A 144,179-nucleotide genomic window follows, 5' to 3' on the forward strand; every position below is an offset into this window, starting at 1 on the left:
TAATTAAAAAAAAAAAATTATTTAAATAGTCTTGAGATAACATTTGTGTTGAATTGGAGCTTTGCACATTGCTGAATTATCTGATCAGATCTACGTCTCCCTGCGGCGCCTTCTTCACTTCTCGTAACATGATACATGAAGACAGCTTTTCATTTCTCGATGAATCATAGAGGCAATCACTGCTTTTCAAAAGCTGCAGGAACTTTAGGAACTACTTTGTTTCCTCCCCAAAGGTCCCATGGTGGGGCGAGTTTATTTATCGAGAACTGTTTCTATGGAGAGCATGTGTGTTTGTCATGTCATCCCCCACATCATCCATCCAACATTCCCCGTGCCTCTTCAGCTGTCCTCTTCCGTAAAGGCCCAAATGCCAACCACCACCACCACCGGCACCATAACCACCAGCAACGACAACAAAGCCACTTTAGGACGACTCTGACTGATCATTTCGTTGCAGCATTCAAAACCCTTTTTTTTTTTTTTTTGCAGAGTCAGCAGCCTGATTTGTTTTATTTTACAAGTATTCAATGTAAGGGAGAGCTTGAATTTCCCTCTGGATCAATAAAGTATATATCCATCTATCGAGACTTCAGTGCAGACAGGCGACATCAGGCTTCAAGAATCTTTGAGTTCTTTTATGTTTTTTTAAAAAAAAGAAAAGAAGATACTTTGGAAACAGAACAATTTAAAGTTGATGCGGAGCATGCTCTAGAAAGAGCTTCACTGATAGTGAGTGAAGTGCACCAGAGCTTTTAAATATACTATAGGGACAGTTGTGTTCTTCTTTTTTTTCACACAGCACAAAAAAAAACTAAAAGATGTCTCGAGCAGAAGTGTGCGAGCACTTTAGCTAACTGTCCTGCAGAGGAACTCGACCATGCTCTTGTTTAATCACTCAAATGATCACAAAATGAAGCTGAAGTTGTCGTCAAAAGTTATTTGAGCTAAATTACCATCAAGGAGTAACTCGTTGTCGGGCTAATAAGGCGAGTGCTGCATCTGTTCCGACCTTTTTTTCATGACATCGCTGCGTTTCTCACCACCAAACAAGAAGTAAACCAGCAGACACCTACCTTTAAATCTTCTGGTTTTTTTTCTTCTGCAAAGTCGACAATAAGTTAAAAATCTCCTTTTCTTAACCCACAGAAAGGAGAAGCTTCCACACCGTACGACCAGTGGAACCAGTGCAGCGCAGTGCTCAAAAACCTCCACCCACCCATTCTACTCTATCTCCACCTCCTCAAGAACAGAGTCCTCTGACCACCAACCTCTTACCATCGTGTACCACCACAGGCAATCTGTCCTGATGGTGCATCCTGAGCGAGCCTTCCGGTCCCCCAGAGGATATCCATAAAGACCCTCGAACCACTCAGCCTGACACCGCCATCGCTTTTGTAAAATGATCTCAGCAAAACTTCTCCAAACCGCTTCCAAAAGCTTTCTTGAATTTCCCAAAACTTTGCACAATGAGAGGAGGAGAAATTGGATCACATCCTCTTTCCGCACAAAGAGGAGACGGGCAGGGCAGCGGCGAGGAAATGACTCGCTGTTTGTTATAGCTGGATTGATGTAGCAACCAATCACCCATACAGAGCCTTTCCAATACATGCTGGTATGTAGGCGAAAGCATTGATCCCAAAGTGCCCCACAGCAATTATCTGCAAGTTGTAGTTTCGTCCCGCTGAACATGAGGTCGATGGAATCTGTGTGGCATAATTAAGCTGCAGAAAGTGGAGCAGATCTTGCAGGAGTTTGCTCAAATGTTCTCGTTGCTTTATTCAAGGCCGGGCCCTCAGATTCACAAAAGGGGGGGGAGGAAGTTGCTGCAATGGGACACCACGGGCTCCATTAAACGGCCCTCTTATTACGTCTGTGTCTTTGTGTGCTCTTTTGCAAAACACAAGTGTCAGTGTGTGACCATCGATCTGAACATGAGCTCACTCTTCAACGCGATTACGCCCTCCGCAGAGAGCCTGAACTCCGCTCCTCTGTAACTGCTCCTTGTACTCAGTAAACACTGGCGCTCCTGTCTCATGTCATTACTCCTCTCATCTGTTTCGAATGCAACTTCCTGCTCTGCCACGAGTGATGTGATGAACCTGCAAATGCGTGCAATGAGCCGCTTAAGCCACCAGAGGGCGGTACTTGCATATTGCTTTGTAAGCGATTCCCTTTAGCTGTGTCATTAACTTTTAGTGGAATATTGCACAGCAGAATGAGCTCATCAATGGGTTAATTCAGTATTTTAGTAATTACTTAACAGGCCGTGGTTCAATCTGACACGCCGTATAGATCAGTGTCTTTTATTTTTGCAGCCACGTGTGAGAAATTAATCAGCCATTCCATGTAATGTGCTGCAGTATCTCGTGATTATGATGGGCCTAATTCTCCTTAATGGTCCATTTAAGAGGGTGGCATCCCGTTCACTTGATCACAGTCATCTGAGGAGGTTGAACACGGCAAAGCAGAGCTGCAGAAGGAGAGGGCGGAGCTGCAGAAGTTCAGTGCAAATGTGTTTGAGGAAGATCAGACTGCAGATACTTGGTGTATTTTTTTTCTTTGTTTTTACGTTCGCACCAATACACCGAGGCAAATTTCTTGTGTATCTAAATGTACTTGGCAACAAAAGAACGATTCTGAGATATCAGGAACAATGTAAAACAATAGAGAGTAAAATGGTGCCATTTGAGCGTTTAAGTCAAATGGGTTACGGGAAAATTGTTTTTGTACCTTAAATAGACTCACTGTAACTTGAAACTGGGGCTCTTATATTACACACTCTGGAGTCTGAATAACTAATGTTAACATCAAGTTGTGTGGGTCGCTTCAGATGGCAGCAGTTAAACAGTCGAGCTGCAACATCATCTGTAACAGAAGTATGCCTGCTAATAGATTTTACATTACCCAACATTGGTAAAACCCAAAAAAGAGAGAGAGAAAAAAAGAGAGAGAGAGTAATTTGCTGATTTTGAAGCCACAAACAGCCGTCAGATGGCGATCCTAAAAGCAACCAGACTCCATTTACAAAAACACTGATTTAAGGATGGCGTATAATCTGATACTGCTGCTTTGATCAGGCCAATTTAAAACACGTTTTTCTCGTTTTAAAAACTAAAAGATGTTGGATCTGAAGTGACACATAAAGATAAAGACAGTGGTGAGCCAGCAGACTGCATGTTTGGGAGGGTTAAATGACTGTTTTTGTTGATGACGTTTGGTGGCTTTGCGGAAAGCAACGTAAAGGCTGTTTGTGGCGGGATCATTTCTGTAATATTACGGGTTGTTTTTACATGTGCAAAAAAAAATTTGATTGATCGCGATTGACTATAAAAAGTCAATGATTAATCGCGATTTTAAAAATCCTTTGGCAGACCTCTTTTTTAATGCAATGATCGTGTCACTGCAGGTTTGTTCTGTACTTTATACCTTACAGAGGAGAGTCACATGTCGCAGCTTTGACTTGTAGGTGTTTAACAGTTAAAAGTTGAGCCCTTGTGTTTGTACAGTGACACACAGGTATCAGTCTAATCCGGTTTGATAAAGCAAACACAGAGGGCTGCACGGATTAGAGCTAATAAACTCGGTCTTGAGTCAGCATGCTGAGTTTGTTGGTTTGGCAGCTTTCAGGACGGATTCAAATGAACTGTGGACTTCGAGGTGCCGCACACACACACACACACACACACACACACACACACACACACACTCCGGTTAAAGCCACCAGAACTAAGATGCTCTAACAACTCCAACCCTTGCTGTTTTTTCGAGGCTGTGGATTAAACAGAAAATACTTTTTGGCCAAATGAAGCCCTACACAGAGGCTCGTTAGCTCGTTAGCAAATATCAATACGAAAAACCTTCCACTTCTACACACTCGTCTGCAGACAAATCACACTTCAGGTAATACATCAATGATTTATTAATACACCAAGCCCTTTTTCTGTACAAGTGACCTTGGAAACTAATTAATCTGCTTTGCATATTTACAGCTTTTTGTGAGTAATCCTTTGGGGGAAAGTATTCAAACAACTGTAGCGTAAAGGTTTGTCAGACATGGAAATGTAGAGAGATCTACGGGCTTCACGTCATCCATTAAACAACCTCTTAGAAAGACAAATAAATCAGACAGATCATCTTTGACCCTGCAGTATCGTTGCTCACTAAGTCTGAGTGCATTTAATCAATAGACACTAACTTTAAAAACTATCAATATATACGCTCACGCTGATTTCTGTTTGCATTCGTCAGAAGGAGAAATACAGTTTTATTAACTTAACTGATGCTAGAAAAAAGGCTGTCATGCCATAATTGACAGGTGAGTGGACAAATGTGACTCCTGCAGTGTTCTGAAGCGAATTAGTCAAGCTAAGTAGCAACGGACCAATAAGCTGCAGTCTTGAAAAATGAAGTCAAGTACAAAATCCTGCAGAGACGAGACGAGATGCTTGCTCCTGGATGACCGGAAGTCACACACACACAAGTTCCAAAAACAACTGTGTGATTAGGTATTGTCATCACTGGCACACGTTGTACAGGGGGGTGAATTTCTTTCAAAACTTCTCCATTTTGATTTTGAAAACGATACGTGTAATCCATGTTTAGACGCGTAGCTGACATGATTGACAGTTCGTCAAGAGGCTTAACCCCGCCTCCGCTCCAGCTCTCTGCCTGTCATTAAGTTGACTGAAAGTTCGGCTCAGACAGGATTTCCAGCATGGTGGCTGCTGCTGCTGATCCTCTGGCGCCCCCTGCAGGAACAGATGGCTGCATCACTCAGGCTTCATCCATGAGGTCATATTTTCAGTCAGTGGAAGAGTCATTGAACTTTTGAACATGCAGAGAAAAAAACAACATAATGCTGGATGACATGCTGCCCGTCATGAAGACCAAGATGCTGATTTAAATATTTCTAGCTCATGGATGTGCTTTGGTGTGATTTTTTTCTTCCAAAATCTTCTCTCTATTAAGTTGCATTAGTTGTCTTTATTTCTAATATGGAAGGAAAGTGAAGGCATGTTTTAATCTCTTGCATCTCGCATGCATGGCTTTGATGAGCGCTCTAACATGCATGTTTAATAATACACACATCCACACAGTATATCCACAGCTCTGAAGTTTAAAAAAAAAAAACAGAGCACATAACACATTCTTTCAGCAGTTAAAAGGAAAGTTACGTGTGTCCTGATGATGCTGGCTCCCGGTGGACCTTGGGCCTTGGTGACGTCAATGGCTGCTCAGTCCCCCCCCCGTGTTGTGTCAAAGACGACGAGCAGAGCTAATAGATGGTGTGGAAAAAGAAAAAGCTTGGATAAACAGATATCTCTTTTCTAACATAGATCCACATGTAGCAATACAGTGCAACCTCAAGACAACTCGGCCAACCAAGACCAGAGAATTATTGTGTATGTATTCTGTGTTTTAACAACTGAACTAATAAACTAAACTAAACACAAGGAGGACTCAGCAAAGATAGATCATCAACAAATAAAAGCTGCTTTTAATTTCCATAGTGAAACAAGACAGCTTTAGAATTTCTTCTCTAAATTTCATTGTGTCTTTAATTTTTGGCGCACTGGATTGTGTTTTTCTCTAATGCATGCAGCGAGACGTGATTCATGCACACTGAGAAAAAAAAGGAGCTTCAAAGACTCTCTTTTGTATTCAGCGACAAGGACAGAGTTTTAGAAATAACATGCATCTCAAATAGGCAATAAAAGAGGTAAAAGTGCTGTACGTGACCCACAGGTGTCCGCTCCCTTCCCTGACTGTCTCTACTGGTCTGCATGAACACGGTGCTGTACAGAGCCTGTCTTTGTATGTTACTGAAAGTCTCAGCGGGTGAACCACGCTGCCCAGTAAAAAAAAAAAAAAAAAATCACGAGTGATTTTCACACTTGAAGTGAATAATTTGACGATATTCCTTGAATGTTATCTAATAATGAGTCTGTGATGAGTCATGTGTTTGTCCCATGTTGAACAGAAATAAGGCACCGTGGAGTCTTTAGACAAAAACACAACTGAGAATAAAAAGATTTGTTTGGTTTAATATGTTCAGTGGGAATCGACTTTGACCAGATTGATTTCTTGGATATAAAACTACTTTATCAAATCAGACGTGCCAAATGTTTACAGGAGACAAGCACCATCATTTTTAACACCTAGTGTTAAAGCCCTGTTACACACTCCCTCTGTAGAGGCCTGCACAGACAAACTGTATAATAGGATAGACGAAATCAATAAGTGCTTTGGTCAATCTAAGCAGCTTGAATATTGTTTAAGAGAGCACAGGTGTGGTATAGATTGTGTTGATGCTCTCTAAGAGATTTATAAGAAGACAAGTACAAGTCTCACAGTAGGACACAGGAAAGGTCTGTGTATGTGTGAAAGGGCATTCTCCAAAGACAAGAGAAAACAACACTTTTTAGAATCTTTCAGCATTTTTTTTTTCCACGTCTTTTTACAGAATTGTTGATATTTTACTAAAAAAAAATTGGCGATTAAATTCTCAAAAACTCTGAGAAAAAGAGAGAACATTTTAAATCCTGGGGCGACCGGGCACCGCTTGCAACCCTTAAAAAAACCAACTTCCATCCTTCTTCTGTGGGATCCACTTAGAGGCAATAAAACTGTGATGATGTCAGGTCCGAATCACAGTCGAGAGCTTTTGGTCGAGGTTACAAACTGCGTTTAAAGCAATATACCACGAGTTATGAGTGCGCTTCACAAGAGAGACTCTGACATCTAATTTCAGATATCAGGAGGGCCCGGCTTCTTGAACCATGGGAAATAAGAGCAATCTATCCGAGGTCAAAGGGATAAAGACAGTGCAGAATATATCCCTGCCTGTATATACAGCTCAGATTCCACAATCAGTGCTCCTAATGGCCCGGTTTCCATCGCAACCGTTTTTTTAAAGCTGCAGAGCACAGTCTGTCTTTGTGGAGATCAGAGGTCAAGGCTCAGACATGTCACACCTTTGATGCAGAAACCCTCTGGTCGATTTAATTTCTCAGCTAGCTTGAGTTCCTTTTCAGATGCTAATTCCCCTCAGAGCGGCATGGACCAATCAATTTTATCGACCTGAACGCCCATCAGCTGTACCGAGGACATCCAGGAGTTGCATGGACGAGTATTTTGCATCCTTTTATTCCCTCGCAGACCTTCATATCTTGTGTGTTTTTGCAGAGCAGCCTCACCGCTAACGTTCGATGACACTTTGATGGTGGAGGCGGTACAGATGTTCAGGGCTAATCAAGATAAATGGGATCCTTTTGTAGCACTGTAGAAGTCAATGTGCTGGTCCCACTGAGACACCTGGAGACACTCCCAGTGGAGTGCAGACGCCTCGACAGACTTTAGATTTCTCAGAGGATACAGATCAAGACTCTTACAGCAATTAGGAAGTTTACTTTGTCTACATTTATTTTCAATCCCAGAGGTGAATTTAGGGACCGGATTCCTCCCCTCGTTCTTTGATTTGAAAGCGGTAATCTGAGTCAGTTCATCACAATTGTTGTGTGGTCGACTAACAGCATGCAAACGTGTAAAGGGCTGGCGGTGGAAAGATAGAAGATACTGTGTTAGTTTCACGTTCTGACCCTGAAGAAAAGCTAATGGCTGACAAACAGATGCAGCACCAGTAGGGGGCGCTAATGACAGGAGCAAAAGAGCTGGGACTGTTTGAAACACTTCTACTTCTCAGCTAATTTATTACCTGGGTAACAACAACAGCATAACATACGATCTTGGATGTCCATACTAAACACCTGTAAAGCTTTTTTAACTCCTGATACCTGTTGAGGTGGTTTTCTGTCGCTCCGAACGAGAACTTCACGAGACTTGGCCAGAACTGGATCTGGTCAACATGGACTGAAATTGTAGCACATCACAACTCTTTTAAGTATGTTTATGGAAGCGCACTCACATTTTCCAGCTCTGGCCAATCAGAGGAGAGCGAGCACATGGGGAGGGGGTTACTTAAAGAGACAGTAGCTGAAATGAAGCTCCGGGATTTTACTATCAGATAAAGGAGGTTTATGAGCTACGCACCTCACAACGCTTCTCAATATGTGTCCCATACCAAACCGTATCACGGGTGAAAGTGAGAAGAATAGAGCTTTATAGCTTCAGCTTAAAAAGAAGTTCTGCAAAATGTGGAATTTCTAAATGTGAAAACCGCGTGTGTGAGGTTAAAAGTTAGGTTTTCATTTTTTAAGCAAACTTTGTTTGTGTGTGTGTGTGTGTATAAATTATCAGCGATAACTCTACATTCTGATTCCACCATTAGTTTGCATTTCTTTTCTATGAATTTCTCGGCTGAACGATGATGTAGCTGTTTATGGCTGAGGCCCCGGGGGCAGAGAATCCTCTGAGATCTCAGTGAACATTATCCTCAGCTGTTAAAGCGTGACGTCGTAGCCTCGCTTGTTTGTGTGACCGTGACCTGCGACCCGCTGGAGGAGCGGCGCTCACAAACACTCAGTCTGACGGGCGGCCCCGGCCTGGCGTGCCGCTATGAGACGGCTTCATTAATTCCTCCGCGGCGTGGAGATGGCTCTGTGTTTGATGAAGTTAGACCACCTGCTCGACTCGCTCTGTTTCCACGTCAGTCTGAGGGAAAGGATGAATCGCACTTATGCAGTTTGCTTGATTGGGTTGTTATGTTCGTATTGCTTGTTATGCAGGGAGAGAAATTCATGGTGCAAAGGCAATGACACACTTTAAGCCCTTATCACAAACAAGTGACTCATAGTTTGTCTCACCATAGTGTAAACACCATGTCTTTATCGAACGATAAGATCTTCTGTGTGGAAAACTGAAAAAAAAGGGATCCTGTTTTTTTATTTTGAGTCTTTTTCTCGGTTCTTTATTTTCCACACACTTCCCGACTCCCCTTGATAATTTCTCAGCCAAACAGTGACACATGTAAGATGAACGATTCAAAGTTATAGTTGAATACACTCTGAGCATTTCATCAGATGTTTTAATGATAAAATCCATCGATGAATTCCCCTCTGATGACGGACGTCCTCTTCGTGGTTCGAGCTTTGAAGATTTCATCCAGAACGTCTCACACAGACAAACAAGCAGAGGGACGCTCGCTCCCTCGCATTATGTTGATACAATCGAGTTTTTCCCTCTTTCATTTTCCATCTTTCTTCATCCAGACAGCCATTGATTTCTGTTTTTTTTTTCTATCTTTTTTTTGTTGTTGCTTCGTTTCAAAAGAGCAGCGGGGATATGGTGATTGCAGCTCCTCATATGCTGAGGGTTCAAAAACACAATTTTACCTCTCAGAGATGATTGCTGGCATAAAAAAACCTTTCCTCGTGCACAGTTACAATCTCAAACTGTACGTCTGATTGTATTTGACACCTCCGTTCTGCACGTTTGCTTTTGTAATTGCCTCAGACGTTGTCAGTATCAACACGTTCTTGGCAGCTTTATTTTCTTACACTCATAGTTCATTATAAAGCGCCGTTTGCTCAAAGACTAATTCTTTGAATTATTCATGAGGCCGCGCTCTTCTTCTTCCTCTTCTCTGTATTTGTTTGCTCCTAACTGTCATGCCACATTTAATTATCCCGACTCGCAGAGGAAACACAAAGAGGTTTGACCTTAAAGGGGCCAATCTTTTTGCCATTTGAGATCAAAACACTGAGTTGTTTTTTTTATTTTTTCTCTCAGCAGATTACTCACTGCTGTTTGCCGAACTCTTAAAAGAGCAGATTAAGTGAAATTACAGAGAGAGGCTGCTCTTCTTCTCGCAGTATAAGGGCAGGGCTCTCCAACCTTTTCTTCATCTGAGACCTACTTTGACTAAATAAAAGTGGCCACTTGCATCACATCGCTTGCATTCATTCACACAGCGCACAGCTGAATGAAGCCACTGTTTGTACATGTGTGAAATTGTGTTAAGCCAATGCTTGTCAATAATCTTCAATTCACATCAAGGTCCGAGAAAAAAAACTTGAATATTTTACACCTGTTTTTATGGGCCAAATATATAAATAGTGTGAAGAGTTGCATTTACTGTCGTTGGATTTATTTATATATTTTTTTTAACAGTTGGCCAACCTCAAGGCGAGTTACTGAAAACCTGTTCTTGAGCTTTTTTTCCTGCGCTCTCGTACACTTAAATTCAAGCCAGGACCGAAGTGTGGAGACTTGAACCGTACCCTTCGGTGACAAGAAGAGGAAATAAAACCTGAAAAGCTTCAAAGATGTCTCCATCATTAAAGTTATCTATCACATCCTATTGAGCAATCGCTCAACCCAGTCGGTTCTGTCCTGCACTGATGTATCCTCTGGGAGTGTTGGCCAACCTTTCCGTGCTTCTTGTGTGGCCAGCAATTAGCGATAAAACACATCTGTGTAATATGAATTCAATATGAATGTCACAGAGGCGTAATGGATGGGTGAAGGGATCCCACCCCTGTGTCCTGATGAGCAGAAGAGCGCCGTTTGCGTGCATTATTCGAAAATCCAGAACTCAACCTACAGATTCAAAACCATGAAGGGGTGATCTTTTATGTCAGTCCCCACAGTGTTTTCGATCAATTACAGACAGTGTGAAGGATGTTGATACAGCCACCCTGAAACCACAATCGTTGTTGAAGCCTATAGATTTGTGTTTTGGCTGATGAACGTGTTTTATTTTGTTTTTAAAGAAACTATTTTAGACCTTTTTAACCAGGCTGTAAGCATGTTTATGTCTGCTCTAAAAACTGCCTTTTTCTCCACAGGTGTGTCAGTCACTTCAAAATGTGCTTTATGTTTTAACACCGAAGGTTGCTGCTTGCTTGACACAATTGCTGCTGGCCTTTAAAAAAGACTGCAGATCACTTATGAAACCAAGAGGCTCCATCTAAGGCTTGAACAAAGTTTATATTTTGAATATGGTCAATTGAAGTGCTGTATGTCTACATGCAATAAAATGTATTGCGTTCCAGCAGAACCAGGGACAGTCCTTTGATATGTAGCCGTTCAGCTGTTTCAAACTATTGCCTCCTCTCTTCTGATGTCACTCTTTGAACCATCACTTTGGACCCTTGCAGCAGGGATTTGCTTCCTTTGAGCCGCTTGCTCGTCAGTGAGGCCGAGCGCTGATGCTGGGGGGGGGGGGGGGGGATTATTGGGACCTCTGCTTCAGTGCCCAGTCATCAAACTGAAACCTCATGAAAGACGAGCAGGACCTGCAGGATCAGACGTACGAGTGTTGATAATCACTCCTCCAATTAAAACAAGGAAACTCCAAAGTTCTGAAATGGTGTCTTATCCCCATCTTGCTTCCTGTTTTGGGCATCGCTGCAGCATGACAATAAACAGCGAAGCGGCGTGATAACGAGACACTCTTTCTCTTCAGGTATCCTGTGCAGCGTTGGGTGAAATTAGCACTCTGTGATTTGGTAAATCACAGGAGGGAAGCCGTGTTAATTAGGTTAGCAGGTAGCCTGGTTTCCACATCACAGAAATCAAATGCTGCACTTTGAATTGAATTATTCATGGCGTCTGGTTGTACACTCCTTTGATAAGACTGAAGTCCTTTTGTGAAGGTGCGTGACCCCGTTTTGTGAAATATTTCGATGACCCCAGTTCTCAAATTGTGTGATTCTTACATATTCTCTGTCCACGAGCATTGAGCTCCAAAATGAACAACCTGAGCATCCATCAAGAAACTCTGTACGAGTTAAAGCTCCTGAGATGTTTTTAAATGGTTATGAAACAGACTCAAAATAATCCTGATTCCACAAAATGACAACATTTTATTCCTAACGGGGGGTAAAGGCCTCAAATGACACATTTAAAAGGACGCTGTCTTTTTAAGTAATCGTGACTTGTACAGGATCAAACCAATGTCGAACTCTTAATAAATTCATCGCCAAGAAAAGTCCCAGTTTGATTTACCTCTGATTCACACAGGCCGAACAAAGGCTGACTCTGCTTGTTGGACTTCAAGTTTTAGCGTCAGGAGAGTCCAAAGATGGACTCCCTTCTGATTTTAAGGGTAATTTAATTGGCCCTTTGTCTTTATTTTGTGAAGTGTGACAGCAAGTACAGAGAAGACAGAGCTGGAGTCAAGAGCCGATGCGGCGACAACTTTACTCAATTGTTGCTCAACCTGTTTTTGGGTCAGAATTCAGCATGTCTACTGTTAACACTCCTCCCTCAGCAGCTTCCATACAAAACTAGGCTGCACCCCATCACACTGCAGCTTTTCCTTCAGGCTTCAGGAAATAAATCATGGCTCTGTAGGTTTCTCTCCCGCAGAAATCAAGGTCACTCAGTGTCTTTAAAAACTGGGACAGTTCGCCTCACGAGACAAGCTGTTCATCTACCTCGTAAGACGAGGGTGGCAGAGAAAGCAGCTCCGTAGACAGAGCGGAGCCGCACATTCAGGACTGTGGCAGAAAGGGCTGAGCCGCTTTGTTGTCCAACTGTAAAACGAGACACCCTGAAGTATGTTGCGTGCTCAAACTTCTGATGGGGATTAGAATAAAATGATCCTGATCACAGCAGAATGTTTGATTTTGACTGGATTATAGGGGGAAAAAAGTAATAAATTTTTTACATTTTTCAAACAAGTCCAACGTTTTCAAAGGCATTTTGTACTTAAGAAAATATATTTTGTCTCATGTATCCAGAAGCGCATTGGAAAATAAGATCTGCTGTTTTTTAGAATTAAAAAAAGATGACATCAGAACGAAGAGCAAAACATTTTCCCCTGAAAAAAAAAAAAGAAAAACATAAAATAACCTTGTTCAGTCAGATTTTAATTTTCACCAGAGAATCTGATTCGCATCCGTACTTGACGTTGACACAACGAATCATAAAAATGTTGGCGCCCCCTGTGGACAAAGTATGTAGCAGTATCTGTTTGTTTGTTGTTGTTGTTTTTTTTACCAAAAACTAGGACAAAGGAAGGATGAATTCGCCGATCATAGATAGCAAACACTTTGAATTCCATCATCCATCACATCACTCTGATCCAGACTAAACTTTTAGGAGACGTCCCATTTCAAACGCTGCATCAGGCGCGCTGCTGATTGATGTATCTGTGGTCTGCTGGAGGCCTCTCAGAGCCCTTCACTGTTGAGAAATGTATGGACCATGGCGAGTATTTTCTTGTCCTTTTTGTGCTCACTTTGTGACCCTCTGAAAACTCCTCAGAGACACTTCAGCCCAGATTAAATATCTCTGCCTTAAAGTGATCGCTTTGTGCTCATCCAACTCCATCCGCCAAGATAAGTGAGTTTACTTCACACCTGCAAAAAAAAGGAAAACACCTCAGAAATGGGGAACTACCAGGCTGTTAGGAGATTTCTCACAGAAGCAGAAACTCTGACGTTAAGAAAGAGAAGTGTTGAACCAATATCCCTGACACACACACAGTTACATAGACAGCTGGAGCCGATCGAACACGTGTGCGAACATACACACAGGCGTGTAGCTAAACGGGCGCTGGGCTCTGCTGGTGGCTCTCTCTGTCAGATAGCTCCCAGCAGGATTCAGTCAGATCAGCAGCAGCCTGTTGATTACTGCTGAACATCCTCCATTCATCCTGTTCCAGCAGCGGGACGCCTCGCACCTCGACTCAGTTCGCTCCTCAGGAAACTGGAGGTCCCGCATCGTGTTCCTGTGCTGGCCTTAACAGTACTCTGTAAGGGACTTTCACATGATGAACATTGACACTATAGCATACATCAGCATATATACAGGTGTCAATTTGTTCTTCAGACCAAGTCTCTCTGCAGTTCATGATAGTTGCAAAATTTGCATGAATGGAGAAACCCTATTTCTCTCAAATGCTCTAACTAGTTGCTTTAGTCTCATTAAATATAATATAAAAGTTTATATTGGTTGATCAGTTCATGCTATGGGGCCACGCCAAGGCCTAAAGCCTGGTTCAGATCTGATCCGACCCCAGGTCCTGTTTCTAACGCCGTTTTTACAGATGCACGCCTGAAAGTGTCTAGAGAATTTTAGGACGATCCCTGAAATCCTCCTGATCCGGTTGTTCACACTTGCACCAACACAGGCTGCTAGACGATGCCACAGTGACAATATTTGCCTTTTTCTGTTTCTGACTTCGTCTCCCTGTTTGCAGCTTCTGAGCTTGTAGTGCACAGTGAGTTGATCACAGCTCATTTACTGAATACAGAAGCAGGTATTTAACCAAACTGTGAACTCAAAGTCGCTTCAAAGCTGCAGATCTATTGAAGACTCTTTTCTCCAACGAAGGACAGAGTGATCCAAAAAAGCTCCGCCAAGTCCTCCAATCAGAGATGTTTTCAGGGAAGCTTGAGATCAGATTGTCTGGCAGGTGTAACCAAGCAGTCTGATCAACATGGAGCTCGTGTTGTGCATGAAAGTAAACCGTGAGCAGTTTGCCACAAGGCGTGAGGCTGCCACTTTATGGAGTACAGATATGAGCCAAGTCTCTGTGGACATAGCCTGCTCTCTGCTGAGCTGCCCACTCTGTGGCCCTGCACCCGTCTGAAGCCCAGAATTCAATGCTTTAAAAAAATGCTTCAAGACCAGGGATGAAGAAAAAAAAAAAAAAGTCAAAGTGACATTGACCGGAGGATAAAAATAAAAAAAAAACCTTCAGGGGGAGAGAGGTGAGGACGGATGAGAGGAGGAAGTAAGAAAGCAGTCCGTGCAGAGTTTAGAAAACCTCCTCCATTGTTATCTCGGGAACAGATGGAGAGTGAATTGTGTGAATGTTCTGTGATTAATGAAGGTGCTTGTCAATAAGACAACGCAGACGGGATTTTAATTCATCAGTCTGGCAGGAGGCTGTGACTATAATTGAACAATGTTTTCTCTGGATGTGGAGCTCATTGAAGGAGGATTTCTTTCCACTCCCAGAGCTGGAAACAAAAAGCCGAGTGTTGTGTTCAATGTCAGTATGTTAAACCGTAAACTACACAAAAGGTTAATGAAAGGTCTATTTTGTAGCTTTAGATAACAGAGTCTTGTACATGTGGGATTCTAATGGAGTTGTAGAAAAACTAAATCATAATAGTTCATTCTTTAGCCACAGATTAATTACACTCTTCTTGGTAAGCATGCGGGTCACTACTGAGGTGGCCTTGAGCAAGGCACTAAACCCCGGCTTCAGGATGGGTTTAGCCCTGAGCCTCTTTGACACACGTCAATGGAGCTTTTAGCTGACACAATCCATTGTTATTGAATTCCTCAAAGACTTTGAATTCACTACATCTCATCGAGCGCCATCATTGGAATTTTAGTTTTGCTACCGAGTGAAATATTTTAAAAGCTGTAAAAATCGACTGTGAGAAAATGTCATTTTAGCATGATGACAACGTCGTTCAGTTCAAGCTGTGTCGAAATGGCCTGACAGAGTCACTTACTCAGTCTTCTTCCCTTTTATACAAAATAAAACGATCGGAAATTGCTTTTGAGTTGACTTGACGCGTTCATGGTTCAACTTGTTTCATCTTATTTTTTAGCTCCAGTGCAGCAGTTCACCTTAATTAAGCTGCAGATACCTGATGACGGAGTCTTCTTCCTTTTTGCACAAATGCACTCAAATAATTTGTTTTGATTTAGCAGGAGTATAGATCTTAATATTTAATGCTAACAGGTAATTTAGATGAATAAAACAACCCGAAAGTAAACATGTTAAAACCCTCCAGCTGCTGCAGTGAACATAATCCTCCCTTTGAACGCAGCACGCCTTGATGAGGCTATTTTCGTGATATTTACGGAGGGGTTTAATAACTTTTGTAAATGTTGTGATAATGGTTATGATGTCATTATCATCATCATTTACTGGACAGAGTCCATGAAGCTCCGCATGGCTCATCTGGACTGAAACATCGCTGGCCGAGGTGATGAGGCCTGAGCACATTCAGAGTATACAGCCTCATTAGGAAATCACTCCAATCATAGCAAAGTTATGGATTATTAGCTACAGGTACCCACTTCAGAACCATTCCCATCTTCATTTGTGAAGGGTTATACAAACAAGAGAGAACTATTTATGGGAGGGCATGGACACTTTTAGAAGTTTGTACCATGAAAATATCATCGCCAACATGGAGGAAATTAGACGGGGGACATGTGACTTATACATTTATTATTGACAAGCATGTCGTACAATCCCATTAAAAAAAAAGCTGGTGTGACAACAACATACATCATTGGTGTTAATTGCAAGCTGGGGCATCGCTCATAAACCCGGTCAAGCCCGGGTTGGACACTTCAGTAATTCAGTTCAAGACTGTTCTCTTATAACTGGAACTAATAAACCCGGCTGAAAAAAACTCCCAAAGAAAAGCTTACAGACATTCAGTCCTAGAGCATCTCCTGAATGGACAAAGGAAATCGATTTTTGGGGGAATTTCCTCCTCAGTATGTAGTAACACAATTTCCCCCTTTTAAAAAAAAAAAATCTCTGCTTCATTCCTCTTTCAGCAACAATCCATCCCACTGCAGAAACACTCGGGGCCATCTCACAGACAGCTCAGCTATTGACTCCTCTCATTTAAGCAGTGCTGAAGCAGAATGTTGGAGGGATCGATAACAGCCGCCTTTGAGAACTACGTACAGTATGTGTGCGAGTGCGAGAGTGTGTGTCTGGTGTGTTCTCTGCCTATTAGGTGCATTCATCATCCAGCTCCCATGGCGGTTTGGTAACCGGTGAATGCCGTGGTGTTTACACATCCAGGCTCCTTAAACAAGCTGCTCTATTAACTCTGTGCATTTACATGAAGCCGGCATCCACTCGCTTCTCCCCGGAGGTGAAGAGCTCGAGCTGTGAACCATAAATAACACAAATTGTCCAATTTCTGCCCAGGTTGGATGTTGTTGGTATAATTGCAGCTCAGATAATGGCTTCTGTTTCTGCCCAGGTGGTTTGGTCAGCAACAAATGAATGTTTCCGACAATTACCGGATCGAGGAATGCTATAAGGAGGGTTTTACTACTCAAGGGAAACACTTAAAAACAAATTTACTCCTTTCTTAAAACTAAGGTTAACTCAAATGACACAAACAATGAACATTGATCGAATCGATTATGCCCAAAGTATGAGGTCACTGTGCAGCTTTGCTGTATAAAATGTAAACAAAGTCACTTCCTGTCCACATGATGTGAATAGCTAACACACACAGCTCTCAGCAGCATTGAGGGTAACTGTATAGAAATTATGGAAATTGTTGATGATGGTATTCTTTGCTTTTGTAGATCATAAAAATGGAAAAAGTATTCAGTTGGTTTCATTACAATAAAAGGGTGTACATAAATACTTCCTTTTTTCCAGGTAGTTTAAGACCTCTTTCTTTGAAGGGTGTTTTAATATTGGAACATTTTTTTCCTTCTTTGGTGTGTCTAAGGTTTCAGGCAATATTCCCCTGTTTACAACATTGTCAAACATAATGTGTCATTTGCTTTTGTTTGGTATAATGTGTGTGTCGACATGATAAGTGGATTATCCAGTCTCTTTGTACTTCTGCTTTGTTCTTTAGATGTCGATATTTCCCCTCCAGACTCTTGGACGTGATATTGGTACAGGTTCAGGTCTGCGTGTTCAATTGGTTCTACTCTGTTTACCTGGGTCCCACTTCTGTTTGTCAATATGTTTGATACCGAAAATGGAATTAAGAATAACCATTATTGGTTCTTATTTTGAGAATGCATAATGGCCTCTCATGAACCTGGATGTGTATATGACATATAGGCCAGAAACAGGTCAAATATTTTCATTTTCAATCATCATCTGGGTCAATCGATGGCTGAACAATGCCCATGTGAAGGGCAACTACGAACGACTACTGAGGAAAATGTCTGACTTAGATTAGGGATTAGGCTATTTGGCATCTCAAAACATTGCTTGTCTTTGCAGCTTGCTGGTTAACATAGGAGAGCATTTAGCCGCTGAACAGATGCTTTGGACTGGAGAGTCAGGTTACACATCTCTGCAGATGTATTACTAAAATAGACATTTAAAATAGGAACATTTACTTAGAAACAAAGTAATTTACTCTTTGTCAATATGAAACTATTGATTGGCTTCACTTTTGGGTTGAGTCAGAACTAACCCTAACCCAGTGGTTCCCAACCTTTTTCCTTGGAGGTTCCCAGTACCCAGAAGGTTAGCCTTACCCTCCAAGTTGCTGTCAAATCTAACATGAGGGTGTGTTTATTGATGAAGTTCTGGCAAAGTAGGCCCACACACACATGTTCTTACCAGACCTAAGACCTTAAACTATCCAGCAAGTGTGTTCATTGTTTTAGCTAATATGTGCAAATCTATTGGACTTTGGACTCCCAGGTTGGGAACCAATGCCCTAACCCAGACCCTGACAATACTAAACCACTGCTGCTTAGACTATTGTTTGTGTTTTTTGTCGTTTTGTGTACAACTCCTTACCGCCTTGCTACCTTGCTGCCTTTTTGTCCTGCTGTTCTTTGTTTGGCACATCAATCAATCAGAGCAAAACTTGTCCCTCACGGTGCTGTGGCTTCTGATCGGATCAGGTCCGTGGTGATGTATAAGGTCAGCAGCCGCCTTTTGAAATCTTTAAAAAGAGTAATACTTCACTCTGCCAGTAAACTCGACCAACAGATTTCCAAAAATGATTAAATAAAAAGTGGTATAAAGAAGGAAAGTTCAGGCTTTTCCCCAGAAGTCTGCATGTGTTGTTTTTTTTTCCTTTACGAAATGGTAAAGGTCATTCCATCAGAGACGGACTCAGAACAGGGTACCAATGATACACAATGACAGAATGGGAAGATTTATGGGATGTGGATATTTTACCTTGTTGGCAGTGATATTTGGTTTGAATAGTCAAAGTGCTCTGACCTAGAGTCAGAGACAAATCCTCTGATGGTTGGATCACTTAGACAAAAAGTGCATGTTACAATAAACACAACATATGTCTTTGAAACATAGTTGTTTCTGATGATCCTGACTATTCAAGCACAGAATTAAATTGTTAAATGGCATCGCTCTTCCATTTTGTCCAAATAACCTTGTTCCTTTTTCCATCTAAATGCAAATGGACATGTATTGAAGGAAGTGAAAACCACTGCCCTCTGTGTGCACAGTATTGTAACCAATGGGTTGTGTTTTGGTATTGAAAGAAATGCATTGCCAACTCACATTGCTATGAATTTCAAGAAGGCTTCAGATGGCTGAAGACATGATGGGTATAGTGGGTATGAAGGTTTGTGTCGTAAAAATAAGGAGGGTTTGGTTGATGGCGTCGTGGACATTGACTTATGGAACATTGGCTTGCGAGGCAGGTTTGGCAGGTCGGCATTTTTACATTTTTCTGTGACGTTCTGAAACACTTGTTGATCTGTAATTCATCTGTTATTAATTTATTAGTGGAATTTTTTTTTTTTAACAGCAGTCAACTGGGGCAGCAATTTAAGTAAGAATCACACCAACAACAACAACACTGTCCTGGAGCTTTCAACAGTTTTCCTGAAATGCATTGAATTTGAATTGTTAAATTTATATTAACTGTCTAAATTGGGGGCACGATTTTGTTAACTGTCAAGTGGGCATTTGAGCTGTTCGTCAAAAGGCTGATGGCCCGTCTAACTTCCACACCTTTGACTTTTACTAGATTGTTCGATTGTTGTTGTAAAAACAGCATTTTTAACATTTTGACTTAAGTTAGGTTAGGTTAGGTTTCAAAGACCCACTTCAAAAACTGACTGCTGATGTCTCTGATACTACATCCTTCTTATATACAATATATGATTCATCTGCACCTATGTTTTTTAATATGGTACCCCATTGGTACCATATTGGATACCATATGGGGTAACATACAGTATATATTCATTTAATGGCACCAACACACTAATGGAAAGATGTTTTGCAATTTTTCTGGAACCCAATGAATTATTTGTAACATTCTTTGCAAAATTGTGTCTGTGGGTCACTGAGATTTTCTTCTATTAACAACTGTATCACCACTAAGAGTCAGCAGAGAAATCTCATGAGAACAAGTCAGGTGTAGTCAACATAGAAAGTCTTCAGCTAAGCACTGAAGGTACATTTTGAGGTAACTTTACAATAGCCTTTCTTTTAGCTCTTAGTAGAATATCTTCATCCTAGTGAGGCTTCCTGACTAAATACAGCTCTACATACTCAGGTCATCCCTTAATTTTTGTTTTAATGGCTGGTTTGGCGATGGAGACTAGACGAGTAAAGGAGAGCTTTAAGAAAAGCACCAATGTAAAATTCAAAGACTAAAGTATCAAACGAAAACTGTTGATTTAATAACATTACAGAACAAGTCAGGTTTTGTGAGCCTGAGTGTTGACTACACCTGTGACACATCCAATACAAACAGAGCCAGAGTGAACACCTTGGTACCTAATGAGCTGTGAAGTATTGATTCTGCAAAGTTTCAAGCACTTCATACTCTTTATAGCCATAAAAAAAGTGCATTCATTCATTTTGGATGTTATTTAAAGAAAGAACTTCGTATAGGGAACAACTACAACACAACTGATAAAACCCATGCATTTTAGTTGAAAAGAGAGATTTACTGGATAAAAGGTCAAGTGTTACCATCCATGGATTTGAGATTGGTTGTTCAATCACATTCTGGACTATAACTCAGCCAGTTCTTTGATTGTATGAGAACTGAAAAGCATTACTTCTCTGTTTATGGTTGTGTGAGATATAAATGGCAATTCCATCTGTAGCTTTGCATTTGGTCTGTTGCAAGGCCTGACTGCCACAAAGTGGTAATGAGCTGACTGAGGTGCATTGTTCTGTAACTAACTCGTCTAAGAAAGGCAGAGGAATGGAACTGCCAAAACATATCTGAATAAGTTACAGAGCTAAATAACAAGAGCTCAGATGTCATCGCAGTCCTACATTAGCTTAGCATAGATTCCTTTCCCATTAGCATTTTGTTCACCAACACTTTAATTAACAGTATACATATGATAACAGTGAATAACCATGTATAGTCTTGGTCTTTATGTGAGACCACTTCTTTCATAAATACAAACAGAGCATCCGAGAGGTGATTTATAACACACATGATGTGCTTTAATATGATAGAAACAAACAGAAAGTGAACAAGAACAGTCATATTTTGTTGTTTTGAAGCTTTTAAATTAGTCTCCAGTATTTTGTGCAAGTTACTCAGACAACAGTTTCATTCATTCCACATTAAGCTGCATATAAAACAAACTCCTTTTTAAATTATGAATACCACAATTCTAACTGAAAAGGACAACATACCTTTTATGGCAGCCAATTAACCTCAGAACAATTGAACGAGTAAGTGGCTATAGAGTTATGGTGCATGAATAGAAAATATTGCACATAGATAAAAAGGTTCTTGGGATGACATCATTATTAATTAAGTGAAAAGAAGGAGGAAACGTTGGTGAAGATTAGTTGAGCAAGGTGAAAGTGTACACATATCTGTCTGAAGCAGACTACTAAACAATTAACATCCGTCTCACCCATAGCTATAACTTCATTACCTGTAAGCACTCTCAAGGAAAAGAACAAAAATTATAGTATATATACAAAGACCACGATTATAGGAGAAAAGACAATCTCTAATTGACATCATTAAATGCAGACTCAGCATAAAAAGGAAAGTAGCACATCTTATTTTAAGTATGCTAAAGAAACAATTTGGATTAACTCATTTGGCAGATTTTTCACCTTCTTACAAGGTCCTGAATTAACCAGGAGTAACAGTCAATTTAATGAAGTTGTAAAACTGCAAGCTTATTTTAAAATAATTTTAGATTCAATATTGAAAGAATCGCTTTTTTATGAAAGTAACAGTTTAAAGAATTAAAGGAGACTTCATACGAAATACGGTTTATGACCCTCAGACTACACAGACATATTGTCAGGGTCGTTTGAAGTCTTTTGACGGAGGACTGTAGTGGTCCATCAGACATAACTGGTAATGGACCTGTGAACAATTGAAAAACTAAAGACCTTAACAAATGACATGGCTCTTTACTGAATTGGCATTGTCAAAATTGTCTTGACTACTCAGGACTGACTTGTCTGGTCTTGACTTGGCACTAAATAGTAGGACTTTGGTTCTAGTTTTGGGATAAAACTGTCTTAACCTGGCACTAAATAGAAGCCTTTGAAATGGATCCTTACTTGGAAATGAAGTTTCCTGACTAACAGGCTGAAGTTTCTGGACTTGGGACTTAATTATCTTGACCTAGTAGGAATAAATTGTCTTGACTTTGGGACTCAGAGGTGAATCGTCTTGACCCAGGTAGAGGACATTATTAAATAACTTGGTTTCTTAAATGATTTGATGTAAAAAAAAAACTGAAACGTGTCAATTGTCTTCACCGTGCAAGGAATACATTAACTTTGCTTCGTGAAATCATGTCTTGACATTGGGACTTTACTTGGAAGTGCATGGTTTTGACTTAATTTAGGACTAAACCACTGATAGATTCTAGGTGGGAGAAAATTTAAATTGTCGTCTTGGTCTAAACTTGTTATTGGATTGCCTTGACTCAGGAGTTAATAGTCAGTGGGACCTGACTGATGCTGAGTGTCCTGACATCAGATCTTGATTTATCACTGAATTGTTCTGACTTGAGACCTTCCTTTGTTTAACTCCAACATGGTTGTGTTAATTTTTTTTTTTCTGGGCCATTTTGAATCAAATAATCCCATGAGGACCGACGCTAACGGGTATATCTTGATAAACAGCCAAAAATTAAAGCCCTGTATACATACTTAAGGGCCAATAAACCTTAAATAAAGTAACGATAATCTGATGGTTGTTACAAATTTCCAATAGAAACACCTTCACAAGCACTGATTGTTTGACTAAAATCTCCCTCATTTGAATTTAGTATTTTCCGAGGTATATTAATTGCATCATCTATCACTGAACGAGTGTTTACTGCTGGTTCTGCTGGTAAATTAAACTTGATAACAATGCACAAAAAGCTAAGACAGCGACACATGACAAAAGCGTGATTGTTCATAAGAGCATATGGGATTCCATACAATAAGGCATTGCTTTAATGAAAACATCTGGACCAACATTTCACAGTTTTAATTAATGCTTGATTGACTAGTGAGTATGACGTCTTCTTAAGCACTGATTGTTTCTGTCAGCACAAAACTACGACTCCACCTATATGCTCCTCAGCTCCTACACAGAGTAACTGATGTGAAGAGATGTGAACAGCTTGCCAATCACCACCCGAGGAAGGTGGATCAGGGGTCATACTTGTGGACGTCAAAGCAAGGAAATGTGTGAATGAAAAATAATGTAATTAAACAGCCATAAGGCTCCATTTTCACATGTGGATTGGCGTCTGAAAGGACCAACCAACAGTGGTTTCATACACTATCTATGCTACAAGCACAGTTAAAGAAGAAAACAATACTTCCCATATAAATATTAAATCCACATATTTTGCAGACATCTGTGGAAATGATATAAATGTGGGGTTTTTGCCTTATCTAAAAACTGAAATTAGTACTTGAGAATCCATGATAGATTCAAAGTGGGAGAAAAAATAACAACAACATAATGCCAAGGCCAGCTTCTTGTATTTAAATGCTGCTAATATAGCGTATTTACAATCATCTACTGTGTGCAACAGAAACAGCCTCTGCATACACTAATAAGCTGATATGTTCTGGCCATTTACCAAAGAATAAGAGATAAGTAATTTGAACAAAAAAAGGGAATTCATAAATTGTGCTTTTTAACCCACAAATCCACTTCATCATAGAAATGGGACGATTTCAAGAGGCACTACTTGAAGTGCTTACATCAGTCAATGAGAATCTCTAAAGCTATAACAAGGACTGAAAATACAAGTAGTAAATATAGTATATTTATATATTTATAAAGTTGATACAATTCCCCTCTAGTCCCATGTCCAGTTTAAAAAATATTTTCTTCATGCTGTCAAACGTCTGACATGAAGGGTCTCTCTTTGTGTCAACACGCTAAGCCCTTATGATGCTTTAAGAGAGAAGTGTCTTTACCGGGGTTGATTCTAGTTACCCAAAACCTGGATGACACAGGAAGCTTGTGCTAAAAAGCAGGAAGAGTTGAATGTAGGAAGTCGTTTGAACAAAAAGACGCCACTGCTGCTTTGGAGACTCGCTAATTTTGGGAACCTCTGTGGATGTTGTTGAGTCTCAGGGATCCTTCGGCTGACTGATCTGTGGTTAAACAGTTACTTCGTTCTTACTGGCAGTGCGATATGTGTGGTGGTGGCCAGGAATGTATTGTAGGTGGTCCACTGTGTGAGTTCGTCGGGAGGCAAACGCCTGCCTCTTCGATGTAGTTGCTTGGTGGTTGACCGTCAGAGTGTTGTAGGAGTCGTTTGAGGCACTGGGCTGAGAGTGCATCTTCATCACATGGCGGTCCCTGACAGGCGTCACGGGCATCAACATGTCAGCGTGAGACATTGCCCGTGCCATCGCCTTCTCCCGGAACTTGTCACGCCTCATTGCAGGGGACAGCAAGGGATCCTGGGAATGTAGGCGGTCTGCCGACAGCAGCTGCTCATCTGAGAGGTGCCGGCTGCTGCTGTACGCTGCAGCTGCCATGACACCATATGATGATAAGCCGTAGTCTCCACGACGTGGCGTCCTCGGGGGAGACAGGACGTGGTCCTGGGACATGGCCCTCTGGACTCGGCGGGGCCGCTGCCGCTGCTGGTGCTGTTGATGATCTGCATTCAGCTTCACCATGTGGGTCGGCCCCCTGCCGCCAAAGTCAGCATGATGATGCTTCCTTGTGTAGTACTCATCAACGTCCTTATCGCCTGATTAGGGGGAAGACGAAGGTAGTAAGAAAGACACAACAGTATGAGACTACTTGGTTTTAACAACACACTTCATGTTACTTGTATAATTTACAATTTCTTGCATAAAATGATTGACTTTGCAACAAATTGTTGAACCTATTATTCCAACAATTTCCTTCATTTTATGCAGCCTACACAGGTTATTTATTCAAACATTTTCTTGAATATCTTTCAAGAAAATACTCAACACTGGTGCATTCAATACATTACAGAAAATTAACATTTCTTTTTTCTTGAGTGCAGAGCAAGAGCACACAGAACCTCAATAACATAGTACACATTCAATGAAACACTATTCTTGCAATACATGCAGGAGCATGCGAAAGCCCCGTGGGTCAAAATGAATTCATGGACAGTGATGGTGCTACTATTAGAAATCTGTCTGTGAAAAGTGATGAAAAATCTCACTTTTGTATCAAACCCTCGGGTTTTGGATGTTTTTAATGTATCCTCTCCAATAACATGGTGAAGACTTAAATTAAGTACAGTTCTTTTACCCCTTGTCCAGTGGCTCCAATATTCTTGAGAGTTTCCCGAAAAACTTCCTCGAGCAATCTTGGGACGTGATGTTCTACTCTCAGGTCACCCATATTGGGTACAATCAATAGTTGCCCCTTGTCACAGGCTTTCAAATGTGTTAACACAAGTTTCATGAGTTTGGGCTCATACTTTACACAAATGCTAAGCTATGAAACATGAATAGACAATTCATTTGAGGTCAGATTAATGCAATGAAAGCAAAACACAAAACAAAGGCTTTTAATACAAGATTTAACACACTGGAAAGGTATCAAGGCAGCTTTGATTGCTAGCAATATGCTATTACCATCAGTAAATTGAACCAAAACAATTGTTTGTCCAAAATAGCACTTTGCTGGACAAGGTTGTCTTTAGCAAAAGTCAAGCCAATGTCATCGTTTTAATGGAATAACCCTTAAAGAGGATTTGTAATTTTGAGAAGAATTAGGGGGAATAGGGTTGCGTCGGTCTGAACCCGGTACAACAAAGTTGTTTTGGATTGACGGGAAATTCTGGGCAGGCTGGTTTTTGGCAGTGATGTGAGTTGATCATCCCTCGTCAATGGAACAGACAAAGCTTTTAGACTGAACAGTAATACTTAAAATATATGAGCATAACGCAAATATAGCAGTAGGTCTTATTTTAAGATTAACCCTGGGTTGTAAGAATAAGGTTTAGTGGTTGCAAAGCATTTAGGAAATAAATGTCAATACATCGGTCTCCATTGTGTTCATCACCTTGTCCCTTCAAGAGCAGCCTAAAAGTTTAGGACAATTGTAACCCAACACAGTCGCTGGAGCGTTCTATTCAACCTGTTTCAAATTGTTTTGTCCTTTTTCACAATGAACAAACAGGCGAACAGTCCCTCTGTGCGGATAGCACTCATCAGCATGCTTCAATACCCAACAGTTCATCGGCTGGTCGTGCCTGAGTGGACAACCAGTCGTTTAATTCCTCTGCCAGAAATCAGGTCGTCCTCTCCGCTTGGTGCACACATCCTCTTAATGGTAAAGTCATTCACAGCTGTATTAACCAGAGGTGGAAATCAGCTCTCAGCAGACTCTTATCTACCTGTTTTTGGCAACACTGGCTCACAGGGGGACGCTACCACAAAAGCTCTCTGATTAACTGACGGCAGCGGGGGTCGTTACCTCTGTAGTGGTTAATTATTGCAGAACGAAAGGGTCGAATGGCCGTTTTAGGACCATAGCACGCCTCAGTGAGTTGTGAAGAAGAGGGGTGATGGGAATTGTTTGTCTGGATGCTCTGCTATCTGGGAGAGATGTCATGCCTGGATACAGAAGGTCACCTTTTTGTCCCTCCATCAGGGGTTTTCATGTCCATCGCTCTGTGCATTCCTAATGAAAGCGGCCCAACTTTGCTCTGTGTTGATGCGCTCCAGTATTTCTCCCTCAAGGGTTGGTTTAGATGTGACATTATGGCAGAAAATGTCAACTGAACTCAACCAGAGGCTACAAGTATACAGACAATCGACAAGCCGTGGCCCAGAGCTGCATTCATAGGTCAAACTTGAGGGTCTATTCTCTGTGAGAGATCTGTGGTGATACACTCAAATGTTAATATAGCAAGAGTCTATTATGTCCTGCTATGAAAGCAAATGAAGAACACCATTAGCTCTAAAATAAAAGGCAGGTAAAAGGTGTTTAAGACATTTATAGTTCCTTCAGCTCTGACATAATAGATTGCAGTTTCTGTTAGAAATCCAGGCTTTAGAGAGTGACTGTGATTCTGGAAGACTTTTTAAGTAAATGATATGTCCATTAATTATGTACTGGTGCACAATTTAAAGCCGCATATCAGTAAATTAGAAGTGAGTGGAAATCATAGGGAAGTGAAAATGTATTACTTAACATCTATTTTTCCGATACAGTAAATTCACTGTTATGTTCTTTTCAATACAAGCTCTCTGCTTTATGAGAACGGGCAACTCCAGCTGCACTTCCCTCTTCTTCCCTTCCTGCCGGGTGATTTAAAACCTGCATTTTACGAGCGAACACTTGTTAAACTGTTTACACTTGAAGAGACCGAAACGATTTAAGAGGCGGTGATGCATATTGCTTGATCCCATCTCTTGTGGCGTTGATAAAAACTCAGCACTTTACAATTAACATGATTGCGAGGGGCCAAAGGGGTCCCAAACGTTGAGCGGAGCTACAAACACAGGAAACTGCTAACAGCGGCTAATTAAAGCCCAGCTCCCCACTCAGTTAGATTAGATTCAATATAAGCAGTATATTTATGTGCCGGCTATCGATCACTGACGAGTGTAATCATGTAATGCAGTAAAATGCTGAGAAGCTGGCCGAACACCAATTATAAAGTGATCTTTGCTGCGGTAAAGAGCAGCAGCAGCAGCGGTGGAATTAAAGGTGGAATCACGTTTAATGTTCTTCCTTTTCTGGAGTATTAAAGGTGGTAAATTTGCGAACATGTTTAGATTACATTTAGGGTTATTAAGGCGATAAAAGTAATGTTAAAAGGACTTGAGCTTGTATTGTGTGTTCTCGTCTTTTTAGACTCCTCAGAGGTAGAGGCTGTCATGCAAAGTGGCCATTAGAAGTGACTAATCCCATTCATGCGCTGCCAACGAAGCAGCGAGAGAAAATTGTGGTTAAGTGTCTTTCCCAAGGACACATCGGACACGTCGCTGCAGGAGCCGGGGATCGAGTCACCAACCTTCCGGTTTGGAGCTCGCCGTCTCTACATACTGATGAGCCACAGCTTCAAACCCAAACATCTGAAGAGAAATATGTTTGTTTTTTTATTTCTTTTTAATTGAAACCTGCTTGAACAAGTTTCTTCGGAGGAGTGTCGTCAGTCTCTCCTCATTGACGCCACTGAAGGTCGGATGGAAGAGAAGGCCATTTAAATTGGCAAACAAGCCATGCTAATTTAATTTGGTCGTCATCATCTCCGCAGATGGTTCAATTAAAAAAGCAACTAATTGTATTACTTGAAGGCTTGTTTCCAAGGCTTTACCTCGTGCTTGAACCTTCGACTTAATTTCTTTTCTTCAAGAGACGACTTTGCCTGCAGGTTCGGACAAAATTCTGCGGCTCTCTCTCTGTCTCGGAAAAAGTCTCTTTTGTTGTTCAACGTGATTCATCTCTGTGGTTTTCTGTGTGTGAACAAGGCTCCGGCAAGATAAGAGCAAAGCCCAGAGTTGATAAGGGAGAGAAGAAAAAAGGCAAGAAAAGAAGAGGAATGTTGAATGCGCAGAAAGGAGATTGCACAGATGCATGTTTTTCTAGCATATAGGACCACGCCAGGAGAAGAAGGCTTTAATGGATCTCTCAGTGTGTGACTTCTTTATACAGTCAAGGACACAGAGCAGGGCACTCACATGTGTTAAGTACACAAAAGGCATTCAATATCTACCGAGAATTAAATGTATTTCTGAAGAGAACCCTTTGTAGTAAATAAAAGCATCAGTACTGGCTGTGAGTGTAAATACATGTTCTTAAAGCTACTTTGAGGATTTCTTTTGGTGATCCTTGCGACCTCTGTGGACAAACACTGAGATTTATCTCAATGCTGATCTTGAAAATGTTTAAGCAAGAGTGTTTTATTATTATTATTTTTTTTTATTGAATCTGTCTTAATTTGACAATGAATCTGTGGCATGGAGACATTCAGCACATAGGGCTCCTAATGACTTTGTCTGACACGTATTCCCAGCAATGGTTTTAGGAAGAAATAACAAAAGATACATATCAGTAAATATCTCACATGCTTTAGTAACATGTGTTTAGGCATTCAGCATGTTTCATTACAAATAAAACTGGGCTGTAGTAACTCAGTGTGTCGGGACTTGACTTAAGAGCTGGAGGATCGCTGGTCCAAGTCCTAGTGCGGACCAAGTTTTGAAATCGGTCTGGTGGCTGACGAGGTGTCTGTTCACTTGCCGAGCACTGCCCGAGGACAAACAGCAGGATTTTGTACTTCCACATCAGTTTCATTTTTCAACACCAGAGGTTGCTGCTCATGCATCGGTCTCAAATGGATGATTTCAAATGGAAGTCATCCACTGAAAACGGCAGATTTGATCAAATACTCACAACCCACAAAAATGTCGGACAGTGCAGAGATCTTTTCTGTGATCAATAAAAAACTAATCAATAAAAAAACATGCCACATATCCAAAGTAAAACACAGCATGCGCTGGTCAGGAGGTTGAGATGACAGCATCATCGAGCTGAAAATGTCACAGCGGAGATAATGAGCTGTAGAATTGCTGGGTTATTAAAGTGCCATCTTGTTGGCGTATAGAAGCTATTCAGCTATAAAAAACAGATCTAATATGTCATTAAGAGACGTTAGCAACATGACATGGGCTGCAGATGGAGCAGAATTACACGCCAATTAGCTGCCAGTTGATTGGCCCATAGATGAGTTGGTGGGAATGGGTATGGAGCGCATCGTCATGCATTTTTAGGAGTTTATTTCCCCCAAAAAGGTGAAAAAGTGAAATGACTATCTGCATGATGAGCCACCAAACATCTGGAGATACTAATCATGATGCATGTCTCTGTAATGGACATTCGGGTACAAGGGTGACATCATTCCTTGTGTTTTTTTTTTTTCCGTGCATCAGGCAGAGCAAGTCGATGAAGGACGAATGAAGGAGCACCTACTTAATCTGACGAGCGAGGACGAGTATTTACTTAAGTCAGACTTGAGGGCCAGCTCGTAGGAGGGCGGCAGATGGCTGAGGTTCTGGAAGGATCTGGACAGGGAGAGGTCGTAGGGCTCCGTGGCCGAGGTCAGGATGTTGTTCATCCGCTGGGGTCTCTCTACAGGGGGGGGGAGGGGACATGGGAGGAAGCGGTGCGTGTGGGGTCAGTGCACAGTCAGTCAAAAAGATGGGTTTTTACACTGGGAGTCGACTGGGGAGGGGAGAGGGAGGCAGGTAGAGAGAGTGAGGTGGGATGGAGGGAGAAGTGTGAACTGAGAAACACTTTACGTTGGTGGGGAAGGTGGAGGGTTTCAGAGTTTGGGAAATGACAACAAATAAGGCCCGGTGATATGAACTTGGCAATTTGAATTTTGAGTCTGTTGGACTCGTGAGCTCCAGGATGAACGATTCCATCTTGAGGTTTTGCTGCAGGCAGGGAAAGCCACTTTCAAACAATTGAAGCACTTCAAAAACACATGGTAAATGTTTGAAATACGTCAGCGATGATTCAGCCTCTTGGTAAGTCTATGAATATTTATGGTCTTCCAATTCAGCCAACTTATTTGTGGATAACTCATATTGGAGCGAAGACTTTGTCCTCCATACACTGCTGAGGGGAATTCTGGCTCTATTTAGTGATACCGATCATTTGGCTCAGCTCAGTAATAAGAGCAGGTGTTCTATCAAACAGTGCTACCCATCAAGATAGGTTATATGGCTCTGTGCAGTAAAGGGAGCTTTATTTGATTTGGATCTTTTCATCTATCGATAATGGCGTCCACTAAATCATAAAGATTTGACGATAGAGTTTCAAAACATGCTTCCTGTTTCCTAACGGTGTTAATTCAGCGAGGAGTGGTGTTTTAAATTATCCTGGACTGGAAGCATTAATTGATAGGAGATAACTGTCCATCGAGGTAACCCTTCTCTGAAATATTTATACTGTAGTACCAAAACTTACTTCTAATACTCTGAGTATGCATATGGAGTGAGTAGTGAATTAGCTCTGGTAGCATTACTTTAAAAAATAAAGGCATAGATAGCCTCTGTAATGGTTTTGAGCTCAGGTCGCATTTTTCAACAAGACAGCACATCTCTACACAACACGGGTTCTTTCAGCTCCCAAGCGGCTCTACATCTGGCACCGTTTTATGTCCATTCAATCAGCAGTATTAACCAATGTTTTGACCTGTGATTGATGTGTGTGCATATACTTCAATGAAATGATTCATTGCAATTATACTAAACAGTATAATTCCAAGAATAGCCCTTTTTTTCCACAATGTTTGGTATTAAAGCATTAATGATATTCTGGGAAACTGTTGGCGATTATTTGACAACAATTTAAGGGTGTACATACATGTGCAGAAATCTGTTCATAGAGATTGAAAATCCTCTGTAGTCGCTCTCAGATAGCAGGAAAGTTTTCAATCTGTTCCATGTCTGTTGATCTCTGGACTGTTACACCTCATCCTAGAATACAGCAAGCAAGTGCACTTAAGCTGAAAAAGAACGTCTGAAGGGTTCCAGGCAGTGTCAGATTGATTTTTGGCATCTCTTGTGTACAACTACACAACGCTGAAAAGGGTCGAACACCATCACAAGAAGTGAGCAATCCTCCACCTGTTCACTGACGTACAAGGTCAGTTTAGAACAGTCTTAATCAGGAAAAGTGAAACTACCTGATGTGTGACAGCTACTTCATTAGTATTGCAATCAACGAGGACTGGTTAATATATCACTGCAGACTCCAAACTAACAAACAAGTCAAAAGAAAAACTTTCGTCCCATCCATACCAATCCTGGGTTAATAAGCAGATACCGTTGTTAAAACTTGCTTGAACTAGAGCACACCCAATCTCTGCATATTGATTACTTGTTGTTGATGAATACGTTCAACATATTGTTACCCAGTATCTGTAAACTGCATGTACGCAGCTCCATAGACACCTGGGTGACTGTGAAATGCTTCAACACTTCTCTTTCTGGTCGCAGTGATAAGCGTGGCATGGTTAAAGCTCCCCGCACTGCACGGCGCTCCTGTGGCTTCAGTATTTGGGACGCCCAGTCATGGGTCAGGAGGCGCAGCGGGTGGGGAAGGCTGGAATAGGGTCAGGGACTCTGGTGCCGGATTTTAAAAATAGGACGGGGGCGACTACTTCAGCAAGGAGGACAGGGACACACAACAGCGAGGAACATATGGCGTAGAGGGGACACTGTCAGCGAGTTGGAGAAAGGAGTGTGTCACTGCGTGTGGGTGTCTGGGTAAGACTGAGCCGGTTAGGTGGAATAAAAAAGAGAAAATAAAGTATGAGGGAAGGATTTTGAGGTCAGACGAGAGGTCATGGTTTGTGATGTGGGAAGTTTTGTGACGGCAAAAAATACACAAGTGCTCGAAAAACAAACTCAAAAAAATGACTCCCAGTGTGCAGGTTGAACTTGTAAATCTCTACGTGATATTTGTGATAGAAAAGGTGAGAAAAAATATACACATAGACACCATGGGTATGTGTATTACTTACCGTGTCTCATTTGTCTGTGGGCTAACAAATCCAAGTGAGAAAGAAAGGATCAATGACAGTCAATGTGCACAGATTGTTTCAACCCAGGCTGTTCTCATCCCCTGTTTGTATGTCAACATATGAAAAGTAATGCACTTTAGTTTTTTAGTTTTATTGAGGCCTTTTGGACAATTTCCCAACGTTGAAAGATTCTCTGAGAAACATCTCCGGCCTTCCATCATATAAGAGTCGCTAAAAAGCTGTACAATTATTCTCCCTTTGTAAGATTTGGTCCCGTTTAGGTCGACAAAACAGGTCATGGCTTAGGTGAGGCTACCTCTGACAGCCATCTGTCAGACAGGGTGCAGGTGTGGAAATCAGTCCCTACAGGCAAATTGGATTACCATGGTCCCAACTATTAACACCAATGGAACCAATCTCTGTGAATTCTGCACATTCATGCAATTTTGTCCAATTTACGTAACGTTTCCACTAATTTCACCAATTGCTTTATCACCCTCATGCCACCAATCTCGCCATGTACATCACATCACCAGACTCCCTTCCTCATAATCCCTTGAGAGATTATCACCAATCAAATATTACGGTCAAGGTTTGTGATCGTTGTTGTTTGGTTAGGCTGCTTGGAACTCATAAAACAGTTGCAACTCTTTTAGCATATTCTCTTCCTGGGATGTTTGAAAAAAAAAAGAAAAGCAACTTTCACTTTTTTAATAGCTAATTTTCAAATTTGATAACCTTTGGCTTCCAATGAAAACAAATTGGCTAATGAACAAAATGTACAATTCCACTGAGATCTCAAATAAAAATCTTGAATCCGTTGTTTAAATTGAGAATTAAAAACACCAGAAATAAACCTCCAAAATCCGAAACTATATCCATTCTCACTTTTGATAATTCTAGTGTCCATAAATGGACACATGTTGGCCTTCAGGTTTGTTTTACATGCTGCCTCTTTAAGCTCTCTATGAGCCTTCTGGGACACAAAACGCTGCAGGGCTGCCGGGAGAGAGCTGTTCTCCTGTGCTCTCAAGCCAAAGAGGTTTCGGCGGCTTACATGGAGGCTTGAAGCATTGTGTGAGAACAATTCTTGGTTTCATATTGGGGAACTATTACGTGACTCACAGAAAAAGTATGGGCATCCAGCATATGCGTGTTTCAAAAGGCGGAAATAGCTCAACTTTTTTAAAACAGATGCTGAAAGGTGTCTCATACAGATGATACCATTTGGTCTGTAAAAAAACACTTCAGCTATCCGTGACAAAAAATGTGCATAACTTTTCACATTATATCATACAAACCCCTGAATGAGGATACGTTGGTTTTCAGCCACATCTTCCATAACAGAGTATGCCCTTGCTGAGGCAATATCACAAAAAATGTTGCTACTTTTGAGGACAAAGTCCAAAACCAGGAATTATGCAGAATAGCTATGATCCTCATCAGAAGCTAGATAGACTTCAAAAGTGCAGTTTGAAGGGTTTTATTTGGAGCTGAAGTACTTTTGAAACCCATTTTCCTCCTAAAAAGGCCGTTCCTGTTTAAGTGGCAGACGAGCCCGGGCAGAATGTGAATTGCAGCGCTCCATTAATGATAAAAAAGTTTTCATAATACCTCAATGACAATCTTTCAGCGTTAACCTGAAAACACTGAAACAAAACATCAGCCTCTGGGGATTCGAGAATATCATCGAGCGGATTTTTGTTACATTCCCTTTTCTAATTACACGGTGTTTCATTTCATTGCCGCTTGGATGCAGGAGTGTTTAATAATTCCACACATAAAGCTGCTCTCCTTTTACAGAAAATCTCATTAAGGTGAAAAGATGGGATGCTGTAACAGTAATTGGGCTTTCAATAACTTGAGCAAACTGCACAGATGATGCTTCGATTATCAAACACTTCTTTTTCCATTTTCTTAGAGGGCTCTTTTATCAGATCCTTAGATTTTAATTTCCCGGTGAAAGATATGCTTTTGGCCCTGAGATTGAAAATAGTCTATTGCAAGATTTGTTCGGCTTATATTCATTCAGAGACGTGCAGTTAATAAGACGTATCAGTTTTGGTTCTGTCAGGACAATCATCTCTTTTAAAGTCAAAGTTATTTCTATAAAACTTTGTTATTGTGCTGAAAGGAGACGGCACGATTTTGTTGGTTCATTTCCTGGCAAACAGCCATAGAGTCCTACATAAATATGTTTTCTTACCCAGTTTAGGTGTGAGCGCAGTCAGATCCAGGTGGCTGTGCTGGTAGTCATGGTGATGGTTTCCTGTGGTGAGAAAAACAAAGAATCAGTCTCAACATGGTGGGTTGTAAGTCTACGTTTAATCTTAAAGGATCTAACACACCAAACGGACAATCTTCCATTCACCAGGATCTGAATGAAGGTTAGCATCCTTGTCTATTTGCATTGTTTTAGAAGATTAAGCACGCTATATCGGAGCTGAGGTACTCCAGTAAACTCTTACTGGCTGATCCCCCAAACCAGTCAGTATATAGGAACAAAAACAGAAGTCAAGGCAGCAACAACATTTCTATTTGTTTCGTATTCTGGACACAAAAAAACAAAGCTAACAATTCCAGAGATTTAGCAACAAGAGGAAACTTCCAGTATTTTAAAACGAAGCCAAGTTGGAAGTGCAAAACACTGCAGGGTGTCAACTTGCAGCCCCGGGAGTCCCATTATGACCCGTGTTAAAACTCCCATTTTTAAAGCAGAAATAAACATGTCCAAAAGCTGGTTTTGGTCTAAATACCTCATTCACTTTGACTTTACTGGGGGTGAATTTGATTACAGCTCATCCGTTTTGAGGCTAAAAAAATGTGCATCATTGGGGGCGCCGTTGATCTGACAGTAGATGTTTGCCAGGAGACTCACGCTCAGCCTCAGCTCCATCTTGTTGACCGAAGTTATTTTGAGACAGAATTTACAATATGGCCTCCACCATCATTCTGCTTCAGAAACCAATGGGTGATGTCACTGAGATCACGCCCATGTCTATGCTCAAACCACAATCTGGTCGACAAACTAAATTCCGATTGGCTGCATTCCATTGCTTCTGGAAAACTGACTGACAATAATGTATAACTCTGAACACACAATGTCAACAAAACTGCTTCAAAGGCTCCACCTGCACCAACAATCAGTCTACCCAAGTATATGTGTTTTATACGTCAGGCAAACACTTTAAAACTCATCTCATGATGATGCAAATAGATATTTACAACACCTTGCCTTGTGAAGACAATCTCCACATGGACTCTCATGACATGTTTTGGGATGAAGTAGACTGACCCTTCTCTAAAAAGAGTCCCTTCGTGAGTTGAGCACAACAAGCTGCACTCACAGGCTCAGTCTGCTTTCAAGCGGCGCACTCAGTGTTTGCTGCGTCCCCAGATATGAGAGCTTTGATTTGTTCAGAGTGTCTCAAGTGAGCAGTAAACTGTCACAGCTCAGTTACAGACCTGTGAGTGTTTCTTCCATTTGACACAATCCAGAGAGAAGCCACCGCTTTGCACAGAATGATTGATTACAGCGTCTTGATACGGGGACGAGGAAGCAGCTGCAGCTCGCAGCGATCCATCTTCTGTGTAAGTGAGTCATTTCGTGTTGCACTAATGCCGTTATGTGTTGTTTGAGTGGTTAAAGAACAAAGCGGTGTCATCCGAGACCTCCATCACTGAGCTGCGACGGGACTTCAAATAATTTTCAGAGTGAAAATATTGCCTTTATTCAATTAGGCCCGGAGTTTCTGAACGGCAGAGCGCACAAAACACAGATCTGTGATAGTTGTACCTTATTTGCATTTAAATGTGTTCATCTATCATCCTAGGAGAGCGCTAAAGTCAATGAAGAAGCAGCACTGATAGCTTGAAACTATCCATATGAGCTCTTTGAACTGACGGCAGGGGGGTTGCTTTCTGCTTTTGTTAAAGATCAGCGTCTGTATTTTAATGATGATGCTCTCCCAGCGGGTGGATGTGACATTTCTGACAAATGTTATTTGACTTCTGATGAGTTCGGAGCCAGCGTTCAGATTAATCTTCAGTTGTTTCTTGGTAATCTCATGTGAAATTGATATTCAGTTCAGGAAACGAAGGAATGCAAAGACTCCAGCGATAAAATGCTTTAACTGAAGAAGCTGTGTAAATAATTAGAAAACGAGCCTTCAGCTCTGCAGCCTCGCTCGGCTTTAGACACATTCAGGTTGTTGTTTTTTTTTTTTTTATCAAGGGACTCATTATAACAGCGACATAATGCTCAGCTGTGAACCTGAAATCAAATAAACTTCAAGTATCTGTGTAATTTCTATTTTTCCTTTTGTAGCAGAAAAACAACAGTCGTAAAGATTTCACACATCAAAATGTACAATGAGCGTTCAACTGAGGTTCAAAAGTTGATCACCCTCAAAGGGCTTTTCTTTGAGTTGACTGGCAGTTTGTGTGATCCGTTTTATCCCCTGTACTCAACAAAGTGTGCAGCAACTCTGTCTCGAAACTGTGAATTCATTGTAGAAAAAAAAAAAAAAAAGTTGAGGTGAATTTGACAGAAAATTCTGGCCCCTCATCTGACGATGTAGCCGAGCATGAATCAGCCAGGGGGCAGGTGAGCAATCAGGCAACACATAGCTGCAGAGGGAACACACTCACAACAAATACAGTTATTTCTCCGGCTGGAGTGTTTGCTGCTCGAGAGCAATGTCACCTGAACTCGAGTGGAACCAGCAAGAAGCCAAAAAAAAAAAAAAAAAAGTGTGAGGAGTGAAAACTGAAATAAGTATAACAGCATCAAACACAAACAAAAAAATGACCTTCAAGTTGAATTCTTAAACGCAAAGAAAACCTCTTCAAATGATCCTGATTCCAACCTTTCGCCTGTTTTAAGACACTTACTCCGTTCAGAGAACAAGTGAGGTCACATATAGAAAATGGATCATCATTTGTTGGCTTCTCTCAGATTGTTTCTGTAAGCCTGTCACTGGAAGCCGATGAAATTGATCACACAGCTGTTGCGGTCTGTTGCACAGCTGTGAACGGATGGATTCTTCTTCTATTGATCGTCACTCTCCGTCTGCACCACCTACATCTTCTTCTTCAGTGACTTTGAACAGTGTGTACATGAAAAGAGCCTTGACAAGCTACACAACTTGAAATTAAACGTGTATGTGAAATGACAGTATGTTGACACAATTGCAGTCTTATGGGATTGTTGAATATGTCTTTTAAAACAATTGGCTTAATTTTGCTGACGTAACAGGACACCAAAGCTTCACTCTGATATTCAACCAGCATAGGCAGTGGTGATTCCAGAGTCTGTTGGGGCCTTGGGCAAAAATCAATTGGGGGGCCTTCCAACCAGTGTTCATCACTATCATGTCTGTTGTCTCCTGACTATTCTTCTTCTTTTTTCTCTTCATTGACCAATAATTCCTCTTCTAGTTTTATTGGCCCAGTATGTTTAACACACAAGGAATTTATGACATTAAATATTAAAAATCAACTAAAATGTATAAACACGTAATTAGAGACTAATATGTACACGACTAAATACGACTGTTGACCAGCTTTGGTTTTCACGGTGATAGTGCATGCATTAGCAGGAAAAGAGAATGAGTGCTGGTCGATGGAGCCCCATTAGGGAGGTTTCCGACTGTCGTTGCAAAAAATGCACATTTTGGGCAACTGCTTTGGTTTAAGTTCAGGGGCCCACTACTGGCCCTGGACCCTAAGCAGTTGCATGCCTCTACATCTAAGCAGTTAAAATAAGGGAAATATCATGGTAAGATCAGGCTCTTTATTTCTGATCCAATGTTTCCACATGCAGCGAACATGCCCGCACTAGACCAGTGCTCTGAACTGGTTGACATGTCTGGGTGGATGTCATTGTTCCAGTTCATCTCAGAGGTGTTGGATTGTTCAAAGGCAGGGCTCAGTGCTCTTTCACACCACACTGGTAAAACCATCAGCAGCAGGCTTCAATCGAAGGAGCGATGGTATCACTGTGACTACCCGCTGTGGCGGCTTACCTACGGTACTCCAAAGGGGGGAAAAAATAAAGTAATTTAAAAAATGAACGTTTTCATTTTGGACTAGAATCACGTCAGGAATAATGCCTTAATGCTGACACATCTCATTTTAAATACAATTTAATCTTATGAATTGGAAAATCTAATTTATTTATGTCTCACTTGCCATTTACGACTTCCATGATTTATGACTGTGGTCATGAATGGTAACCAATATATTAGCAGCTCCTGTAAGGTTGCTGGTGTTCTTTGAATTGAACAATGGCAAATGTTTTACTTCTACACAACTGACCGAAGAAGTGGAGCAATTGCTGGGGATTTCTTCCTGTTTCTATATATCACTTTTGTCACTCACACTGAGGTGCTGACATCCATCTGACACGGAGCCTGGCAGTATGTGCAGCGCATGGAGGAGAACGCACCTGCTAAGTGTTAATACATAATGCAGCAGCTCTCACTGACAGTGAAGCGTGTCACATGGATTGGCTGCAGTAACTCGGGCATCTCTGTCACAAAATGAATGGAATGCTTCAGGTTCCAGTGGGCAGACGGACGATAGGGATCCCACTGTGACCCAGATCCATTTTAAATGGCTTGCTGTCGGGGGGTGGGGGGTGGGGGGGTGGGAGAGAGGGCTTGGGCTGTGTCATTATGTGGCCAGAGTGTGAAGTACCTTTTGGACCTGGTGGGACTCATCACCTCCCTTTGCCCTTGTGCACACATGTATGTGTGTGAGATGGAGAGGCAGAGTGACAGAGGGAAAAAAAGACAGGAAGTTGCAGAACATAAGTCACACTCGTATATAAGCATACCAGCATTTCATACTAATTTATGATTGCTCTGGTATATGTAGCACACAGACAACTTTGCAGATGTAAAAATCTGCAAAATTTACGGTAGCAATTTAGCCGATTGTCATACAGATGTTTTCACATTACTTCTTCTTCATACTTTGCATCTGTTTTTACAACGAGATTGTGATTGGATTAAGTTGTTTTCAGTCTCAAGACACTGGAACACGCCTCATAAACTGCATGTCACTGCAGGATCTTTTCCAGACACGATGGCAGAACCCAGAACTGCCTACATTTTCTTTTACGTGACCAATGAAACAAATCAGAGTTTGTCCAACAGAACTCGTTTCTTGTAAAGAGACACATGGCAAATGAATAGCAAACAGGCTATTACCAAAGTTCAACCAATAAATTGGCCAATCCCTAACTTGGGGAAATGTAATACAAAGCATGTTTTGTAGTTTATCGATGTAGCTATTAATGTGGAAAACAGCAGATACATGAATGAATGTGTGCTTTGAACTGGCTGGTATTAATCTTTTATATTTTTCCATCTTTTCTCATGTCATGAAAAACCCCGAGCTTTTTAATGGCACAGCTCAGAATACTGGATTTTTATTTTTTTTTACAAACGCGGCAATTTCCCAGCAGCAGCAGTTTCCAGTTTATGCACTCAACTCGATAATGGTGTTTCTGTCTGCACTTGAAGGAATCTTAATTCAGTCTACAAGTGAACCAAATCTTCCTGTAACTCCTTGTAAAGAATGGGCCTTTTAAAAATATGTTTTGCCAGTAACATCCTCTGCTGAAGACAAATCAGTTAATTTTCCGTATCACAGGCTGCAGCTGGGAACAGACAAGTCGGTCTATCCTGCTTATTTTTTCTGCAGAGAAAACATATTCCTGCAGCTTTTTTTTCCCCAGATGTGTTCAGCAGAAAGAAACAGAGACACTCTCAGCCTTACCCACACAGTGCACCGGCTTCGTGATGGCATCTCAGGCAGCTCCTGGAGTCTGTGATTTACTAACAAGGATAAGCACAGATTTATCTGATGTCTTCTCCGATATGTTAGAAGTAACATCACACAAAGCTGCCGTTATCCTTGCCGTGAAAAAAGGGGACTCCTTGAAGTAAGGTGCAGAAAAAGGAGAAGACATGAAGAATCCAAGATGGACATACAGTATATCTGGGTGTTGGGAGAAAAAAAAAACCTGTACTTTGAATAGAATCTTCAGCATAGACCAAACGCTTGGTTCAAATACTGATCATTAAACATTACATTGAAATTCCATAAATACCTTTGAAAAGAAGGGGAACATACTGGGCATCAAACAAACTTGGATAGTAAATTTATGTGTTTTTCCTGGCGAGCTCAGACTAGCATCTCAATTAGTAGTGGTTTTTAATAACGGGCTCACTGGGCTCTGCCTCCTCTTAACATCAAGAGAATAAAGTGCACTTTAACATGTAAGTCATAACTGAAGTAAAACAGTAAATGTAAATACCCAAATCAATGGCAGTTCTGTAAGCCCATTATTGGCAATCCCCATTATGTGTTGGCATCAAGCTCTGATGTCTTAATATACATCCAAATCCATCTGTGAGAAATTGTGCCACCATGTCATGAAAGCTATCACTCCCAAAAAACATCATGGTTGTAAATGTTAGCCCACTTCAGGCCATAGAAGATTTGATTTCAGCATGTTACTATCTAGGTCTACTGCTAGCTAGCTGTTAGCATCCTATCACAGGTTTGGCTGTGCCATTTCAACAGGTGAGATTTGCAATCTGTCACAATGAATATGTATAGATGAACAGACTTGGAAAGTTTCATTTGATTCATATTGGTCCATATAGTGTGACTTCATGTCTGAGTTAGAGAAAACAAGTTCATCATTTTGAAACTGGGCCACCATGTTTATACCAATCCGGACCGATTCACTTGATTTTTTACATTAACGTTGGTTACTGATTCAGATCAGTTGTGAATACAGATGACAAAACAAAACAGATACACGTCCATTAAACTACTGTGACAGAAAAGTCAAGTCCACCATTGCATTAAATCATCTCCCTGGTAAAAGAACCGATGCAAGCTAAAACTTAATTCAATGTGTTGTTTTAGACAGAAAAGGAGCTTTTGTTGGAAATGTCTTCATAATGAGAATTTGATGGTTCAAAGCTGAGAATCGGAATTTATTCACAGCACAAAAACACAAGACAATGCAGTGTAGTTATTCAGAGAAGACACATGCAGCATTTTAAAGAGTCTCTTATCATGTTTGGGTGAATGAAACGCAGCAGAGTATCCCAAAAAAGAATTTTCCACTTAGTTATTTTCCATAATTAGGTTCCATGTTTTCCTGTAATTACATCAATAGTTTGGCACAAAGCGGCTGGTGATAAGCAGATCGATGAAATGATTAAGTAAACGGGAAAGGGGAGGCTTCGTGAAGACCAAAAAACTGGAAAATTACAACACAGCTCCTTTAATGCATTTAAATGATTAACTGAGCTCTGCTGCTCGTTTGCATTCGTTTGCATGTGAAGACTGCTCAATACATTTACTCGATACATTTACTGTTACTGTAGATGCTGATGCATTGGACTGATGTGCATCTTGTTAAACTGGAAAAAAAGAGATACCACAGAGAAAGCAGGAGAGTGAAGTGACGGTTGTCTTTTCCAAGTTTTTCAAGCGTTCCCAGAATCAAAGTATCTTTGATCTGCTTTTGATTCAAGCTCAAACTGTGTCACTTTCCAATGAAAGCGATATGCATAAGTGAGTTAGGGATTGCATTAAAGCACGCCTTTTTGTAACCAGCAGAAATAATGGTTTACAATGCACATGGAAAGTCCAGAAATGATGTTGAAATCAAATCAAAAGTTGAGAGACGGAGAACTTTGAAGAAAGGTCTGAGGTTGTCTTGAGATCAAGAGTCCCTCATTGTCAGATCAGTTATCATCCATTCTGTTCCCCCGTTCCAAAAAGAACAGAGACAGGCTTGGCCTCACACGCTACGACTTCCCACCATGAGCCCCTGAGGCCGGGTATCTGTGTTTCTCCTTCATCGATTAAGGATCATGTGTCGCAGCTCCTGGGTACATCGCCTGCTCCTGACATGCTTTTCCCAGCCAACTCTTTTGTCCCCTACCCACCCCGGGCTGACCTTGTGACTTTACAGAAAAAACAAAAATCCTAAGAATAAGGAAGAAAGACGACACAGATTTTGAGTGTTTTGGAATATTTCTTGGGAATTCTCCATCTTGTCAAAGCTCTAGAAACTACGAGGACACGCAGGTGATGTTTTTAGCATTTTCAATATGCTTAAGTTAAAAAGTCTCTGGTGAAATACGTTGTGAACGTTGGGTCTTTTATAAAATGATTGATGAGGAACAAATTCAACATGGCCTGCTGAAGAGGAACTGTATAAAAAAAAGGGTCAGGAATATGTTATTTCAGCTTGAGGAAAAACGGGGCTTATTGTTTACGTTTAAAACAGGAAAATCTTAACCAAATTGGATTTCTCACAGTGACAGGAGGGCAGATATGTGATGTAAGCTACATATCAAATCTCTCCATCTGAAGCACTTCAAGACAAGTTGCATGTTAAAAGCCCTAAGAAAAAAAGGGTTTGCAATAACGTGTGTTAAAACGAGAGCCAGAGAGAACAGTGACATATCTGAGAATGAAGAAGAAGCATTGGCAATTATGGAGTCTGTTGGGACCCTTGGAAAAGATCGATTGTGGGGCCTCCAAACCAGAGTTCATCACATTTATGTCTGCGAGTGTCTCAATGCTTAAGGAACTTTCTACCCTCCAAACATCAGACAAGATTGGCCACCACTGCCAGAAATAAATACTAACTTCACATTGCCAGCAGGTGTGTGAGATCATCTTGTACCCTCAAAGATTTGCCCATCAACACATCTAACAGTCACACAGCTATACTGCATGATTATCTTTTCAGACATGTTTGTCCAATATCCACTCTGCTTTTCTCTCCACCAAGACACGACTAAATATTTGTCAGGCACGTGTCTGGTCCTGCACAGGGTTTCTGCCTGCTGTTTTTTTTGCCACATCTACTTATTCAATGTTTTTGTTTTATGATGATATCAAAGCTGCAGGCTGGAAAACATACAATTAGGAATCCCTTTCAGAGGTTCTGCTTGTCAACAGGTAAGACAGGCAACGGCTGTGGGCCAACCGAGGAATGACAAACTTTAAACAGACAAACTTTTTGCAGTGGCGCAAAAAGTGCAAACTTTGCAATGACAGTTTAAAACCTCCTTAAATGGGCCCCATCTGACTGCAGTCACTGAGAGATCGCAAATAACTGAATGCTGTAGGTCCAGCTCTCAGTAATGGGGGAGAAGGGTTGTTCTTGGACATTGTTTATGTATGTTTTTTTTTTTGTATTTACATTTTCAAAAAAATACTCCGTTCAACATATGGTTATAAAGGCGCGTTTGAGTGGGTGCCGACAGACTGTGGATTCACCACTGATTCCTGTTGAGCTTTCTTTCTGCAGCATGACAACTTAACCTTGGTGCTTCTGGAGGAAAGAAAGAGAAATAGCATCAATGTCTCATGATTTAGTGAGTACTCCGATCGGCTGTAAAATAACACCAGCTTTCACTAAAAGCCTGCGGAGAAAACAGATCCTCTGTCACTGGAGAACTATTTGTGTCTTGTTGTCTCCTTCACACTTCTGCCACTTTCACTGAATTAAAGCAACAAGCAACCTTCTTCTATGAGCAACGTGGGATGATTAGAGCAGATAATTACATCCATTTACATGTAAATGTGACTGATACTTGTCCCACAGAGCTGAGCTTCCTTAAGCCGCTGCAGGAGCTGTTTGCCGCTGATCTTGTTGTAATCTATCCATAATATTTGGATCCTTCATTTGAAGTTACATTAATTAAATGATCATTCATGATGAGTAAACAATTGGGCATGATGATGGTAATTAAGTATGGCGGAGGCAGTACATGGCGCACTCGCCTGATGGTGTTTACGTGGAGATGTATGATTAATACTGCTTCATGAAAAGAAGAGCGAGATCTGTTTTCCAGCCGCAGCAGCAGCAGCAGCAGCAACGATGGAGCGACAGCAGCCAAGCACACTGCCTGACAGGCTGCAGGGCCGAATTGATTAGGCGCTGTCATCCTCGGTATCGACCGCCCTCATAAGACTCTCAAATGAGCTCTCGAGTGATAATGCCAGCGCTCGTTAAAAATGGGAGCACAGTGGGACTTTCTGAAATGTCAACATGAACCCAAACAGTCTCAGAACAGGAAGACCTTTTTTAAATCCCATTTTTCATAACAATATCTTGATTGTGTTATAAATGTAAGATATAATCAACGTTCTGCTGCTTCTCCAACGCCAGGGCTGTTTTAATTGCCAGGAGCGTCTCTGAAGGTGAAGGTGTTGGGAACATTTGCTCGCCCTGTGTATCAGCATGTCTAACATGCCCTGCAGTCAGGTTACGCCTCAACAGGTACACAGTCAGACTGCTTATTAAAACTCTGGCTTGGAGCCTGCAGAGCCTCCAGGTTCTTGGAAAATGTGTCTGCAGCAGGTCGATGGTGGGCTGCAGGTGCAAAGTGTTTGCCGAAAGGTGTGTGGTTGGAGGTTTGACCTCAGGTCAGGCTGACTCCTTCCTCTGACACGCTGCAATAATCCTGACTGACACACTCGGGGACTTTCACTCGCATGTTTTTAAGATTTCACACCACCAACGATGTCTCCTTGAAACACCCGACCATCATTTGTTTTTCCTGTAATAACACGTTTTAAATGCAGTCATAATCCGGTTGTTTGAATCGTTTAATCTGGATCAGAATGATCAACATTTTTGTGCTTTCCAGGTTCAGCCAATCTGACTATATCTTTTATTTTAAGTACGAGAATGAAACCATAAATGATCAAGTTCGTAGAGTAAATGAATGAATAAACCTGATCCAGGCTTTACAAGATTCCCCAATTAGGATAAACAGAGTTTTAAACTATATATTTATCCACAGGGGGCGCCTAAGTCCAAAGAAAGAAGCTCTTCATTTAATTTAAATTAAATGGTTTTTGTTTGAAAAGTTATTCGATTTGATCACTCATGTAATAAGAGAATTTTTTTTTTCCCATCCCCATTTTGAATTTATCTCACATTGAACTGGAGTGATACAGAAATCCAATTGTAAAATACAAAAAAAGTATACAATGAATAATAAACGTCATTGTACAATCTTTAAAGAGTTTGTAGAGTCCAATTTATATTTTCTATTACACTCGGTTCCTGTAATCTAATCTACATCCAGCCCTCTGCTGAATAATAATAATAATAATAATAATAATAATAATCTTGTTTTTTTCTTTAAATTCAAAATGAGCCCAATCCTAATTTTTGGACAACATAAACTGGAGGTTTTATTGAAATCAATAACACAACTCGACTCTATGATCTAAACTTTCACCCTATATTTATTGTTCTAAAAATCCATTCTCAAGATTTATTCCCATTCCAATCGTAATCCAAATTAGAGTAGTTCTGAAAAACTTGGCCTTGGATTACAGATGATGGAAAAATGGCTTGTTAAATCTCTTTTAACCACATGGTACCATGTTGTGTCCCTGACCTGAAACAGATGATTGGATTGGTCGACACAACACTTAGAAACAGGTTAATAGACAGAAAGGAGCTCATAAAGAGGCATCAGTGATCATCTCAGTCAGTTTCATAACCAGTTAAAAAAAACTCCTCACAGTGCATTAAGAAGCGATGACCTTCCCATGGCTGAGCATACTGTTCTCACAGGAAGTGGACACCTGCTGTCTCCCAGGGGTCAGTCCTCGGCCACCTGCCGTTCTCTGTTTATGAGCTTTATTTGAGAGTCAAATTATTTCCTCAGCAGCTTCATTGCTGCACTGAAGACATCAGAAACACACACACACACACACACACACACACACACACACACACACACACAAAGAGCCTCTCCACAAAGCTCCATATTCTACATCTGTTGTGTTTGTTTTTGTCTATTTGAATTGTTGAGGAGACGGAGCAGATGAAGTGTCCATCTGTCTAATATGTTTCAGTTTTGTTGGACAGAAAACAGCCAAAATAAATTCATTGTTGGGCTCATATTGGCAGCCAATGGGATCATGGGAGCTGTTTCCACACTATTTGGGGAAAGGCTGAGTCTAATCTGTTTGAGCGAACTGCAAGGCAAGATACATCCCCCAGCTTAAAAAACAGAATCATCCGCCAGGTCCGAAAAACAGCTGCCTTGACCTAACCGGGACCCAAAAGCCCAAGTCATATTTTAAATCCATGTGGTGTGTTTGAGTAAAAGCGTTGAACCGACTGTTTTGAACAAAAAGCTGAAAGCAACATGTCGATGGTGAATATCAATCAATCAATCAATCAATCAATCAATCAAAGTTTATTTCTATAGCACATTTAAAACAACCTTGGTTGACCAACCAATAGAACAAGCTGCTGTTTCTACCTCTGATTTCGATGGCGGTACAGAGGTGGGATGACTTTGTCCGCCATCAGCCTTCTGTGATACTGATAATAAAGAAGGGAGGCATAAATATGACCCTTGAACGAAGAGTCTGAATACGATTATTGACTCAAAGTAGCCTTCAGCTCAATGTCCAAATCAACAGTTAGAAACACATTTACCCAACATACCCGGGTAGTTGGGTTTTTTTTCTTCCAAAATCCGCAGTGACAGGAAACTATGCTGCTGTCCTTTTATCAAGCAGGTTAATTGACTTGTATCTCCGGGAGGTCTTGTTGAACTCCGTGTGTGTCCACAGTTGTTGGTTGTCTACCCCCCCACCGTCCTGCCTGCAGGAGAGACTGCTAATTAAGAACAGCAGGGAGGCACACTGTGAGAAGGTACTTAGCTGCTATAAGCTGGAAAATCTACAACATAACAAACATCACTGCGTTTTCTTTCTTTGCGTGCATGCTAAATATCAAGGAAAGTATGTAATTGTAGGAAATAGGAAAAAGTTATTTCCAGGACAACGTGAGAAAGTGTATTGGGACTACGTCTCAGAATCAAAAGTCCTCTTTTTACAAAATCCGACACGGTAGGAAAGGACACGAGGAAAGATAAGAAGAGGGCGAGGAGATGAAAGTGAGGTCTGAAGGATGATGAACATGTGAGAAACAGTGATTTGATTTGTGGAGTTTTTTGAAGAGCTCCTGGTTTGTACAATAAAGGAGAGGTCAGCGAACAGATAAGGGCAGAGGAGGAGGTCTGTCGTATGTGCACAGGTGAAGAAATCCCCACAAAGAGAATGAGAAATCCAGGTGAGAGTGGAGGATGGATGCAAACCTCGGAGGGACTGAAGACATTTTCTGACCGTGCCAACATCAAAGAGGGGGAACGAGATGAACAGAGTGGAACAAGGCTTGCTCGATGAGATCAGGTCCGGGGAGAGAATTGCACAAAATGAGGAGACGTTTCAAAACAGACAAAAATGTCATGGACCTGCATGTGGCAATCTGGGATCCCATCAGCTACTGTCTAATGGTGATGTAGCTTCTGGGAGTGACGGCCAACCTTTAGGTCCTTTGATGTAACAAGGTTCACGATGAAGGGTTATGACCAAGACATCCTTTATTTGTTTTGAATCCAGCTAGCAACTTGAGAAACAAGAAGAGTCCAAGATGTCGAATTTCTCCCTCACACAAAAAATAAAGATTATACATGTTGACATTGTTCAAGCCATTGTTCATTGTTCAAATGTACAAAGATTTCATGATTAGCTGCTCACTGTACTTATTAGCAAACATTTAACAAATAGGAGGAAACAATTCTTTGTGTTTGGGACTATTGCCTCTTGTGTTAAATGTCCGGTCTTTCAGCACACAGCGTCACACTTTAGTATTCTGTCTTGTCATCAAGAATAACAAAAAACTCAAATTATCTTTAAGTCACATTCTTAAACTTGAGAAGTCAGAGGCAATTCATGTTCAGGAATTTGCTCAGTATGTGATTTAAGTTGAATCTTTGATTGTAAGTGAAACATCCAAAGTTGATATTTGGAGAAAACACTGCTCAATCTAGAGTGGCTTTAAAACATCTATGGCTGCTGTTAGTCTGTCCTGATAACATTTCAATATTTGGTTGCTCTCAAATTGTCCTTTAAATTAAAGGCCAAACCCTTCAGCGGAGCCTTGTTTCCCTGAGCAGCAGTGAGTAACATTTCCACCTCCAGCTGTAATGACATTTGCAATTCCATTATTAAATCCTCTCTTCTCTTTAGAGAAAAAAAAAAAAAAAACTAGTGCGGGGAACTTTGAGAATTAAAAGGCTCTTGATCCAGTGTCCTGCAGGTATGATATTACAATAGATGTGACAAAAAAAGAAATATATCCAACAGCTGCTTTTGATTTGCATTCCTCTGTTTGTAGAAAATGTCGACAGGGAGACCTTGGGGCGTTCATTTACAGTCGGAGATGAAGAGGAGATATCAAACAACAATTTGTGAGATTGATTTGCTCCGAGCGGCGTGGTGCCTTCGAGTGTCTCACACGGCGGAGTAAATGAACTTCCTGCTACCTCTTGTCTCTGTCTGAGGACTCCCGCTGTCATAGAGCTACCAGCACTCACATTCTGATCTCTGCTTTTTATGTCTCTCGCTCCTTTTTCTCCCCCTCCAACCAAACACATCTCGCCTTTTAATTAGACCCAGGAAGAGCGGCTTCGCTATTTTGATGTGCATCTTTTTTTTTTTTTTTTTTTTTTTGCTGCTTCAACCTTAAATATATTATTCAATCTGAGGCGAAGATTGCATTAACTGAGGCGAGATTTCTTGCCATGTTTACTGCAAATACGACCCTGTGGCTTATAAAACCGACATCACACAGACAGCACTTTATATTTATTAAAAAACAAACAGGAAATTGCCCTTCTAGGACCTGATAGATGAAAACCAAATAAAAAGTGATCCTGGCCAAAAGTGAGAGATGAAACTGGTGGAGATTTGGGTTGCAAAGGAGTAAATAAAACCCCCCCACACCTCTGCAGGTACACAGAAACAAACAGCATCCAGCACTTCTCACAGGACGGAGTGATGCACTAACAAGCCCCTCAGAGTGCCACGTTTTTCCACCTCTTGCTGTTTGTGTTCATTTTGGGTGCTAGACACATCAGTCTGCTGGTGCTGTGACTGCTCGGAAATGAAATCCTAGTGGGCATTGCATGACTGGAATCCATGTAGTGATTCACTGTGCTGTCTGCGTCGCCTGTTTCTCCTGACGGGTAAAACATGATGTCAGAACAGCAGCGAAGAAAAGCACGCTGGGGCTTTTAAAATGGACAACAGGTAAAGCAAAATGCAAGCTTAACAGACACACACACAACACGTTTTCTTCCTGTCAGCAACCTTGATAGGAATGTTTCGTTATTTTTCTTGTTGCCCGTATAACCATACAACCAAAACGCCTGCTTGCATTATATTTTAGAGTCAAGGTGCAACATGAAGCACCACCCTGTATGAGCACAGAGCTGAAAACAACAAGCACAGAGGGAGTTTGACTTCACGCTATTTCAGCCAGTCATTGCCCTCAACATATCAACATAGGCTATATTGAGTGTATTACATCGCTTTCATCTACGTCATGTTGTTCTAGAACCAGGCCTCGGAATAATGTGTGTGTGTGTGGGAGGGGGGGGGGGGGTATCTGAAGTATCTGGCCTCTGACCTTCTCCAGGTCCACTTTGAAAGTAATCAGTCAGTGAAATACACCTTCTGTAAAACTGCAGGTTTTCCTGCATGTGCTGCAAACATCTTAAACTCATGTCACAGATTGATCTGCCAGCTCTGCTTTGTAGGCAGATTGGAAATGTTGGCAGTGTCACAGATGACTGTTGCTCACAAATTGCGCATGAATTAGTGAGTTGTACAGATTTGTCACATGAATGAGCGGGCGCAGGTGTGCTGTTGAGTTAGATTAGAGCAACGAGTAAAACTGAGCCGAGAGGGCATGCCTGTGAAATCAGAAAAAAAAGAGAATGAGAATATTTTCTTCACCTGGATCTCTGCTGTGATAACCACACGTTCATTCATTTTTCAACATGTTTAAAGTGTCTGCCGTTTGCAGATATGGACAGAGGCCAAAGATTAACTTTAAATTGATCTGGTCAACACATCAGTAGGACCAAAGCTCTTCAAATAATCAAAGGAGGAGCAGATTTAAATCCAATTAACAAAAAAAAAAAAAAGTCTCGCCAAACTTCCCAGAAGCGCTGATCAGGACTTTGTGAAGTAATGAGCCTCCATTACGAAGCGGCGGGCTCCTCCTTTTACTGCTGACACTGTTAGAAGCCATCATCACCCCGACAGATTAAAACAATCGAGCACAAACATTTCAGATTCATAATTCATTTCCGGTGTTGGGGTTTGATGGATGATTGTTTGAAAGACGGCAGTGTGAGCGGGGAGCGCGAGTCGTCACATCTGGTCACAAAGAGATCGCACAAATAACACATCCCAGCAGGACAGAGTTCAAACAATATCCTGCTAATTAAATTTCTCTAAAAAGTCAAGCCAAAGCCATTAAAGTGACTCCAGTGCTGTTTGAGGGGAGCGTTATTGAAATTGCATTCATGTGAAAAACATCAAAAGATATAAATGGTGATAAGCGGAAAGAATTAACAGTGAGCCGCTGCTGGGTCGCATCATTAAATCATCGTGTCACCGCTCCTCTTCACTGAACTCTACGCTCCAACAAAAAGCAGGAGCTTTAAAAGCGGCTGTGCTAATGGCTCTCTATTCATACAGAGTTAAGAGAAAAAAATGACATGATAGCAAAGTAGACCTTCTAGCAGTTAGGCTATGATTGATATAGAAAGCATAAGTATAAAAAAAAAAAGAAAAGAAAGAAAAGCACTATTTTTTTATTATAACTTTTGGTTTTTAAAAAGGTTTAAAAGAAAAAGCCCAACCATGGTATTCACCAGTGGAAATGTGATACAGTACAACGTAACGCTCGATCAATCTAGAAGCAAGCATCGAGGCGGAGTTGAACAACTCCAACATGTCCACTTAGTATGCAACTGTATGAAAATATATTCCAATTAAACCAATTAAAAATGTACATGCTCTGTTTCTTTAAACACGCAAAACTTCATTGACAAAAACAGTCATTTCATGTGAATTTGATGGTGTATTATTATGACCACGATTAGATTTTGGGTTTCCACTACAGCTGGTTGTTTCCCTTCGTTTTAGCACTTCACACAGACTGTTTTTCTGGACAGCTAACGCCAGGGGAAACGCCTGTGGATAATCTGCTGTCACAAACAGAAACCAAAACATTACAGAGTCTAACATCTGGTGCCAGTCTCACTGGTTCTGAATTCAGACTCTGTAAATAGTAAATACAAAATAGCAAAGGAACTATCCAATCAATCCACTGAAGCATTTCCAACCTTTAATCCTACATATATAAAATGAGAGTATACAATTAGAAAATCTGGGATTTCTTTTTAAGGTAATGACCAATACATGAGGACGTGTCTCAGTTTGCTAAATCTCCTCATGCTTCCTGGGATTGGTTAAAAATGGAAACAGGAATACTTTAAGGAATGATGGTTACCCACAGCTCCATTACTTTTCAAAGTCTTCACTCTTATTAGATTTAATTATAATTCACCCTTCAAATCTGACAGCCTATTTTACATTGTACCAGTATGCTCAGATTTGAAGAGACATTCCCCTTCTTCTACTTTGGCCGCATCATTCCCCTGTGTAATGTCCTTTTCATTCATTATTCCATTGTAAATGACTTTGTTGAGTTTGTTTGAAGACCACTTGTACCTGACCGAAAGTTAACTATTTTAAGCATGACCTTGACACTCCTATAACCTCAACAAGTGAGCCATTGTAGCAGTATTGCTCTAGAAATTTTGGTCTAGATATGTGAACTATTCAATGGACTGCCATGACAAACCATTTATTCCATCTTATTCAACGTAACATGAGCTTGGTGCAAAGATTGTCTCGGACTCGTTTCTTCAGTCTGACACTAGAGGAGGTTTCAGAAGGAGATGAGGGCAAATGAACCCGTGTGGAAAGTCTTAAAATAGTGTTTAAGTAGGGCAGCACAGGAGGCTCAGGCTGTAGCACGCTGCATGGAGAACCTGTCCAGGCAGGAGGGACACAAGTTACATAAAGCAACAGGACACACCGCAAGATCCTACTTACTGCAGGTCCTGATAATAAAGAGGCTCGGTGAGGGCCTCACCTGCAGCACAGCGACTCACATGGCTGAGCAGGTATGGCACACGGACTCCAGGATTAACTCCGGAGCTTGCCTTTAAAAATTTTCCAGCCCCCTCCAGCGAAGCAAACTCAACAACTCGGCTGTTTAAAAACAAGCCAGTGAAGCAGTGCTGGTTAAAGATTCACGGGCTCCATATTCACCACCATCCATTTCATCAATGAGGTTTATAGCCGGGGATTAGGGAAGCCATGCATATTGTTAAAAGTAAATTGGGACTTTTCAATTCAGGAAGCATTACCCAGTCAGTCCTGCACACATAATGAATTCCAGTAATGAACTGGTCTTATACAGGAGAGCACAATACAAGCTGTAAAGTGTTGTTCCATGCCGGCTGCATTTGTCACCATTACAGTCAATATTTGGTGACTGCCACGAGATTTATGTGGCCTTGGAGAACAATAAAAGCAGCTCTGTCTTATCTGCTGTGGGTCATGGTGGACTCTAAGGATTTGGTGATGCCCAGGTAACTGTCTGCATTACAGGCTGCAGCCCCACTTATCGCTATCACCTCACCTTGATCCTCTAAAAGCTCTAATTGACTCAAACTCTGGGTTTTATTCTGAGTTGAGCCCGACCCAAATATTAGAGACATAATCACCTCCTTTTGTTTTCGGGCCGTCGTCTCTGGTGACTGAGCTGAACATGGAATCAATTCAACTAATTGGAGGCTTTATATTGTTCTCACTCGGCGAGTTGAATTGTTGCCAAAACCGCAGTCTTGTTCAGCCAGTGGAAAACAAATGATTGTGTTTCCTCTATTAGCTTTGTCGTCTTGATACTCCTTGGATAGTTTCCTTTTTTTAATCTCTAAAGGAAGGAAACATTCAGATACACTAAAACTCTGAGTTACCAGACTGGTGCTCCAGTTTTTTTTGGATAATTATGAGACATGCTCTTATCGAAGGCAAACACACTAATATGTGAAAGAGTTGGTCATGGTGGTTTCCGTAAAATAACACGACACTTTCAGTGAGCCAATTAGGGCAGTTTACAAAACAAAGACATTTGTGCCAAAATGTGACTCCTTCTCAAAGTCACACTGCAAAAAAATAAAAAGCAACATTTACTGAAGTTTCTTAAATAAAGATAAGGCTCTCATTGAAATAAACTTCAGTACAGTTAGCTTACTGCCTTTGTGGAATTTAATAAAGTACATTTTGAACATCCACACGCCCGTGCTAAGTGTGATTACAGTATGCATCGTTCCAACCTGACACAGCCTGCACATTTTCTAGATCAGGAAATGGCTGCGCTGCTCCTGCGAGATGCTATCTGTTCACTGTGCTTATTTACGTCCAGGTTGTAGAGCGGGGATTGCAGGGCCACTAACTGGAGCTACAGCCAGTCTTTGACTACAGCGCAAGCTATTGGCTGATCTGCAGTTTGAACATAACATTTGATTGGCAATCGAAGGCCAAAATATTAATGAATCATTTAACTGACTAGAAATTCAGGTGCCGATTAGTGATAGGGTTACTGGGAGCCAATCCCAGTTTGGTGTGGCTAACACAGTATCTTCCACATGTGGTGATGTCATCTGGGGTTTTGATATTGACTATTTGTACTAAAAAAGCTTCTTCAATCAGCAGCAGTCAGCCAAGGTTTAGGCCAATTGTTTTTTGTTTTTTTAATTTAATTATTTATCATGAGTCTTGTCTCAATTTAAAGCTACATTTGACCAGAAGTATTGGGTCTGTAAGTCAAGGTCATTAAATGCTCCTTTAACCAAGAAGTGAAAGGGAATGTTTTTCACAAGCTCAACCCTTTTTAGCCAGCCAGACTCTCCCCCAAGGACAAAAGCTTACTCAGCGCTTCACACTTTGATTTTTCTCTCTGACCAAATAGATCCAGCAACAAGCAATCTAAAACCACCTGACCAGACAGCATTTGTTTTCTTCTGCAGGGCTGAGGGAACCATCCTCACCTTCAAAATAAACCCCCAAAAAAACCCTTCAGCCTCATGACAAACCTGACTTGAAGATCGTCAACGGCGAACGCCTCAGGCCTGCATAGCGTCTCCAGCCGAGGCTGAACATTAGCGTTCATGTAACGTGAGCGTTTAATGTCCACATCACAACATGTATGTATGTGTGTGTGAGCGCATCACATCCACCCTGCTCCCTACACAACAGGCAACCCCATTTATAAAAAGGTAAGTTGCCATGGTTACCACATATAGACCAGCATGTGAACCCTTCTCGTGAAGTGGAAAAAACTGCATGGGGTTAAACGTGTCAGCTTCAGTCCTTTAATTATCATATCCAGGCATAGTTTATGTAGAAACACACACACACAAACACTCATTAAAGATAACCTACAGCTTCCCTTATGAATATTTCAGTACAAGCAATACATAAAAAAACCCCCAGCAATGTCATAGATTAATAATGTAGTTTTCAAACTGTAGCCAAGTGATGGATCAGTTGTAATTTATTAAGGGAAGATATTCAATGAAAATAACCTTAACAAGTGATCATTGAAGGGTTAATCCCTGAAAAGAAACCCGGCAGTCGAGGCGACACTTTGAAAAATAATATATTACTGGAAGGAGATTGTGCAATATAAAAGAGAAGGAGGCGAGTTCCTGAGCAGTGATATAATAAGAATCGGGCTTATTAATTCAGCGTGCGATCTTGACAGTGTGGATATCCGAGCAGAAAGTAGGCCATGAATCCTAACCAAAGATCATGTAATTTTCTGAAATGAACATCGTCGGAGCAGAGGCCAATAAAGCAGAGACACACCTCCCAACTCGCTCTCCATAATGGGGTCAAGTGTTAAATATGCCGCCTTCCACACTGGATTTCATTTCCTCTCTCTCTTTGTGATCTGCTATTCACTGTGCTGTCTCTCTCCCTTCTTCAGACTCCCCCCCACCCACACACACACACACACACACCCACACACCATCTTCTGTGACATTTTAATTGCTGCTGCCGAGTAGAAAATACTGCCAGAGCAACATCAGTTAGCATCATCATAAATCATTTTGATCATGACGCAAGAACATCAAAGTCTTCCGTAAACAAAATATGAATCAATGGTGACATTAGAGCAGAAAATTATTCATCTTCGAACAGTCAAAAAGTGAGTTAAAGAGCCCGGATAGAAAGCTCGCATGACGGAGATGTCTCAGAAAGAAAAAAAGTTTAAAAAATAAATAAAAAATCGCAAATACTTTGAAATTTCTTGGTGCCAGTTTGGTTTGTTTTTTTCAGCTGTGTGTGCACCAACCATTTGCCGAAGGGTTCCTCATCGTCGTGACACGTTCCCCTGAAATCTAATGAACTCATCAGAAACATGACTTTTCAGCTGAGCTCCCCACTGACTGCTCGGGTAATTGCGTTTCCCTCCATGGAAACAAATCTCCGACAGAAGAATAAATGTAAATCTGCTGGAGCGACATGTGTATTTTTTATTAATTCAAATGTGAATATTTTAAAAGCCGTATCCAGTGAGACCTATCATCCAGCAGCAGAAAGGAGGAAGTGAGCGAAGAAATGAAAGTGTCGATGTAGTCCTTACACAACTATCATCCCAATTTATTTTTAAGAAGCTGAAGCTCTTTCAAGAATACCTACAACCTCAATGAGGAGGCTGATGATGATGATGATGGTCTCCATAGATGGTGACGATGGGTTTGTTTGATAAAAACTTTTAAGATGGTTTCTATACTCGTTAGAGCATTAGTCAAACGTAAAGTTTGTAAAAGGAAGTATTGGGTAATCTAACTCCCAGTTTCAGCATACTCAGTTCATCAGCGCTGCACACTCAGCCGTTTGCTGCCACTGAGCTCAATGGTTGTGTTTCCACAGCGAGCACCGGCGTTCGTCTTCAAATAGGCAGCCGGTCTATTTTTGAGCGAGCACGCTGAGGTCACGCGTCAAGCTGGGCAGAATGGAACGACCTGAACAGGAAGTCAGACAAGTAGTGTGTACAGCTGTTCACGGCCGCACTCTGTTCACAACGATTGACGAAACGTGATGCAGGCCGTGCGCCGTCCAAAGGTGCAAAACCAGAGCGTGTGCAAACTGGGACTAAGCTGCTGCACCGAGGAGTTGAACATTTTGTTTTGCAAAAACTGCTGTGATAAAATGACGTCGCACTTCTGGGCCACATTTTCACTCCTCGTGGTTTTGTAATTCCCCTCATCACTAAAAGTTTCTTCTGGTCAGCGGCTGAAGTTGATGGGAAAAATAAGTTTCACATCACTTCCTGCTTTTTCATAAACCCTCATTAACCAGAGCGCTGCCCCTCATCAGCTGACGGAGTATTCAGCCGCAGAGGTTAATAAAAGAGCCTCAGTGTTCATCTGCACACAAAGATTCTCCTCCATCACACAAACAGAAGTGTGTTTTCGAGCCGATGAGGATGCCGTCGGTGTCAGAGAGGAGAAACCATCTGTGCACAGCAGTCAGCCTGCAGAGCCGCTGCACTGTGCAGGAGACTGTCAGCTCAGGATTACATTCACATTCTTTACCCAGCAAACAATGGACACAGCAATCTGATTAACATTGTGTTGCTGACAGTGTGTGGAAACAGTGGAGCGACAGCAGGATGAGCCCGGTATTATGGAGAAAAGTTGAAATGATTGACTTCATATCTGCAGGTGAAATTGATTTTCAACATAAAGTGTCCCTGAAGGACATTTCCAGGGGCTACGACCTCACAAAGCTTAGCGAACATCACGTCATTCAAACTTCCTTCTCTTGGATTGTACATTTGATTTTGATTGGAGTTTGCATGAAAATCTATTTAGCCATCTTGATATTTGTATTCAGAATACTGTATCGATTCTCCTCCCCCCAATTTCAATAGATTAAATGAATCTAACATTTTTTTTAATTCCCTTAAATAACGACCTCTGTGTCTGTGGAGGCCCCAAGAGGACCAAACACAGCAACATAATAATGAAGCCTGACAGAGCGTCTGTGCAGATACAGAAAACCCTGTTCTGCAGAGAAATGTTTCCCTGTTGAGAATTGCATGCACCTCACCTAATAGATATAAATCAGGCATGTATAGTCTCAGTGAATCATCCATTGGTTTCTGAAGCCAAACAATGGCGTTCACCATATTTGAAACGATCTTTTCACATTCCTTTCTATCCCTTAAAGAGTTATTCATTTTATGTTAATGCTGTAAATGTGTTCATTTCTGTTGTAAAAATGTAAACGGGGGCACCTGACTGTCTGCAGCCAGCCTCAAGTGGACACTCGAGGAACTGCATTTTTTTTTTCCACTTTTGAATCTGACTTGATTTGGAGTCCTAAAGTGATTTAAAAAATAAAATAAAAATTCCAAACAAAAATGGTTCCAGTAAAATGTGTTGACTCACCCCCCAAAAATGTGAAGCTAGATATCTGTCCATAAGAAGTAAGCCAACATACGCACATCACATATTTATGTATAGAGTCATAATAATATTTAGTTTTCTCAGTAAACGTGTTTAAAGATTCAACTGATGTTTAAAAGTAAGAGCTACAGTCATGTCCTGGTTCTTTCATAAACTGAACGTTTCATGGAGGAAAACAAGCCTGAGCACTCACCTGATAATTAAAGACAGGCTTTAGGTTTCCAACAGCAGGCAGAAACAGTATGACGAAATATATCCCATCAATATTTCAGCAGCTTGTCTCTGACCTCTTGTTATGTAGACACTCAGGTTAGGAAATGTATTTTTTGTTTTTACTGCATTTTCAGAGATGCTGGAGAAACCCTGAGACAGGCACATCAACATTCATCGAGGGAGATCAAACGAGCTTGATTGACAGACAGATTGTGAAGCTCTTTGATTAGCGAGTCAGAGACAAAGCAACATGCAGCTTTTTCACAAACAGAGAAGGGGGGGGGGGGGAATAAAGGCGTCTTCGTTCGACTGAGACAGGTTTCAGGCATTATTTGAAGATGAACCATTTTTTAAAGTAAGCAACTATACTCCACTCGTTCATCTGTTCTTTAACAAAGTCAGATTTACAATCACAGTTTCCTTTGGAGAAAACAGAGTTCTGTCACACGAGTAAAACAACAAACACGTCAGAGAGAGTCATCAGGTCTGCAGCTGATCGGGGACTGGGCCCCCTGTGCACTGCACCGCTGATGACGCTAACCCATGATCAGCCCGACTTCAGAATCACTGGTTCATCTTGTAAATTGCATCAAAATGTTCCTAAAATCGTAAAGTGCACCCTGCCAAAACTGCCAATTTCCACATGCGCTCTGTTATTTTGAAAATTGACAGGAGGCTTTGTACGTTTTCTTGTCTGCCTTCCTCTCCTGGTCGACCAGTTACTTTAAGCTTGACACATGCTTTCAGTGGGCTACGTTGAAATCAGACTTGCAGCGTATTTGGAGACGGAGCAGAGTGTAGCCGCACCGCTGGCTCGAGGTCGACTGTGGCAGCAAAGACGAGAGTGTCAGCGAACACTGAACACTTGCTGTCAGAGTTACGTATTGTTCCTTTAATGTAAAAATCCACCTTTTGTTCGTATTTTAAACCTTGAGTTTTCGGATTCTAAAAGAGAAATGAGCCAAACACTCTGATACATACAGATTTCAAGGCTCTGCTGCAGCCCGAGACATCCAGTAATCGAAGAAAAAGAGCACGATCGTGCTTTAATGGATTAGCCTTGACGGCAGAGAGAATAAGACCTTGAAAGGAGTCGAAGGAAACAGCGTAGGGCGACAAACACGTCCAAGGCCCGATCAAGTGTCCTTCCGCAAAGGTCACTTGTTGTCCTTTTTTTCCCTTGCGTCAAAGCGAAGTCGTGTTTTTTGTGTAGAGAAAACGGAGGTGATGTTTAATACACCGCGCAGTCGACCACGGACGGATCGTATAGATGCCACACGTGGTCGGACGCGTGTTCGTGCCTGGAATGAGTCAGACCCGTTTCTATTTCCAAACAGTGTCTGATTTCTTGCTTTCAGCCTTCCAGTCTCCTCTCCTCCTTTCTTTCCTCGTCTCCTCAGCTGCTCCGAAGGAGAAATTACGAATGATAAAAGCGCATTTTGCATCCAATCTGCCTGACACACAATGCCGACGCTTCGGGTAATGAGGTCATTATTATGCATATCACAGATATCAAGAGGAATGAGCTTAAAAGCTCAGACATTTAATTGATTAAGGGGGGCAGGCAGCCATGGAGCTTTTTAACAATGACGGCTGTTTTCTTAAAGGTTGTGATATTTGAACCGCATATTCAAAGAGTTCTTATTAAATATCACCAGACTTTGACTTCTATAAATAAACCAAAGTCATGCTGAGTTTTATCCTGGAACAGAAAACAGCTGTGTGTTCCTTCTCGGCTGGAGAGAGGACGGGATCAATTCAAACAGAAATGTATTGAAAATGTTTCTTTGAAAATAGTCAAGTTGCTTTTATGAAAGCATTTAAGCTTTTCTTTTAAACAGCTTCGGACGACAACGTGGAACCTTTGCGGATTTGTTGTGTTTTGTTTTATTTTTGCATTTATGCCTCAGAGTCTAGACCTGAAATGAATCATGTCAAAATCTGTCCTCATGTCTCCTCGTTAGTTAAATGTGTTCAACCTGAGGGACTGATCGAATGATTCCTGATTGGCCTCAGCTGAGCCGTCTAGAACGTTCTCTGCTCTGCGTGTGCACATGCGCTCTAAAGTTGAACCTGATCAAATCACAAAAGGATCAATAAAGCACGCTGAAACTGCAACTCACAGCTTTGAGATTTAAAGATGTGCTTTTATCTATTTACTGTCCTGTTTCTCCACTAAAGCCGCAAAAAGCTGCAAAATAAATGTGGAGAAACAGTAAATTTCTTAAATGTTCTGGTTCAGGAACAGTAGAAGTAGATGCTGGATGTTTTGGATGATTTCAACCGAAACAGGAAGCTTTTGTTACATTTTGGCTGTTGGTTTACATGAAAATTGAATTTGGGGTTGTCTAAAACACAATGATTCGACTTGTGAGAATGACACCTCCATCATTGTGGATCGGTCTGATTTGCCTTGTTGTTGAAATTCTCTGTATAAATGAACATTCACATTAGATCAGCCACGAAGGATCAGCTGGACTACAACAAAAAAGGTGGACTCCAGAGTTCTGTTTGTGAAAATGTCAACTGGAAGGACTTAGGAGGGGGGCGGCTCAACCCAAAGGTCAGGGGTTCGATCCCCAGCTCCTGCATAAACATGTCCAATGTGTCCTTGGGCAAGACACTTAATCCCATCCTGCCTTTAAATCTTTGTTCATAAAAAGTTTGTAATAAAAGTAACACCTGCTGTTTGAAGACTTCCTCTTCGTAGACTATGAAGCGGATTGAGACCTTTTTTAGTTTTTTGTTTTTTTGGGGGGGGGACACTGACTGATTCAGCTGACCTGAAACACTGAAAGGCTCATTGTCACGTCCGCAGGGTTTCCTCCACCTGAGCAGCAGCAGTGAGTCTGGGAAGTGCTGGAAGCAGCGCTGCGCTCTGCGGTGCGGTGTGACCTGGATGAGAGCTGGAGGATACGTACGCAGCTAATGTGGGGCAGCACAGATTGCCTCGTATCCACGGGGGCTGGGGGGGGGGGGGGGGGGGGGGACGACCGAGCCGAGGAAACTTCAGGGACACAAACTGCCGAAAAAGGAGAACGCTAAAAAAGATGGCCGACTCTCCTCTTCACTCTGAGCTTCGGTCTGTCCTGCTCTGCTCCGAGGCCAAGAACAGATACCTAATGGATTAATTTACTCCCTATACTGATTACATTTCATCACGCTGGTAGATGACAGTTTGGGTCAGTGATGCAGACGTTGCATATCTGTCATGACTTTAATGATCTGCCATGATTGGTATTTGGAGCAAATTAAATCAGACTTAAATAGCAAACTCCTGACTTGAAAGTGGCTTTAAAAGTTAATCTTCGAGAAGTGTAATTGCCCCTCAGAAAAACATCTTACATTTGTATTCTTTACTTTTAACACTCTGCAGTCTTGAACTAAATTAAACAAAGTCATCAGTGAGAGTATGTGCACACGGCTTTTGGCTCGAGGCGGCTTCTAAGAACTTGAACGCATTATAAAAAGGGCATCATTTGGTGGAATTAGGAGTAATATTGTGTTTAGTTCACTAAATGTATCTGCGCTGTATTTTCCTCCCGTGTTGTTGAAACAGGATTCATCAGGTGGTAATCGCTCCTCTCTCGCTTGTAGTGTTTGTTTTTGTTTTGTTTGTTGTTTTGTGGTCTTCATTAAAAGAGTGCAAATAATTCATATTGACCCTGCAGGCAAAGCGTATTAACGTGGAGTTAAACCTGCCCCCAAGGAGGATTAAATAAAAGAATCAATTCATACAGAGTAGCTGATCTTCATTGTTAAATCTGATCATGTTTTTCAAGATAAGAATGAATTCAAGGTTTTCAGATGGGTTCATTTGAATACAAGCGTAAAGGTCTGAAGCACCAGCATGCAACCAAAACAAAGTCACCTGAGCTATTCTGAAGCCTCCGCTCTCCTCCAGAGACACACCTCGAATCCTTCTCCACTCGCGTCCGCACAAAGGAGTTTAATGTCAGCGTTCGATGTTTATGTTTTAATGTGAGCACGTGTATTTTTCAGAAATGAATGAATGACAAAGGTTTTTTTCAAATTAGAAATCCATGACATGAACGTCAATGAAAGCCCAAAGACATTTTGATTTTGACAGTCTGTGGTTTTAAGGTGCAAACCAAAAAGCCTTGGAGAAGCTCCGTTATCATTTCTCTTTACCGTCTCTTCGAAATAGGTGTCATAATTCCAAAAATTCCAAAATCCTCTTTCCTGCCTTCTGTAACTATTTATCTGCCAAAGCTTTTTTTAAACATTACTGATAACTATGATGCCTGAAGACAGAAGTAAACATAAAGAATAAATAACCCCTCCTGGATCTTGTCGACGAGGTTTAAGCCTCGTGGTTGAGAAACGTGTTGAAACAAGCATCGTTATCTTCAGATCCATCGTCAGATCTACAAGACGGATCTATGAACGAATCCCATTTCCTTTCAATATAATGCCTCTGACAAGCGCCAACATCACGCCTCATACACTCAGAGGCAATGTCACGCAAGTGGATTAGAGCTCAGGCGCGTCCAGAGACATCTTGTAGAGGAAGCTGACCGCAGATCCACTGAGCGCCTATGGGCTTGGCTGTTCCCTTTGTCGTGAGCTAATGTAGGATCAGATGCACGGTCGCCTCCTCAGGCCGGATGCTGGTCTCTACCCCACGTATCACAAGTTCAATTAATTTCACAGTTGGCAGCATTTACAGTCATCTCACCAGGGCCTGTTGTTTGAAAATCGAGAGAAATGAGAAGAATATGATGCAAACCCCCCCCCCCATGAAGGCTCCACTCGCCCGGAGCCACATCTGATCTGATAGTGCCGGGGCCATACAGCATATTAAAGCTCACATCATGACGATAAGGGAGAGAAAAGGCAAGCCACATGCATCATTTCTGCTCAAAAAGACATCTCTTTTCCGTCCCATTCGACAGAAAAAGGGTTTGAAATCCTCCGAAAATCCAGCTCGCTAAAGAGCTGCCTTCATCGACAGTCTGTGCAGATTAATCGTACCAGATGGATGTAGTTTAGATTTGCAAATAAATAGAACAGAACATTTTCCAGACATGACCTTAAGTCAGAATCAAATCCACATGACTGAGTAAATGGAACCACGTTCCCTCGGCAGTGGCTGTGGCAGTTCAGTGAATCCAAAAAGCGACTTGAGAAATGAACATTTCAAACATTTTTAATCACATAAACGAGAGAAGCAGAACTCCACTAGTCAAAACAACTCAATACTTTGGCCTCAGTTTACGGGATTGTGAAAAAGATAATAAAATGTTGAAATGATTAGGGAATCATTTATGAAAACAATGAGCGACTGAGTTCTCCTCTCAGTTAAATGAGTAAAAGTGTGTTTGCTGGATCTGAGGATGAAGCCAATGGAGAAGTGCTTCAAGTCGGTTTTTAATGGCCACCAGGGGGCGATCTAACTGGTTGCATCAAAAAGTCGGACCATGAAGGAGTCGATGAGAACATGAGAATAATTTTCATTAGACTTGTGAAGAAAACACAGAGATGCATTTTAAGATTACAGGGCGTGCCGGATAGCCGGGTGGTAAAGTTGCGAGCCTTAGGTAAAGAGGCTGTGATCCACTTTGCAGCAGCTGTGGGTTTGAATCCTACCATGGTCCTTTGATGAATGTCATCTCATACTCTCTAGTACCAACATTTCCTGTCTCTCTACAGCTGTCCTATACAATCAAAGGCAAAAGTAGGACAGTAAAAATGGCCCAGAAAATGAAAATATAGGAGTACGGATCAGACCTTTTGATCCAAGCTAACCATTAAAATTCTATTCTTCTCAAAAGTCAGCTGAGTTTACGATATTATGGGAAACAGACGCTTCACGATGTCAATGAACAAACCACTGGGTGATTTCAAAGAGGCTACATTGGATTCTTATCCCCAGTATCAAATGCAGGATTCACACTTGACTGGACCCGAACCTGTCTCTGGATTGCGTCTCCAAAATGACCATATACCTGCGTTTAGGCAATGGGTCGAAACCAACTATCGAAAGTCCTGGAAGAAGCGAAATGTCTCGCTTCAGGACCTTTAATACTGAAGGAAATGAGCTACTGTGTGCTGCTCACCCAGCTCGCACTTATATTAACACCTAAGGCTGATGGGGCTCTGCACACCGCGTTATCCACGATGATGAATGAGGGCAAACTGTGTAAATATTATAATGAACCATCATGCATTCCTGCTGGCTCCCAGCTGGTGTCTTCTCTTAATGAGCACCGAAGAAAAGTGGCCACACAGCTTGTTGAAACATCTCTTGATTGATGTTTCACATTACAGGGCAGAAAAAAAAAAAAAAAAAGCCCCACTGAAGATTATCCAAACCTTAATATTCAGCCTGCACCACCAACACCTATCTCTTTGTTTCTTCTCCTCTTCCCATATCTGCGAGGAAGGCCTTGTGCGTGCTGGTTGTCTTTCCAGGACAACACTCAAGGGGGACAGGTGCTAATCACAGAGCTATCACTGCTCCTCGGCTCTTACACCTCACAGGCGCCTGCAATCCCCCGTCCAACTCGCACAGCAGGGTGCTGTTTGGGTGCTGAATGTTTTATATTTTTGCAAACTAGGGCTCCCTCACATCTGTTTTTTTTTTTTTTTAAATAACGAGATTTATGAATGAAGCCTGGTTAGCTTGTGTGTAGGATGCATTACTAGAGCAATCGAGGTTTGCCCTGAGGTGCACAGGAAGCAGGTGGGCGGCTGGTAGAAGAGCTTTCAGCCTCTTCCATTCATAGAAGGCATTCAGAGGCACCGACTAATGAAGCATTTAGAGGAGAAGACTCCAACGGTGTCGTCAACCTGCAGATGAGTTGCAATTGTGATTCCTTTTGCCATTTTACATACAATTACCAGCCGTTTGTGCTCGGAGTGAAAGCTTGCCGTCGCTCGCAATTTGTCACTCGAGCAGCGGCAGCAGCAGCGGCGGCGTGCGGAGAGGAGAGGAGAGGAGTGGGAGGTTTGATGTGGAACCAAAATCACATCTCCACCGAGCTGGGCGAGGATTTGTTTGTAGAGCAGCTTTCTGTCTCCGTGATGAGCTCTTTGTGTCTTTAGCGAGTCCTTTGTGTAACATGTTTGAGTGTTTTCTGACTGAGGATCTGTGAGCACTCCAGATTGGATCATTGTCTTGGAAAAACACCCAACACTCAACAAAAGTTACACTATATTGTTCTTTCAAAAAACTAAAATTCAGGTCCGGAAGTGTTTGAATGTAAATGTATTACTCTAAATTTCCTCCTCCGTCCAAACAAGCCCCGATGAACATTTTAATGGAGATGTGGAGAAATGACCTGCCACGTCTCCAGTAACCACACCAACTTCCATTTCTTGGTCCGCCCTGAACCAGCGACCCTACAGTTCCCAAGCAAACCCAGATCCCTACAGACGCCGCCTCACATTAAACCACGAGTAACAAGCTATGGTCCAATGAGCTGTACGTGAGGGCCAGTGTCACATGTAGGGATTCAACATTGAATACAGGTAATTGTACAGAACCAATCTGAGAGAAGTGTGGAGGGGTGAGCAGGATGTCTGCGGGTGGAAATGTGTTTTATAAATGGATTATTGGGGCGTGAGTTGAAGCTTTAATGTGCTGTTACATTTCCCTCCTTTGGCGAGCAACCTTTCCTTAGTTTAGATTTTTAGATTAGAATCAATCAGCAAAAATGTCGCTGGGCGTGTGCGGGTGCAGCGCGAGTCCTTTTGTTTGTGCATTTAAGTGAGTTAAAGTATTCTGAAATTGATCCTCATTTGTTTTCCAAATGAGGACCTCGTCCTTCACGACACACGCATAAACACTCCTCGCCACACCGGGGCCGTTTGTCGTCCTTGCTTGTCAGCTCTTTTTTTTGTGTTTTTTTTCTTCCCCCTTTCTTGAATAATTCTGTTGTTCTGGCAGCTTTCTGGTTTGAATGCAATCCCTCGCCATTGTTAAAGGAGAATACTTTCCTTGTGATAGAAACAAAAAGTGCCTCGGGCTGGCCTGCCTACTGTATCACAGCTAATTCTTTGCATACCAATACAAGCTGTCCTCTTCAGTATTGGTGTTTGGTGTGCTGACAGAAGCAGTTCTGTGTCCAGCTCTGCCCCGTCCTTGCCCTCCAACCATAATAGATATTGACAGGTGCAGCGCCGATAACCCTAATCTGCATCCTAACAGGATTTCACGTGTCATATAAAGCTTTCTAAACGTAGCCGAGTTCAATTCACAGCTTTGTTATGCTGCTAATAACATTTCACGGTGGCACAGCCGACGGCCTTCAAAGGGCTGGATGTGAGAGCGGTGCCTGATTTGTTCACAGATCTGCAGTCTGAGCAGGTGAAGTAACGCTCAAAAGGTCTGAGTTTAAATCTCGTGCGTTAAAGGAAATGTAAGCTCACGTTTGAGGAGCTTGAACCGTAAAAAGAAAACCCAAAAGCCAGAACATGGTTGGCCGTCTTTGTGCAATCCTTCAAATCGCGGCGCTTTGGTTCGAAACAACAGATAAAAAAAACAAGCTGCTAAACAATCAACCTAAAGGGTGGGTTTTTTCTGCACTTGGTTTAATGGAAATGCTAAATGGAACAGACAGTCCTGTTGGTGTCATTAATATTAATGTGAATGTTCTACAGCTCTGTTGTTTTTGCTGAAATTTAAAGACAATCCAACAACAGAAAGATGTGATGAAATAAAAATGTATCTGCACCTTGAGTGCCGTACTTGTCTTGTCACTTTAACTTTTGCTGGAAGAATAAAATGCAATTGCATGCTACATCAACAAACATTAAACAGCTTGAGAAGCCAAAACAAAATGCTAAACATACTGGCCCTCCTAAGATGTTATCATACAGATTATTACATGGAAAAGGTTTTTCAGCAGAGTCCAGATGCATAATGTGCTTAATAAGATTGGTGGATAAAAACCCAATATGTGCATTCACAAGGCTTTTCAAAGATGTTAAGGACGACACAAACACATACAGATGGACGCGCGGGACGACAGATAAAAAAATGGGAAAAAGGAGGAAAAATTCCAATTTGAGATAGAGAACGTTTGGAGATGTTAAGTGACGCTTTCATGTGAGATATCCCAGGCTGACGCTCCGTCCAATCGGCTTTCAGCGTACAAACATGCACTACATAATGCATGAGGACCAGAGGACGTGTTAACACGGATCTGTGTGTGTATTTACGCGTGTGTGTGTGTGTGTGTGTGTGTGTGTGTGATGAATCTTCAGGCCATGAGGTAGAAAAGACTTCCGAGAGTGCCCGTTGCATTTCAGTGACCTCATCCCGTTCATTATCCTGCAGTTTAATGGACAGGAGAGATAAGGAGTCGAATCAATTCATATTGTGCTTTTGGCCGTCGCAGCTCTGAGCTCTGTGAGAGGAACGTCTCCCTGCTGTTCTGAATCACGCTCATTGAGAAAGAGGCGGAAATTACCAATTCTGTGAAGGCTGTTCTGACTTCCAATGACCTGCTAAAGACCAGCCAGAGTCTGGAAGCTGCAGGAAAAACGGCCTTGGCTGATAACTAACCCTACAGCTGTGGTTTCAAGCCTTAAAGTCCCAATGAGGAGTTTTAAACAGGATGAAATTATTACTGATTCTCATTTATGACGTGCAAAAGCAAACAACACTGTCTAGACCCTTAAATCAGTGCAAGTAATATTCCTCCATTGAACACTTGGATGCAGCAGATGGATGCATTTTTTTATTAACTGGGCAGGTTTTAAGTGGAAAAGTAAATCAGTGGGTTTCATTTCCCTCTAAATTCTGCAGAGAACGGGGTTGAATGCTTCTACGTTTTGCTTGGAGACCAATGATTTTAATACTGTCTGGTAGGGAAAAAAAACAGATTTTCTATGAAAATGTAATTCCACGCTTGCCTAAAAACTTTATGCAAATACATCAATTACTCTTCGGAATAAATATGCATTACTTTCTCCTGGAGAGGCACTCAATGTAAAAAGTGTTTTCATCTGACCTTGACGTCACCTGCTGCTTAAATAACTGCACACAATTATTTTTTTAAAACCCTGCAGATCAATCCAACGACACTCTCTCCATCTTGTTCTCTCCACCGTTTGGACAACAGAACTTCTTCACTGTAAGTGGATTTCTTTGGTCAGGACCGGTGAGCTTTACCAGGATTGTTTCCATCTGTCCATCAGAAGCTCTGCTGCAGGAAGCTGTCAGAAAAAATCTGCTTTTTCTTTAAATGTTGATGCCTGGACTTTGAGTCAAGAGCAAGAACTTTGAGCTTCAGCAGACTTCCAACTTCCCTTCTGATTCTGTGTTAATGTCTTCACCCTGCCCTCCTTCGAGCTATTGTCTTTGGTATTTGTTGTTGTTCAGCTGTTTGATTAACTGGGAGATTCTCCCAGTGTGCAACTCTGCTGTGGTATTGCTCCGTCAGGCAGCACACGCCCCTCTATTTGTCTCTTTTGTTCCATCATGTTCCAATCACAGCATCATTGTTTCACTTCCAAATCATCTCTGCTGCCTCGATGTGCTGTCGGTAGATGTTGCTGGCCTGATGAACTATGCGGGAGAGTTTGTTTTTGTGTTTTTGGGGGGTGAGGGGTGAGGTATTCTGAAGCGTGTGACACAGACGCAGTAAAGAGTGACATCAGGGATAAGACATGCATGCTTAAAAACCCAAAGACAGAGGGTGTGTGTGTGTGTGTGTGTGTGTGTGCAGTGTTGAGCTTTAGTTTGGAGAAGATGCAGAAAAAAGAGGTCGGGGTGTTTTTTCGCTCATTGTGTGAGACGTCATTCAACAGAGTTTAAGATCAAAATCTCACATTCTGAAAACGAAGACAGAAACAACAACCCACGACAATCTGAGACAATGAAAAGCGGCGCGAAGCTGCTGAAATAATTTAGCACTTTTAAACGCTCAGTTTACAAAGAGGGGTAGAAAATAAGGGACAACAACAAGCTTCCAGTTTGAAGCGACTGAACGCTTTTCGCCACACAAACTGAAACTTTAGGCTGAAACTGATCCGCGTGATGCTTGACTCACTGTTCGATCTCTGAATCAATAAAAGCATCAAGGTCTGGTTGGTAAACAGCGGTGTGCAGAGTGCCGATGATGTCACATTACATGATTTATCGACCTGTGATTCTCAGTTTTCTGGTCAAGTTCAGAGACACCAGCAGCTTCAAATAGGGACAGAGAGGAGGACGCTGTGATGGAGGCAAAATGTGCGAGTGATACCTACTTGGCACACTTCAATTTGCCTCCATTTGCACTCGCTCTCACACACACACACACACACACACACACACTCAGAGTGGGCCTGCAGGGACCACAGCGCAGGGAGGTGGGAGGATTCTGCAGCAGCTCATCCCAGTAAGACAAGGTCACCTTAAGTGGATTGGGATGAGAGAGGGGGGAGGGGGAGGGGAGAGATGAATCCCCCCCAGGACAAAAAAAAAAAAAAAGAGCAACTCATGAAAAAGTAATTAAGCAGGATGCACATCAGTGGAGGCCACAGGCGGAGGAGGCGAGGAGGGCGACGAAGACGCCCCGAGGAAGACGAGAATGTTTGTGTGCGAGATATCTGGGATCTGTTCGTAAACGCGCCGAAATAGGAAACGTTTAGCGTCAGACTGTTTCAGGTTTTCTGGGTATTTGGTTTTTAAAAGAAGGGAAAAGTAATGCCGAGGGAAAAGTTCGACCTATCAACAATTTCTAGTGAATTTATGCAATTTTCCAAACTCATCCATATTCATCCAAGTGGGGTGCACAATGTCCAGTCCACTTCGGTAAACCACATTTTTTACATTAGAAAAACACTCACACAGTTGCGTAACACTTCTCGATCCCTCTCAGTTCAGATTTCAGTTCCCTCTGACTGTTCTGGTCTGGATGCCTCACAGAGAGGCTCCCCCCCCCCCCCCCCAGATCTCCCTCACCGAGCCCTGCACCTGTTCCTGCGGCGGCAGCTCAACCAAGAGCATCTCTCAAGCTTGATGAGCTAAGCTTGGTGATTTCCTGCGATGGCTCCAGCAGAGCCTCCCACACACACACACAGAGAGAGAGAGAGAGAGAGAGAGAGAGAGAGCACCGCTCACTAAGTGTGTCGTCAAAACTCAGGCCAACTTTACAACCATCAAGAGAACTTTACCCCGACAGCTAAAGTTTGATTTCAAGTGTTACCTTTCCTTTTTCCTAAAGAACCGCTCGGAAGGAAGAAGGAGGAAGAAATGGTGGATTAAGCTCCTCCTCCGTTAAAGCAACTATAACAAATATACTCGAAAACACTCGCAATCACATATTAAAATGAGCAAAAATAAACATCATATTAATCGTCTCTTTAGTCAAACGGAGCCTGTAAGACACTGTTAACGTCTCTTTTTTTTTCATAGCTGCCTCTCCACCTCTAGGACATGACACTCCCAGAATGTCAGCCTGATCGTGCTACACTACAGTCTCTGAAAGTAAATCAGGAGGGATAGAGCCCTCACTTATGAGACTCCTCTCCTTTAGAATCCCAGAGGTCAGGGTTCAAGAAGCAGACTTAGATGTATATGTAAAGCTTTTCTTTCTAACAGAGCTTGGACCAGCCCGGAGTTACGCTGCTAGAATGAGCTCCTGTGTCTCTCTCTCTCTCTCTCCCTCTCTCCCCTTCTGTATGCGTTCATATTGTTTTGTCTTTATGACACTAGCTGTATATATTCATGTGCCATTGAAGTCATAGCCACATATCTTCCAGGAGTTCCTGAGCCGTCTCGTCTCGTAGGTTCCTGCCTCATTATCAGCCTTACAGGTCTGAGGCTGTAATCTGCTGTAAGGCATCCTTGACTCAACTTATTGTTATTATTATTATAAATGTGAATCTTCCTTTGCACTGTCTCAGTCTCAGTGAGCAGAGATGGACAACCACGAGGACAGTGAACGCACCACCAAACGTTCATTGATACCTGACGAGCAGCCTCTCCAAGTCACGTCACTAAACACCCTCTTAGATACACCGGGACAGTGTGTGCGTGTGTGTGTGTGTGTGTGTGTGTGTGTGTGTGTGTGTGTTTCTGCATGTATCCACACAGATCAGAGTGCTTAGTGTCACACACGCACATGAATAACAATGATATCATTACACTGAGCTTTGTCGAGCAGCTTGTTAGTCCTGACGTACATTCACATTTGTTCAGTTTGTACTGTGCCTCACTACGACGCATCCACGCAACACACACACACACACACACACACACACACACACACACACACACACAGTCAGGTCATGGAAGTCCCCACTCAGACTTGGTTTGTCTCAGAAAGAAGTGGATTATCAACAAGTCATTATCAACGTTTTGTTTGTGTAAAAGTGAAAGTTGTGAAAAGAAATAAAATCCGACGGAGAAGAATCACACCGAGCTTTAGTCCATTCACACAGATGATTCCAGGACCGACCAATCACATCCTCCTTCTAACGGTTGCAGCTTTTATGTATCACTCCCTGTTCTATGTTTTCTGTTCATTTATCTCAGCTCATTTTTCTTTCCTGCTTGGCGTTGCCGCTCCCCCCCCTCCCTCCCGTGTTTGTTGCCCCACTCTCTGCTCGGTGTAATTATGTTGCCCTGCTCTCATTGTTTTCACCTGTGGATTGATTTTCTCACCTGTGTCTCACCTATTACCCCCCCGTGTATTTAGTCTTGCCTCCCTGTTTTCAGTGCCAGCATGTCGTCTGCCCTTCTTGCTGCTTGTGTTCTTGTGGTTCTTCTACTTTTTCTTTTTATCAATCGTTTTCTGGACGTTGTTTTTTTTCCCTCTAAATATGTTCTTTCATTTGTTTTATGTCTGAAAGTGGTTCCTCTTCCTTTGACCGGTCACTTTTTTTCTTGTATTCTTACTTACCTGTTGTTTAATATTTTTCCTTTTATCTGTATCTCCATTCTTTTTCTCCTTGCCTGAACGCTTTTATAAGAGCAACTGTACACCTGAATTTCCCCTCAGAGATTAATGTTTAAGCACACTTGAGGCATTTTGTAACCAATTAAAAAAGCAGCTGCTGACGTGCAGGATTCTGAATCTGCCACGGTGGCAGAGCCCAATAAACTGAGCGGCAGTTCATTGCTGTGATTGGTCGAAACATTTAAGTTTTCAGGTCTTTGCTTGTTAAACAAAAAAACAAAAAAAAACTGATTTTCTGGCTAAATGACAATACTTTTTTTTTTTTACATCTTTAGATGCCTTGCTAACTCAGATCATTAATATGAACAAAATACATACTAACCCTAACATCTATGAATGACAAGAGAGGTTCCTAAACCTTTTCTCAGTGGGGAGCCTATTTGTAGTTGGGAAAAGCTGATTTTGACATCACCAATGTTTGTAAATGTATTCAAGTAAGAGAGGAGATCCATCCCTGCTGTACAATTAGCTTCAAAGTCTTTCGTCACAATTTTTTTTTTCAATGGTTAATTAACTTCCAGGAATAACAAAACATTTCTATTCTGCTGCCTGTCACAGTTTTTCTGGTTTTATATATATTATTATATATGGAGTTATTGTCAAGTCATAGTGAGAAGAATCTGCAGAACTACCTCCAGTCAGTCTCTAAGGGTCACTAACCAAATGTAATTCTTGATGATTATGTAATGTTTTCTGGTTATCCTTAAATAAACATAAAGCTTTTGGAAGAAGTCGATTAATGAAGTTTATTTTCTTCATATTGTAAATTCATCTTTCTGTCTGCAGATGTCGAGCCTTAAATGAACTCTTCACCTGCAGCTGAAAGATAAAGATCGTAGCTTTCAATCCTGTTATTCTACTGTATGTTTGGCCAGGTGGAGTCGTTTGTTGTAAATCCAAAAGTTAAAAATAAAAAGTTGAAAGTCAGAGCAACATAGAGTAAGTTAAAAAAAAAAAAAAAAGGGTTCACAAATCTTGTTCTCTCTCAGCAACAGCGGTCACTTCTTTTGATGTAGTGAGCCAATTCTCTCTACTAAACTTCTTCTGGCACTGATCTGTGCTCTATATCACAAAGACTGTGAAATAAAGCTGTCAGGTTACAATCTTTGGCTCAATAATATACACCGCCTGCTGCCCACAACAATTTCCTTCAGAGAAACACCTCATGGCAGAGCCATCGCTGGATATTTATGTCACCAACAGCAGCAAGACGTTTGTGTGCAGCAGACTATAGAGTGACCTGTGTGCAGCAGACTATACAGTGACCTGTGTGCAGCAGACTATAGAGTGACCTGTGTGCAGCAGACTATACAGTGACCTGTGAGCAGCAGACTATAGAGTGACCTGTGTGCAGCAGACTATAGAGTGACCTGTGTGCAGCAGACTATAGAGTGACCTGTGTGCAGCAGACTATAGAGTGACCTGTGTGCAGCAGACTATACAGTGACCTGTGTGCAGCAGACTATACAGTGACCTGGGTGCATTATTAAATATGTTTGTTTCATTAGCGCCTCATTATGTGTAGAATTAGGTCCAGAAAAAGGGCCTTTAACATCCACCACCTGCCTATAGTCGTTCAATAAATAAACATTAAAAAGAGCAGTATCCATTCCAACCTTCTGTCAAACAACCACCAGTGGAGATATTTTGGCTTCAAATCCACCAAATATGAATAAAATATTACAACTCTGGCACTCTTTCTGCGGCTGTGGGCCAAGTGCACTCGACTGGTCAGAGTGTGTTTTTCTGTGCGAGTGTGTATTTTCTTATCAGGTGCGAGCAGAAGGCGGGTTGTGTGGCTTTTTTCTCGGGCAAGAATCAGAACATTAAGAGAAACGTACCGTAAGAGAGGGGGATGTCCAGGTCACCCTGCCAGGACATCTGGCCCGACTCGTCTATGGAGTGCTGTGCTGTAAAAACATGACAACAGGCCTCTTGTTTACAGCTCGTTCTCCATCTGACAACACTTGTGATCAAGTCAAACTCCAGGGGAAGACAATACTTCGAAAAAATGGAGGACTTTGCTGTGCTGCACGCACACCAGCCGCCTGCCGAGTGTGACTTTGTCATTGGAAGTGAGGATTTAATCATAGATAATAAATGTGTGTGTGGACTTTTGCAAGATGTCACTTCAAGCCATTATGAATTGTGATGTCCAACTTCCACTGAGCTGAAACTAAAGTCACAGTTTTTTGTCTTTGGCAGACTCACAATGACAGCATGGCGCGGTAGCTCTGAGAGTGAAATGATTATTATTCCGAGCTGGTTTGAAAGTGAAATCAGATAAGGTGGATGGACTGTACCTTTCAAATGGCCGCGTCCGAGTGTCACAAACCCAGAGGAGATGAAGTTGTGCATGTCCTGGCCTCCGCTGCGCAGGTTTTCTTTCCCATAGTGACCTGATGAGAAAAAACCAAGGTGGATAATGAACATTTAGTCTCACCAAATTATTTCTGAATATCAGAGCCAACGACTGAAGAACATTTCTTATTATTTGAATCTATTTAATCTCTGTTGTCGACTAAATGGACTGCACAGAGAAGCGCTCACCCGATAATATCGGCCAATATTAGCTTATCCACAAACTATCAGCTGATTTTATTTGCGATATTACTCAATGTATTCACCAGTCAAGTAGCATTTAATTTGAGTTTCATTGTAAGAAACGAGCAGTTCTCTTCACCAGCAGAGGGCGCTGTATTGATGACATCCAGCCCTATCACTCAGTGATACACGTTACTTATACACAGTTACTTTCCAGTTGATTGACCATCTTTTTTTACAATACATGATATGTTTATCTATATCTATCTATCTCTACAGATTGAACGTAGTGCTAAGAAAGATATTGGACGATCGTATCCATCAAGAGTCTGATGTTGACCTGGAAATTACCAAGAAGGATGCCTCTGACACTTTTTATTCATTTGTTTGGCAGTACGTTGAATTCTGTAATTCAATACCACTGTGTAGTAATTCAGAAAGTTGAATTAACATAAAGGAGTGAGACAGTAAGTCAATTTACAATTGACCGAGCAATCCCAGACATGTCTCAAAAGAAATAAAGGGATGTGGGTTTTATTTGTTTTTATGGAAAGAATGGAATAAAACAGAATCCCAAATCTGGAGAATCAGTTTACCAGACCACTCTTCTCTTCCTCCCCTTTCGTTCGTCCTGCTTCACCATTAACCACTGAACGGTTAAATGCCTCATCCTCTGAGGAACCACTTCAAAGTCAATAACATCACTCAGACCTTTGGGCTCAGGGATGCCGGGATCGAACAGCATTTCAAATTATCATAATGAGATGAAACACCATTAGGGCTGGTCTTCATCACACCGAGGTTTGGCACTTGGGCATCAGCAGCAAAGCTCATTTGTTTCATTTTATCCAACCCACAGGAAGAAGATAAACAGATTACAGTAGCCATTTCTGTTCATATCAGACCTGTTAAAGTAGTCTGCATTTACCGGAAGAAGAGCATGAATGTATTTTCTTGCATTTTAAAGAGCGCATGGTTGTCCATGCCGATGATACATTAGTATATCTATGTGATGTCTCCCAGGGTAAAACGCTGATGATTCATAACCTCCACATACCCCAAGGACGGCACCACATACGTAGCTGAAATCAGGTAGCTGGAGATGCTGACTGTGAGATAAATTGTTCCCATGTGACATTACAAGCCTTTAGCCTGTTATTATCTGGGGGAAAGTTCCTGAAAATTGCCTTTTCTTCTCTGCATAATGAAAAAGGATCTAACGTGCCTGTTAGAGAATAACCACTTTCTTAGAGCTTTTCATCATGCTGACGTGAATGAAGGGCAAAGTGTTTTGTATCACAGATAAAAAAAACAAAAAAAAAACACAACCCGTCAAATCTCCTGATAGAAGTGAGCAGAGTAAAAAGTGATATTTGAAATAGCCCTGAGGGAAAGGTAAACAGTCATCAAATTAGCAACTCAATTTCTCCTCTCCATTCATGCAGGAGAAAAGACGATGTCAACAGGAGGTCATGTATTAACTCCTTACACAATCCTCCTCTGCAGACAACAGCTGTATTCAACTATTAAACACCTCTATTCACTCTCTTCTTTGTACTTTTTGCAACTTAAAACTTGCACCACCAGGTTTGAGATTTGCAATGTAACTTCAACAAAACCATCATTGTTGGTTCATAGTGTAACATTTTAAACAAAGACGCCATGCTTATTTTAGTTTAGTGATGACTTTCTAAAAAACAAAGAGTGAAGTAAGAGTCCTTCTGGTTTTGTGTTCACACTGACGAGGGGAGTGGTGGGGCGGGATTCCTTCAGCTTGTTTGTTTGTTTACACACGTTTAAATACATGAACCCTCTGCCTCTCCAACCACAATACCCCACCCACTCAGAGACGCTGTATGTGAAGTGTGAGGTTTGAGTTTCATTCAACGAGAACCAACGGACTTCCCAAGAGACTAAAATACTTTATTTGACCTAAAATACTGCAAAGGAATACCAGCAAAATCGACTTTGGGCTGGAGATCAGGCCTATAAACGACTGCTCTTGATTGGACCAGGAGGGGAAGCGGTCTGAAAGACTGGTGCTAAAGTGTAACATCCACAGGGCGTCTACTCTGAAAGTTGCCTAGTATACCTTTCAATCCCAGATGTTTAAAATGAAGTTGACTTCCAACATAAGATGGCCTATTGTAAATGCTTTGGTTCACTCTGGTGTTTTTTTTAAGACATCTTGGGAAACACGATGCTTATTCACGATTTTCTTAAAATTACATGGATATGATCCATGTCACTTTGTTGTCTGTTGGGTAAATTTTAGCCACCAACTGTCCGGATAGTTTGACTTGGCATCTACGAACTTGCAGGAAACAGCTACTCTGGCACAGTCAGACAGATATGAAATCCACCCACCAGCACCTCTGAATGTGAGCTGGAAGCAAATTCTTCTTTTTTTTTGTTTCATGTGCATTGATTGTCTACTGGATTTTTTGTCTGCTGAGTGTAATCTCTGAACCAAATGTCAATGACAGTTGGTCCAGTACAATGGCTGCTTCACTTAGTTGGCACCAGACTCACCAACTGTGTCTGTGGGAGTGTGTTTGTGTGTGTTTTTGGCCTCTGACTGAACTCAGGACTCAACAAAGACTCTGGTTCTCTCTGATATTTCTTTCACTTTTTCTCGACGTCTTTTCTGGTTCATTATTCATACATTTTTCAATAAAGTTGAATCTCCTTAATCTACAGTAGATGAGTGTTGCAGTGTCTATGAGTCCAATTTGCATTTCCTTGTTAGAATGCTTAGTCGTTCCATTATTGAATAGAATATTGAATGCATTTTTAATTGGGTTTCTTTTTATCTTAGAAGGATGCACCATATGGAATGCCTTATTTATGTGGAAGTGAAGTCAAAGATACATTCTCAGATTTGTTTTATGTTGCTGTGGTCAAGTCAAGTCTTTGTAAGTGGACAGACCATCTCGATATTTCTTGTTTTCTTTTTCAGTAAGGGCCAGGCAGACAGATTTAATCTTCTCCGTGCTCCTTTCCGAACATGGATTGGGTTAAAACTGTAAAAAAAAACAAAAAAAAACTACGTTCACAGAAAACGTTGTGTTTTCTTTTAGACGTGTGGAACAAATAAAAATGAAATGAAACTTGACCGGCCTACACAAAAACCTTGCCCTTTATCCCATCATTCTTCTCTGGGATAAACTGGAACACTGTCCAGCATCAGTGTTAAAATTCCCGTGGCAAAATAAACATCTGACAGACAGATGTTACAGCAGCAGATCAATGTTTTAGAATAAAATCTTTAACAATAGTATCCCAGTGTCTACGTACAGCTAGTCTAAACTTACTGTCAAGAAAAATGATGGGAGCAATTAAATGAGTGCATATGGTAAGAACAGCTTTCACTTTGATAAATGTGGACAAAAACAGTCTATTCGTGTGATTCTTCAGGCACACTGACACATCCCGACTCATCAACATCAGCGACGTGACGTCAAGCTTTCAAAATACCAACCAAAAGTTGGTCTATTCGACTCCCTCGGAAGGTTTCTATGACTCAAAATGCATCTGGTTGCTTTGAGTGTCCTACAGAGATGAATGCAGTGTCTGCCTGCAGAGCGTAAGAGAGATTTGTCACCTATTTTCACAACATCATACCAACTTTACAGCACAAAATAAGGGTATGCAACAGAACTCTGGGACATAAAGGTGATACGATTCCCTCTAGGGCAACTCTGCCCTACGCTTTGCTGGATCTGTCTGCAATACAAGACGAGACGAGCAAAAATAATCTTTTTTTTTTAATGTGTCATCTTCAATTTTTTTCCTGGATTCAGCTCGATTTTGTTCGTGCTGCTTTCTCTAAACGCGCTTCAAGAACATGCTTAGATATGCCTTCCTCCTACAGGATATGTACTGACGTTTGTTTGTATGAAAACAGCAAAACTTATAGCATGCCTCATCACAGATGCCTATGCACTCAGTAGGTGTATGCTCAAAGAAAAGCAAAGTTAAAACCGCACCAAGCAGCTTGAGTTATATGTACATAACATCCAGAAGTTGCATTTTTAGATTTGATGCTTTTCGACCATGTCTACACTTTAAAATGAGTCTCTCTGAAATCACTGCTTTGTCATAAATTTGTCATAAAATGTGAGTCACGTCTTCCCTAGAGTGCCTCCATCCAGCTTGGACACACTCCACCCTCCTCTTTTAATCTTCATTCAAAAGCATTCACCCCTGCAATGTGACGTCCTGTAACTCCTCGCCCGGCACACGATGTGAGGCTGATATGACACAGGTTGGACAATGAAGACATCTTTTCTGTGGGCGGTATCATATCAAGAACAAGATAACAATGTGTGGCTTTGTGAATCATACAGAGCGATAATGATTACTCCGTGTTTGCACTTACCATCAGACGCACCGTGGCCTACAACGTGCAATGTGTTCAGCAATCGGCAACAGCCAAACCGTTATGAGCTTTGACTGTTTTTCTATTTATGATTTTCTACAATGCTTCGTAATCAGTCTGAATAAAAAGAGCTTTTTGCTCGAGCTCACGTTTCTGGCATTTTACTGCTTCTGATACAAATTCTAAAGCTTCAGAATGATAAGCAAGTGTGGGGGGGGGAATGCAAATCATGCCAAAACCAAGTAAAGAAATGAAAAATGAAACAGATTTGGCATTGGAAGCTTGTGTAGTGTGCAGTTTTTGGTTTTCAGTTCAATTTTTCTGCAATAATTGACTTCTAGGAAGGTTTTAAGCTATTCATTACATGTGAGGACTCTAAAACCTGAAGGTTGTCATTTGGTTTTGTTTTACAGTGTAGGGTTAGACCTCTTTGCACTCTCTACTTAAATTTCCCCAAAAGATCAGCAGTGTAGGTTGGTCAGTATAATCTTTCATGTGTTTTCTCTGGAGAAAGTTAAAGTTCCTTTAAGTGGGGTTCAGGGCCAGATAATCCAACCAGCTCACCTTGGGAGGATATTTAGCTGCTCTGTGTTTGCCCTTCTTTTTCCCAATAGCAAGCAGAATGCACTCTGCAAAAAAACATCTTTGAAAAAAAAAAAAAAAAAAAGTCTGAATCACTATGTGGATTTCCCCCCTGACTTCAATCGGACATTCGATTTCCGATCCTAACGTCTTGGTTAATGAACAGGTTCTGTAATGCTTACCTTCAACACCCTGTCCGATGTTCTCCAAGACTCAGATTTGCTCGAGGACAAGGCCTTAGCCAAGACCTTGCTTTTCATTTAGCACATATTGTCTTGGCTTGGGTTTCTTAAAGTTTCTGGGAGCAGCAGCCTATTTCACTTAGTAGATCGAAATCATTTGTGGTTTTTACTTATTCATTAGACGGTCATTATGATCTTTTAGCATTTGTTCCGAGAATACTTTTTTTTTTACTTGTCTGTATGATTTACGCAATTAGAAAGTCAAGGGACGTTGTTTAAAGAGCAACACATACAGAGAGGAATGAGGATGGGGTGGACCAGACTATATATCAATATGGACGGAGAAGCATCCATCTTGGAGTGAAGCCAAAATACTTAGAGCCTCGGTGACTAGCTACAAGACAGGTCATAAATACTTCTCCTTTTTACCAGAGGACCTGGGTCAAACTATAAAGTTTAAATACACGTCAAAAATGTTTTTTTGTCGAACCTGGAATCTGTCCCGGTCGTTATTTATGATCATAGGTCCAGCTCTCTGAGAAGTTCTGTTTTAATTAGCTGGTTTATGCAAACAGAGAGCGGATGTACAGTCATGATTGACAGCTTTGTTGACGAATGTGGCCTCTTCAGAAAGCAGAGAAGCAGCGTTGCGAAAAATGAACTTACCATAACCCTGCGTGTCTGCTCCAAACTGACGCAAGACTTCTTTCTGTACCCACCCATCTGTGAAGGGGTGTGACATCCTTTCTGCTCTTCCAATAGCCATATCCCTTCTGTTAAAGTATGTCACCAGTTCATGATGTCAGAGGCCATTGCAGGGATATTTTGGCTTCACTTTTGTACAACAGAAGGAGGACTTGGACAACCCGTCCATATAAACATTCGGATGAACTCGTCGAACCAACAAATGACTTTCACCAAGGAGATAGGAATTAGTCTTCCATGTAAGATAAGTTATTTCAACAATGGTTTTTAGTCATCATTTGAATATGATAAGACATTTGCAGACTTTGCACATCCAATGTGACCCTAAAAAGGTTACAATTTCCTCTCAATTCTGCAAGTTTCAAAAGTAACAGCACAAGTTATTTATAGAGAGTAGAAAAGGGGGCATTAGTTAAGTGAAGAGTCTTAATAATGCAAAGATAAAACAAAGACAAGATCATAAAGGACATCATCAAAGGCATAATCTCTTTTCCTTTAGACTTAGAGGAACAATAACTCCTCAGGGCTCGACAGTAATCTTTCCTGTCACATAAACTGGTAAGTTAAATCATCATTTTCCTGTAGAAACGTGAGGATCAGAACAGCCTGTATCAGCTCTCCGCTGACACACCCCTCCATGTTGGATGGCAGTGGTGGTGGTGGAGAAAAGGGTGGAGTCAGGGTGACACCAGAGTGAAACATAACGCTGTTGAATCTGGGACACCATACTAGGGCACTTAGTGATCGAGCTGATCCCTGGAGCTGGGATCTGGAGACCGATGGATAAAAGTAGGAGGAACAGTGTGGCACGACAGAATTATCCCCGGACAAAGAGCCCGAGTTATCCCGCCGAAGAAGACGATGATAATTTGCATCTCAATTTTGCCAATGCTGAGTAGGCTTATGGGACTGCAGCGCTGAGGAGACGAGGACTCAGCCTTGGCACGAGTCTATTTAATTTACGATATGTTCCTTTATATGTTTCTACTTAAGCTTGAGGGGAAAAGCTTATAAAACCGCAGCCTGTCCATCTGTGTCTGATGCCTTTCCCAATCCGGGTCAGGAAGCGAGCAATATAGAATCTGATTTTTAAATGGGTTTTTCACACATCAAACATGCTCCATTTCCAAATATGAGCTATAGTAAGATTTAAAAGCTGTGTGATATAGCCTACCATGGTTGGAGTGAACAGGTGTGTAATGGTTCTTCAAGGTTCTGACCGGCGTCTCGTCTTTGGGCGACCCATCAATCACTCCAATGTTTTCATGCTCATACTGAGATATTGGAACGGGACCTTGTTGCCTCAGGATGTCTGCCAGGGCTCTGAAAAGAAATAACACAAGCACAGAAACATATTTGAACTTAAATGTTTTCCAATTACCAACGTTTTTTTTGTTTTTTTTAAATTCACATCCACCTTAAAGGTCCTTCTAATTTATTTCGCTACAGCTCCAATTTGAATCAAAGAGGTTGGGAGCAATGCAGTGAGGAAATCCTAATTACACCCACAGTCACAAGGGGGGCTAGATTTTCAATAGCGTGGTTCACAGGGTACAGAGGAGTCCTATTTAAGAGTCCAACTCCAGCACAAGGCCCATTTGTTACCAGTAACATTAAGGCCCGGCTTTTTAACGTGCAAATAAAAGCCATATTTCACAGAATTTTCCTACTTTTTGAAGCCAGTGTCTGTCTGTGTGATGGAGAAACAACACTGCACCGCCGTACAGTGTAGGAAACAGCAATGTAAGTGTGTCAATGTCAACCTAAAGCAGCCGCACAGCCCTCTTTTCTATAACTCTGTGACTTTGACAGATATACTGTATATTAATAGCATTTCCCTTCCAGGATAAGCACACTTTAGCCGTTTTCTTTTTCACAGACGGAGGCGACCTGGTTTGAAATTGTCCTAGTTGGATGAAGTAGTTTACGAATAAGCCCCAACTTTTAATATGTATATTAAGGTGAAAGAATGACGTTTGACCAAGGAAAATGAAAGCAAAGAAACACAGATTTGACTTGTAAACATTTAAATTCTGGCTTCTGTGATAATTACACTTTTTTTTATATCACATCACAGTTTACGGAGAAAAACTGAGAAACTGCTTTTCAAAGCACGGAAGTGTCTAAAAGCAAAAGATAGATTTAAGACGAGTATAAAAGAATAATGTTAATAGTTCATGGTCATAAGAAAGGGAAATATTAAATATTGACAAATGCTTTCTCATAAGGCAGAGTTTCAAGATGGCAGGTAGAGTGTTTCTAAGTCTGGAGACACTAATAATGCAAAGACCTTGTCATCTTTTGTTAAAAAAAAAAAAAGAGAGTTAAGAATCAGCTACAAAGCCCAATCTGCTGATCTGAAGTGCAGTCACTTCGGGAGTCAACATATTGTTAATAATATGTTCTAGCGCAAAACTAAATAATGGCCTTTAAATGAAAATAAAGCTACTGAGGGGAGGCTTGTTATCTAAAAGTAACAATGTGACTAGAATGGACCCTTGGGGAATGCCTAAATCAGACTGCCAAGAACAGCTTTCCTTTTTAAACTTTGACGTTAACTTTCTGTTATTCTTCCATTTTTCCAAATATACAGACGCCTTGCCTTTTTCATTCTACTTCTCAGACCTGAAATTGGAAAACAAAGTCTTATCCTTACCACCTCGCTGGCATAAATTGGTTCGCTCTGCAGAAGTTGATCAATACAGCCTGTTCAAATCACTGACTTTAGCTCTCACTCCACATTTCTTCTGTTTCGGTGAAGGTCACAGACCAAACAGCAAAGGTCTGCCAACAGCTCAGTATTCTGCTCACAGTCCTCCCCCTCAGCCGCAGAGGTAGGAGTCTAAATTACATTAAAGAAGCACCAGAAATTTAAAGAGACGCTCAGATCATTTTAGGGGGAGCAGACCCTTGCCAAATAAAAAGCTAATCCCATGTTCCACTACTTCTTTTTGGTCATGGTTTGTCAGTGTGAATGTCTGCCTCTGAGGTCTATTTCAACAGACATCATTATGACAGCTCTATATGCCAAGAAGAAGAAAAATCATATAAAGGAAAAACATCATTACGCACTCAGCAAACCCTTCCTCCTCATTTAATCAACCTTGCTCTAAACTCTAGAGGCTACCGCTTATATTTATGGCCTTGAACACTTGAATGTTCGCCCCATGGATATGACAATATTGCAGCACAAAAAACGTCCCCATCTTTTCAATTCTCAGGGCAGAGATAAAAAAAAAAAGTGCTGCATCATGAGCTTTTGTTGTTTCAAATACAGTCTTATGAAGTCCCATGAGTCCATATGGATATTAAAAAGCTGACTATGCCAAACAAAAATCCTGATTTAAAAGACACTTGGAGCAATCAGTGAAGCTTACATTTAATCTGATCTGCTCAAGGAGCTTCTTTGTGTTGTTGTCAGGGCTGGAAGTTTAAGAAATGTTTGAACAAGAACATGTTACAGTGTTTGTCTGAAGCTGAGTAATCTGCCTTGACATTTTCTAAGCAGTAGGTGCCAGAGTTTTATGACCAAGGCATAACAATGCACAATTATCTTCATATTTTAAAGTCAATGCCAGATGTCCTCCTCTGCTTTTTTCCAATATAAGCTCCTGATCATTTTAGGTGACTCAAGTGACTCCTGGCTAAAAGTGATGACTAACTCAATATGATTACATGTTTCACCAATGGGTGAAAAATATGTCGTGTTTTTTTTTTATTTAGAATTAAGTAGTAGTTTAATGCCATGTTTTAAAAGGGAACTGACATGAAGCTACCTTGATACAGGCACTCATGGATACCCTACTATCGACCTGACAATATGAAAAAAGGAGGGGGGGGGGTACCTTGAAACAGACAAAAATGTACCTTGTTACAAATGCCACACAATGATTAATAAGGACGGAACAGGCGGTGAACCAGTTGCTGAAGGGTATTAAGAAGCAGAGATCTTACTCCAAGTTTTAAAGAAGGGAACAGACCTTAAAAGGTTCCAAATGGGAACCTTTGAAGCAGACGCTAAAAGGTAAAGAGCTTAGAATCAGACTCCATCAGACCACCAATTCAAATGGAAGAACAAAGACTTTGATATATCTGTCAAAGGTTTCTTTGAACCTAGAAGGTACCTAAACACATAAATGACCACTTAGTTAGAAGTGAAGACCCAACCTTGAACAGATGTGAAATGCCCTACTCTACTGTATGTCAAGTATCTGAAGACTTTAATCTGGATGTAAAGGAGGTCTGAAAACAGATCTCCATGTGTTCTTTAGAAAGATGCTAAAAGTTACCTTTAACAGAAACTACAAACCAGTAGCTACCAAAGAGGAAAAAGAAGGTGCGAGACTATTATAGGGTTAATCACAAAAACACTATTGTGAAACATTGTGTCCACCACATTTATTTTTTTTTAGGTGACAAATCATTTTTGAATTTGAATAATCAGCTGTTCCCTTGACTGACTAACAATAAACAATAGATTCGATTCATTCACTTCAAAAGAGCCTAAAAACACGTTTTCTCAAACAGCTTCAGTCTCTTCTGATTGGTTTAATTGGGCGGTCCTTGGCTGGAAATATGTTTTTCACATACTGTACCATAATGGTCTAACCAGAATGAAGCATACTCCGAAGCAACACCACATTATACCCAACTCCATCCAACAGTTATTAGGTTGATTCATTTAGTTTCCCCCCCAAGCTCTTCTGTAAAAAAAATGACTTTAAGAAACAGAAATTTAAGGCAAAGCTTTTGAACGCTGCCTGTGTGGATGTGATTTATTCCCTTCAGCTCAAGTCACTGTAATAGGACTGGAAATTCTATGCACCATTTTAGTGTACTGTATAGCATGCTGTAATGGAGCCAATCAAGCCACCAGCTATCTCCAAAAGTCATAAAAGAGCGTAAATCTGCAGAGAAGGACTCAGATGGAAAGCTCAAAGGGCTTTCTGGGAGGTTTGTTTCGGGAAACAAGAGGAGAGAGAACAGGAAACTAAAGATAATAGCAAACATTTAGAACATCTTTTGGTTCCTTATGATGGGCGGAAATATGTTGCATGACTGAAACAGCCATGGGATGTCTTTTTTATGTTTCTTTCACGCTCATTGAGCAATTCACTGACCACTAACGGTGCCCAGAGGATTTAAAAATATTGTCACTCTGGAAGTGAACGCTCATATTAGGACGATCACTCATTAAGGCTTTCAGTGGCATTTACTGGATCCCTCTGGGGACCAACATACCAAGCCTTCCACAGGGATTCACACAGAATGGGGTGTCGCACAGAAAGGTATACAGTGTTGACATTTTTGACAGGAAAGCTCTGGGGAGGAGAATAATGACATGTGTTAAAGGTCATGAACTATAGTAAAGTCATGATAGTGAGTCTGTAAGTCCATACATCAGTTGACACCATAGGATGGATTTTCATTTAAGGGAAGAAAGGAAATGACTAATGTTTTGACAGCCCATATTTCTATAGCAAATCTTTCATTAAGAGCTCAAAAGAACATCAAACTGAAGAAATGGGGGGGGGGGGGGGGGGTTCTTCCAAGACTTCTATGCAGCCATTTTTCCACCAGCTTAAACACGGTTATAACTAGGGATGTAACGATTCACTCAGCTCCCGATATGATTCACGATACTGGGTTCAAGATACGATTCTTTCACGATTTATTTTACAAATAGTGACTGAAGAAAAAATATGAGATGACTGAAAAAAGATCCCATTAAGTTCTTAATGAAAACATTGATGCACCTCGTAATCTCTTTGGCTAATGTCAAGAATAGACATCAGGTGAGAGAAAAAGTGTGAAAGAATTTGCTGGGCAAAGATGGTGAACAGTGGGCTCGAGTCCTACTCATTTTTTCATCAGTGAATGTGATGCACTACTTTTATTAATCAATCAATGTATAGCCCAAATCAATAGGATGCAACTAGAACTAGATCTGTTACCATGTGTTTGAAAGGGTGATGAATATCCAGACACAATAAGATTTATCAGTTAAACCTGCTGTCATCATAAATGTTTGAATGACGTCTTCAAATAATCAGTGGGAAAAAAAAGTTCCTATTTTTGCGATCAAAAGACAAAACTCAAAAATGTTCCGTCTGAAATGATGAGCTGAAGATTCAGTCAGCAGATATAAAGGTGGGTGATTCCCTGATTTCATTTGGCCCAGTCAGGACACAGTGTACTTTCATGATGTGTTTCGCTCACGTTCGTGAACGTTTTCAGCTTTCAGCCCCATCCAGTCATGACACAGTACCTGCACATACAGAAGACCACTTTCTCTGTAATACATCACAGTGGCTTCAATCCATTTTTGTCATGACTCGGTCAATCCATTTAACTCCACACAATGTGATCAGTATGAGTTTTAATCACAAAAATACATATTCAGATGACATTCAATGTTTCATTCATGTTTATAGATAAGATGACACTCAGATATTCTACATTGATTCTCCATTCAGGAATATTTGGTGATTTCCTTTAAAGTCCCCCAATTGTGGGTCTTTTTAAGGGTATCACACACTTTCAGATGGTTAGGGACATTGTCAGTCATTTTAAAGGAGACGGACAGATTTACTCACGTTTTGACAATTTTATTTTACAAAATGCAAATTAGATAACCCAAAGAGTGTGTTTTTGGATACAGTACAGTTTTGTTGTAATATAGTTAAAATGCTAGAAACTGAATAGAATCAGGGTTAAGTCTAATGATGCACACTAAAGTGGAATTAAAAAAGGACAAACTCACCTGTGCACGTTCATCTCCTGCGGGGGCTTGGTGGCTTTATCATAGGCAACTTTAACACAAATCCCAATGGCGATGATGAGCGCGATGACAGCACATGTGATGTACACCGTGGTGTTGGTCGGGTCCAGCTCCGGGTCATACGTGTCACCTGTGGGCGCGGGTGAGGGCGGCTGGGTTTTGATCCAGTCCGGGGTGTTGTAGTTGGTGCAGCTCTTCTGCTCCAGCCGCTTCCCGCGGTCCGCGCAGCAGAAGCGAAGGAAGCAGCTGCCGCAGCAGAAGCGGTGGTCGGTGTTGTTACACACGAACTCTTTGTCGTACTGGCCGCTCACGTCGTAGTGGCCCAGGCAAGTGTCGTGCTGCACCGAGGGAGCCTGGACCTGCGTGATTCTCCCCGGGACGGCGGCAGCCAGCGGGAGCGCGGTGGTGCTGCCGTTGACCTCCTTCACCTTTGTGTTTCTCCGCGGCGGAGTTTTGCTCTTTTTGTTGGCGGTGGCGGAGCACAGGACATTCAGCGGGTCTAAGTAAATCAAAAGCAGCAGAAGGAGCTTTATCCCCATCATTTGAGGACGCGCTGGTGTTTGTTCGTTGGCCTCCACTCTCTCTCTCTCTCAACCTCTATCTCTCTCAGTCTCACTCTTCCACTTTTTACCGAGTGGAGCTTCTGGCTTGTAGTTTCTTCATCGCAGTTACTCCTTTACGCGCCAACACGGACTTTGACTGGAAGATTTCGAGCTCCACACACACAGAAAGCATCCTCTGACTTCTCTGTCATCCAGTACAAATTCTTTTTCTCATAAAAGTTCGCTCTGATTAAAAGTTCTCTAGGGTTTCAGTCGCAGAGACGTGAAAAGGTGCAAATGTCCTTCAGGGGAATCTCTCTGTTCTTTACCATGGGCAGCTGATCTGACTCGAACTTAAACTGTGGGGAACAAAGGCATGCAAAGATGGATTTAATTGATGACATACGACTTTAAGATAGGAGAAGTAACCATGATAAACGTGATCGACAATAAGAGATTGAAGAAATAAGAGTTCGGATCTATAAACGGTAATAACTGCAAACAATACTTTCAGCACCATGGACAGCGCCCAAGTTTCCATTCGGATGTTTGGAGCACTTCAGCGTCCAAAAAAAGTACATGTTTGAGATCTTTCTGGTCCAATGTCATCTGAAGCATGACAAACTATGTCCTTGTAGACCAAAAGATAAAAAGAAAAGAAAAAAAAACTAGCAGCTTTGGGGTGTTTTCCCGGATATTTTGTGTACGCATAAACGTACTTTTTATCAGAATTCCTGAATTGGACTTGAGCATTAACCATTCGAAATGAAAAATGATTCTAAGTGGAAAAAGAAGGAGATGAGGAGAAGGACTTACCGGAGGAACTGCGGCCGGTACCCGGGTTGTCTCAGCCAGTGCCACTGATTCAAAGAGCCTCAGCAAGACAAGAGGCGAGACCTCCCTCTCCTCTCTCCGGCCCGCCTCCATCCATCTCGCCCTTCCTTTCTCTCTCTCTCTCTCTCTCTCTCTCTCTCTCTCTCTCTCTCTCCTCTCTGCTCCCTCCCTTCCTTCCAACTCACACATATGCAGGTACCTCAGTTAATTATCAGTCGGCTTGTTTCGGTCACGTGCCTCCGGACTTCACTCGATGAGTCGTCGAGGTGTAAAAAAAAAAAAAAAAAAGGAAGATAAGTGTATTAGAAGTTGTCTGCACGAGGCACTGCTGCTGGACATTCACGCATCAGTGCTCACACAAGCTGCATCCACTCACAAGTCACCAATCACGTCCTGTGTGTGTGTGTGTGTGTGTTCAGACAACATTGCTGGTTTACTTCAGAATAATGAATCAGGAGCTCTGGCAGGGGAGGTGGACATCGTTTGACTTTGAGTTGAAGCTGTTACTACATTATCTTTTAGAGGGAAAGGAAGGATAGGAAAAGTGCTCCATTTTATAAGAACTGTGAATTTCTCTGTCTTCATCCTTCAATTCAAACCTTAAATTTGGCAACAGTTCAACAGCGTTTTGGCTTTTTTCTAAAAAATGTAAGATCTCTGATCTTATGTTATTGAATTCATTGTAATTCCATACACTTTATTGATCCAATCAGACTTGTCACACAGTCTTAGTCCTGGAACTTTGCACAAATTTACGGCTCTGGGTCATGTGACCTCATCATTAGAATTGGCTGTTTGACGTTTTATGATTCCATGTTGCTTAAACCTTCTGACCTGATCAGTATTGTTTTGAACTGTTTATTATTTTATAGATGAACTAATGTATGAGGTTCTTTAAAATTCTCCCACATGGAGAAAAACTGGTGGTGGAAGTTTGAATTTAACAAAGTCCAGTTTTCTCTTTTGATGGACTTTTAATAGTTTCCACTTCTCTGGTGAAATCTGGTGGTACCAGATGGGGAAATGGGCCACATTAAAACATCACCGACAGGTAATGTGACAGCAATAAGACATCATTTTAAATTGACTTTCAGATACTTTGCTGTCATTGCCTGAACTCCACTGTCCTCCGTTCTCTCAGTCATTATCCGGGGTGTCAGAGCTCATCCATCTGGTGTGCAGACTAAAACCTCTGCCAACATTTATTTGTCTTCGACAGTGTGAGTGCTGTTTGATCAAGGTGAATGCTGCTGGACCAAGGTCTGCTGTCATTACTTTTATAGCACAGGTCCCATGTGGACCAAGATGATAATATTCATCCCGACCATTCAAGTCTACAAAAGCACAAACCGCCTCAAAGTGCTCTTAAAATATGGGAACATGTTCGGTTCTAAACCCAAGGCAAAGGGGATAAGCCTCTGTGCTGTACATGGGGCGTGCTAACCGCTAGGCGACAGATACCCCCCCATATATCCAGCATTTTGACCCCCATTTACATATAAAGTATGTATAAAGATCTAACAACAGCTTTAACATGGCTCTCTGCAAACCAACCAGACTCAATGAAGAAAAACACTGATTCTACATGATGAATTTGTCCACTCCTGCATAAGTGATTTAGTTTTTTTGTTGCAGTGCTGTGTGTTACACCAATCATGTGATGGATCCAAACTAACAATTTCAACCCAAAAGTCACCAAGGTATACAAACAAACTATCTGAACAAGGCTTTTCTTACATTTACAAATAACATTTTTGGCAATGAAGTCAGGTAGCTTTGAAGAGAGAAGGGATTCATGCGTGACTCATGCGTCTGAAAAGGACAAAGTATCTCCGTAGGGATTCCTGAAGGGTTTGATATCTTAATGGTTGCAAATATGAACTCAGAATTAAAATAATGCATGACTGATTTATTCTTTATTTAACTTTCGTACTTCAGTTATACTTTATATCAGGGCTAATTTCACCTTTGATTGAAGCCAAAGTGAATCTTAATTGTCGAACCATTTCTTCCACTGCTCATGTCATCTCCTTCTGCAAGCCTCGGAAACAAGGTGTGATGTGCTCCCTTGTGGCTTTGACTGTACTTTACTGATAATATGACAAGCAGACAGGAAAAAGGGCACCGGGCTTTTGATGAATGTCTTTCCACACTAAACGCTCTGGAAGTCAGCATTTGCAAATTGGCCCTCTGTTCCTCTGTCAGTCAAAACGACACATCAGATGGCATGTTGAGCACAAAGGGAAGAGGGATTGTCCATTAGAGTTAAACAGCTCGGAGTGCTCCATGCTGGCCTCAGCAAAAAGTGCTGACAGGTAACGATGGGGTCGACATTGGCTGAAGAATAATGATTCCATGTTTCAACTGAAGAACGAAATAATGAATGAGATAACCAAAGAGATCTCACGCTTAGATTTTACAACACAAATAAATAACAAAAACCAAAAAAAACACTTCTTATATTTTGAATTTCTCAGATGAATTTAATGAACAATCATGCAGTTTGGACCTGAGATGTTACAACACGTGAAAGAACCAAGAAATAGAGCTGATAGATCTAATGCTTGATACATTTTTTTTGACACATTTCTTCCCAGGTACACATTTGTGACCCACCAGTTGAGCACCACTGGGCTAGGTAACTAATAGTAATAACAGAAATTGGGACTCTCTCCAGAATGTTCCTTCAGGTAGCAGAGAAAGAGGCTGTAATGGCTGCGATGTAGTCGATGTAGTGCATGCTAACGTCCACTTAACAAATGTTCGAAAAACTGAAGGACTTAATGTAAATCGAAGTGTCTGACAATGAGACAGAGAGGATCCTTGCAGAGATAAGCCTTTAAATGCTTTTCTCCACTTTAGTCCCATGTGAAAATGCCCAGTGTGTGAGTTATGCTAGCCTAGCGGTTAATGCACAATGTCCATAAACATATAACAGCCCCAAAGTAAATGTGGAAATGATTGAATAACTCAACCTTTTTGAGTATATTAAGGCCAAGACTTAATGCATACACTAAGGGTGGACTTAGCTGCCTGACAGGTGGGTGCATCATCATGAGGCTTAAAGCCTGCTGCTAGATTAGAAGTTTGTTGGAGATAGCACCACCCCCATGGTTAGGCTTCAAAACGCCTCTTCAGAAACCAACGGGTGATGTTAATGAAACTATGTTCATGTTTTATACAGTCTATGGACAAATAATTTGAAGACCTGAAAGACAGTTTTTTTTTTTTTGTGAATGGAGTCTGCTGACTTTAAAGAGAGCAATGTGAGAACAACATAAAACAATCACACGGGGAGAGTAACACAGCTCTTTACAGCACCATGGGAAGGCACTTGACAGCACTTGCCTTGTAATTGTCACGTTGATTAGTATCACAGATATTTGCCCCACATTCTCTCTCTAGTTGGTCTATATTTTGTCTTTCAATCAGGGATTTTATGTGGGTCCTGATTTGGCTTAGCTCAGAGCACCAACCGAAATGTCTGCCCCAGTTCTGGTGCAGAGGGGAATAGCTATCCTCTGACACAGGGCCTGTTGGAGGGTCCGCTCTGTCGCCTTTGTTAATGAGCCAGGCACTCTCAACATGTTTCATAAGCCCACAATCGATGCAAAGTGAATCTTAACATGGTTTTAGTACGATGGAGCGATCACTAAAGGCGCCGCACTGCTCTTATCCCGTTGACCTTGTAGGTGTGTCGTCGTCCATACGGTGCCTCTCGACTTTAAGTACTCACATTATGTTTTGAACGTTGTTAAAAGCATTAAGATCTCGAGAGATGTTTGCCTTTTTGAAGTTCACAGGAATATAAAACATACTTTGATTCTGATGAAAAGAGGCTTTAAAGACAAAAAGGAACATTTGAAAACATAATGTTATAGGGATCAAAAAGTGTTCGGTATAAATAAATGAATTCTATACATTCCTAAATGAAAATGTAATATACTTATTTCAGTGTAAATTTGGTAATCATTTCCAGAGATCTAACTCAATCCATTTTGTTGTAGTTTCAGAATTCATTTTCCCTCCTACAGAAGGGGAGACAATGGCTCGGGGGTTAAGCAGCTTTTTATTCAGCAGTTAGAGAAAAGATTTGGACCGACAATTTTACTCGCAATATGTCACCTGTTACTTAATAGCAAATACTCTCTGGAGGACGGCAACACCTTTCAGCTAATAGATGAGATTTAAAGTGATGACAGGGTCTCAGTGCTCTCTGACTGCTCTACTCTGCAAACCCACCTGTCACCAAAACTTTCATTCCCATGTGAGAGACCTCCTGATGATCTGATGAATTATTTACCGAATATTATGCAAATTGTAAAAAAATCTTTGTTGCACTGTTTTCATGGAGAGTGCACCTTGCACCCTGCTGGGAATATGTCAATTTGAGAAAAGTGAAGTGAAAGTTTTCTTGGTGTTGACGACTTGATGCAGCTGCTAGTAAAGTAACATCTGATATTATTTGCCTTCTTGCTTTTGAAGGTGTCCAAGGTAAATCCAAGACCTCAGTGTAGAACCCAGAACACACCGAACAACAACAACCCAACCTGTGGAAGGAGATGGGTGAGTGAGTGAGTGGGTAGATGGATGGACGGATAGATTGTACAATGGATGGATGTTGGATCAATGAATGGATGGATTGACGGATGTCAGAAAGCTTCTAAAGAAACACACTTCCTGCATAAACCACGCCCATTTCTGAGTGAACAGATACAGATTATAACAATTCTGCCCGTGCCCGTCTCCTCTACAAGCAGCAGAAACAAAAATGTTAAAAAGCTGATCTCTGTTTGTTTGTTTTTTTTTTATCCCACCTCATACAATCTGAGCAGCCAGAGAGACCTGCTACCTGATGTTTTCCTGTATATCTGAATCTATTGGACACGCCTCATTGCTCTGTGATGCATAGAAGCAGATTTTAAACTTCTAATTTGCACCTAAGTGACTGGATTAGTCACACTTTATAGAATACTAAATGAATTCCTTAAAAATCCAAAGAGGGGTCGAGGGAAATTAAAACTTTCAGCGTCTCTGTTTGGTTCAATGTGTTGTGTTTTTTTTTTTAAGACTTTGCTGAACCACAGAGCAGGAGTAAAAAAAAACTGCAGACATTTTCTCCGAGGAGATCGCGGATTGCAAAGTAAATATCAAAACAGAGACCAGAGAAGCAGCCTGCGTGTGTGTGTGTGTGTGTGTGTGTGTGTGTGACTTCACTGCATCACACCATCACGGCTGTTTTGTAATGAACAAACATGTATTTATGAGAAGACATCTGGCCGTCAGAGTCGGTGCAGCTTTAAGAGTGAACACTCCAGTCTTTAAGAGCGACACTAAAGCAAACTGATTTATCTCTGCTCTATATTAAAGCCCAACAATAATACCAAAAAAAAGAAAAGGTTTAACTGTAGCAGAGAGAGAGCCGTCACGTATGAGCTGTCACGACTGTCTTCCTTAACGTGCTGGTTTGCACGACTCTTAGAGAGAGTGGAGTGTGATGAAAGATGCCAGAGGAGAGAGAGGCCTCAGAGAGTCACTGGGTCACTTGTGCGTCACTCAGGGAGGGGCTGGATCAAGGGCTGGAAACTGAAGTGCATTTTTCCTGTTTAGTTAAGATGGTAAAGACTCTGCAGCTAAACTACTTATTTTGGGGGTTTTTTTGTTTTCCAAAAATTGCAAGCAACTCCTGCAGACTGTCTAAATTGCACACACATGTAATTTACCAATATGTTGGCAAAAATATGATGATAAAATTTTTTTATTTTTGACATCTGACTTTCATTTGTACTGTCATCATTCATCATATTAAATTTTAAGTAACAGCTTAATTTCTGAACTTCAGATATACAGTAAATAAATGAAGCCTCTTCTTCAAAATACTTGTCAAAAGATAAAAATGCCAAAAGACCCTGCAGAGGGACTTGAAGTGTAAAGAATTGTTGCGGTCCTTGGCCAGAGGTGTTATCACGACTGACAACTGTGGCGATTTTTGCGAGTCCTTCAGCTCATGGATGTGAAGCCATTATTTGTGTTCAGCGGGCCTGACAGTATCTGGAGGAGGATTACTGCGGCGTGGTGCTCCCTCGTGTTGCTGCTTTTGTAGTTGTTGTTGTTGTTGTCCGTGAGTTGTGTTTGTGCGGAGACTTCGCAGGTAAGACGCACCAGTAAACATAGCCGGAGAGGAGAGGACTGCCTGTGACAAGGTCCATTCTGCTGGTGGCATCCAATCAATAACAGCCTCAGCACAAGCTGCGTGTGTGCGCATGTCTCTCTGTGTGTGTGTGTGTGTGTGTGTGTGTGTGTGCGATTCTGTGTGAAAATGCGGAAAAACAAGCCACTTTTCCAATCTTTTCTTCCATCTCCAGGGGAGAGCGGCTGCTTAAAACACAGAAAAACAACAACCGAAAAAGTCTAGTCTCTCCTTTCCAGGGCTTGATCCTTCCTCCTCCCCATTCTCCTTCTCCTCTCCTTTCCCCTCCTCCCCTCCCTTCCTCTCCTCTTCTCTCCCCTCCTCTCCCAAGAGGAGTGTTGTTAAATTGTAGCTGCATACTAACAGCTTCCTCTGAATCAATTACCATTTGGATATAAATGTCACAGCTCTGGAAACTGTCAGTGGGCAGAAGCTGAGAGGAAAAGGCTGGTTTATTAAGGATGGGATAAAAGCTGAGGGTTTCATAAACACAAACAATCTTAAAGAAAGAGACATGTTTCCAATTAAAGGGTCATTTTTCACTTGCTGATGCATCTTAGCGCAGAAAACAGCAAATGGAAAACCGACTCCTCCCCACACTGTGCTGTTCACTTTAAAGCCTGTTGCTTTAGAGTAGTCTGTCTCCCCACAGACTACAGCCTGAGTCCTATAAGTAACCATGAGAAGCGCAGCTACATGAGCGTCTAGATAACCTTTTCACTGGCTACATGAGCGTCGCATGTAGTCGAAGATGAAGAAGAGGAGGGATGTTTCCTCAGATCTGAGCGGTCACTGTCAGGTTCTTACAGAAAGCAATAAGTCTGAGTGATTGAAAAGTCAATGTCAATATAACATTTACTTTTAATAACCTGGAGGCAATAAGGACTTGACGCGTATTATGAGAGGAGGAATCTCTTAAGCCGTCTTCCTCCCCTCCTCAATGGAAAGTGGACAGAGAAAGGAAAAGAAAGAAATGAGGCTAAATAAGATCGCAGGTCTTTGCCTTCACTCACAGATATTGGATTCACTCTCGGGCTGGAAAAATAAAAAAGATGTGTAACTTTGTTTTTGTGATATCATGCAGATACGTAATGGTGCACACAGCAGGGTTCAACACACAGAGAGAGAGAGAGAGAGAGAGAGAGGTCACATGGACGAGCGAAAGTAAAGGATTGGGCCATTGAGCACACAAGTTGAGGACTAAAACCTGATTTGAAGCGCACCGATGGCCTTGCGGTTGTGTCGTTCGCACCCATGTTCAAAGGCTGTGCTCTTGTTCACAGTGGTCTTGGGTTTGAATCCGACTTCATGTGGTCTCCCACTCTCTGCTAACAACATTTTGTTCGCTGTTTAGCTGTCCAGTCTAATAAAGTCACAAAAACAGAATAATAAAAAGAAAAAAAAACTTGATCTGGTCACGACTCCCTTCATCACCCACGCTGTCTTTTGGTGCGTTTGCTGCTCTATGCTGCTCTAAAATGTCTATAATGTGTAAATCTGGCTCAGAATAGCCCTTTCCTAAGTGTTGATAGCTATCAAGAAAACAACATATGTGACGTCAACATACAGAATGACTCGGCGCTTTCTCTGACTTCCAGTGCCCCTGTATACAGACCAATGGGTGACATCATCGTTTCTGCGTTCATTTCTTTTATACAGTCTGGGACAGACTCTCAGTGACAAGATCAGCGCCGCATCATCTTAATCTTATGTTTGAAAAGAAAAGCTCCACACATGAGCTCTACGCTCTGACAGAAGAACTCGGTCTTCGTGGTCACTCCTGTCTCTTAAAGCGATGTTCCCTGCAGAGTAACACTTCTCATCTTCCTGTCCGTGCTTATAAACCCATTTACATTTTGTAAGGTGCGAGGATTAGCATTAAGTTCTCTCTGCTGTTATAATATTCTCTTTTTTCCCGGCGAGCCTTGCCTCCTGCTTACCCGGCATTAATGAGCTAATTCCTTATCACGCCTCGTGTCCCAAAATTACCCTGCAAGACTGACAGTGTTCAGACGTGAGCCTTTGGCAAAAACATGCCCCTTGTGTTTAAGAACGAACACGTCTGCTTTTATTTATAGAACGTGTTTTATATATATCTACCCATGTATGCATTCTGCAGAGCGTTAAGACTTTTAAAGTGTGTTTATTCGAGATGTCAGAGTGAACTTTAAATTCGCCGGGGCAAATCTGTCAAAGCGAAAGAACAGAGAACGAGCCACACGTCACCAGAATTGGAAGAAAAGAGGAGCTTCTTCTCTGTCGTTTTTTTTAAAACTGAGTTAAAGCAAACGCCCTGCAGAGCTGCACGGATGTCTTTGTCTTTCTTCTCTCCAAGTTATTGTTTTTAAACTGAATTTTAAATGTTTGTGTGTCTCCAAAAGGCAAAGGAAATCAAATCATCTTATTTTACGCACTGTAAGGGCCTAATATTGAATCGTGCATATTGCAGAAGGTGTGGAGGGAATAAATAAAAAAAAAGAAAATCTTTGGGTCCGGCAGCATGAAAACAACAGAATGAAAAAGAATGAGATGATTAAATGTCAGCCGAGGAGTAAAATGTAAAGCTCCTGAAATGTTCCTGCCTCATCGCCGTCTCTTTTGTTCACACTCTTGAGCATGTGTGAGTCGGTGATCGGCAGCAGCAGGACGACGCGATGAGCCGTCGCTGGCTCAAGTTGACGAACGGTACAGTTACATCTCAGTGCTCACAGGAAACTGAAGACAGCTTCCTGATCCAGCCAGAAGGATCAACTTTGCTTCATTTTACCCACTTAACGCTCCACAGCCCCCCTGCCAGTGGGCCTTTATCGCCTCCATCACTCCACTTAATCAGAAGTGCTGGCTTAGGACTCCCTCTAATCAGGCCAATTAGACTTTAAAACTTGTCTTTTAGGCGGCTGTCCTCTTAGTTCAGGAGACTCTGTAGCCTCCTCCTGACTGCCTGGCAGAGGCCCAGAGCAGCTTTCAGAGGACAACCTTGAGCTTTGCTATCATTTAAATTTCTACATCACCGTTTTTCGAACAATAGAGGTCAATAAAGAACAACTTTTACTCTCCATGACAGATGAGACAAATGAGTCTAAAAAGAATTCCAAAAACACAATTTAATAACAGACAGTAAATCTCATCATGAAGTGTATTTTTTTTTTTTAAATCTCCTCCATTTGGTTTTCAGTCGCACACAAACAGAAGCCTCCACGTCACTGGCTCTGTCGTCACATCTATAAAACATCCATCACGGTGCTGGCAGGCCTCAGTCAGTCCGATAAGCCTTCGAAACCTGATTGACTAAACATCCGACGTGTGTGCTTTCACTCCCCGCACTGTGACAGCCATGCTAAGAGGATTAATCATCACAAACAAGGCACACCTGGTTTATTAGCTGCAAACAACACCTTCTCACACTCCGCCTGTCAAATATGGCGGTGTGGTCATGGGACCTGGTCCTCAAAATAGGATGATCTATATCCTTTGGTGACAGTTTTACACTTGCAGGTCTTGGTGGGCAGGTGAGTAAAACTAAATTTAAGCCACCACACGTGGTAGGATTCTTAAAATAAGCAGTAAGAAGTCGGTGATGAAGTATGAGTGTCATCCAGTTACATTTTTATGAGTTTTGGGCATCCAACATGAACTCACACGTGACTGATGCAAAGCATTCACAGTCTGCTTGTGTTCAGGCCCATAACTGGCATTGTGCTTTCTAAACCTTACCAAATCAATTTGCGACATGAATCTACTCAAAACAACTTTGTTTAGACGTCTTTCTGACTTAGTCAAGGTAAAATTGTTCTATGTAATGTTTAAATGGCAAAAGCCACCAAATCAGTATGGTATGGCTTAACCACCAAATTGTATTGGAAATTGTATCCAAAAAAAAAAGGACTGGGTTATGATTAGTCACGAAAAAGGACTTTACATTATGTTAACGCACAAAATCAGGGGGGTCACATTAAAGGTCACATATTATACAGCTTCTCAACAATCTGAAATAAGTCTAACAGCTCCCTAAAATGTGTGTGAAGTGTGTTGTTCTTAATCTGCTCTGATCTGGTGTTTGATCATGTCTATAAACCCCTCTTTTTCAGCCCTGCTCAGAACAGGCTGTTTCTGTGTCTGTAGCTTTAAATATGTAAATGAGCTGCGTCTGACCACGCCCCCTCTCCTTGAAGAGAATATGGCTTGGGCTTTCTCGCTCCATGTCCTATTGTTTATGGTGAGAAGGCAGACTCAGAGAGCAGACCAAGCACCAAGCTGTAGGGAAGGGGTTAGCCTGGAGATGTTCAGGTACTGAATGGATTTGTTTGGATTTTTACAGCTCGGTTCTGTTTAAGAGCCTTAGACACCTGACTACAATTACAAACAATTGCAAGTTGGTTATGTTTTGGTCACAACAAGACTTGGTCAGTATGAGAAAATGTATTTGAGACTTAAGTACTTGAGGTAATACAATGTAATATTTAGAATGAAATAGGCAATTAACAAGCCGAATGTGTATACTATGGTATGTCATAAATGTACTGTATCACTTCTAAGTCTGATTAAAAGAAATTCAGATTTTCATAGTAAGACCTACAGTCATGGTATTTGAAAAATATTCAAATCGTAGGAACCAGAGAACGAGCTCTTCCTGTGACCTTGTAATAGTTTTTGACATTTGAGATTTCTGAAACATGTTTAATCTCAGGATAGTCGAGGTAGATCTGACAGCACTATCCATCATAGCCAGTTGTAATTACCTGCATATAGATCACTGTCACATGAAAAAGGGCCATTAAGGGGAGTTCTGCGTGTGAATAGAAAACATTCAATCAAAATGCCACAGGAAACACGAGCAGCAGCCGGGAGCAGTGATTGAACAAGAATCCTAACCAGGACATCCCGCGCTGACGGCATCGCTCCCAGTGTGCTGGCTGCATGTGACAGTCACATAAACAGGTCTATCAATAGAGGGAGGGGTTTTTTTCTATTCTGTGTTTGACCAGCTTGGTTTAGTCCTGATGGAATATCAGCAGGCCAAAAGAACACAGGCGTGTGTTGTGAAGCTCTATTGACCACTTAGTGGAGAGCACAGCTATGATTTTGGTTGAGTCGCCTGTTTAGTTGACAGCTGTGATGTCAAAGTTTAACCACGGACAAGTTCTGTGGAATCTAAATAAAACAGGACAATCAAGAGTTTGGGTAATTATTTCACAGTTTCCTACTTATAAGCGATGTTGATGTTACGGAGTCCCCATCGCATGAATCTCACACCAAACCTGTTCATTTAAGTTGGTTCTACGGCTGTTCTAAAATTGGCAAGAAATTGCCCAACAAGAAGGTCAGAAACTTCTTCCAATTGAAGCAGGGTGCGGTTTGTTTTTTTGGCGTTAACGCTGATTTGGTGGATAGTAAATGTGTGATTTTTGGCAAACAAACTTCCACCAAGGAGAGCAAGAAACAAAAGTCAATGATCACCTCTGTATCGCACGCCTGACTTATCTTGATAATTTATTCAATGCAACTATTATATTTATCTTAAGTTATTTGGTATTTTGCTAAACGTAATCGAAAATGCATCCGTTTAGCAATGTTCCAAAGATCTTCAAAACCAGAATATCCAGGATATACACGTATAACTAAGTGCTGCCTGCCAAATGGTGTTGCCAATTAATTAAATAAGTCAGAACTCCAACTCCAAAACTGGGAGGTTTTAATTTCGTCTAGTTTTATGTCATTAAATGAATACAGAAAGTTCAATCTGGTGGCACCAAAGATATTCCTTCATCTGACTTCCTCTGTAAATGCACCACAATAACTTCGGATCAATTTCAATGAAATTAAGGGAGGTGATGTTAAGAAAGATGCATGTATATTTTAGTTACCTTTCAAGAAGAATTTATACTTTCAGATCCTCTTTCATTAGTAGAAAAAAAAAAAAACAGTTTTATACATGAAAACAGAACCAAACCAAACTTGCATCATTTTAAGCTTCGAGGTAAAGTTGCAAAGATGAATCTGAAACAAGAAAAAGTAATTGTCCTCTTCACACCTCTAACTTTCTTGTGTTAAACAGCGTACATCTCTTATTGAATGATGACAGTCACAGCCCCACTGGAGACCACAGCTTTGGATCACTTGGTTAAAATGGAGTCCTGATATAACCTGTCTTTTTGCTCTTGTTTCTTCCTGAATCTATGATGTTACACTCATGAAAGATTGAAGATTACTGTGCAGGATGAATAGAGCTGTGAATAAAATCTGTTAATAAAAAGCCCTCTCACGGATATTTCTGACTCTTTACACTGCAGACCATAAATTAGTGAAAGAAAAAAACCTTCCTTTTGTGAACTGAGAAAGTAACAATGACCTCCCACTCTGGGAATACTTGGCTCTTCTCTTGAGATAAATTGATTTTGATCTTGTGATGATAAATCATTGAGATGGTCATTGTCTACTGTCATTTAATCCGTGATTGGTAAGGTCATAAATGGGCAGAATAAGGTTGGGCGGAACTGATTTTTCCTTTCTTTATAACATGTAATTTAAGTTTCAGAGCAAGGCGAGCGATCTCAGAGTCATGCAAATTGGAAGATACTCTGCAGAGATGACACTATAAAAATGGCACCTTTGGTGGTAAGATATTTACCATTTCTCAAACACACTCTGCCTCTATAAGCACCTAAGAGGCAAATAAGTGGTGTAAAGTCAAACTGTACAGATGATGAGTTTGTTATTGCCTCTAGCAAAAATACCCCAGAGGATGCTCTTCTCTGGGATTATAGCTGCGATGTTGGTGCAGCACCACAGCACCCATAATCACCCAGAACGACCTGAAGGTTATTGCGGCTTTAATTCCAAGGCTGCAAAAAAAAATAAAAAATCTGTGTGCTCTCCAAAAAGTTTCTCCCATATACTAAAAAGTAAAAACTAAATAATATGTAAATATAAGTGAGCTAGTTAGGAGTCTGGTGGCACATGCAAAAGCGCAACACAACGCTTTAAATCTGTTCAAAGCTTGTCTTTTAATTCATCTGATTGTGATCAGAAAATGTCTCTATATTAACAAATTCAAATGAGTTGTGTCAAATAGATATCCCATATAAAATTTGTGAAAGTGGGCGTGCTACAGGGGTTTAATTGAAGCACTAATAGTCGCCATTAAGCATTGTGGCTGCCGTCTGAAACAAAGAAATGGGGCAATTTTAAAAAGAATTTGTACCAATTGGTAATTTAGACAATACAATATTTTTAAATTCTGGAATTGGTTTAAAAAATACCAAGATGAATGTCACTTTTATTTCCCAAAGGAAAGAGTAATCAATAATGGTATAACATGACTAATTTAAAGAAACATTGGAATCATGTTAAAATAATCGATTTGGGCAATCTCAGTGAAAACTAACCAAAATATGTGCCATGATAGACCATCAGCCGCTCACTTCAACTCTTCTGTGTTGACTCAGCTGCTTTTCCTTATGGCGAGCTTGGGCGATAAATGGCAAATTATTATTATGTAGGTCTCGAAATGTGTTCTGAAAAGTCAACTGGCTCTGGGCTTTGTGTCTCTGTAGGAAAAAACTGTCTTCAAATCATTGAGTGACTTATGGAACGCTGAATTCCTTCGTCATCAAGTGGTTATATGATTCCATCTTCCCAATGGGAGCATCCGCATGTTTATCCATGATCACAAACTAGACGAACAGGACCGAGGTTTCAGAGCAGTTGAGTGGGAGTTGTGCTGTCAGGTTTCAGGTTTTTTGTCCTCCTTGGTTTGTGTTCCCTGCTGAAGCTGCTCTGGTGACAAAAAAGTCTCTGAACTGGGTCACAGCTGTGCTGCACATAGTGGCACCGTGGCACATTTCTCGGAGTGAGAGGCCTATCTGCAGGCCGAGGGAGTAAAAGAGAGAGAGCGCTTGTTAAACTGCAACTCCCTCCAAGTGAGATGAGAAGGAGCAAGAAGCCAGAGCAATAAATCATTAATCCTCCATAAAGGGGCTGTGGGAGGCAAAGGAACGTATGGCTGTCTTTAATGTGAAGCGGAAGTATCGCCCGTACCTCTGCCACCTCAGAACGACCCTCAGGAGATACAGAGAGAAACTGGGGAATAACAACAAAACATAAAGAGTCTTTGAAACGTCCTAAAGGCTCTCTGGGAAAGGGCAAAGGGAAAACACAGCAGGGGGTTCCTGGAAATAACCATTATTTAGTGTCTTCATTTATCCCTGAAAGCTGAAAAAAAAAAAAAAAGAAAAACCTGAAACCAACAACAGTCGGAGGTCAGGGAGATTGGGACAGAACTCCCCCGGGAAAAGACTGAGCCCAAATAACTTTGTACAGGCATGTAGGATAGAAAACATGACATAAAAGGCATTCAACTATTAAGGTCGGAACCCTCTCCAGTTGAGGATGGGTTAATGATCTTTTTGTGGACAGTTTAGCAGCACTTAAATCTAGAAAAGAGGTTACTTACTCCCAACATGCTGGAAGTCCAGATTTCCAGTATTTTCTCAAACAGCAGAGAAACATAAAAATGCAAAAACTAAACTTCAAATTGAATAATGTATGCATGCAAAGCTGATTTATTCCCTTCAGCCATGACTCTGCGAGTTGGAGGTCTGGCTTTAAGTGACTTTGTGTCGCCCTCATTAACTCGGAGAATAAAGATCAGCGAAGTGACGCAGACGCCCTGGTTATAAATTTGTATAATCTATAACTCTGTTGGCCCTGATTGTCATTAAGACACGCTCTTTTGCACTCTCTGTGTTAATGGCCAAATTGAAAGCGTGACCGCATCCCTGCAAAGGTGTTTAAGCAATCTTTAGGATCAGCATTAATGTGGAGGTCAGGTCCAGAAGGTCTTTAAAGTGGAGCTGAAGGTGTGTGGGAAGAGTTCCCCTTCGCCCCCCTTATTTCCCCAATTAACTTGTGCTCTTCTTCTGGCTCAGGTTTCTCTTTAAATCTGCTCGCTTTGGTATTTTCTGAACTCTTTCGGGCCCTGTTTTGATTCATGTGTTGTGGTTGTTTTGTGTTGATAGGGGGGAAAAGAAAATGTAGGTATAACAAGATAAGGAGCCTCTGGGGTTCTTAATGAACAAGTAAACAAACGAATGCAGCTGGCTGGAGACTTAGAGGCTCAAAGGTGTAAGAGAAAATGTTCCTTAAAGTTTCCATCAGCAGGAGGAGACTTGTGGTATATGAAAGGAAAGAGCTGCCGAAACCTGTCACTGACTGGGCATTACAGTAGCCATAGTGGTTAGTTTGCATGACCGATGTACAGTTAGAGCGGCCCAGGGTTCGAATCCCAACTGTGACTCCTTCATCGCGAGTCTCTCTCCCTCTCTCTCTCTCTCTCTCTTTCGCTGTGCGATGAAAAGTGTATCAACATGTAAAATAGACGCTGATAATTCCCTGCGTAGTATTGGTGATAAGAAGCGTAGCTTGTGTAGGAGTACTGACCTCCTCTCTTAAATCCTGGTCGTCTATTCATATCTGTCAATGAAAGATGACTACGTTGTCGTTATCAACATTAAATAACTCAGAGAAACACTTCTGTTATCAAGGTTTTTCTTCTTTCTTCCTATCATTCAATGACTTGACGTTTAAGGGCAGAAATCTCAGAGAAATGTAAGATGAGTAAAAAAAAAAAAAAAAATCCTCCTAAACCAGGATGTTGCTATTTTTACATCCTGTTCTAGTGCCAGGGCTTACATGATGTCCTCCTGAATGGAGGTCAGGTCCTCTGCTCACAGTCAAGTTCTTTGTTTTAAGAGCTGCATTAAAAGGGCGAGAATAATGTGACAGTGACATTTATCACTAAACACACAGAAACGAACACCTTCGGGATCACAGTTCACTTAGTGTGCTCTCTTTAGAGAAAGTGTTAGGCTTGTTCGGAAGGACTTTTGAAATCTTTCCATCAGTGTTTATTGTTGTTTATAGATTTATGTGTTGCCTTTATTTTTCCCGAAGAAAATCACTGTTGCAGAAGCGTTTTCGACAAGAGAGACCTGTCCACTGACAACAGCCTCCAACTCTTAATTAGCAGCTTTCATCGTCAAGACATGTGCATTCACTGTTCCAAAAACTCATAATCCTGGTTTAATTAGCGTCTTTGCTAACAAGGTAGACCAAGACGAGGACATAAAAACTTTATGAGCACATCTACCAAAGACAGAGCCAGTTTGAGGAACACCATGTAGACTCTGTCTGTAAGTGAAGGTTGAAGAGGAGTCAGTCTGTATAAAGAGGCAGTCCATGTGGTATCACTCTTCAGATGTGCTAACGCTCCGTCCAGTGATTCCACATTGAATGCAAAACTGCTTTGTCATGCCAGCTGCAAAGAGATTTGCAGAAAATCCAACAGCATACACATGCAGAAATCTGAGGCCGTTTTCACACATGCAAAAACATAGAGCAGCTGTTTAATCACATGCATGGAGACAGCAGTCGCACCATGCCGCAGTCTGAGAATATATCACTCCTGCCATTGGTTATCTTGGGTTATTTTATGCTTTCAAATCCAAACTCAACGAACCTTAAATATGATTTTCATTCTGCGAAAGTCTCCATCCTCCTCCCAGCATCTCAACCATGCCTGAAATCAGCAGCTAATTGTAGCACACCCTCACTGCTGTTAACCCTCCTTCCATTAGCTGATTACTGTACACACACTATCTTATTAATGTAAATCCCTGCAAGAAAATGTTGCTCTGGTTAATATTTATTCTGCAGGCTATTCACACGGTGCACTGTCTCAGCTGGCTCTGAAGCTTTATGGAGATTTTTAATGAGTCTTAACCAACAACCAAAGAGGACGATTTATTATTCCGTCCTGCTTCCTGCTTCTAAATAACCAAGCAAATAAAGAAGTTTTGCAGCAGGAGGAGGAGGCACCTGCTGAGGTGAATATGCTGCATTTTAATTTACTGTGTGAGCAGAGGTAATCCATCTATGTTTGTATCTGAACAAGTATAATTCAGACACTGTGTTTATCTTGTCTGCAGCAGGTGATGTACAACGATCGCTCCTTTGTTGATTCTTCAGTCATAAATTAATCAGAGAGACGGTCTCATCTCTCATCATGTGGCCCGGGCAGCCTGTGCAGCTATACTGCATCGTTAGCAGAAACAGTTGTAATTGATAACATGCCAACTTATTGACTTAAACAGGAAAAACATTTCTTGCTACCATATTTTCACAGGCAGCCTATTAAATATTTGAATATGACATTCTTTGTTTATTATTGGTATGTCTACACACTTTAAAATGAAGTGCGTTGACAATCTTCAACTACACATACTGTATATTTATTAACTTCACAATAATGGCAGCCATTCCTAAACATCGTTACTACAAAAATCAGCCGTCAAAATCGTGGAGAAAAAGACTAAAACAGAAAATAGTTTAAAGACGCCAAATTATCAATGTTATCATTTACATTCCCCCCAAGTCCCAAATGTCCCAAAGTTAAATAAAGTTAAAAGTTAAAAAAAAAAGATATTGTGTTCGGGTAAAAGTTGAAAAGGAAACATCGCATTGCAGATGTTTAAAGAGATTTCTTTAAAAGTCGTGTGTCATTCACTGATGTCTGGAGGGTTGCAGGATTTCATTTCTACACTGCTTTCCACTTCTTTCCCGTAGTCTGAACTTCCTCTGGAAACAATTCACAACAGCTGCTAACTAGCAGCTGCCCCCCTGATGTAGAGCAGCAACACAGCTTTTGACAACAAAAACTCTTCAAACATGATTGGTTGATAACAAACTGTTAAACATTTAAAGAGCTTTATTCAAATGCAGATAACTGAGGTCTTTAGAACTGGTAGTTAAACCTCGCTCACACGTGAAATGCTCGGCCAAAACTACTGCATAAGGAAAAATACATTGTCTAGTCTTTATTTTTTTTAAAGTATGCCCTGCTTTTAGATACTATTTACTTTGTTTGCTGTTCTTTTTCTCAATAAAAAGAAAACATCCACTAGCACCTCTCATCTGCAGGTAAGTGAAGCCCTCATCCTTGTCTTTGGCTGTCTGGACACCTGCCAACGTGTCCTCATTTAAAAAAAAGCGCCTGGGCTGATAAATGGCAGCACTCTCTCTGCCACCATAACTAACAGAGAGCAGGCCACCCAAAGAGTCGGCAGAGAGGTGCTCAATCTGCTGCCACAAAATCGCATCTCTTGTCAGCCGAAGGGATGAGAGCCAAATCACAGCAAAATCCCCTCCAATGCATCCTGGGTAATCCTCATGCCTCACTCTCTAACAATGTTATCTCATCTGCTGCAATGGTCTCGGAAAAAAAGTGACAAGCTAAAGGCAGATCTTTTCTTGATCAATGCATAATCAATACAGTGAGTTCATTGTCTGCCTCACTCTCTGAGAAGAGGAGTGTCTGGGCTTTTTCTGCCAGCAGCAATCAAACTTTCAAGCTCAAATATAATAGATTAATGTCTGTTTAATTAGCTTTTTTTTTGATAAATTGAATTTGAACATCCTAATATAATACAACCTCAGCAATATATTTTATGTTCAGCCCTTCTCAAACTAGCCAGAATTAATTATGCTTTTCCATTTTAGGGTAACCTTTAACACGAATGACGGATTGTTTGCATCCATACACACACGGAGGGAGACTGGACTGGGTATTCCTGCAGGGGGGGGGGGACAGGCTAAATTTGGTGGCGTGTTAATTTTGGACTCAGCTGGATGGAGTTGATTAATGCAGCTCCCCGTCACTGTGAGCTGGCAGATCCAGGACAGCCACCTCCACCCTCCTTCTTCAAAGACTGTAAGTTTGTGGCTCTTTAGTCATCGTGACTACAGTAACACAACTATTATATAATCTGTACTGTGTTACACTAAACCACAGAAGTTGCTGATCCACCTCTGCCTCTGTCGGTTGGTTAATTTATGTTACTGTATTGAAAAAGGAAAGTGTTGGTTCAAACTAAAACTTTAAAACAGCAAAGTCCCACAGTAACCACAGATAACTCCTGAGGTAGCAGTCCACTAGCTTTAGTGTACTGTCGGGAGAAATCAGCGTTTTTTTTGTCAATGGAGTCCAGCGGCATTAAAAAGAGCAAAGTTACAGTCTCTCTCTTCAACTAAATGTTCCATCTCTGGAGGGATCCTCTCTGTAGTGTTGTCACAAACTTAGGATAACGGTCTAAAACTTTTGGAGACATAAAGAAAAACGTTCAGTCGACGTTACATGGTTTTAGCGTCATGAAATCATATTTTAATAGTGCAGGCTCAAAAAACTGTAATCAAGCATTTCTGGAAGTTTTTGCTCCTCTAAAGTCACTGAGAGCAACACATTTATGCTGTAAGGGATTTATCAGTGAATAAGATAAATGAGCTGCTGTCTTATATATCTTAGGTCTATGGAAGAAAAAAAACACTGGTTGTGAATTTAAATACAGAAAGTATTTTATTTAGTTTTCACAAATAAGCTTTTTATTTATTACATTTGATGAATGTTCCTCGCAAACTCAAATATTTGAAATATAACATTATGTGCTCTTTGTTTTTTGACTGTTTGAAAGATGAGGCACACAGAGGTCTCTAAAGCTGATTTAATCGTTTAAATCAAGCTCCTTTGTGCTTCAGCAGGGTAGAAAATATGCCTCCTCCTGTTAACATAGCTGCACAAGGGACAAAAAGCAACACCTCGCTATTTCCTTTCCTTATCTGGCCCGAGTATTGGTCTGTAATTGTGCCACAGTGCAGCTAACACAGGGCATTATGTGAGGAGAATAAACAGCGCGGCCCCCAGACAGCCGTTAGCAGACAAGCACAATGCTAACAGAGTGAAGGTAAACACAGGCACCTGCTCATAGAGATTAATGTGGGCACTGGGGCCAGTAAAAACATCATTATCATTCAGTCTTATTTAGTCAGCTCTGCAGTACAAGGTCGGGCCAGATGTTGTGTGGACAGAAAGCAGCATATCGACAGTGTTGCAGTCTCATTATTAGGCCGGAGTGTGTTGTACACACACAGATAAACTCACAGATATACACAAAAAACATAACCTTTCACAGCAAGCCAACTCATTATTGAAGTGTTGTGAATCTGTTTGTTTCTCGGAAAACAATTAAATATCGCCTGTGTACATTAACTGCTTTGACAAATAATCTAGATCCAATTACCAAACTTTATTATGCCCCCTGTTGTTTGAGAGAAAACAGCTGCTCCGGTTATTGCGGGTTATTGGTCTTGCCACAACTAAGTGAGAATAATGATTTTACTAATTTGTTAATGGAAAAAAAGCAGCAGTGGAAAAAAAAAAAAAAAAAAAAAAACAGGACACATTTGGGCAGATGTCCCAAAATTCATACAAAGTTAATGAGAGTTATACAAGGATGCAAGACGCCGGTGACGTCATACATCTGATACATGTTGTCTCTCACTGAGCAAGAGAAGGTGATCTGATGCAGTATGGTGAGGTGGAGACTCCAAAACAGCTTTAGACACACAAACAGACATTTCATTCAGCTTCTCAGAGGGCATGTCACTGGATGTTTTCTTTTTTGGCACCCATAGGACCTGCTTTACTTTGGGGACCAAATCCAGCAGCATTTCCTCTGGGCTTGATCATTTGGTAGAGGGATCCTCCTCAAGCTGCTCCATCATTGGTGCAAAAGAGAAACATGAACACCTTGTTCAAATCTTTATTTACTGTCCCTTGAAATGACAAAGTGAGCGACAAACAGTAACATGGTATGATTTATTTTAGACACCAGGACCCAGGCCGGGATCCGAGAATGCTTGACCCCAAAGTCGGGTACATTTGATCATTGTAAACACAAAGTTTGTCTTTATGTTCTCATGTTATAGCTCCAACACACAAAAAGTATAGATCCATATGACGAAAGGGTACAACTGATGAGGCTTACACGTACCCATTATTGCAATGCCAGGATGCCATTATAAAAAATAATGAGAATAATTTTGCTTAATTGTAGACAAGCTTAAGTGATGAAGCTGTTGGAGGTTTTTATTTTTTTTAGTAAAGAAGAAAAGATACCTAAGTACACTTCTCAAGTTTAAACGTCAGTCATATTCTCTGTTTTTGTGCCTCTTTTATCACTGGTGTCCAGTGTGTGATATACGGAGAACCAACTGACCATCACGTCAAACATTTAAATACTTTGCAGAAGAAGAAAAAAGGATGTCAGTCAGTAAAGGATGCACATGGAGAAGAGAGAGGTAAACACACTGGTATGTGACGGACAGCACTCCTCTCCTCTTCGACAAGCTCTCCATCAACATCTCTCTTGACTTTTGATTTGTCTGGCTGGGATCTTGCGAGGCAACCTCATCCATCTTTATCGCTGCTCCAAAGAAGCGCGCAGGTGACGGGTGTTAGATGACGGGCGAGAATAGAGCCGCCGGCGTTATCTATCGCCGCGTCTCGTCAGCTTCGCCCTCTGAGAGCTTTGAAGGGCGACTTCCTCAGACTGAAACAGAGAGAGATGATTGTTGAGCCGACACCACTATTTCATTCCCAACTTCATTCATGCCATTCACGCTCGGCGCCGATGATGCGTCTTGACCTGTGAGACGGAGGAAGAGCCGGCTCAGGTTGACTGTAGGTTGGCGGAGGAACACACATCGGTTAAAGTTTGAAGAGCTGAGTAAAGTGCGTGGTCTCAGACGTCTCCAAAATCACAAAAGAGGTTTGGTTTGGGAGTGGCGTCTAGTGCCCAAAGCACCTTGATTTATTAAACAGCCGTCTATGTTAAGCCCACATAATGAAGATTTTATGACAGCTCTTTGTTTGAATAATAACAATGATTTATCTGTCAGGCTTTGGCATGCGCATCTTCCCTCCTTTTTGTGAATTTTCCAGCCTCTGTCTTTTATTTCTTTGACATTTTCGGTTATTCTTCAACCATGTTCAGCCTACTAGAAGTCATCAAACGTGCAATTATTGACGCAAAACAAAGGAAGACCCAAATCAACCTCCACCTCCCTCCCATAAAGCATCCACACAGCAATGAAGTGAGACAATTCAACTGGAGCTATTAAGATATGCAGCTTAATTATGAATGAGCTATGTGTGGGCGTAATAAGCACGGCTAATACAATGGCTCTGTGCACAATATGTGCCTCGCTATATAAATGAGTGCCAGTTTAAGTAGGAAAGTGGAAACACGCCACATTATTCTTTAATTATGGAGCAATAATTACATTATATGGCTGCAGGTCACAGGTTGGGCTTTCATTGGTTTAAGCTCTAAAACAAACCGAGTGTGGTTCAAAAGTACAAACGTGTTGTTTCCACCGGAGTTCATCATATTCATCAGGAGGCTGATTTGCTTCATTACGTCTAATGTTGGTTAGCTGGATAACAAAGTGATTATGTGCAGAGAATGTGCTAGGAAGCCATTCATCTATCCCCCCCTCTCCCTAACTACTGGCTAAATTTAATAAAAAACTGCATCCGACGTGTTGGAATCATCCCTGTGACCTTGAAAAGACCTTGATGTTTTGTTACTTGTTTGTCAGACTTGTTAGTTTGTTACAAAGCAGATTCAGGATTCACACAGGGAATCTGTTAATGTGTTTATCACAGATTTTCCTGCATATTTAGTCAAGCTAATCACAACCCTAAAAGCAGGGGGAAGTGCTAGCCTCGCTGCACCAAATGCAACCAGTCAATACACCTGATCCAATGGAGCTCTTGTCAGTAAATGCCCATATTTACATAAACAAGGTTAAACTCCTTTGTGCTCTATGAGCTAACTAAACAAGGCTCTGTCACTCACACAACAGTTGAGAGCTTGTTATACAAAGTTCAGATAGTGATGCATTAATAATATCCACTTCCAGGAAATGTTCAGCTTCGACTTGTGTCAACACTGGAGGAAATCGTTACGAGGCTTACATTGAGCTGTTTGTTGATTTGTGATTTGAGTCAATAGACGGTCAATACAAGGCGTCACTCGCCCGTTTGTCCACCTTCAACACAAACACATGAGATGTCGCACTGTTTGCAAACTGAAATCCACCTTTGTTCCTTTTTTTTTAAATCATGCTGCTTGAGTCTCGTTCACTCCAGGGGAGATGAGATTGATTACATATGGAGTCAATCTGGCACTGATTAGAGCTCCTCTCTGATTGGCCCACAAGGACAGGTTACATGCTATTTAATGTGCGTGAGATCACCAGACTGCTGGATTTGTCTTTTTTTTTTTTCTTTCCTCACTCACACTGCTGGCCACCCAGAGAAATAGAAAAAGAAATGCATAAATATATTCAGTGTGGACAGCGAGTGTTATTTGCTGTTAGGACTCGTAACTGAAGTAACTCTGAAAGTGTCTTTTCATAAGTAAGCTAAACCACACCGTTTGTTGACTCACGACAGAGGCAGGCGTGTGCTAAATAACACATTTCAATAAAAGTAAGCCAACCATGTGTCACAGAAACACACCTTGCAGACATATTATATCACCAAAACCCTGAACAGCCATTATGCGTGTCCTAATATTTGCTCTTCAGTCTCTCTGATGCCTCAAAGGGACAAACACACAGCAGCATGTTCCATTAACTCGCAATATTTTCACATGCTTGTGGTCTATTAAGAGATTCACCGGGGTCAATTTTCGCAGTCGTTTCGCGGCGGCTATCTGTACGCTTGTCAGCAAGAATTAATGTGCAAATTAAGCTTTGAGAAGTCGCTGTAGGCCTTTTGTCCCCCCCCCCCCCCCCCCAACTGGTCTGATGTACATAATGGTCTTTGGTGAATTCTAACAGAGGCTCTCTGTTCAGCATAATCACACTGCAGCTGGTAACCGTATGCATGAAGCCTTAAGTGCTTTAAAGACACATCAAGCCAACACAGAAAACTGAAAAATACACTTTTCTTTTTTTCTTTCAAATTTCAACAAATTCAAACATGGAGGTTGTTGAGCCTTTGGTGTTCAACAATTGACCTTCCTTTTCTGATTGGTCTTTCTCAGTTTACTTTTTACATCGTACAGCATATTCAGATCACAAAATGGGAGAAACTGAGTGTCTGATTCACAGAAGGATTGCTCTACTTTAACAGCTGATAAAAACTGGAAATTTAGGGCTTTCACACTTGCCGAAAGCTCCTGATATTTCTATTTCCTTTGTAAAGTACCCAGAGTTTCTACTGCCAGAACCTGAGTTTGTTTGTTTTTTTCTGCAGCAAGCCCAAGTAATCTAATATGAGAACCCCACAGGATATAATCAGGAAAATTTAGCTCGAGCCAATGGGAAGTCGAAGTCCTGTTTATATACTGTTACTGGACTCAGCACACGACCAAAGCCAGAAAATAAAAGCCATTTGAAAAGACTAGAAATAGTTCTTGACAGTTTCCAAAATATTCGATGTTTTGGGTTTGATTTGTCATCATTTGTCCTCCATGCCTCAGTGAGACATCCGCCTCTGTCAAAACTGTGAACAATGAGGAAATAAAACTTGTGGGCCGTGAGAAGCTGTCAGCCATGGTCATCTGGAGGTAGAACATGTCCGAGCCTCTGTACGGAGAGGATTTATCTGCCCTGTTACAAATCCAAACAAGCGTCTGGGCAGAACATTCGGGAAGTAATTAGTCACATAACGTCAGGGAGAACTGCATGGAGGCTGTTTTATGTGCAAGGATCCCCGGGAGGCTGGAAGCCTGCTGTTTTTTGTTGTTTTTTACAAACAGGCTGCAGGTGAATGTATGACTCTCAAAGTCGGACTGTTTCATAGTCAAATCAATGACAGCTCAAGTCTGAATCCATGACCTCTGGCTGTCTCCGAGTCGGAGAAAAGTCCAACTTTTTCCCCACCAAAGTTTTCTCATTCTTACAACATGCAGGTTTAACAGGAGAGTCGTCTCCTGGCCGCTTTATTTGCCCTTTATGAAATTAAGAGAGCGGGAAAAACAATCCCATTAGTAATTCCATTTTCCTTCTTTGCAAACAGCGTATTGCTCATTAAATATTAACTGACAGGCCTGAGCTTCCCATGCATTTTGATGATATTTTATATATAATTATTTATGACCGGCAGGTTGCAGACTGTCTGCAGAATGTCAATCAGAGCATTTCAAAAGATGCATTTTTAAAGCAGCAAAACAGTACATTTAATCTTTTATGAATTATAATTACTTTTTAATTCAGCTGAAATAATTGATTTCTGCCCATGAGTGACATCTTGGCTTTAATATAGATTTACCTCTGAAGGGTGACTGGTTGTTCTGGGCTGTATGGAGTCACACCAGCAGCCTGATTAGTCAAATGTGTAATTGAATGCATAAATAACTAATGACATTGCATTTATTATTTATAAGGATATTAAAATAATCAAGATTTGCACATTCAGACATGTTGTGGTGTTTTCTTCTACGTGTGTTTTGTGTTCTAGTAGACTGTCACTTTAAGTTCAACCAATGAGTATCCATTCTTCAATGAGACACGAGGACAGTTGATTGTTTTATGGTGCATGCAATAGATTCCAATGTTTCTCTTTGTATTGGTTCTACCATCATGTCACTTCAATCAATCTAATACAACACATTTGCAGCAGCCAGACTTTTTCACACCCGGCCCAGTTTATGCAGAAGGCTGTTCATGAGTCTGGACCTGCTCAAGATTTCTGTCTCTTACATGAACGTTTTTTTTTTCTATGCAAAATGTTGCTAAGTGCTCATGATGGATTAATTTTGGGTCTTTTTTTTTAAGTGTCTTGCGATAACATTTGTTGTTAATTGGCGGTAAACATATACAGGTTGATTGATGGATTGATTGACATAGAACAATGAATGGATTCAAGGTTGAGACAGCATTTTCAACATGGCGACCGCCATCGATGCAAAGCACCCTGTCGTAGCAGATAGGTGATGTCACTCAGGCTTTGTCTATTAATATGTACAGTCTTGGCTTTCCTCACAGAGTCCACAGTATGCTCTCGTCGTAATGTACTAGCTGACATGCTCTGTGGCGAGGTTTGATTATCAGTAAGCCCGCTGAATAGAGAATGGACTTTGCATAGCTTGCTTGACAAGCTCTGACTAGCAGCCGTCCACCAGGCTGGTGAATTATGGAAACCATTGGTGGATGAAATATGAACATCAATCTTTCTCAGCTCCTGTCTGCTGAATAAATTACTTTTAAAGTTTGCTGCCATGTTTGCAGACATGTGCTTCAGAGGACGCTCAGGACTCGCTGCTTTCTAACGTCTCACGAGCGGAAGAAAAAACGATCTCAAATGGAGTTGCAATGAGACGGTTTTCCGACGAGTGTCTGGATTAATGAGAGGTTTGTGCTGTTGAGTATGATGAGGCATGAAGGCTGCAGTCAGCTCTCATGATTGGCCTCATTGATAATCAATACAATAAGATACAGTGCTGGAAAATGTCCAGTGTGAGAAACAGATCAAATCGTTCAATCTGACAGGATATGGGCTGCACGGTTCAACATCTCTCAAGCTGCACAGGTTATATATGAGCTTATACTTCTTTTTTCTGCCCTACACCTGAAACACTTTGACTCAAAAGAGTTCAAACCTCTGGCGACACAAATCTACACAAACTTATTTTTAATGTCCATAATAGAAAGAAATGAATGAAGTTGAAGACGTTACTGTAATCCCATTTTGACTTTTCCCCACGGTTTACAGTATGAACTCAGAGTTTGTGTTTTTTCTTTTTCCACAGCATTAAACATTAGATTCAGACTCTAACAAAGATTTCCATGTTTAAAGCTGAAGACTCAGGTTGTATGAGATGTGTCAGGATGTGTCTGATGCAAAACATGCATCGCCGTCCATGTAGCGGTACTTAATATCTAATAACATTTTCTCGTTATGAATGTGATCCCAGTTATTATTCTGTGTCAGGCAGCAGTGAGGATAATTATGTACAGATTTTTATTTTCGTAACTCTGTAAGATGTCAAGGGCCTCTTCTCATCAAACTCCACTTATAAACAGAGAACACGGCGGCCGCGTTAATCCAGCACACGTGAAAGCATCAGTCAACCTCATTAAACACAGAACATGTCTACAGATCAACAGCAGCTGTGTGGGAGCTTTCAGGACGATGAGCGAGGTCAGGACCTTATCTTTGGTCTGATGAATAAAACATAAAGTGTACTTTTTTCAATTTTGTGCATTAAAAATGTTCATAATATACAGTAGGTAACGGCAATTAAAATGTTACCTTGTGATTGCCTTTTTCTTTGAAACATTTCGAGGTGGCAGTTTATCCTCCACATTATTACCGCCGTTGATTCTGTCGGGTGTCACCCTTCCTATAGAAAGAGGGGCTCATACGGAAAGATTCATTTCTGAGGTTCCAGAGGTGATGGCGAAAAATGGTTTCATCTCTGTTATTTGGTCATTTCAGTGTCAGTATTTCAATAAGTACAGTGTCTCTTCAGCTTGTGTTAACCACAGACCCATTCAAAATCCCCACTGACTTTTTGAGTTTAGGACCCATGGCGCTAAAATGCTGAATCACTTCTGGGTTTTATGACTCCTTCCTGTGCCAGTCTGCAGAGACCAATGGGAACGTCATCGATATTTTTTCGATTTTTAGTGTTTAAGATCAGTTTGTTTCTCAAACCTCTTCTTCACAGAATGAAAACGGGAAACAAAAAAAGCCACATAATTTTTTACATGGCTTTTTTTTTTCTTTTTGCGGTATTAGAAGTCAATAATTAAATTTCGGTGTGACAGTTTGGATCGCATCATTTTCTGAAATTGAGGTACATTAGTGCCAATAAAACTAATGCATTTACAGGCAATCACAGCATAAGTTAATTCCATTATTGCTTGTGTATATTTGATTGCTTCGGAGCCCCTGTCATGCTCTCGAGTGTTCATATAATTATCTAAAATAACCTTTAAAAAAGTCCCATAAAGCCCCTGTAGTGTGTCCCACCCTTGTCTCCACACTCTGAGAGCTCAGTTTCAGGCTCTCTAACAGCGCTCTCTCCCTCAGTGCAGGAGCAGTAACTATGAGGCCAGAGCTCTCAGTGTGATCAATAATTCCTTCAGCCCCAGATTCACACTAATACGGCACTTTGATGTGGACCGAAGTGCCAGTGAGAAGGGCCATCCTCGGGGAGAAAATGTGAGGAAAAGAGGCTTCATTATTTCAGACGCCTGTCAGCGGGTCGTTTTCAATTAGCTGAAACACGCCTGGCAGTTTGGAAAAACAAAGCAACAGAATGGAAGAAAGGCTTGATGGGAAAATAAATATATAAAGGAGTGAAGTCTCTTGTAATTTTGGGATCCTCTCGCTCTCAGTGGGGCCGAATCAGAGCAGGATGCACAGCAGGCGGGCCGGAGGAACATCAGAACAGGAGCATGTGGTGAAAACAAGACAGACAAAAAAAACAGATGCAATCAGCCGAAGGGCGTCAAAACCCAAATACATCAGACGCCAAGCGAACGTTTTAGCTGCAGTCAAACATGTTTTTTGTGTCTTCTTTATTGCAAGACATGAACACTGGAGCACAGTGAAGAGAAGTTTGAAGAAACTTTCTGAGCGCTCGAGTGTGAAATTTCTGTTTAGTTTTTTTTTTTTTGTGCAAATATATCTCCAAGGTCAGAGGAAGAGAGGGGTTCAATTTCAGCGGATTGAATCATTCGGTAATAAATAGTTTACCGGCCGCTCGGTGCAAAGTGAAAGTGGGTGTAAGGTTTGCTAATTAACACTGTGACGGATGTCTTTTCCGAAAAGCTAATTAAACTTGATTAGGAGAGTTTATAAAATGAGGTTTGTGTCATTCCAACAATTCATCAAACGAGAGCAATGAAACCTGAAGCGACTGAATTAATGTTGAAGCTCAATTCGTGTCTTATTTGAATAAGGTCATCTGTGTTCCCTGACACTATGCTTTACTCATCAAACAGCTGTTTTACTTACAGCATGGGTAAACAATGGTTCTTCTTCTCGTGTGGTAGCTGCACCTTTGAGATGTCTGATGAATAACGTATGCGGCTGCAGCCTCAAGGAGAATGAAAGAGGGAAACGTTGCTGCAATGACGACTGAAGCGGTGAAAATGCAAAAACGAAATGAATCGAAAAGAAACGATTGAAGTCATTTGTTAAATAAAAAACAAACTACCTTCCACTGTAACAGCCCTTCTACTGTAAGTAATTACTTTGTTTCTCAAAGATGTCAAAGAGGCCATTACGGCGCGTGAAGCACTTCTCCGACCTCGCCGTGCAATTAGCTCCTTCACAATTTACTTCTTGACTCTTCAGTGTTCTCGCGGAGCAAAAAAACAGAGCATCAGTGTGCTCTTATCTTCTCTGCTGTCAGTGTGAAGTCGATGAAGAGAGAGAAAAGATTGAATCAGTCTGAGAAGGGCACTTAGCTTACTTTATGGATACACAAGAAAAGTGTTTTTGTCAGAAAGTGCAGCTCATTTGAACCACTCTGTGAGATCAAGTATAAAACACTGAGCCCTGTTAGAACATCTCGTATAAAGAGAAGTTCATTTGAACGTTTAGCGTCATGTACAGTATGCAGTTATACACCCAGAGACGATGGAAGTCCGTTTCAATCGGAGGCGCTGAGAGAAGTCTTTCTATATGACGGCACCGGACTGAAGCAATCTATATACAAATAATTTATTAGTCTAAGATTACAAAACATGACAGACAGGCCTCTTATAATCCTGTTGTTCCTGACAAAGCTTTTAAATGGGGTGATAATGTAAACTCACCAAACTTGGAAACCTGTTGGCAACACAATACTTATTTCTTCATATTCTTTCAAACTACAGGGGAAAATAACACAAGTAAAAGATGAATCACGAGATGAATAAAGGATTATCTTATTTTATCAAGAGAAGGAGAAGATTGCTGACCAGGAAACATTGATGTGGACAATGCAGCACCGTGTTTGAGCGATGAACATTCACCATCAGGGCTAACTTTTTTAAAGAGAGGATCTTAGACAATGCATTTGGGATGGGCTGTCTTTTTTTTCTAACCCTGAATAAGTTGCTCTCTGCGTCTCCATTCTCTTCTATCTAATGGCTCTGACGGCCTTCTCTGCCTGATTGGTATTCACGGGCGGTCCGCTCGGTAGCTTTCATTTCATGTAAGTTCTGCTCTGCACCCCCGATTCAAATGACTTTCAATCTCTTTGTTCTGGGCAGCGGTCCAGGCCAGAGGGCTGCAGAATGATGCATCGAGGTGGTTTATTAATGTGATATGCTGCACAACCACACGACGACGTCGCTCATATTTCTGCCCTGCCACCTCTGAGCCGATCTGCCAGAAGTACAAGATCACCCCGAGGTTTTAACTTCTGTCGAATTGAACAGCTTTGGACATAAAAGCCACCAAATCCTCAGCTGGAACACCACATACATCACATCCAGTCCCAGATTTCTGCCATATTTCTCTTTGAAAGTGATAAAGTCACTCACTGAATGGATTGCATTTCTGATTCGTCAAGCTAACGAGACTTGAAAGCTAAATGGGGCCCTCATATGTTCAATGAGCTATCCTCAATTTATAGGCTCAAGCTAAAGCAAACAAAAAGCATGCTGTCACTAGTGTACTTGTGAACAATGTAAGTACTGATACATCGACCCAACATCCATAAAAATCATAAAAGTCCTTGGCGGTCAATGTCGGATCATTCTGTGCACATAGTCTAGATTGCATAAATTTGATAAAGTAATGAAGTTTTGTCGTTTTAGAAACATGTGATATCAAAAAGTAATAAAACAGTTTCACACCTTAACGTATACACACCATGCATTTAAACCAATGTGCCCAAAACTGCAGTTCCAAGAGTGTCCAGTTGAAGGTGGCTCCCCAGGTGAGTCGATCCTCTAAGGGCCAGCATGACCTGTGCCAGCATGTGGTGTGAACTTTTTCTATTTGTGATGGTTGTGTTCTGTTGTTGGTGGGATTTTTTTATGATGAGAACCTTTGGACAGAATATGGTAATTGGACTTGAGCACACCTACACGCTCGCACACGGATGGCAGAGGTTTCTATGTAAAGTGTCCATCAGAAGTAACTAATCCCATTCACACACATTCATACGCCTCTAACAAAGCAGCCGGAGGAATTTGGGGTTGAATGTCTCGCCCACGGACACATCGGACATGTAGCTGCAGGAACTGGGGATCGAACCTTTCGAGTGAGAGTCAACTGAGTCTACAAACCATCGCAGCCATACATAGTATGTTTTTATGTATAGTTAAGTAGACGTTCAAGAAGTCTCCGCTCAAGCTTTTGGGTGGGTAAAAGGTTTGATTTTATATTTTTTTCCTGCTTATCTCGCTCATTGTTAATTATACAGAAATGTATATGACAGCCAGTGTGCAGGAATCCAGATTGTTGTTGGCCTTTCTCTGAGAGATTAAGGCGAACAGGATAGAACAGAACAGAATTTTCCTTTTTTTTTCATTTTTCACTGTCAAACAGAACACACAGCCAGCTGACAACATCGATCATCCTCCCGTTGTTCTCTTCTGAATTCACTTTTGATCACACAAGTTTCTGTGAGATCTCTTGACTGTGGAATTGCCACTGTGAAATCGGCAGGTGTGTGGTCTTGCCGTCTGGCCAATTGTCTGGCGTGTGCGTTCGAAGGATTACAGCGATGATATGCAGTCGAATTCTGTCCTCCTGTTTGTGGTCCTGCCGTGTTTTTAAATTTGGTTCAGATTTGAAACTTGTCTAATGTGCAGCCAGCCTTCGTGTTTGCCAACACACGTCCCTCCAGTCCATCTCATCCAGATGTTACTATCTGGGAAATGGAAGTATATGTTTCAAACTGTAACAAGGATTTTCCATCAGATTCTTAAACCATGAACCTTCTCTTGTCCTGGAAGGTTTCCATGGCTGGATCCGTCTGAAGGTTTGTAGACATCGGCAGACACGAGGAGCTGGCGAACAGCAGCAGCAGAGGCCATTAGTGTCTGTACATGTTCAATTAGCAGAGATATTCACACAGGCGGAGCTGATCACGTTGTCCGAGGTGGAGTGAGGTTCAGACATCTGCCGCCCCCAGCAGCAGAGCCAGAGAAGCTGCGTGTGGACATCTGTTCATCATCAAGATCCAAATGAACAAAATCTCCTCCGTACTGAACATCAATGACGAACATTCAGGAGTAATTCCTGTAATCACTGAAACTGAATGTTTTATGATCCAACATGGTCCGTTGGATTTTTATGCGTTTTAAAACGCCACATCTGTCGTCCAAAAAGGTTTGGAAGACGGTCGGTGACAAACCAACTAAAATAAATCTGAAATGTAAACATTTCTGATGTCACACAATCATATATTCAAAGTTCAACAAAATGTATTCAACACAATGACTTTTTTAAATTTTATTCTAAAAATGTGTCTTTTCTTTGAAGAGAGAAAACTAATTTTCATGAAATGACTTGATTCCTGTAAATTTCTGACTTTACTCATGTAAAGTTTTCACTTCAATTTAGAAAAAAAAAATGTATTTAATGTGTCCTTAATACTGTGTCGTAATTGTGAGATTGTGACTTTTTGACTTTGTTACACTTTATTGTAATCTGTTATGGACATGACATAATAATTTCATGTTTTTTTGGAAAGAGCACAAAAAAAGCTTATTCTACCATTTTGATTTTCTTTTGACATTCTTGTTCTGTGATGCAAAAACTGGGAGAAAATGACCTTGACCATAATACTATACACACACACTCTGTTTTCCTCTTTCCCTAAATGTTGATGTATTCGTTTTTTTTAAAACAAGTTTTTTTAAGGTGCTATATTAAAAACAAAACAAAAAAAACAACAACTCTCCAGCGTTTACGAGTGTGTAAGCGTCAATCCTTCGTGCTTCCCTCTTGTGAAAATGGGCTGTGGTACAGTACAGTCTGCTAGTGTGATCCTCAGCGGAGCAAACCCAGATCCAGCAGTGATAACCCGCATATCAAGCTCTCAATCTGCCATGCGCTGAAGGGGGGGAAAATAAATAGCCTTCATCTCGGCGAAAGTGTGCTCTCCTCGCCTGCAAAGTGCTAAATCTTGCCCGTTGCGAAAGTGGGACATGAAGAAGCAGAGACTAGGGAGCGACAAGGGCACTGGACCACGAAGACAGAGGAGAATCACAACAAATGTCCCCTCCCTCTTATCGTTTCACTTACATTATCTGCATTATTCAGACTCTCCCTGGGGCCATCTGCCTCGACGACCTTCCCCTCTGCGATACAAAACTGAGATTACATGTTGACAAAGCAATCAACGACAATCGGCCAGGGCTGCAGATGTCATTTTTGTCCTCGTCTGTGTGTGTCTGTGGTTTCTTTTCAGGGCCTCATCCTGAAAGTAGTCGCTCATCCACACCGATTCAGAAGTGTGCCGTAATTATAGACTTGTCACTACTGATTTTCATCAACAACTGTGCATATGATGATCCGACAGGGATGTTAATGAGTCCTCAATTGGAGTTAATCAGCTGCAGGCACTGCAGTGACCGCCTCAGCATTTCACCATGATCCTTTGCACTGCTGTCAAACGCACACTCGAGCGCTGCAAATTTAGTGATGAGACCAGAGGAGGATATGACGTTACACGACACCACTCCCCTGCTCTGCTCTGCCCCTGGGTTTCATAAAACAAAAAGTGCTTCCCCTTGCAGAATCTTTTTTTTTTTTTTTTCTCTTCAAAGTTTATGTCCACTTGCTCAGCTGCTCTCCGCTCGGCATGCGAAGCCTTCGCTTAATTAGGAGAGCTATTTCTCCAGCAGACAGGCCTCCCAGAGGGTCACCGATTCAAAGAATTTCTTCAGCTAATGGGAGCCGGTGAGCGCTTTGTTCCTTTAAATGCTCCTTGGCTGGAAAAGCTTCTGACACTTTGTGAAACGGGCTCTGTGACAGAAAGGTCTGAGCATGTCAAAAGTCCCCCACAGCATGGCGATGGAAAAAAAAAGGCAACCTTAAAAGTCACTCCTCCCTTTCTTCTTGACGTGATGTCGGCATTATTAAGAGTCTTGTGTGCAATGCCTTTATTCATCCTGGTGAAAGGAGCTCTTTTTGTAAAGGTCATGTGAATATTTTGTTTGAAGTGAGTAGGACATTATAGGGAGATAATCAGCTGAGGTGGAGATCAGAGCTTGCACAGGTCTTCACAAACATGTCTCCCTAAAGCCCCTTCCACACGTTCTCTGCCCCCCTGAAAATGATCTGTGGAGGGTTCTGCATGTGTGAACCAAGTGGCATGCTCCACATGACACTAACGCAGAAGTGCAAAAAGCTGCAGTTCCTCAAGTGTCCACTAGAGGTTTGCTCAGAAAAGCCGAAGAAGGCTCCAAAACGTCTTCACAAACTGGGACAAACATAGTTTTGGTCTCCATCCCATTTTTTTTATTGGTAAGATGTTGTGGGGAAAGGGATTTTTTATTTTTTTTTTAAATAATGGAAACATTTTGACAGCTAAGACTTTTTGCATCAATTTCCACAATTAAGCATTTATTGAGGTTCATTAACAGGTGGGTGTGTGAGGCTCTCCTTAAATCCACCTCTTTATAATCGAGACTGATCAAAAGTTCATTTGAGGCAGCATTTCCAACATTGGTGACCGCCATTGTCGGGCTTTATATCCCCATTATCCTCAGACGCAGCGTCATGTCAATAACGCCGTTCTTCCAGCTGATCCCTAATTCACACACTTTTGATCGGCGCCGACTCGCACGAAAAGAAACAGTCCATAAAAATTTGTTCTTTGAGTCAACACCCACCTTAGTGTTCGCCTGATTATTGCTAATTTAATGGCCTTGTAATATCTGAAGCAGAAGAGTCTCGTCAGCTTTGTTGCTACAGCTGCCAACTGTAACCAAGAAGCTCTTATAAACCACCTGCTCAACACACACACACACACACACACGCACACACACACACCTTTAGAAACTCATTGCTGGACCTTTTAGCAGGCATTTATTTCCCTCAGGAGTGGGTAAACAGAGCTTAAAGGGAGTAAATATTGGACTTCAATAAATCAGTCAGACACAAACACAACACTAAATGAACAATATTGTTCCTTTGTAACGGCTGGAAGTGTAAATAAAAAACTAAAAGGTTCACTAAATGAGCTGGAGAGGGCAGGGACTTGGAGTGCTTTAAAAGCATTTGGCTCAATAGATTTCATACGAATTGTTTCAATTGATTTATTATTTGATCACTACTTATTGGATAGTATATTTTATTCTCTGGGTGTTAGCTAAAATAAAAAAAGAAGCTGCCAGATTTTTGAAAAAAAGCCTGAAAGGGACACAGTGTGTACTTAAGTATTTTGTCATATTTTCCTGTAGCGTGATTCAATCTGAACTTTCCCACGCTTAATCAAATATTGAACATAGTAAACAGCAAACATAATGTATATTAGTGATGCGACAGCCGAACGTTTGCTCTGTTGATCGTCAGGTGAAACAAAACGGTTCTGAAGATAACTGAAGACAGAAGAACTTTTTTTTCTCTAAACCTTAAAGTGCTTTTTGTGTCTCATATTTTACCTCCTTGGTGTCTTTATTAAATGATCCTGTCAACCAATGTTTGTATTACACAAGTGACTTCATTCATTTGATGTCAACATCTCCGTCTCCGTGTCACTGTGATACAGTAAAAGCCTGTGTGGCATGAGTGTGTGCATCCCACATCACTGTCTGTCAGGCATTAATAGGTTTGTGGCATTTTTGAAAACACACTGCTGAGTCACAAATCACCTTTCCTGAGTTTGACATTAATCAGTGAAGCAGCTTAATCACCTTTTCTGGAGGTGCACGTACTCAAACTGAGCCCTCTCCTCGTCTAATTTAAAAAAAAACTAAAAAAAAAACGTCTCTGCTCTCGTGTTTGTAGGGATTTCTTTGAAAATCTTAACTCAGCGTAATCATCAGGCTCAGCCGTTGTTTTAATGACTAGCACAGTGTGTGTTTGATGCGCTGGCACCGGATCGGCAGCAGCTGACTGCACACGGAGCTCCGACGCTGGCTTTACCGACAGTGAATTCTAAGTAGGACACCACGCTGTAAGAACAAGCTCCTGAAAGCTGCTGGAGCAGAGGTTTTTTTTTCTTTCTTTAATTTAACTTCTTCTACCGGCTCAAAGCAGGGATGAAGCGAGGGCGAGCACTGAATCACAATCCACAGTTTGTCCTTCACCTCATTTCTTTACGACCGCAGAGGCTCAGGTGATTTAACCTGTTGCACAGACACACACGTCCTCATTTTAGAGATAAGGAAATGTGTGTGTGTGTGTGTTGTTCCAGGATTTAGTTCACTACCAAACTGCTATTCAAAAACAAGTGGAAGTCCAGTATGAAAGCAGTAACGGAATGATGCTTTCAAGGGGAATTTACATGAAGCCCTCCCTGAAGGCCCCGCCCACTTTGGGACGCTGTATGCACAGATACAATGGTGTTTGGTTGCAAGAGTACAATTCAAGGAGAGCCAACAGGCTTTACTAATCAATAAGTTTGTCTTTGTATAAAATGATTACAAAAATCATCTTGGCTGCGTGTCAAAAACGAGACCAGTTGTGGCTGCACGCAGTGAAAGGAAGCAGGGCGCTGAGAGACTGGTTCTAAAGAGCGACATCTACAGGACATACTTTACCTTTACCTTTAAAAAAAGTGAAATATTGTACATATAGATATATATAGAATTTGCATCTGAAATTTAATACGTTTTTTTACGTGTTTCTTGAAGTTATAAATGATATCGTCAACTTGAGTTCATCTTTGATTCACTGCAACTTTTTCAGCTCCACCTAAAGAAGTCTGTATGGTTAGAGCAGCTACATGTTATAGAAGGCCTCGTGGCGTTCATTGTTATTTGCATTTAAGCCTCGACACATAAGGAAGAGGTTGGTTTTATCATCGATTCCCACGTTTCTCGTTTCTTGGGTTGAAAGCGTCTCCAGCCGTCCCTCGATGCCTCCTCACACACAATCACCAACGCCGGAATTTGAGGTCTCCGTCGCAGAGCTGCACGCCGGACGTGCATCGTCAGAGCAGCTCTATGTGAGACACATCTACGTGAGACGCCTGGAGACAGCGCGGTTAAAGCCTTTTGGCCTATCACACGCTGAGCGATAGAAAACTTCCTCCTTCCCCCGGGGAGAGATGGAGGCTCCGCTGAGGCTGCAGATCGCAGGGAGAGAAGACACGCTGGCTCGCACAAAACAAAGTGTTGATTTCTGATGTGAGACGCTGAACTTCATGGACTCACTTAAAGGGATAGTTCAGGGGGGGTTTTTTAAGTAGGGATGTGTATTTTGCTTGATTTAGTGGAGAGGTGTCAGAGTGGGGCTGACTTGCTCAAGGGCACCTCAGCAGTAGGAAAGGAGCCCAAGTCCCTACAGACTGAGCTACTATAGGTATAAGGTAAAGTATGCATATTAAGTACAGTCGATAACAGAGACCATCAGCGGCGCTCTCCTACATGAAGTGTGGAATACTTTGACTCCACTTTTATTTTCTCCTGATTCTCCAATTTAGTGAAAAGAGACAACTTTCTTAACAACAATAACTACGGCAGAGGGTGTTCAGGTCGCCTTTCCCCCAAAACCCTCCAATTTGTGCTCCGTCTTTCATCCAACTAAAAGAGTTTATCCCGATAAAGCCCGACGTAACACCTGTGCAGGGTTAAACAGAAATAAGCTACTTCCTTCTTCGTAGAAATCCGAGCCTAGAAACACAGTCTGACTTTCAATTAACACGCTCGTGCCCTCCCCATCGCTCCACATTTACATCACAACTCGCCGGAGTGGCCGCACACACACATACACACACACACATTTTTGTTTACTAGGGAGGAAATTGGAAGCTGAAGTGTGACTTGATTTTGTGGAGGACAGCCTGTTAGGGAGAAGATCAACCTACCGTATCAGCCATCAATTCTGCTTGGTAACGAGGCCGGGAGCGAGGCAGATGTCACAGCCCGCAGAGAGAGGGGTCAAAATGGGGTTCAGATTTTGAGCGAGGGGGCACGTGTGTTTCTCTGACAGTTTCCACGACAGTTTGCGTGTTAGTGTCGGGTCAGTGTGTCCAAAACGTGACACAAACATCCTTCTGAGGAGGCTTCTGCAAAACGAGTTCCTGCTCTGCTCCTTATACTGCTACTCGGAGAAAGTTGCATCTATGGGCCAATTCATAAAGGCCACATCCTTCAGAAGGCGCATTTAAAGACCCCATTTTGACACAGTGGCGGGTTAAAGGCAGCGTCCTCCTTTCCTTTCCTTGACCAAAGAAAGAAAGATCCATCTGGTGCATCCTTTGTGGCCCAACATGTCCCCTTGATTCACTGGGCGAAAATTCAAACGAGCTGGTGGACTCTGAAGCTGCTGAGTAACACACTTTTACGTGTAAGTAGCTGCTTTCAGCTCAGTCAAATAGCTCCCAATTCTAATTCTAGTTCTGATGCAGCTGTCGAGTTGGCCAGACAAACTATTTGAAAACACATATACAGATCCAGAAATGCCCACACACATGCACAAATGTGGGTACTAATCGGAAAATATACCGATTGCAAAATGTTTACTGATATAATAAAAGTTTGCTTTTTATCCTGAAAAATGCACAAATCATCGCTTACAACTGAGGCTGTCATTTTACAAGGGACTTTTGCAACACTCCACAAATGCGTCCACAGATCTTCGAATGCGTGTCTGACGTTCTGCAAACACAGCTGTCGGGTTTTGTTGCACATTTGTGGATCTGTGTACGCATATTCAAATAGTTTCACGACAATAAGAGCTCACATAGTTCATAATGATCTGCAGATTTCTTCTCCATTGATGCTTTTGAAAACTGGCCACAGTTTGAATCTTGGGCATCATCACACAAATCTGCAGGTGAGTCAGCTTCGCCACCTCAGAGAGATCTATTAAAGACACAGGTGGGAATTTAACTTCAATCTCCTTGTTGATTTAATTTTCAGCTCAAAAGTGAAACTCTTGTATGTTACGTTAAAAAAAAAGTGGTTTGGCGACTGCACTGATGTATTGCTGCGTATACGGTCTCCTATGTGAAGAGGCGGCAGCGCATTAACGGTAGTAATCAGCGAAGTGAGGCGAAAACAAGGGGATAACCTGATTGTCTATTGATTGTGTATGTTCTGGTGTGCACAGATTTCTCATGGCCACGGGGCAGAATGTGCAATATGACCAGCAAGCAGTGTGTAGTTCCACGGAGAAAACACAATGGCTGGCATATTGTGTTTGTTTTGTGTCTCGGTTGCGAATAGATTTTTAAAAAGAAAAAGAAAAAAAAAACATGAGTCAGCTAATAAAATGGACATGTATGTCATTTTCTCTCGTAATAAGGCGTGTTTTGCTTCCAAACGCAGACACTCTCCAGGATCAGCAGAACTTTGATGTGATCACTCAGCCGTAATTTCAAAGGCACATCGCTCTGTTGTAGTTTGCAGAAGATGAAACGCCAGCTCAGCTATTTAGGCGCCATTATTTAAAAGTCCAAAGATACAATGTTTGATTTGTTTTCAGCACTGTCTGAGTCTCTGATATGTGGTCCCAGTTAAAGCCTTTGGAGAAGAACAGATATCCCATGAAGTCAACGAAACAGGCTGGCTTTGTTCTAAAACATCAAATCGCATCGTACCTTTAATGTAATCAGATACTTTTAACAACTGGGCCCAGGTTTTCCTTCTCCCTTTAAAAAAAGCAACAAAAAAAAAAAGTTCATCACAGCAGGATGAACATGACGCTCAGCAATATTTCTTATTCCTCCGCACCGCTGACGCAGATTGATTTTGTTTTGTTGGGAGGCTTTTTGATAAGTGGTGGGAAAATAATGAGCATTCTCTTATTAATGGATAGGGAATGTATTAAGGGTCATACATTTCTAATGAATTATGCATCAGGAATAAATAGCCAGCGGTGGCAGCAGGCTGTAAATCATCAGAGAGGCCAAATCTTTTTATTGCAAATGTTTGATCCTGTTTCTACACCTGACTGATATTAATGGACACACCGTTTGAAATGTGTACGTCAGAGCTGGAAAGTGTCAAAGTTCACCTGAAATGAGCAACGACGATCTCTCGACTGTTAGCCCACACGTCTTTCTCACAGAATGAAATCCATAACGGGACGTGTTTTTTTTCTTCTTCCCTTTTATTAACAGCACTACGTTACAAGTCTTAGCATTACTAGAGTCTATATTTACCATTCTTACAAAGCCTTGCTATGACAACATCAGACCGACATGTTCCTGGTTATAAGTTGAATAAATGAAGGGTGTCTGACAATTCATTATAGTTTCCCCTTTTCTTGATTATAAAGCTACTGGAAGGAAAATGATCCATTCAAGGTATAAAACAACATATTTGACTACAACGTGAGCGATCAATCACTATTTCTGTTAGATATTTATTTACAAGTTCAAAAATGTGATGTTAGCAGAAGTTGTGGTTGAGTTCTAGCTGAAACTGAGATCTGACATTAACAAAAAGGTTATCAATATATTGTTTTACATAACAAGGAAGAAGCCAGATAAACCCAGATTTCTTCTATAGATTGTCTGATAATTAATCTATTAATTCCTTGCTAATGTAATGTTTGCAAACCTCAAGATTGTTTGTTATTGGAAAGTGCGAGCTGTTGTCTGATTATCCTTGATCAAATGTGTCTTACTTTGAATTAAGATTTTAAAATGCCAAGTGAAGTTATTTTATACACGTCAACAAAAAAAGCAGGCCTGCCAATTTAGCCTATGAGAACGTTAAGCTAGTTTTACAAACTTTTTGTGTTTTGTCGAATGCTCAGGAAGTTGTTTTTTCCACTGTTCATACAAAATGGATCAGGGAGGAGGTTTTTTTTTCAAAGTCTCAGTTTCCTGAATAACAATGGAGGAGGTGGTAATGCTCTGCCTGCCATTTATATTCAGAAAAGGTCCCTCTTGTATTCAGCCAGAATTACAAGGAAGTAGTTCATCGAGCGATGCATTTGTTTCCGTCAGTCCAATTAAAGTTCACCCAGCTGCTCTGAACTATCTCTGCATTTTACTACAAGTCAGTTAATTTACTTTTTTTTTTTTTTTTTTTTTTTTTACAAACACATAAAGTCCCAGAGATTCATTTGTTGCTTTTTGGAACGTAAGGACTTACATTGGTTTACTGAAGAAACTGTTTCTTTGACCTCTACTTCATCCATGCTTGGAAATGAAATCACATGAAAGATAAATGGGACTGTTGAATGATAATAATGTGTTACTGAAATGCTCTTTTGCACACAAAAACTACAACAAAAAAAACGTTCACAGTGGAGAGGGGGAATGCAAACTGTGTCCTTGAGTTTCATCATAAGGTCACAGTAAACCTACATGTACAGATTGGCATGAACATCGTTGTTATAATCATGACCCTCAGAGGATAAACCCTCCGTTATTATTTTGCACACAGTTTATGTGCAATCATTAAGTTTGCATTTACAAGAGCTGTCAAAATACACGGGATGGATAGTCATTTAGTTAACGTGAAAAAAAGTCCCCAGAAGATGAATTATTTTGATAAACAAAAAGTTCTACTGGAGATGTCATTTAATGGAGTATATTTAAATGTAAATGTTTGAATAAAGTAATGAAATTTTATTTATAAATACAAAAATCATCTTTCGAATATGCAAAAAAACAACACATTTCAGTCCAAAACAACATTGACTACATTTTTTAAAGATCATTTTTAAACAGGCCGATGAAAAGACTGATCCCTAGTGTTCCCTTTCCACTTGATTTACTCTGCATGTGAAAGAACATTTTAACATAGATGCAAAAGACTCAAGTCTTAGCTTGAAGGTGCCAAAAAAATCACCTCCTGCAGTTGCATTTTTCTTGATTAATTACAAAAAAAAAAAAACGCCACAGAGTGTCACAGGAGGTCGTTCCTGCCGGGGGCCATCAAACTCTACGGCTGCTGAGGGTGACATTATTCCAGGGACAGACTAAGTGCTCAGAGGGAGGAGTTGTAAAGTCCTCCATTGTAAAATATTTATTTTTATCTGTGCAATCTGAGTCTAAACCGGTCAGCAATTTGTTCAATACCCATGTGTGTAATACAGATACTGGGAAACTTTATCTTCACCATATCTCCACTGTTCAATGCTGTGCAATAACATTGCCTGTCTTGCAACCAAACTCTGTGATTTTCATTCATGCCATCATTTATTTATTTTTTTACGTTTATTACAGGAAAAAGCCTCCAAGGGTCCAGAGGCGAGGTCATGGTTCGCTCAAATTTTTATATGTTTTTATATGTTTTTGTATTCTCAGAATAATTCCCAGTACAAAAAAATAAAAATTTAGAGAAATCAAATCAAATTTGGATTCAATAAAATCCTATCAGTCCCTTGATGTCCAAAAACCTGAAGCAACCTTCGGTGAACATTAACTGTCTTTTAATCCATAATCTGAAAAAAACGTGCAGTGAGGAGACATTGGAAATATAATCTAGATTTGATAGCACTGCAGAGACAAAAGGAGGGACACAAGGTTTGACGTTTCACAAGTTTATTGAAACCCACAATGACAGGGAGGACAATGAAGGCATAGCAGAGGGGGGTGTTTCTTTTTCTTTTGGAGGGAAAAAAACGAGTCGGCCGAGACGCTGACACAAAGCATAACTGGAAAATGTTGAAAACCATTTCACATTCGTCCTGGTGTGAGACAATGTTCTTCACTTTGTCTGGAAGAAAAAGCAGAACTTGATGTGATATCCTGCACAGCTAAAGCCTCTACATGCAGAACACTGTCGGTCTGCTTTATGTGATACAAAGATGCATTGAAAAAGAAAAATGTATTGAAATGATATCGATAAAGACGCTTTGATGACCATGGTGCATTATGTCATCATTGCTGCAGAATTACCAGACTGTCATCCTGTGAAACTGAAAGGAGTGCGATGGTGCAGAGAGAAGTTCTGCTGAAGGAACGATGCTCATCAGTGCTCACCAAACTTCTGCTAACTGAACTAGTCAATCAAATGCTGTATAGGGAATTTAACTGACATAAAGGGGATTCAACACTTTCTTGCTGAAAGGAGAAAATGCTTGCATGGACCCCAGCTAGCCTGCTCTCTTGCAAAAGTTACAAAGTAAGGAAACTTGTGTAAAAAGCTGCAAAGTAAGATCCATGTGAGAACCCCTCTGGGTCGTTCCTGGACCACCCGCTGTTTGTTTTTATGTGTAAAGAGTAAACAACACCTTCTGGATGGTGGTCAAGGACGTTGAATTTCACTGACTATGGGTCATTTTTTTATAAAGCATCCATTTAGATTTTATGAACAATATGTGTTGTCCATAGTTAGCCGCGTAGCTGACCTGATTGACTGGAGGGTGCGATTTAGTGATTGGTCGAGAGGCTTAAAACCCGCCTCAGCTCCAGCTGTCACCCCGTCATTTGATCGACTAAAAGTTACCCCCACATACTCCCCTGTGCGCCACATTTTGCTGCCCCCACTGGATCCCTTTCTGGAACGCCTGGCACCGGAGCAGCTGGACAAAGCTAACAGTAAATGTTGCTTTGTCTTCCTGAGGATGATTTGTTGTTCCTTTGATGCCTGTTTTGATGTAATGTCGATAAAGTCATGAAAAATAAAACCGTCATTCTGTCCAGACAGCCTGTAACTTGTCTGTAAAAGCATGTAAATATAAAAGCTATGCTGCAGATATTTAAATCCTGCATCTACAAAATCTTCATTCATAATCTGTATGAAAAGCTTTTTAAACAGAACATTTGACCTATAGGTCTCTGCTGATGTTACGTAATTATTACCACAACCTTCACTGCTTTATTGAACCCCGCACACTTGACCATGCAAAACAAACACAAGAGGGGTAACAAGAGGTCACATTTGAAAGTTATACTTCTGAACAGTCATGTTTGAGATGCTGGAAGTTGGATCATGTTAAAAAAAGATGGCTGTATAGTGAATTTAAAAGGTTCTGAAATTAACATTACCAAAAGTACTCGATTTATCATGGTTAAATATCAGACTAAAAAACAGAGCACAGCCATAGGCTATATAAACTGCTGTATGTTTAACAGTGCTCCCCTGTTGCAAACACATCCTCCGCATGTCTCCTGCAGCTTCCTCCTTTGATTCTTTCTTGTTCTGTTACCTGCAGATCGAGCGCTGATTGCCTGTCCCCCGCTGTCCTGCAGCCAGGGAGTGATCCTCTGGCGTGAGGACAGCAGGCCATTATTCAGTCTTTAGATGTGCTGCTTCTTATCAGGTTGACTGAGGCAGCTGCTCTTGTCAACGTGCCAGCAACCCGAGCATCCTCCAAGGATGAGGGAGGGAGAGGTGGGGGCAAGATTTGACGTGGATGCTCAAAAAAAAAAAAAAAAAACCTCCTGAAAAGAGCCACACGGCTCTTGAAAGCAGACATGTTTAACTCCTCCCATAATCACCACCGATCTCTTGCTCTCGGTGGGGGTGATGTCATCCTGAAAGGTTAGTGCAGGAGCTGTTTGACAGGTGACGGCTGCAGAATGAGGGCGACAATCTGCGGTCACTTCAAACAGATAAGTATCTTAAATGGAAATGCTTCCTGCTGTTTTCTTTCTCGATGGATTAAAAGATTGCTATGATTCCAGAGGGGGTATTTAACAGCACAGATTAACTCGATGGTTTTGATGTCCTTTTAATCAACACAAACAATCAAAAAACTTATTATCAAGGGATGTACAACTACCTTTGTAGGTCCTTCAAACATGCCATCCTAACAAGGTCAAGATGTGGAAACAAAGCGTAAGTCTTTGGGGCTAAGAAATGAAGCAAGAGCAAAAAGTCCCCAACATTGCAGTTCCTTGAGTGACCACTTGAGGCTGCCTTCAGAAATGAGGCAATCCCCTTAGAGTCCAGGTTGAGAGCCAGTTTTACACTCAGTGAAATTCTGGTGTCATTTTATTTGGCACCGAGTAGTGGGTTTTTGGGTCTGTGCTTAACATATCTAGCTTGTTAGCTAGCTCGGTAGGCTTGTTACAACAGCAATACAATAATTTAAAACTTTGATTTGATACTACTATAAACCATAGAATACATACCTAGCAACAAAAACACTGTACTACGAACACAGTTTTAGGTCATTTCTTGTTCTTAGTTGCCCAAAAAAAAAAAAATCACAAGTAAATTTGTGCATTTTTTATATGCACAAGTTTGTTCTGTGTGAGTCACAATGGTTAAGGAGCTAAAAAGCACGCTAATCAGTTAGCCACAAGCACAGATTGTTTCGCTTTGTAACATTAGAAAACCAACGGTCAAACTAAAATGCTGAACTTGTGGCTTTCTAAAGAAATTCAAATGACACTTTCTATGTTTACAACGACATGAAGTACATTTAATAACTCTAATCCACACTAATCTCAGTCAATCACATCCATGGATTTACTGTGCAGAGCGAAACAGAAGCAGAAGAACAGGATGAAAACATCTTAGTTAAATATGACTTCAATTAAATTAACTGCGTTTATTAAAAATCATCAAATTAAACTGCTGGTAAAACACTCGCTCAGAGAAGGTTACATTTCCCAAACGGGATATTCGATACGTTTTATGTAGAGTTACAAAATATATTTTTAATTGGTTTGGTGTCAAACAGGACAGAGGAGACGGAAATGTCTCGTTAAAGCAGCATCTTGTTAAAAGTCGTACTGGCACCGTTGAGGCTCTGATCGGCGCTTGTAAAGCTAAACCGTGGCTTGTATTTAATTTTTAATAAAACCAACAAAATTAGATGAAACAATCAAGTTGAGCCCTGCAGGTTTATTGTAACTACATGGGCTCTTCTTCACCTGTTTGAAGCTGTAGACTTCGCCTCTGCATTATAAATGTGCTGTATGAGTGGACTGTGGCCTTTTGGGGGTAAGAGGTCTGCAACCCGACCTCAGCCCTATATGGAAACCGAGGACCGACCTCAGACCTGGGCCGGGCGGGGCCGGGCTCTGTTCTAAAGTCTGACTGTCCCTGAAAGACACACTGTGATGTCATCCGTCCTCCGAATTATAAAAGAGGACACCTTCGGCATCCTGACAACAATCAGTCTGACTCCGCGTTCACTCCAACACTCCTCCACACCTCTTAGAATCTGCTGAGTGAAGGTCCACTGTGTGTTTGTGTTTCTCATCCTTTTGACAGATTTCATTCCAGTTGTGTTAAAGATTTCCTTTGGATAAAAGTATCTGTACCGTGTAGACGTCTCTGTAGTTTGGAGCTTAAAAAAAGAGGTGATTCAGACTGCAGGGGCTTAGGGGTAACTGTTGGTAAGATTTGACCTTTATAGACAGTGTGGTGGATAGTGAGGTGACAGGGGAAAAGCTCTGCAACAACCAGAAAAATATCCATGAGGTGAAATAGACTGAAAATAAGATAACACAAAGACACCCCAAAAGGCTGCAGCAGCAGGACCCTTAAAGGAAGAGTTCAGATTTTTGAAGTGGGTTTTGTTTGACGTACTCGTCCGGGGTAAGTACTGTACATTTAAACAGGAGAAGTGGATAGGTGTGTCCCCCCTTTAGGAGGAGACCTGCTGGCGTGTAGGTGTGGAAGCTAGACTGCACGGCTGTGCAGACGGGGATTGTTTGCTCCACGTAATTCAGACAACGTGGAGGTAAATGTACGATATGTTGAGAAAACTCACCCCGCACTTCATGATGTGTCCGCTGCTGTTCAGCGCAGAATAATCAACTTTACAGTTGTTCCTGTGCTGTCTTCAAACATTTATGGCAGCGTGGCGGATCGGCCTTAAATTTTTCTCTCGTGTTGAGACAACTCAGAGTTCAATCACAGATTCAGATATTTTTAATGCACCGTGAGAAGAGCGAGCGTCAGCGCCGCTTAGAGCATCCTCCATACTCATACACGAGCAACAGATAGGAAAATAGAAACAGGGCTCCCCGGTTAAAACAGCGTGCTTCTCGATTGATTTTGACACCCTCTTGCATACACGTAGTACTGAAAAGCATGACATGCAACCTCACTTAGAAAACACTGAACTATCCCTTTAAAATCCACACTATCTGTGTTTGTAAAGTAGCAATCAGTGATGATGAAGATGTTTTTAAAGTTCCTAAAAAGATCTCACCACCCAAGACACATAAAGAAGAACAGACAATAAAACTACAGGCTGCATTCATATCGATCCAAAGGATTCGTTTCCTCCCCTCGTCCATGCAGGACGGTGTGGTAGTGATCGACATCCCTGTGATGTAAGACACTCTAACTCTCCCGTCTGCAGTCTCGCTGTGTGTACTACACAGAGGACTCTCCACGAGCGTGTTTCCTCGTGTTGACATGAATATTTACACACGCTGAGGGTTTGATCGATCCCTTTTAGTGCTTGTTCCCTCTGCGTCCGTCACTGCCGGCTCCTCTTAAGGTGACCGCTCAGAGCGCATATTAACCGTGTCATTCACCGGCCGTCCCCCGACTCGTTGGGCCCTTCACTCTCACACAAGTCGCCCTTTAAATAGCGAGTGCGCTTGTCAGAAAATTCAATCTAAAATTAAGCCCTGTTCAATCATACATAAGCCCGAAATTCAAAGGAAGGTGGATAAATAATGAAGGGAAAGGCAGCCTTTGTCTCTCACACGCTCAGAGTGCATATATCCAATAATGCAACTTATATACAAGTGTCACATCATGTTGCAACACGTAAAGAGAGAGCTGCAGATGGTTATTCCTCTTTGAGTTATGAAAAGCAGAATATCTTTAATTCTTTACTGAACATGTGAAAAGGACGAACAGTGTGCACTCGTGGTTTGGAAAAATCCCTGACAAAATGTTTTCCAGCATGAGGTCTTAAAATATGTTTTAAAAAAAAATCTGAAAAGCTACCTTTCATGTGAATAATGAACACGCAGTCTCATTAAAATGAAATCCGTCAGGGAGTGGACAACTTGTAGATCTTGATTAGATCAATTCTAACCCTGAAATTAAAAACAGGGGGGGGAAGGAACTTAAACTCAAGACTTACTTCAGTTGTTTCAAGAAAGCCGATGCATCAGTTAAAGGAAGAATCTGCGTCTTTTTGATCCAGTGAGAGGGACGTTTACAGAGGATATACTTGATTTCTGCTTTATTTATGTGCAAAAACGCAACTCTGAAGTCAGACCTATACCGACTGATGTAAAGGTAAGAAAACATTCACACTCTGCAAACTACAGGACATCGTTTAGCCGCTGACAATTTTGGTTAGATGGTGCTCAATGTCTTCTAGCCCAGTGAATATGCCTTTAGATAATTTTGATGCAGTTTTTGAACGATTCTGGGGCGACAGCTCTGTTTTGAATTATCCATGTCACACTCCCCCCCCCCCCCCCCCCTCCACTTCCTGTTGTCTCCAGCCCAGGTGAAGCCACAGCGCTTAAAAAGCCCAGCGCTGGCTTCAGGAAGGAAGGCATTTGGAGTTGGGTCTGCTGTGCTTCTCATTCATGGATTTTCTGTTACGATACTCTATACAGCCATCTTTTTTTAACATGATCCAACTTCCAGCATGTTCTGTGTCACATTTAGACTTTGTTGATCTCTGTTACAATTTAGCTTATAAATCCCTTCTTGGTTTATATTTTCAAAAGTGTTTAGTGTCTTTTAACATGTCAATGTGTGGATTGTTGTTAACCGCATCAGGCCGCCCATTTCAAACACTAGGTGTCAGAGTCACATATTGCTCCTTTAGTTGTGCATGTTTACATCCTGTATTAGAGCGTGCAGGTCAGGCCCATTAAACAGAGCAACAACCAATCATTGGCTTGGACAGTGGCGGCTAACTATTCCGTAAAGTCAAAATAATATAACCTGGTTCATGCATGAAGTCCGTAAACAAATTAGACTGAAAAGGAGTTAAAAGGTGCTTTAAGAAGTGTCACACAGACGCACAAACAAACACAGTGTGCAGCAGGACGCGTGCCCAGCTCTCCGGCTGGCGGTCTGACAGCAGCATCTGTGAGAATCGGAGCGCAGCAGCAGACAACACTCTGCTACGAACTGTCACGGGAGCAGATGGTTTCTCAATTCAGAGAGCAAAAAAAAAAGAGAGAGAAACAATGAGACGAGAGCTGGAGAAAAGGTAAGAACGGATCAAAGAATCCCTGTCCTCGTCTCAAACATGCATGAAAGAAGAGAACGTATGCGACCATACGGCAGAGTGGGATCCCATCGGTAAGGAAGCATGAGCGGGGAGCCAATGTTTTATTCTCTTTCAGAATGATGGTGGGAATATTGCAATACAGGCAATCCAGAGAGAAACACTTGAGCTTCCTCTGTGGTACAAGGAGCCGTAATGGAGGAGTTATTGAACAATAAAAACCAGAATGAGACGGCCAGGGATTTTACAGCATAAAAATCAAAAAACGCCTCTTCAATGTAAAAACACACAAATGAGTCCAACTTGTGCAGCGAGTTTTAGAAGTGTGTGGTTTATAGAAAGAGTCCGCTGTTACTCGAGTGCCAGTCAGGTTGGGAGTGTAACGATACTAGAGTCAGGAACTTTTTCAAAGGAGACAAAAAAAATCAATCAATAATCAGATACGTTCCATTACAAACAAAAAAAAAAGAGAAAAATTCAAGATCCAATTCGTGAGTTATTTTCCAAAAGGTAAGAGAGCTTCATGGTGTGCCGTGGGAATTAGTACCAAAACACGATATTACTACAACAACTACTGAAGGAATATTCTATATCATGTCTTTGTGTGAGTTCACTTCTCCTTTAAAAAAAAAACATCCCTTCAAGGGAACACCATCTTTTCCGAGGGTGGAGGGAGCTATTTGAGTGTGACACGTCCAAGCCTCTGATTGACAGGTCGTGAGAAGGATGATGACAAGGTGGGAAATGGATCATTTTCTTGTGCAGGACAAACCCAAACAAACCACCAGTGCCTACAGATTGAAAAGATACTGTAGTTAAAAAAAAAAAAAAAAAAGAAGAAGTTTGAAACTGTGCCATTGACTGGTTCTTACATTTTTACCAATCCAGGCCTCTGCAGACCAATTCACTCGGATCTTTAAGATCAGTTACCGATGCAGATCTGAACCAAGCGGCTACCTTACACAGCTAAGCGCCAATGTTCAGAGGCCCAAACACAAAAGATGGCGTGGCATCGTCTGTGTCCAAACCCTGAGGCCCAACAGAAATGATGACCTCATTTAACTCTCTTCATCTGGCATATTGTCTTATTTAAAATCAATCCCATCTAATGTGATGTGTCTGTCATGGTGATCCAGGTTTTCACAGCAAATTTAGTTTTCCGCAATCTGCCAGAGCAAATGTTGGAGGAGGACGGAGATGAGTGATCCTTCCTCAGAGTTGATGTCTCATACCTCACGACTCAACCGGTCATTTCTGCAGCTCTGAAAGCTTTGAGTTTATCAGACAGGTTCTAACAAGCGCAGCTAAAGTCCTCCTTAAAGGTCAGCCCTCCATGAGAAGTGTAGACCTCGTGAATAATTCAACTTCCCTGTCATCCTTTGGAAAATGAGAGCAGGAAATCAATTCCACACGCTCTGCCCCAGTGTCTGTATTTACCCAAGCAGTGTGAGGAAACATTCAGGCTCTAATTGGAAGATAATCAACAAGTATAATGGATTTAACAGGGTGGAGGGGCGCAGGACTGTGGAAGTTTAGCTCCCAAACATAAACTGTTGCGAGGTGTGGATAATAGGCAACGTACAACAAAGTTATAGTAAAAGATATACACTGTCAAGCGCAGAAAAATTCTAAACTTGCAATCTTATTCCTGTTCCAGAAAAGGGTGAGAGCAAAGAGAGTCCAGGCTGTATTTAAGTCTATGACAAAATGAGCCTACATCTCAGTTGATTTAGTTCGTCATTAAACATTTTTCTAATCAATTCTTGGTCCCAATCTCCATAAATCCCATAAACTACAAATATATCAACTATCAATAAACACTATATTGTTTATCATTCTATTAAAAAAAATTAATGTGCTGACAACCGAAACTTCCCTGAGCAGCTGGAAGCAGAACGAACTGAGCGCTTTGTCACGCCAGCCGCCATCTTGGGTGTCAGCTTCTCTATAGGCCACTTAAAGGCACACAAAATAAAGTGCAGGTTACCTGAAGATGAGTCTGTGAGGGCGACGGATACAGTGAGTAGACCAATAATTTATAAATTTTTATTTTTCAAACTTTATTTAATAAAACAAACATTAGTCAATTAAAACCATTGGGCGACGTAACAATAAGGTTGATAACAAATAGGATGCAAAGGCTATACAAAATCAAGGTATAGGTCTACATAAGGGTTGGACACATGATAATAAGATAAATATTCACCTTTTACTCGACCCTTCAAAATGAACCCCTCCTTAATTTAACATTTCTCCATGGCTCATGTTTTCTATCTATGATCTGTTTCTTTGCTGTGACTTCTGACTATTTGCAGCTGAAGTGACCCATTTTCTCCTGAGCGATCATTAAACTTCATTAAACTTTCATCTCTTCTGCCTCTAATTTAAGAGACACATGACAAATCACCTTCCATTGCTGCTGTACAGCCGTCACCCACACCCTCTCCGCTCGTCCACACGCTTCACAATCAGAAGAGCTCCCCTAGCAACCGGGCAGACCGGCCGAGCCAATCATAATCCAGCGTCACGTTTTGGTCGGTGTTGGGGGCGTTTTAAAGAGCGTGACGTCACAGAGGAAGCTGCAGAGGGGTGATGGTTAGAGAGCGTGGAGGTGTGGAGGAGTGGGAGCTCCTTGGTTACCTTGAGATGTCCTTGAAAAGACCGTTGATGTCATTTGTCCACCCACACAAACATTTCTCTTTTCAGTCATTCTTGCTGTTCTTCTCCCTGCTAAATGAGCCCAACTGACTCACACACTAAATACAAAGGGAGTGTAAAAATACATCCTGCTGTCAAGGTTTTACATTCTTAAAATCGGTCAAACCTGCACGTTAACGTTTTCAAAACCCATTTTAAACACTAACAAGGTTTTTACTGCCGTCTCTTTAAGTCTTTTTCTGCACATAAACAGTCCTAAACTTTTTACATCAGAACACAATCAGATGACTGTGTTGACAACAGTGAAGGAAGTGTTTATTTTATGAAGCTGATTTAATGAGAACAAGCTGAAACCTCATCAATGTTTTACAGTTCAACAGATGTGAATGCATCTGTGTTCGCTGGAAGGATCATTTTTGTTGTTGGCAGATCGTCTGATGTTATAAAGCCCAGAAAAAAAACAAAAAAAACACATGTACATTTTTGTTTTTAGCAGCTACTACATCCACATGAATCAAAACTAAATATTTCCAAGACTTTCTTCACATGCATGTCTTCAGCTTCCTTTATACGAGCTGATAATCCCAAAATACTCACCTCAAAAACAGTATAAATAATAAAGTGTAGTTCTAATTGTATACCCAATATACATTATATATATATATATATATATATATATTTGTGAGTGATTTGAACAATGCAGGCCAAATTTCAGAAACAAAATTCACAAAAACTGGAGGTGAGTTTTATGTGTTGACAGACGGTGTGATTTGTTTTCGCCTGTCTTTACCTGGCGGCTGTGGCTCAGCTGCTCGAGTCTGATGTTTCTCAACCGGTCAGGGATTCGATGCCCAGCTCCTGCAGCCTCATGTTTGACGTGTGCTCGGGCTCCCGCTGCGTCTTTGACAGCGTATTAATGTATATAAATGGGATTCAACCTCTACCAGTGAGTGGATGGTGGTGAATGTTTAGGTGTGACGGGGTGTTAGAGTTGTCAGAAGATTAAGCCCGTTTACCCGCATGGAAACGTTTTCACCAGAGGACTGATGTGAGAACACAGCAGGAAACATTCAAAGTGAGCAGACATGATCGTAAGGCCTTAATGAAGCAGCTAAATAAACTCTTTCTTGACTGCAAATATTTTCATTTCCAATCATTTGTGTAGAAATTACCAGCACAGCTCTCAGCTTCTGTAGCTTCATCCTTTTCTGTGTTGCCTTTTTTTTTACATCATGTTCTGCCTTCTGGAGTCACCTCCAACACGCTCTGAGGTGTGTGTGTAAACAGGAAACTCTGGGAGGTATCAAAAGAAAGACTGCCTGAGAGTTTCAGGTGGGAATGTGTTAGGCTAAAAGCTCTTATCGCTAAACACAAACAAATACAAAGTTATCTGTAACTGAGCGCGTTTACACAGACTTGAGCATCCTGTTTTTCTTTCAGATTTCTTCAGGTGGCAAAATAAAGTTTGTCAAAATCAGGATATGGATTTATCCAAGTTTCTAATATTGAGATTTGACGATCACATGCACAAACATAAAAACAGGATACTTACAAACTCAAGTAAAACCGTGAAGTTCATGTAAACACACAGTTTAACACTTATCAGGCTGGCGTGTCCCTTTATGTGGGTTTCTTTGTTGTTTATTTAATTAACCATGACCACACTTTAATTTACTTGTTATGCCATCACATTAAAATGTCACCTGTTTTTTTTTTCCTCCGATGCACTCTGGCATGTATCCATATAATTAATAGCTTTGCTGCCTCCCCTGGCAGCAGATTCTCTCACGTTCCTACAGCACAGCTCCACTTCGCTCCCTCCCCCTCCTCCTCCTCCTCCTCCTCCTCGACATCCTCTGACAGCTCGGCTGATGAAGTTAACCTGAGAATCTAGGTAATAAATCAAGGCACCTTGGTCGTCCACTTGATAACAGCTCATACTCAGCAATTATCTGCTGAATCAGATTGGTCACTGCAAAGAGCGTGGGAGCCATAAATCTGCAGCACCTCCTGATCCCTCCGATACATCCGACGGAAATGAGCTCCGAGAGGAAGCTGCTGACTGGTCACTGTTTTGTTTTTCTTTTCAGAGCGAGGGGAAAGGTGGGCTTTGGCTTACTGGTCTTAACTCCGACTAAGCAACACTTGGCAGCGCAGTCTGCTAATTTGCAGAATCTGGTTACATTTGTCCCCTTAAATACAATTTTTCAGTTTTATACTTTTTTTTTGTTTTTTTGGTTTGTTGCATCAAAAAATATTTGCAACAATCAAACCCTCGATTACAGTACCTCTCCTAGTCATGTTCTCAAAGTGCGGTCACTGGTAAGAGCAAATTAATTTGGAATAAAAGTGATGTGAAATGTCAGACCTCGGGGTAAACATAATAAACTGAAGCAGCTGATTAAAGAAGCTCATTTAATGTCATCAGTCAGAGCTTCAGCTTTCACACAAATGACCTCCAACGAGACGCCTTTAACACCTCCAGCAGCCTTAATTGAAAGTGATTCTGCTGCAAATTGTCTTCTTTCAGGCGCCTGACAGAGGTGTTAAACTGCAGGAAATATGAGAATTCCCTCTTGTAGACAACTCGCTAATAGACCTAAACTAGAAATGTCACTGCTTCCTGTCATGTACTGTACAATAAGTTCCTCCAATAACAGCTACAACTCATTAATCTCCCACACACCTTCACTCATCACCTTCATTTGAATTGAAACGCAGACTGTAATTTAAAGCCCACTGGCTTCTGGTCCGGACTCAGGATTGACTGGAGTTTTTTAGTGCTTGGTGACAAAGCACTCCCAGTCACCACCTCCTCGATATCCGAACTGCACGCTTCAGTGGTGCAGTTAGAGGTGATAAATGATTTATTTTCCGCTGCGTCCGCCACAGTTTCTCAACTTTGACCGAGCTGTTTCCACTCATAAAACCGTGTGATTTATGTGTGATCGTTCACTCCTGTAACTTTGGGTTGTCTGTTAATGCTCCGCCGCGTGGACCGTGGAAGGTGACTCCATATGAACCCTCGACTCCAGCTGCAACGCCGTACCTCATGAATAAAACAGCACTCCTCTGGGTCAGTCTGCACCTTGATTTCAGATCAGAACTGCACCGCATCACTCGGGTACACCAGTGTGATCATCAAAGTGTTCCGTCGCCATGGAGAGATGCATCATTTTACTACATTTCTGCAGAATATGCTCACTGGAGTGGGCATTAAATTTTGAGAAATCTACACATAAACAAGCTAAAAGTGCAGCTTCGCCTTCAGGATAAATTAGTGTAATTTTCGAAAATGGCAGTACAGAGGAGACGCGTTCACCACTTTTGTACCAAAGTAGGACTTTAAGATGTCCATGTGCCATATTTCCCCCTCAACCACTTCATCGGTTTTAAGACCTTCAAAGGGGAATTCCCTTTTTGACTAATTTTGAGCTTTAAATGACTCAAAAGATACATGAAAGGTTTTGACAACTCGGCCTCGTACAGAGATGTCGTGTTTGGTTGGAGAGGAATATCCTTTATCCTTAAAC

General features: G+C 41.3%; 2 protein-coding genes across 6 annotated transcripts in view; both read right to left on the reverse strand.

Moving 5' to 3' along the window:
- The window catches only part of pirt (phosphoinositide interacting regulator of transient receptor potential channels), a 2,699-nt gene extending 1,231 nt beyond the window's left edge, over positions 1-1,468 (reverse strand). The window contains exon 1 of the mRNA XM_079366560.1: positions 1,276-1,468. The gene's annotated coding sequence lies outside the window, so the exon portion shown is untranslated. The remainder of the gene's footprint in view (positions 1-1,275) is intronic.
- A 19,449-nt stretch (positions 1,469-20,917) lies between these two features.
- Positions 20,918-88,822, reverse strand: LOC306837865 (shisa family member 6). Of its 5 annotated transcripts, none has more exons than XM_079365711.1 (9): positions 88,733-88,822; positions 87,357-88,275; positions 81,768-81,916; positions 74,503-74,598; positions 74,041-74,109; positions 34,781-34,843; positions 32,575-32,595; positions 30,042-30,170; positions 20,918-24,795 (listed from the first exon to the last, which is right to left on the reverse strand). In XM_079365711.1, exons 2-9 carry the CDS (start codon positions 87,914-87,916, stop codon positions 24,194-24,196), a joined length of 1,689 nt encoding a protein of 562 aa, XP_079221837.1. In that variant the 5' UTR covers positions 87,917-88,275; positions 88,733-88,822; the 3' UTR covers positions 20,918-24,193. The 5 variants fall into 5 exon arrangements, with proteins under 5 accessions (XP_079221837.1, XP_079221835.1, XP_079221836.1 ...); XM_079365709.1 differs by having other exon boundaries at positions 30,012-30,170; XM_079365710.1 differs by lacking the exon at positions 32,575-32,595 and having other exon boundaries at positions 30,012-30,170.
- Between the last annotated feature and the right edge of the window lie 55,357 nt (positions 88,823-144,179).

Source organism: Symphodus melops (genome assembly GCF_947650265.1).
Source record: "Symphodus melops genome assembly, chromosome: 17".
NCBI lineage: Eukaryota > Metazoa > Chordata > Actinopteri > Labriformes > Labridae > Symphodus > Symphodus melops.

Coding starts and splice junctions, on each gene's coding strand:
- LOC306837865 (XM_079365709.1), bottom strand. CDS start 87,916: ATGATGGGGATAAAGCTCCTTCTGCTGCTTTTGATTTACTTAGACCCG. Junction 32,596..34,780: donor TGCGCTCACACCTAAACTGG/GTAAGAAAACAT, acceptor TGGATTTGTTAG/CCCACAGACAAATGAGACAC. Junction 24,796..30,011: donor GTCCTCGCTCGTCAGATTAA/GTAGGTGCTCCT, acceptor CCCCCTAATCAG/GCGATAAGGACGTTGATGAG.